Source organism: Amphiura filiformis, chromosome 6 (assembly GCF_039555335.1).
Source record: "Amphiura filiformis chromosome 6, Afil_fr2py, whole genome shotgun sequence".
NCBI lineage: Eukaryota > Metazoa > Echinodermata > Ophiuroidea > Amphilepidida > Amphiuridae > Amphiura > Amphiura filiformis.
Genome location: NC_092633.1, coordinates 66,024,987 through 66,169,165, shown reverse-complemented (window position 1 = coordinate 66,169,165; position 144,179 = coordinate 66,024,987). Strand labels below are relative to the sequence as shown.

The 144,179-nt window shown below is 37.8% G+C and overlaps 7 protein-coding genes across 9 annotated transcripts; 3 read left to right on the top strand and 4 right to left on the bottom strand.

The window, feature by feature from the left end:
* Window positions 1-6,298: 6,298 nt before the first annotated feature.
* Window positions 6,299-11,949, top strand: LOC140154712 (uncharacterized). The gene is made up of 2 exons (XM_072177279.1): window positions 6,299-6,431; window positions 10,448-11,949. The coding sequence occupies exons 1-2, from the start codon at window positions 6,299-6,301 to the stop codon at window positions 11,947-11,949; spliced, it is 1,635 nt and encodes a 544-aa protein (XP_072033380.1).
* Window positions 11,950-42,072: 30,123 nt separating this feature from the next.
* LOC140154711 (uncharacterized) lies at window positions 42,073-45,288 on the bottom strand. The gene has a single exon (XM_072177278.1). It carries the CDS (start codon window positions 45,286-45,288, stop codon window positions 42,073-42,075), a length of 3,216 nt encoding a protein of 1,071 aa, XP_072033379.1.
* A 13,833-nt stretch (window positions 45,289-59,121) lies between these two features.
* Window positions 59,122-72,661, bottom strand: LOC140155850 (uncharacterized). 2 transcript variants are annotated; one of them, XM_072178842.1, is made up of 4 exons: window positions 72,241-72,661; window positions 64,431-64,647; window positions 62,174-62,302; window positions 59,122-59,522 (listed from the first exon to the last, which is right to left on the bottom strand). In XM_072178842.1, the coding sequence occupies exons 1-4, from the start codon at window positions 72,328-72,330 to the stop codon at window positions 59,491-59,493; spliced, it is 468 nt and encodes a 155-aa protein (XP_072034943.1). In that variant the 5' UTR covers window positions 72,331-72,661; the 3' UTR covers window positions 59,122-59,490. The 2 variants fall into 2 exon arrangements, with proteins under 2 accessions (XP_072034943.1, XP_072034942.1); XM_072178841.1 differs by having other exon boundaries at window positions 64,431-64,650; window positions 72,241-72,656.
* Window positions 72,662-73,375: 714 nt separating this feature from the next.
* LOC140155849 (peptidyl-prolyl cis-trans isomerase 6-like) lies at window positions 73,376-79,914 on the bottom strand. Its single transcript, XM_072178840.1, is given in 5 exon segments — window positions 73,376-75,264; window positions 75,267-75,338; window positions 75,991-76,110; window positions 76,440-76,647; window positions 79,711-79,914. Coding segments are annotated over 5 exon segments (636 nt in total). The 5' UTR covers window positions 79,780-79,914; the 3' UTR covers window positions 73,376-75,097.
* A 19,491-nt stretch (window positions 79,915-99,405) lies between these two features.
* Window positions 99,406-100,011, top strand: LOC140154710 (craniofacial development protein 2-like). The gene has a single exon (XM_072177277.1). It carries the CDS (start codon window positions 99,406-99,408, stop codon window positions 100,009-100,011), a length of 606 nt encoding a protein of 201 aa, XP_072033378.1.
* A 3,265-nt stretch (window positions 100,012-103,276) lies between these two features.
* LOC140155847 (uncharacterized) lies at window positions 103,277-108,142 on the bottom strand. The gene is made up of 2 exons (XM_072178837.1): window positions 107,488-108,142; window positions 103,277-106,996 (listed from the first exon to the last, which is right to left on the bottom strand). The coding sequence occupies exons 1-2, from the start codon at window positions 107,653-107,655 to the stop codon at window positions 106,202-106,204; spliced, it is 963 nt and encodes a 320-aa protein (XP_072034938.1). The 5' UTR covers window positions 107,656-108,142; the 3' UTR covers window positions 103,277-106,201.
* Window positions 108,143-108,427: 285 nt separating this feature from the next.
* Window positions 108,428-143,907, top strand: LOC140155848 (transcription initiation factor TFIID subunit 11-like). Of its 2 annotated transcripts, none has more exons than XM_072178839.1 (5): window positions 108,428-108,559; window positions 114,837-115,330; window positions 115,855-115,942; window positions 141,618-141,714; window positions 143,654-143,907. In XM_072178839.1, the coding sequence occupies exons 2-5, from the start codon at window positions 115,020-115,022 to the stop codon at window positions 143,782-143,784; spliced, it is 627 nt and encodes a 208-aa protein (XP_072034940.1). In that variant the 5' UTR covers window positions 108,428-108,559; window positions 114,837-115,019; the 3' UTR covers window positions 143,785-143,907. The 2 variants fall into 2 exon arrangements, with proteins under 2 accessions (XP_072034940.1, XP_072034939.1); XM_072178838.1 differs by lacking the exons at window positions 141,618-141,714; window positions 143,654-143,907 and adding exons at window positions 126,266-126,362; window positions 127,862-129,192 and having other exon boundaries at window positions 108,429-108,559.
* Window positions 143,908-144,179: the final 272 nt, after the last annotated feature.

Here is a 144,179-nt window from a genome sequence, read left to right as displayed (position 1 = left end):
TGTAAAAAATAGTTCCTCTTCGTATTTCAATGTATCGCCCAGGCCTATTAGTGGTCTTTAACCTATATAAGCACAAAAGTGCTGCAATCTCGGGTAAAATGCCATGAATGTAAACATTGACATTTGCAATACATGTTTTAACAAGAAAATTTCTGGAAAACAGCATGACGAGTAAAATATCAATGGTTTTCGGACACCCTGTATGATGACTGTTTCGCTTTTTTTGCTTCAACCTAGACTATATCTGGAGATTCGTATCTGCAGCATGTCCTAGCACGATCAGATCAGATTAAGATTGAATTAGGGTTAGTGTTCCGATTTAGGCTTGCTGATTAGTGTTAGAATTGTTGATTAGGGTCAGGTTCGCATTAGGAATAGGGTGCTTTATAGGGCTAGGTTCGTGGATAGGGATAGAGATACGGCTAGGTCCGAGGATTAGATATGGGTTTAAAATAGAGTTATAGATCAAGTTATGGTTTCGGCTTGAGTTAGGATAGAGTGAGGCCATACATGAGGCTGTAGAGGCCCATAGACAACGTGTACACAAAGACAACATTTTATTTTACACGCAACTATAGGCCTTACATGCGCCTTAAAGCTTAAGCAAAATGCCTATAGCCTAGGCCTATACTGTATTTACACGTATAGGCCTATGTACGATATTTAGGGCAAGGAAATCACCAACAAAATGTGCATGTTGTTCTAATTAACAAAGTGGCATATCTATATGATCATCAACATTGATTTTTCATCATCATTAAGCTTTCTATATGTATACGCAGGCAAGCGCAGGTTGTTGAATTTAGAAGCCCTGAAATCACAGAAACCAGCCGTAAACCGGGTTCTAAAAACATACCTTAGTAGTCGAAGAAGATGCACGTTTTCTTGCCAGGGCAAATACAGTTAAATATTTAGAAATGTAAGCAAAAAATAGCTAGAAAATTCTCCATGACGAATATCAGATCCATAGAATTCAGTGTTTCTATAGGTTAAATACCACTAATTATGTATTACACGGGTTTCAATGGGAAAATGCCTAATTTCGGGTGGAATTTTCTCATTATTCAGAACTCTCACAGTTCAATGCCACTAATATCAGGTGAAACTATACGATTTAGATGCCAAATGATCAAAAATTCAACATAAGTTGACCTGAGACTTTTCTTGTTTTAACGCACTGAACCGTAAACACCTTAAAATGACAGTGCGCCCTCGAAGCAGAAAGTTACAATATGATAGGGCGAATGTTTACTAAAAACCGAAGCCGTGCGTATGAATTTTGGTACTATTACAACAAAAAATGTCATATAATGAGAGAAAATGTACCATTTTGAAGCATCAAACTCTAAAAAGTACTTTGTTGGCTATATAACTTGATCAATTTCAGCGATTTTAATGCAGTCTTTTGCCATGAAAACAAATAGTTCCTCTTCGTATTTCAATGTATCGCCCAGGCCTATTAGTGGTCTTTAACCTGAAGGGTGCCACAGCGGAACAGTTAAAAAACTAATAATGACCACGGCCGCCACAGCGGAACAGATAAAAAGGAATATGACCGCGGCCGCCACAGCGGAACAGGGGAACAAGGAAAGAAGATATGGATGTTTTTGTAAAGTTGTAAGTAAACACCGTGGGGTGCCACAGCAGAACAGAGAAAAAACGAATAATGACCGCGGCCGCCACAGCGGAGCACAGAAAAAAAAATGTGACCGCGGCCGCCACAGGGGAACAAGGAAAGAAGATATGAATGTTTTTTTAAAGATGTAAGTACATGTGCGCCGCCACATGTGCCACGGCGGAACAGAGCGGAACAGAGAAAAACGAATGTCGAAACGGCCGCCACAGTGGAACAGCGGAACAAGGAAAAGAATATATGGATGTTTTTGTAAAGTTGTAAGTACATGTGTGCTACATTGTAAGAAAAAACACTTTGAAGGGTGCTACAGCGGAACAGAGAAAAACCAAATATGGCCGCGGCCGCCACAGCGCAACAAAAAATGTGACCGCTGCTGCCGCCACAGCGGAACAGCGGTGCCAGAAAAAGAAGATATAAAGTTGTAAGTACGTGTGTGCTACATTCAAAGAAAAACACCTAGACAGTTAGGACGCTGGACAACCGATTGTTATTGTTCTGCAAGGCTCACTCAGTCATTTAATAAGGCAATACAAACGATCGAATTTGGTATTCAAATGAACAAAATTTTGAGTTACACCTTTTCAGTGTAAAATTTTTTTTCTCGGCCAAATGAAAAGCAATAATTTTCATTTTTTCAGTAAATGTCAGGAAAAACTGTAATGCTTGATACTGTATTTTTTTTTCAAATCTTAGTGTTAAACTTTCAGTCATTTAGTGTAAGATTTTCGATTTTGATAGGCTTCAACTCTGCCCGTGAGCCTTTTTTGGATCAACCTTTTAGCTTTTCAAAGTAATATAGTTCGCTAAAGAAGGATTTTTCCCAACTTTCTAACGCACATCACCGTGAGCGATATATCATAGTTTTGTCAGAATTTCCGTTTTGATTCCATAATTTTTGACTACCAGCTGAAAAAAATTTAAAATCCACGAGTGAAATACTAGCATTGTGGATCGATATCTCTGGGTGCCCGGCCTGGATACAGTTTTGCCAGAACTTCAATATAGCAAAGAAATTACCTTGTGTTTCGGTATAGTGCCTTTTGTTTGTGTTTGTTTGAAATTGCTTAAACCCACCGAAAGTCATAATGAAGCAGCCAAAACAATACAAGGTTAAACACGGAAGTTTATAACAACCTATTATAATGACCTAAAGGAAAAATCATTTATGGTAACAATGAGCCTTGCATTGTAAGTCATGGTTAAAATGTGTTGAGTACCCACCCCACCCCCATAGGCCTACATAATATTAGGCATGTCCACTAAAAATTGAAGTACTTTTAAATTGATTAAGACCTAACTTATTGGATGGGAATTGATGAAAGAAACATTTTGGCGTTTAAATAATCTTAATCGGACGTTTCATTCCAGAGATATGGCCTTTCGAGTGTCACGGTTTTATATAGGGCTGCTAGAACATGTTAAAAAGTTAAAGTCCAAAAAGGAATACTAACAGAAAGTGCAACTTTAAGGTACTTTTTCTTAATGTATTTATTAACTATCTTATCTGGAACATTATATTTGCTTATAACAACATGAAAATAAGATCATCCTGAAAATTTAATCGATTTTGTTGACATACAACAAAAAATATAAGACCTCAAAACCCATGGTTTGTTTGGTGAAACCTCAAGCATGATCATAGATGGCCGCCATGGAAAATATCTCCATAGAGGAGATGAACAATAAGTCCATTATTTCAAATGAAAAGCGGTAGTCTTAAACATTGTTCAATCTTTTAAGGTCAGCACATCTTATCTTCAAAAATTATTATATTTCATCATGGCATAAGTTTGGTAACATTAATCACTACCAATTTTGAGAAATTTGCTCCAACTCAAAGGTTATCTTTACTACATTGAGCAATACACTGTGTGTGCATGGAAGCCATGATGGTCCCCGGTTTTATACTCCCTATGAAATGGACATGGTAGTGAGAAGTGCACGGGAAGTGCATGATTTGAGATGGGCCGCGTAGGCTTAAACATTCTTAAATTTCTTAACATCCTACACATTTTGTCTTCATAAATAGTTAAATTTTATGAGTATGTAAGTTTGCTTGTCTGATTCACTCCAAATTCGGAGATAATTGCGTTTGAACACCTGATGCACGGAATGGTGTCACTTCAACCTGTTGCAGTTCTCATCTCATTAAATTTTTCATTAAAAAAGTTGATCTCTTCATGCAGGAAGGTCCTCTCTATTTACTGACCAAACAGGAAAAAGTTTGGTTAATGTTTTCTGGTGGAATCAGGAATTTCATGAAACACCCTGATATAGGCCTACATTTGGATCAAAACAAGTATGTACGCCATTTAACAGGCCTGGGATTTCTTGTATCGATCAGTTTCTCCATAGACAATACGTGTGTGAGTGCACGCACACAGTAAATGAAAAATCGTTCTAGTGGAAACTGTATTGAGAGTGGGCATCCCTAATAATATTACATACCGGTACCTTATAATATTTATATAGCACGGCTATAGCTATACATTTAGAAAGTAGGTCCTATAGCGCTAAATTATGACAAATAGGCCTACACAAACCCGAACGCAAGTCTGAAGGGTGTAATGAAAATGCCAACCCGCGATGGGGGGGTCATTCAAAATTCACCTGGAGATAGGAGGGACAGAAAATTAAAATCCCCTCTAATAACACGCGAATTTTTCTAGGTTTGGACAGTGGATTTTCCCATGGACCTCATCCTATGTAAATAAATAAACAAACAAACAAACAAACAGACAAAATGGTTTTCATAATCATGGAATCCATAGCCCCTATAAATTGAAATTGCAGGCTATCACGGGAGCAAATTTCCAAAATCCACCTCATTTACCAGAATTGGGGATTTGGGCTACCAAATCGCTGGTCAGGCAATCCTGGTTTTCAATGGAAAAGGGACCTGGGTTGACAGCAATTGAAATATCGATTATTTCTCCTGGTTGCTCTCGAGGTAAAGTACTAAGTTTGACATTTTCGGAGCATAAAGGGGAAAAGGGTAAAATAAAAACGGAAATTCTGACAAAACTATAATATATAGACCCACACGATGTGCTTTACAGAGGTGGGAAATATCTTTCTTTAGCAAACTATATTAGTTTGAAACGCTAAAAAATGAATTCTGTAAAAAGCTCACGGGCGAACTAAAGGCCTATAAAAATCAAAAATATCACACTAAAAGACACAATTTGATGCTTAATTTTAACACCAGGATTTTTAAAAAAAATGTTCATCCAAGCACTATGTTTTTATTTGACATTACTGAAGAAAAAAAAAATTTTGCTTTATATTTGACCGAGAAAATAAATTTCATAGCAAAAAGGTGTATCTCGGAATTGTGTTGATTTTAACATGTATCGATCGACTTTTAGCGCGACTAAGCAGAACAAAAGATCGGTTGTCCTGCGTTTAGACTGTAGAAGGGTGTCACAGCGGAACTGAGAAAAAACGAATATCGCCGCGGCGCGGCCGACACAGCGGAAACACGGAACAAGGAAAAGAAGATATGCATGTTTTTGTAAAGTATGAAAAACATCTTGAAGGGTACCACAGAGGAACTAAGATTAAACGAGTGTCGTCGGGGACTTTTTTGTATGAAATGTAATCCTAAATTAATATGACTCGGCGTCTGTACTAGCTGTATTATTATGACTAAAAAGAAAGAACTACTAAAACCAAACAACTATCACATGGTGCCACAGACAAAAATAAACACATATAGGGGCACAAAATTTTGTATCCTTTTAAACGAAGGATAAATCATAATAATAATAATCTTTTATTTTAACATGATAACGGCAAAACTATGCTATTCCAAACCTTGCGGTTTATTTAGGTGAAATTTGTGATGTTGTTGAAGAAAAAAACTTTTATACTAAAACTACATAGAGGCCTCAATACGACACCCTTATTCATGTTATTTGCGGCTTATTATGTCCGAATACCACGGTAACCTTTGCGGGGGGATTAATCCCTTTTAATGAGTAGGTTTGCTAACTCGACCCCTCCCCGCAGAAAATAAAATTCCAAACCCCTAAAACCAACCTCACAAAAGGAAATGTCATCACCCTAATACCAAACATCTGTAAATTCAACCCCCTGACCTACAAATTGAAAATTGCCCCGGTAAACACAATTTTACCCTTATTTGGGCAAATGTAAACTTGAATATTGGCATGGTTAAAAAAAATATCACCTTAATTTTGGGCTAAAATGGTGTACAATTGACAATTATTTTCGCTTTTCCTGAGCAATTATCACAATAACACAGGACCAAAATGATGTCACCAGTGTCTTTTGTAATCACTCTACTGCTACTACTCTTATTGATGTTTCCGACTACTAAAATAAAATAAAGAAGATAACAAAGAATGGATTTAGCTGTCAGACTATGACAATGGCTATGAGATTCATTATTACCGGTAGTATTTACTTTGTGAAAGCAAAAAATGGTGGAATTGATTTGCTGGGAAGAGAATCTAAAATAAAACAAAGGAGATAACAAAGAATGGATTTAGCTGTTAGACTGTGACAATGGCTATGAGATTCATTATTACTTGTAGTATTTGCTTTGTGAAAGCAAAAAATGGTGGAATTGATTTGCTGGGATAAGAATAAAAAACTTAATACATATAATAGATTACACGTCAGGATATGACCATCACTATGGTGACAAAGTGCCTGTTGGATAGCCAGTACACGACAGTTGATTTATTAACAATTGATCTTGAGAAACAGCGGACATGCGGCAATTTGCTTCATATTAACATTATATCATGGATACCTGCCACGGACACAGGTACCACAATACCATACTGACCAAAGTTCCAAAATTGCCAGGCGCATTGGTGTTTAATGAGCAACAATTACAAGTACAGGGTGTCCAAAAGTCTCGATACCATTTTAAACGTCCATAACTCTAGTATACAGCATGCGACAACAAAAGCGAAGATATCTTCGAAAAGAAAACTCGCGCAATTTTAACACCAAATTTGATATATATAAACCCACAAGCATAACAAATAATCTACGGTGAAACATTTGGGCATATTACAAACAAAAGCATACAATAAATTTACAGCACATCTCCGGATCCCAAGTATCCACTACCTCCTCTCAAGTTCTAGACCAATGTCGCCCGTTCAATTCAATTGAAAATATCAAACAGTTCTCGTATTTCCATTACAAGTGTTCCAAAGTCAAGGCATATTCTAAACATTATTTGTCACATTTGATCTACAGTCGCTGCTTCATTATCCGTGTGATCAGAGCCAGGGTTGAAACTTCTATTTGAATATATACTGCGCCAATAAAGTATCCTTACAGTTGGAAAAATAATCACAATTTCAAAACTGAACAATATTAGAGTAAATTTGTTTTTTAATAGATGCACTATCTAATCCTGCACATTATGACACCACATTGAATCCAATGTGACTTCAAGAAACAAAGTTACAAGCATTTGATTAGACGAAGGTCCCGTTTTAAAAGTGACAAACTGGCTTATTCAAAACTCCACAGACTAGACATCTGGTTTGAGAGTGGTGAATGGCTAATTTATGCGTTTGGCTTCAATTTAAAACAAAAGGAACGAAAGAAAACTGAAACAAAAGAACTGACAAATAAAATGAAAGTTATGAAAAGTACAGAGAAGCAAAAACTGAAATAAAAACTGCTTTAAGGGTAGACGAGGTATTGTTGGTCGAAGCAACCTAAAAATCGATTTTCATTATCTAGATCAATATATTAGTGAAAATTAACAGCTTAAGGGATCTAAAATGAGCGTTTATTGCGTTTCGACAGTATTTTTTGAGGGACATGAGAGCACCTCAGACCTATCGAATTGCATTCTGAATACGGAGCATGTCTTTCTGTATCAAGTAATTTTCAGTTTTGAAATTCAAGATATACAAATTTTATGAAAAATTATTAAAATTTGATATTTTTCAATTTTTGATATATAACAGTACTCGAAGTAAATTATATAAATCTAATGACATATTCTTAAAGTGTATGTAGCAGGGAGGAAAAGCCGACGGTCAATTGAAAATTTTGACCTTTCATATTGAAGATATGGATTTTTTCCAAAAGACCTAATTTTTTTTGGTGTTTTGGGAAAAAAATCCATATCTTCAATACGAAAGGTCTAAATTTTAAATTGATCGTCGGCTTTTCATCCCACCTACATACTTTTTAAGTATAAATCATCAGATTTATAAAGTTTACTTCAAGTACTGTTAAATATCAAAAATATCAATTTTAATGATTTGCCATAAAATGTGTATTAAATTGCGAATTTCAAAAATCAAAATTATTTGATATCAGAATGACATTCTTCGTATTCAGAATGCAATTCGATATGTCTGATGTGCTCTAATGTCCCACAATAAATACTGTCCAAACGTTCATACCCCAGCCTTTAATGTTTTGCAAAAGTTCATTCTACAAATCGTATACTTTGCTATCTTGCTTAATTTATTGTTGTTAATTAGTTCATGTATGTTTTACAAAAGTGTTGTTGTTTCAGCCCTCTTTACAACGTAACTCGAGAACCGCAGCACCTATAAAAGTATATTTGTGATATTTTAATTCTTCTACACGCTCGCTATGAATTGAGCAATGCAGTTTTGCCAAAGTTCGCTACCATTCGTAAGATGCTGTGAACTACCAAATCACAACAGTTTAAAATAATTAATAACCTTAAATAACGCTTCATTGAAGAAACTGTGTTGTCTCTTTGTTTCGCTTGTTGGAATCTTTTTCCACCTTGTATAGGCCAGTTTGTCAACTGGACCTTTGTCTATTCAATTGCTTGTAACGTTAATAACTTCTTGAGGTTACATTGGATTCAATGTGGTGCCATAATGTACAGGATTAGATAATGCATCTATTAAAAAACAAATTTACCCCAATATTGTTCAGTTTTGAAATTATGATTATTTTTCCAAGTGTAAGGATACTTTATTGGCGCAGTATATAACCATTGTTAGATTGGAAATTCTATGAAGAAATGATTTCAATATACATGTATCATCAACCATATCATAACAGAATAAGATAAGATTTTTCTTCAAAATTTTACTAGAAAAGAAGGCGAATAGCGAAGTCTAAAATTCAATTTTATAATTCTCAACGAGAAATGCATATTTTTGTTGCCAGTATTGACATGCCGCATTTGAGTTGTATTATTCATTGGTCATGTATGTCTTATTAACGAATGAAAACAAACATCAAGATTTACTACGATGTTAATCATTTTGACAGCCCCTCTTGACCGGGCCTCTTGACACTTTATGTCAATCACTTTGACATACCCTAGTGTGTATATAAGGCGCATCATCATGTTTTTTAGTTGTTCTGTAGATGGCACTCGCTAGAGTTCCGAAAGCTCTGGCCTCTGAAAAGGACTTCTCTGTAATTATTGTTATTGTTATAGCTAAATGTAATGGTGCTGCATTCGTATTTTAAAAATGTTGATGTTTGTAATGGATAGTCATTGCCGTTATTAAAACAGCTGTATACCTGTACTTGTTATTGTTGCTCATTAAACACCAATGGGCCTGGAAACTTTGGAACTTTGGTCAGTATGGTATTGTGGAGTCTGTGTACGTGGCATGTGCTAGTTTATTTTCATCATCAAATAGCTCAGCCCTCTACGGGATAGATTAAAACTTACTCATGTTTACCGACCTAGAGTACCAAGTAATTTCAAATAATAACAATTACAAGCATCAAAAGTTAATACGAATTTACCAATATTACATTTAGCTATTTTAACATGTAAAGCTATCAATTACAGGCATCAAAATTTAATACATATTTATCGCTATTATGTTTAGCTATTTTAACAAGCAACGCTGTCAATAATACCTATATATAGCAAGATTATACGAGAATTTATCACGATAAACTTTAGCTATCTTTAACACGCAACACTATCAATTACAAGCATCAAGATTTAATAAGAATTTAGCACAATAACCTGATTACGTTTAGCTATTTTAAGAAGCAACAATATCAATCACAAGTATCGAAATTTAATAAGACTACATTACGTTTAGCTACTTAGAGAAAGATGACCATCTCCGTGCTCGATGCATTAAAGCAGATACGTTAAGAACTTGTAGAACTAAAGTTATAACTCTGAGTTTCACGCTAATGCGATCATCGATTTAAACATTCAACACTCTCAATTACAAACATCAAAATGTAATAAGAATCTAATACGTTTCGCTATTTTAATATTAAAGCAGAGCTAATAATACGTTTAGAACTTGTAGAACTAAAGTTATAACTCTGAGTTATAACTCTGAGTTTCACGCTAATGCGATCATCAATTTAAACATTCAACACTGTCGATTACAAACATCAAAATGTAATAAGAATCTAATACGTTTCGCTATTTTAATATTAAAGCAGAGCTAATAATACGTTTAGAACTTGTAGAACTAAAGTTATAACTCTGAGTTTCACGCTAATGCGATCATCTATTTAAACATTCAACACTGTCAATTACAAACATCAAAATGTAATCGCTATTTTAACAAGCAACACTATCAATACCGAGTATCAAGTTTTAATAAGAATTTACCATCACTACGTATAGCCATTTTAACAAACAACACTATTTTTTTATACGAGTGGATATTCATACGTAGTGGTAGATAAAATGATTAAAGAGTTTAACTTCAACACTACACTATTTTTCGCTCACCTGGAACGTTTTCACTAGTTCGACTAGCGTCTTCAGCAGATGGTGATGCTGTGATGGTATCTTGTCTACGATCGGGATAACCTTCACTGATGACGTCATAGATAAGCTTAAAAAAGACTCTGATATAATCATTGTGCCTGGTGACAAAGGCAGGGCCACTTGTGTTATTGACTCAGCTGTTTATGAAGAGAAAGCAAACGCACTTCTCCAGGATGTGAATGTTTATGAACAGTTAAAGAAAGACCCAACTCAGAAATATCAGACTAAACTCATCAAATTATTGAAAGACCTGAAGGATAAAGGTGCCATTGACTCAAGAACTTATTGGAAATTATATCCGACTGTCTGTGATGTACCTAAATTTGATGGATTGATAAAAATCCATAAGGCTGGTGCCCCGCTGAGACCGATTATATCTAGCATCGGATCGGTCACCTACGAACTTGCGCGGTTTGTGTCAGGGATTATATCTCCTCTCATTGGCAACACCGAACATCACATCTCTAACACACAATCCTTCGTGGAGGACATTCGCGATTTACAATTGGATCCGGATGAATCCTTGGTGTCATTTGATGTTTCTGCTCTGTTCACTTCCATCCCTGTAGACAAGACACTGGAAGTTGTCGGTGAGCTTTTGAAAAGTGATTCCAGCTGGAAGAAAGGTGAAGCAGAAAATCTTGAGCCGGAACAAGTGCTTGATTGTTTGAGATTTTGCCTGGGCACTTCTTACTGCGTATTCCGAGAGACATTCTACCTTCAACGCTATGGATGTGCGATGGGAAGTTCCTGTAGTCCCCTGTCTGCGGACGCTTACATGGAATACTTCGAAAGTCAGGCATTAACATCTGCCCCCCACCCGCCGCGTATTTGGAAAAGATATGTGGATGATACCTTCGTGGTGATAAAGTCTACGCACATCGAACAATTCACTGATCACATTAATAACATTGATCCAAATATAAAGTTTACGCGGGAGGAAGTGGAAGACGGTAAACTTCCATTCCTCGACACCTTAGTTTGTCGCCAACAAGACGGAACTCTCAAAGTGAAAGTGTACAGAAAACCCACACATACAGAGCAATACTTGAACTTCTCCTCTCACCACCCACTTGAACATAAGCTCAGTGTCGTGAGAACGCTGCTTCATCGCGCGGAAACTGTTGTGACAGATCAAACAGATAAGGAGGAGGAAATCGCTCATGTTAAAAACGCCCTAAGGAACTGTGGATATAAAGACTGGACTTTCTTCCGCGACCAGCCCAAGGAGAAAGACCGCGCTTCTCAGAACCCGGACTCGGAGACGGCCAACAAAGGTTTTGTCACTCTGCCTTACATAGAAGGCCTTTCTGAGAAGTTACGCAGAGCGTTTAGGACTGCGGGAGTTTCTACCAGTTTCAAACCACAGAATACACTCAGGAGTGCTTTAGTAGCCCCTAAAGACAAGACAGAACCCATTAAGCAATCTGGTATTGTGTATGAGATCACCTGCGCTGATTGTGATGCTAGTTACATCGGTGAATCTGCCAGGAAGTTAGAGAAAAGGATTAGTGAACACAAATCCACTGCCGGCAGTTCCAATCAGCGGTCAGGGAGCACGTAGTCAGATCAAAAGGACACCAGATTGACTGGGAAAATGTGAAAGTGCTTGAACGGGAACAAAAAGAATATTCCCGCAGAGTTCTGGAAGCTATACACATAAGAACTCAGAAACCGAGACTGAATCGTGACAAAGGACTCGAAATAGACCCAATTTGGGACAACCTACTGATGCCCAGGGGGGCGCCGCTACATCGTAACATCCTATGACGTCATTCTGTCAATCATATGACGTCATCAGTGAAGGTTATCCCGATCGTAGACAAGATACCATCACAGCATCACCATCTGCTGAAGACGCTAGTCGAACTAGTGAAAACGTTCCAGGTGAGCGAAAAATAGTGTAGTGTTGAAGTTAAACTCTTTAATCACTATTTTTTTAGATATGATTTTGTTGACTTTCAAATGTCAAGTATCAATGCATTTTATACTGTTCTTTTTATTGTTTTCCATCATGAAGCCTCTCCCTCGGATACTGTTCTGTTAAGAACTTAAACTACACCAGGCACAAAAAGAAACTCGTCATCCTTGCTGTTCAACAACCTGATAATTATTCTGAAATAAATTCTGCTTGGCCCTATATTGTTTCTTGAGAAATGTTTGAACAATATTGTTAACCCAAACAGAAAGGCGCGAAAAACATTCTTTGAGAGATTAATTGATTGGTTAATTTCTTTTCAATTCGTACTCAGCAACTTCATCTCTTTTGCCATTATACACTACAATACAGAACATTAGTGTTTAATGTGTATTGCCCCATTGGAACGGTCCAATAATGGGTCTATTTGTAAAATCCCAATTATCTCTGTGACGCGTGAACGGATTTTCATGTTTTGTGCACCAAATAAAAGAAGAAACGTCATAGTTTTTGAATCTTTAAAAATGTTTTGATTTTACTGCCGATATTTTAAGTTACGTCCCCCAAACCACAGGGCCTATTTTTATTGAGACACCCTGTATTACGTATAGGTATTTAAACATTCAACACTCTCAATTATTACAAGCATCAAGATTAATAAGAATCTATTTCAAGCAACACTATCAAATACGAGTATTAAGATTGAATAAGAATTAACCATCACTACATTTAGCTATTTTAACAAGCAACACTATTGTGTATGTGTGTCAAAACCATGCTCTTTTGTGATTTTCTGTAAAATTTATACAAATCTTTTTCGGAAAACCAACATTAAAAGGATTTGTATAGGGTGTAGGGGTCAAGCAGGACATATAATGTCTGGCGGGAGGAACCTTCGTTCAATCGAAGAAAGGGAGTAAGCTTTTTCAGGACCTACGACGCATCAATTAGAAAAGTGCATTCACAATTGTATTTAATGTGATGACCACATGCTATACCGTTCTTAATTATTCTTTTTTACGATTGTATTTTGTCAATCTGCTTGAGTGGTACTTCGGTGTGCCGTTAAAGCATTTGATTTATTTTCGCTTCAATTTTATAATTCTCAACGAGAAATGCATATTTTTGGTTGCCAGTATTGACATGCCGCATTTGAGTTGTATTATTCATTGGTCATGTATGTCTTATTAACGAATGAAAACAAACATCAAGATTTACTACGATGTTAATCATTTTGACATCCCCTCTATCTTGACCGGGCCTCTTGACACTTTATGTCAATCACTTTGACATACCCTAGTGTGTATATAAGGCGCATCATCATGTTTTTTAGTTGTTCTGTAGATGGCACTCGCTAGAGTTCCGAAAGCTCTGGCCTCTGAAAAGGACTTCTCTGTAATTATTGTTATTGTTATAGCTAAATGTAATGGTGCTGCATTCGTATTTTAAAAATGTTGATGTTTGTAATGGATAGTCATTGCCGTTATTAAAACAGCTGTATACCTGTACTTGTTATTGTTGCTCATTAAACACCAATGGGCCTGGAAACTTTGGAACTTTGGTCAGTATGGTATTGTGGAGTCTGTGTACGTGGCATGTGCTAGTTTATTTTCATCATCAAATAGCTCAGCCCTCTACGGGATAGATTAAAACTTACTCATGTTTACCGACCTAGAGTACCAAGTAATTTCAAATAATAACAATTACAAGCATCAAAAGTTAATACGAATTTACCAATATTACATTTAGCTATTTTAACATGTAAAGCTATCAATTACAGGCATCAAAATTTAATACATATTTATCGCTATTATGTTTAGCTATTTTAACAAGCAACGCTGTCAATAATATATATAGCAAGATTATACGAGAATTTATCACGATAAACTTTAGCTATCTTTAACACGCAACACTATCAATTACAAGCATCAAGATTTAATAAGAATTTAGCACAATAACCTGATTACGTTTAGCTATTTTAAGAAGCAACAATATCAATCACAAGTATCGAAATTTAATAAGACTACATTACGTTTAGCTACTTAGAGAAAGATGACCATCTCCGTGCTCGATGCATTAAAGCAGATACGTTAAGAACTTGTAGAACTAAAGTTATAGCTCTGAGTTTCACGCTAATGCGATCATCGATTTAAACATTCAACACTCTCAATTACAAACATCAAAATGTAATAAGAATCTAATACGTTTCGCTATTTTAATATTAAAGCAGAGCTAATAATACGTTTAGAACTTGTAGAACTAAAGTTATAACTCTGAGTTTCACGCTAATGCGATCATTAATTTAAACATTCAACACTGTCGATTACAAACATCAAAATGTAATAAGAATCTAATACGTTTCGCTATTTTAATATTAAAGCAGAGCTAATAATACGTTTAGAACTTGTAGAACTAAAGTTATAACTCTGAGTTTCACGCTAATGCGATCATCTATTTAAACATTCAACACTGTCAATTACAAACATCAAAATGTAATCGCTATTTTAATAAGCAACACTATCAATACCGAGTATCAAGTTTTAATAAGAATTTACCATCACTACGTATAGCCATTTTAACAAACAACACTATTTTTTTAGATATGATTTTGTTGACTTTCAAATGTCAAGTATCAATGCATTTTATACTGTTCTTTTTATTGTTTTCCATCATGAAGCCTCTCCCTCGGATACTGTTCTGTTAAAAACTTAAACTACACCAGGCACAAAAAGAAACTCGTCATCCTTGCTGTTCAACAACCTGATAATTATTCTGAAATAAATTCTGCTTGGCCTTATATTGTTTCTTGAGAAATGTTTGAACAATATTGTTAACCCAAACAGAAAGGCGCGAAAAACATTCTTTGAGAGATTAATTGATTGGTTAATTTCTTTTCAATTCGTACTCAAAACTTCATCTCTTTTGCCATTATACACTACAATACAGAACATTAGTGTTTAATGTGTATTGCCCCATTGGAACGGTCCAATAATGGGTCTATTTGTAAAATCCCAATTATCTCTGTGACGCGTGAACGGATTTTCATGTTTTGTGCACCAAATAAAAGAAGAAACGTCATAGTTTTTGAATCTGTAAAAATGTTTTGATTTTACTGCCGATATTTTAAGTTACGTCCCCCAAACCACAGGGCCTATTTTTATTGAGACACCCTGTATTACGTATAGGTATTTAAACATTCAACACTCTCAATTATTACAAGCATCAAGATTAATAAGAATCTATTTCAAGCAACACTATCAAATACGAGTATTAAGATTTAATAAGAATTAACCATCACTACATTTAGCTATTTTAACAAGCAACACTATTGTGTATGTGTGTCAAAACCATGCTCTTTTGTGATTTTCTGTAAAATTTATACAAATCTTTTTCGGAAAACCAACATTAAAAGGATTTGTATAGGGTGTAGGGGTCAAGCAGGACATATAATGTCTGGCGGGAGGAACCTTCGTTCAATCGAAGAAAGGGAGTAAGCTTTAACTTTTACTGGACCTACGACGCATCAATTAGAAAAGTGCATTCACAATTGTATTTAATGTGATGACCACATGCTATACCGTTCTTAATTATTCTTTTTTACGATTGTATTTTGTCAATCTGATTGAGTGGTACTTCGGTGTGCCGTTAAAGCATTTGATTTATTTTCGCTTCACATGATCTGAAATAATAGTAATCAATGTGTAAAGGAACGGATTGATACAGGAATTTATAGGCAAAACAAATGTTGCAATCCATGCATAGGCAACAGGGTCAATTGTGATTGCTCCACTCTGTACAAGAATAGATAGAACGATTACAACAATCCAACAAATGAAATCAGAGAAGACGATACCCGCCATTTTGATTGCCATACTGATTTCATCATCTACTGCTGTGGTCCTGCCTGCTGAGCGTGCCGTCTGCTTTGCGGTGATAAAGATACTCACATAGCAGTACATAACTATAATGAAGCAAATGAGATTAAGAGCAGTGTATATGGAAATCGAAAAGAACATAGATGGTCCACTTTCAACCATCTTGGCTTGGGAGATTCGACCATAGTCACGGTGGTGTGTTAATTCAAATATAGTTGTGTAATTAAGACTAAATGTCTTTTTTTCGATAACGTAATAATTGGCTCTTGATATGGGCAATCCTACGCAAACCTCTGACACCTCATAAAGCTTAGGGTCGATTACTGGTATTAAAACTGACGCAATACTTATAAGGGCAGCAACAAACCACAACATAAGGATGACAATCTTGGACGAGGTTTTTCGAAGCCGAATTTCCGCAAATGGAAATTTGACACCCATGAATCGATCAATGCTGATGAGGGTTATAAAGAATACTGAAGCTTCGCTTGATAGTATTGACAAAGCTCCAGCTAATCTGCAGAGAATACTTTCACGCCAAGAATCTGAATGAGACGGAAAGTAATCTGCATACTTCAGATCAGCAGAACCTAAAATTATCATGTAAATGCCCATAAGTAGGTCTGACATGGATAGGTTTAAAATCAACAACAATTGGACATATCCTTTGCCATGAATTTGCCTACATCGAGAAAAAATAACAAGAAGATTTCCTACAATTATGGCAATCCCCACTATCCAATTAACCGCTCTTAGAGTCTTGTATGGTAGTAATCGTTTGCAGGAAATAAAGGGGGATGGTGGTGACTCAGAGGAACAACGCGCTGAATCTATAAAACAACAGGTCCCATATTTATCCACATAAATCGTCGCAAATTTGCTGAAATTAGCGAACATCTTCTTTTGTATCCACAAAAGTGGATTTTGGTTCAAATCAAGGGTGGTAAGGAATCCGTTGTTTCTAAAGATTTCAAACGGCAGACTCATAAAATTGTTTCTTGAGATGTTTAGAACTCTCAGCTTCAGCATATTCTGAAAAATATTAGGGGTTAGATGTGTTAGTTGATTTTGTTGAATGTGCAATCCTTCGAGATGGTAAAGATCATTAAATATTTCATCAGCTAAATTTACAAGTTGATTATTATCTAAGAAAAGTAGTACTAAGTTAGATAATTTCTGAAATATAGAAGGATGCAGCTCGCTGATAAGATTTTTGGACAGATATAGGTCCGTCAGGTTAACTAATCCGTTGAATGCACTCGGCGCCAGGTCAGACAGTACGTTAGATGCAAAAGACATTCTTTTAATGCTTACGAGTTCTTCAAATAAATTTGCAGGGATTATTTTTAGTAGGTTATCGTCCATTTCGATTTCCAAAAGGTCAGTCAGATCTTTGAACACATCAGGTGGCAGATCTTCAATCACATTGTGATCCAAGTCCAATTCAGTTAGCTTAGATAGTCCGGTAAATACGTGCGAGTCAACGGTCCGGATTAAGTTCGTACTTAAATCAATGTGTACTACATTGACTAATCCATCAAACAAACCGGATGGTATCCTCTTAAGTCTATTAAACTCCAGAGCTAACGTCCGGAGCTGTTCCAATCCATCAAATACTCCTTGTGATAAGCTCTCAAGACTATTACTCATAAGATACAAGTGGTGAAGCCACCCCATTCCATCAAATACTCCTGGTGATAAGCTCTCAAGACTATTACGCGGAAGATACAAGTGCTGAAGCCACCCCAATCCATCAAATACTCCTGGTGATAAGCTCGCAAGACTATTATGCTCAATAATCAAAAACAGAAGCCGTTCCAATCCTTCAAATAATCCTAGTGATAATCTCTCAAGTCTATTGAAACCAAGATTCAACTCCCAAAGGTTTCCCAATCCATCAAATACTCCTGGTGATAAGCTCTCAAGACTATTATTATAAATACGCAAGAACTGAAGTCGCTCTAATCCATGAAATACTCCTGGTGATAATCTCTCAAGACTATTATTATAAAGATACAAGATCTGAAGTCGCTCTAATCCATGAAATACTCCTGGTGATAATCTCTCAAGTCTATTGTACTCCAGACGCAAGAACTGAAGCTCTCCCAATCCATCAAATACTCCTAGTGATAATCCCTCAAATCTATTATGCCCCAGATTCAAGTACTGAAGCTGTTCCAATCCATCAAATACTCCTGGTGATAAGCTCTCAAGACTATTATTATAAAGATACAAGATCTGAAGTCGCTCTAATCCATGAAATACTCCTGGTGATAATCTCTCAAGTCTATTGTACTCCAGACGCAAGATCTGAAGCTCTCCCAATCCATCAAATACTCCTAGTGATAATCCCTCAAATCTATTATGCCTCAGATTCAAGTACTGAAGCTGTCCCAATCCATCAAATACTCCTGGTTGAAGCTCTGTCAAATTGTTCGATATCATATCCAATTGCTCTAACTTAGATAGTCCTGCTAGTATGTGCAACTCGACGGTCTGCAGGTCATTGTTGTCTAAATCAATTTCTTCTAGATTGACTAATCCATCAAACAAACCGGGGTATAACTTAAGTCTATTATAATCCAGATCTAAATAACGAAGCCTTCCCATTCCATCAAATACCCCTTCTTGAAATTCTGTCAACTTGTTCCACTTTAGGGACAATCGCGTCAAGTTTTCGAAACCTATTAGCGACATAGATTGTAAAGCATTGGCGCGTACGTCTAAGATTTCCAGTTGCGGTGGCAATCCATACAATTGAGCAGGTTTAAGTTCTTGTAACTCATTCAGCGCAAGGTGCAGTGCTAGTAATGCATCAAGTCCCGTAAAAGTTCCAGGTTTAAGATATCTGATCGCGTTGTTATATAAGTATAAGTGCTCGACATTAATCAAACCTTCAAACACACCTGCTTGAAGACCAGCTATACTGTTGTTATTCAAATACAGGTCCCGAAGACTTTCGCCTAATTCTCTAAAAGCAAACTGGTTTATGTCATTTAGGGAGTGGTTCGCTAAGAACAACGTTGTCACACCTGCAGGAAAAGCTATATGATTCTCTTCTATAAAATTTTTGCATTGTTTGATCATCGAGTTACTACCAAGAATACAGCCACACTGCAAAGGACATGAAATATCGCATGCGGTGACATTATTTAGAGTAATCAATCCCGTTGTCAAGTTCCCATAAGACAAGACATAAGGCGGATACCAGTGCGTTGTGGTCGAAGAGTAACAAATAACATCTGTCTTTGTGGATTCGGCACGAGTTACGGCTTTCATAACAAAGGCGACTTGTATGGTAAAAATAAACACATAGCAGCACCACCATATCCGAATATCGTGTGTTGGGCAAGCCATTGTATCTTGCCTCTCTTATCTAAATGATTCCGTTAATTGGTTGTATAGCATTTTTATATTCCTGACGCTTACAAATGCTACAAATGCTACTGAAACAAAGGACTTTGTCACCCACGACCAATTGATCATGCGCTCTGCAAGGTTCATTGGATCCGTTTGGATTTGAAAATCACCGCGCTGTTGGTGCTATAACATTCTCTATATAGGGTCTACAATGTATAAGAAAAAGTTTGCATTGCCTATGAAGCTACATGGTCAGAAAGTCAGGGACAGCCGGTTTGGTAAGGTAATTTTATTAAATATATATTTAGCCAAATCGAATATTTAAAAACGCAAATTCACCACAAAACACGATGGTATACAAATATTAACTGTCTATGAGTGTGATGGTCGAAATATAATCACAAGGTGAAAGATGGATTGTTCCATTCCACGAGCCGGAAGGAACAATACATCTTTCACCGAGTTATTATATTTCGACCAATACACGAATTTAGGACAGTTAATATTTGTTTTATATCACTCATGCATAAATTCTATTACTAAAATAATATTTAAAGTAGGAAATACATTTTTTCATCAATATAACACCATGTTTTGCCGTGATATACTTCACATTTTGGGTCCACCCATAACTAAATCGGCGAGTCAAGAGTCGGCGCACGGCTTCAGCGCAGGCGCACTACGACAGAGCACGTGATGGTAAAGACTATCACACGGAGAGGGTGATAGTAAAAATGATAAATGGTAATCAACCAATGAACTGTCTAGAATTTATGCATGAGTGATATAATAAACAATGATTAGTAAGGTTTGCCAGGCTTGTTTTCTAATATGCCAGAGTTGTGCGATATGAATTACAAACAGGCAAAATAGTTTACTTATTTTATCCGAAATATATGAAAATTAAAATACGAAAAAATTTGGGCCGCTAATATTTGCCATGTATAATTATCTACTTGTTCAAATTATTCATAGTTAAAGTACTAGTATTCCCTTTTATATCCTTCATTAATATATTCTCTTTCATTAATTGATTATATATACGAGTATCATGTGATCAAAACCATGTTGTAACCATTTTGCAACTTCCGATTGATGAGAAAACGGGGTACTATTGGAAGTACTATTTCCCCGGGAAATAGTTCTACTATTTCTCTCTGCCACAAATGGCTGTAATGACAAAATCGGCACATTTCGAGATTTTGAAGGTTTATTTGGACGCTTGCTTGAAAAAGCAGCATTAATTTAAATATCACATGTTAAATGCCTATCTTTCCTGACTTCGTTATAAAAACAAAATTAAAAAATCTATCATTGAATAATTATAATAAATTAACCAAATATACTATTTTAGCAATTTCGGCCAATCTGCAGACAAATTAACTCTCAAAAAATGACTTAAAGTTCAGCTAATTAATATGCAAAATTGATGCCAATAGAAAACCGTACATGATATAAAGGTGCGGGTTTTTTTGCACACATATGTATACAAAGTTCTTTCAATTGATAACAAGAAATACACAAAAAGTAATTAATTATGCAAATTAGGTAATTACAGTTAATTATGTATTATTATGCAAATTAGGCATGAGTAATTTTGGTGTATTTTTTTTCAATATTTAATGAACGTCTGTTCATTCATCATAATTTTTAAGAATGATCCTTTATGAGGTTGAATAAATGAACTGCGGTTAATTATTTAAAAACAATACAAAAAATAAAAAGTTTGACATTTTGACGGTGTCTGGAATATAATTTTCATTTTTATTGTAAACATGGTATGTGTTACCATTACTCAAAGCCAAGTCCGAAAAGTAAAAATAAAAATTCAGTTGCAATAAGACCTTAAATTAACATTTTGTAATCACGATTAACATGGGAGGACAATTGGTAAATGGAACAGCTATTTTACTGTACCGCGTATACAAAAGTAGTATGGCCTTGGACACACACAATGGCATAGAGCTATTGTGGTTTGGAAAATTACTCCCTAAAAATATCATTGATTAATGTTTTGCTTCAACTAGTTTTAGGGAAGTGCTTCATTCGTTGTCTACGGAAATAATTTACATGCTAAGAAAGATTAGTATTTCAGCTAAATGGCGGTATGTCCCTTTACTTCAATAGGCCTATATTTACTGATTTATGAGCGATCTTCAAAAATCCATAAAAACAGGCAGTAGTTCTTAAACAAAACAATTTTTAATTTTGGGGACCCGATGGTAGCCTCAGGAAGGCTTCACACACCATATATTAAAAATTCAAACAATTGGATAAATGAAGCATATGAAGAAATTCATTTATCGACATGGATGTTTTCTAAAATTGGCCAAATTTGAAGCGCGCCCTTTTCAATTCACTGTTATGCTTGCATGCACAGTGTAGCAGAATATTGTTCAGCCACTGTGACATACCTACTACGAAGCGTACTAAAGTGTGACAACGGGGTGCTCTGGTCAAAGACCGATATCTCATATCTCTATAAACAAACTATAACTTAAAGGATGTCAGTCTGATGTCAAATTATATATAGGGTGTCCCAAAAAAGAGGCCCTTCATTGCGCCCTCTTTTTCTCCTTTTTCAGAAAAGTTGATTAAGTATATGTTGATATGTAAAGAAGCCTTCACCCGTTAGCTTTAATAAACCGAAACAATTATTTCAATTATAACTTTTGAAGATATGCTCTTTTAAAGAAATATACCCGTTTTTCACTCTGTCCACAGATGAGGTTTGGCTACATCAAAGATTATTAATGAAAAAATAGTTCAATGACATGGAAAGATAAGGCCGCGGAACACATTCACTGGTGTGATAAACGTAATTTAATTGATATATTTAACAGAATATAAAAATTATGTTTTCAGGGCTACTTTCGCAAGTATCCGGCGCACAAGGATGGTTCGCAACGCAATTGATGTAATGCTCCAATGAGGACTTTGGCAACCAGGTAGAGGGCAGAGCAGCACAATAAACTCACTTCAAAAGAACCAAATGCAAACTAAACAGCCCTTTTCAGGGCTACCTTTTATTCCAAAAAGATAAATGACTTATGTTGTCAATAAAAAGAAAGCAAGAAACAATAAAGTAAGAAAGTAAGAAACATAATCAAACAAAAAGGCATAAAACAACCGAGAAAAACGTAAGTAATTGTAAGTATAGCAAAAGAAGTCCATCCCACATCGATTTCGCCCAAATTAATGACACTTAACAAAATCCATAACCCATATACCCACTGGTAAAGCCCATTCCCTAAAATAAAGTTGTTATTTTATCAAGTTATCATCGAGAAATGTTTTATATTCATGCATGGTATATGCACTTTTCAATCTTTGAAGTAGCCAAACCTCCTCCATGGACATAATGAAAAACGGATACATTTCTTTAAAAAAAACATATCTTCAAAAGTCATGAGCCGATTGAATCAATTGTTTCGGTTTATTAAAGCTAACGGGTAAAGGCTTCTTTACATGCCAACATATACTTGATCAACCTTTCTGAAACAGGAGAAAAGGAGGGCGCAATATGGGGCCTCATTTTGGGACACCCTGTATATAGCCGTTGTCAGCTCGACCCAACGCACTCGGCCAAAAAGACACAGCCCTATTGTAAAGTCAGAAAAAAACCTGACCTGCCCTGTCAATCATTTTTTTACGACCTGTGATTAGTTACGGAGGGCACCCAGGGGCGTAGCCAGGGGGGTCAAACTGGCCCCCAGATAAATTTTCAGGGGTAAAATGGAAATGCCATTGAGTAAAGAGTCCTTAAAATGACTGAAATGGGATAAAAAAATTGAAAAAATGGGAGGAAAATTTGGCTTTGCCCCTCACACTAAAATCCTGGCCACGCTACCTTGAATAGAGGGAACGCACTAGTTACGTGATATTAGACAATAGCCAATGGTTTTGTTGGACAGAATGATCGGCTATCGCAGATTTGCTAAGTTCTCTTTCAGATTGTTTTCTAGTCTGACGGGTGTCAGATCTGCGATAGCCGATCATTCAGTCCAGCAAAACCATATCATCGATTTGAAAGGGTCCACAATTCTTAGCATGGAAGGTGACGCTAGATCGAGAGGAATTATGGAATCCATCTGGATAAGGAAGAAATCCCCGCAAGTCATGAACAGACACGAGAGTTCCATTTTCTAAGTTACATCTATGACCCAATCATCTCCGCGAGTAGTGCGCCCTCTACAGCTGAAACGGGGAAGGTGTGTGGACATAGCTCACTCTGAATGAATGTCCTCCATGACACTGGAAACTGTCAGGTCAGTTTAAAATATCTAATTGGTTTTGAAAAAATAAACTTTGCTGTATTAGCGAGAAAAGGGGATATATCTAATTTTGTGACAATGCAAAGGAGGTATCGTTTTTTCAACCCTCCCTCTTGGTGGACTGAGACTGACAAAGTAGTATATAGGATCCGAGAATTTTGGCCAAGTTTTTGCAATATCAGCCCCTCTCAGCCTGCCAAAACTTGTTTGCCACCCGCCTCTCGGCCTTTCAAAACATCTTCGCCCCTTTCTATGTCTATAGCGGGCAGGAATTTTTCCAAAGCCTTGCGTCCAATACTCTAGTAGTTAGAAAAGGCCGATTCTAGGACAATTTCCCTCGACTAACGGGAAATCCCTGTCAGAAGCACCAAGCTCATTTTACCTCGACTAACGGGAAATCCCTGTCAGAAACACCCAGCTCATTTACCTCGACTAACGGGAAATCCCTGTCAGAAGCACCTTTACTCAGGAGCCCCGCTTAACACCTCATTTGCGAAAAAACGTGCTCGACACTTTTCCCCGACCAAACGGGAAAATTCCGTCGGAAGCCCCTGCGGCGGCAGTGCGGAAGCCGCCGCGCCCCGAGGAAAAAAATTGGCTTATGATTTGCGCGAGCCTAGAAAAACGCCCGCACTTCGCAAAAAAAACAAAAATGGACCAAGGACAGAGTCTTAAAACAGCGCTCCAGAAAAGAATCGAGGAATTCAAAAAATTTCACGAGATCACGAAAAAAAATTTTCTCGAGTCAAAAACCGAAGGCCATCGATTGCTCGTGTACTTTGGCGAAACATGGATTCCATTGACCCAAAAGAAGAGAGAGACATTTTATGCTGCTTCGTCTTTAAAATCCAAGCACGGCTTCAAATTTTGCCACGAATTGGGTCTGGTTACAAAGCAAAACTGTTCAAAGGAATATTTTCGCAAATATTACCAGGAGAACAAAAAAAAAATGTGTGTCAATCAAAAGAAAAAAATGATGATATCGCTTCCATAGGCCCTTGCAACAGAATCGTGTTCACAACCAATGTAGTGGCTGCCACTTCCGGTGTAGACATGTAACCTTTGACAGCCAATGCATCGGCTGTTAGCTGATTCTAGTTGTAGCCGATGCATTGGGTATGAGACTCAAAAATTAATTTTTTTTTGTAATTAATATCTTACCTTTACAACACCCCCATTGCTCTTGAGAACATGACAGTCAATAGACTGAGAACACTCGCAAGAGACAGGGGCATTCGAGGGTACTCTCGTCTAAATAGAGACGCTCTCATTCGTTCGCTAGATCTTCATAAAAAAATTCCCTAGACAATCGTGGTTTTTAAGGTGTGTTTAGCTTTTAATTTTAAAATACCTGTGACAACTTTTAATTTAAAAAAATCAAGCACCGGCCCTTCCCTAACTCAACCGCTTATTTGCTTCGAGTCGGGGTTGGACGCCATGATTCTCCTATGTTAAGAACTATGGGAAATGTTCCACGACAGGTGCATGGTGTGTATCACACACAATGATCATTGATCGTTTTCGATCGATAATTATTCGATCTTCATCATCTTCGTTCGCTTCATGCTCACTCTCGGTCTAGCAGTATACCTTGCAACAAGCATTAGTAGAGTTTCTGATTTCGATGATTGGTCAATTGATCAAGCTTCCTTTGCACTTATCGATCATTTGTGGGGGCCTCATACTTATGACCGATTTGCATCTCCAACTTCTTTCAAAATTGGCAAGTTCAATTCACGTTTTTGGTGCAGATATTCTGCCGGTGTAGATGCATTTTGTTATAATTGGTCAACCGAGAACAATTACCTTTGCCCCCAGTTTCACTCATCGTGAATACTTTGAATCATCTCAAAAAGTGCAAAGGTCGAGGCACTATTGTTGTCCCCAGATGGACTTCGGCTTATTTTTGGCCTTCCCTATGCCCCGACGGCATTCATCTGAGCAGAGCAGTTCATGATTGGAGAGCTCTGAGTATTTCATTTACACCGCCTTCAATTTCCCCATATTCTATTTTTAATCATTCGCCTGCTTTCCTATTATTAGCGTTGAGAATCGACCACACGCGTCCACCTAGGATGCATAACAAGGGCTTTTGTTGCTCTGATCTCGGCTATTGCCAGTTTTGCATGTAATTTGTCATACGCCATATTAATGGTAATCATCAAGAATTATCTCGGTGACTGTATCATTTAATTGATATGAATGAAATGTCTGATTTTGATATTTAAGATGTTTAATCCTATTGCCTATTTGCGGCAGGTACCGGCTCTTTGCCTCGTATTCTGATTATTTGTTATCAGTGATTGTTTTTCGATTCATCTATTATTCTTAGTATTTAACATTTTATTACTCGATTTGTAGTCAGTGCTTGCTCAAATTTTTTTAACATTTTGCGAGTTAGACCTCACCATTTCAGATTTATTAACCTTTCTTTTGCGTTCTCAAGGTACTCGCTCGACACAGTTCCAATGTTCACCAAAGATATTTATCAGTTTTCTGAATTTTGTCACTATATTAGCTTTTATTTACACATGAGGTATAAATAGAAAAGAAATACATTTTCTGACGGAAGAATGTAGGAAGAAAGTGAAATTTCTTTTCGTTTTAGCACGACAGGTGCATGGTGTGTATCACACACAATGATCATTGATCGTTTTCGATCGATAATTATTCGATCTTCATCTTCGTTCGCTTCATGCTCACTCTCGGTCTAGCAGTATACCTTGCAACACGTCTCCGCCATCTCCCTCCCTATTCCCACCCTTTTTAGGCCTTTCCTAAATATATATCAGGTTCGAAATCCCATTTGATATTTTTTCAATCCCTTTTCAAAATTTTTAATGTTTCTTTTTTCCCTCTCAGTAGCTAGCCTGGTCGTGAGGGGTGCACCTCCGCTTAGCGACCAGGATGCAACCACGTTTCCTCTACGGGGGGTTTTTCGTGGCCGCCGAGCACCAGCGCCGCTTCGTTGGTCTGTCGCTAAGTACGAGTTGTTAGCTTCCCATTTGTATAACACGTCTCAACGTACGCGTTTTTATATGTCATTTTAATTTTTGTTAAATTTAGTTATTACCTATTATTTATCTGTTTTAGTGTGACTATTTTTCTGATATGGTCATTATTTTATGCAATTTTTTGCAAGTCTATACACAATTTATGTTGAATATATTTAATAATTTATTTGTATTGTTCTGAATACGCTATTTGTGCGTCATTTTATATGAGCTCCACTGTTGTTCGCTCTTTCATTTTTTAATTTTGGCAGGTGTTTGGAACTCGTTGTCTACCTCTCTTAGTGATCCGACATTACATACTCTGGCTACCACCGATCTTCCAGCCCTTCTCTTGGCGATTTATTAACCTTTCTTTTGCGTTCTCAAGGTACTCGCTCGACACAGTTCCAATGTTCACCAAAGATATTTATCAGTTTTCTGAATTTTGTCACTATATTAGCTTTTATTTACACATGAGGTATAAATAGAAAAGAAATACATTTTCTGACGGAAGAATGTAGGAAGAAAGTGTTACATCTAAATTACATATTTCTACTTGAGCTTCTACTGTTTTTAACTTTTTTATCAGATGTTTAACTCTTTCCTTTAATTTTCTTCGTCTTTGAATGAGTTTGTTTCTTTCATTCATTTTTCTAGCAAGCTCTATTCTTGCTTTGCTCGTAGAAAGTTTTGTTTCTTGACATTCCGCCAGAAACGAATTAACTCTTGTTTGTATATTATTTGCCATTATTCTGCACGTAATTAAATTACTCATCCGATCTATATATAAATGCTTTAATATATGCGGATATATATTCCATGGTGTCAAAAAGTTCTACACATTGCCCATGACTAATGAATTCTGTATATTGCCCTTGCCTAATAACCCTAACTCAGTTTTTAAAACAGAGGGCGTACTTGTGTATTGTGCAGTAAATACTTGTCTTGGGTTTTTTTAGATATGAAAAACAAATTCCACACATTCCAAACCGTGACTATTTTAGCGAGTTGTCCTATCGTGACAAGTTGTATGAGATGTGACAAAATGTCTTCTCTGCCCTATGCTGTCTTTTGTCAATCAAGGGAGTGAGGCCACGCCTTCTTATTTCTATTTCTGTTAATAATGACGGCTCGGGGGTGCTACTTTTTAGCATAAAATGGGTAAATGGGGCTATTTTGACCGGGGAAGGTGCTACAGAGTTCGTATTAAAAATTTAGGGGATTATTTTTTTGGGGTAGGATCGAGTGTTTCTAGAAAAAAAAATTTTGGGGATTTTAAAATTCAAAAAAAAATTTCCTAAATTTGTTAGTTAAATTGCTGTATCTGACGTTTTGTTAGAGGTATCACAACCAAACTTGGGCTGTGTGCTAACTTAATATCGAGAATTATTTTTATGAGGTCAAAAGGTCAACGAACTTTTTTTTTTTAATTTTGATTAGGGAAATATCGAAAAATTGCTGTATCTGGCGTTTTGTAAGAGGTATCGCAACCAAACTTGGACTGTGTGCTAAATTAATACCGACAATTTTTTTATGAGGTCAAAAGGTCAAAAGGTCAACGAACTTTTTGTAGCGTGAACATTTTTTTTACGCCGCCCACGAGAAAAAGCGCGCGTTCGGAAATTCCGAACGCGCGCTTTTTTTTTTTTTTTTTGAAATGGGAATTAGAATCGTCTTTGGTACTCGCAGATAGCCACTGTGGTACACACTGCGCCAATGACCATTCCAAAGTACCAAGTAAGATTATCAATTTTTCGCTCATTCCTTCTAATTTCTTCCTCATTCAATTCCATTCTGACTTCCAGCGTGACCAGATCTTCGTCTAGGTTTTGCATTTTCGGCTCTTCGTCGGGGTTTTGATTTTTATTCGCCATCTCTTTTATTTCCACACGGTAAAACTAAATTCTAATTTTTTTACTTCCTGGTGGCCGCCTCCGAAGCCCACGAACCCATGTTGTTGCTCAAGGACGTCAGCGTTTCTTTTTTTTCCGCGCTCCATGCCGACCTTTTCGGCTTCCGCGCGAATCTCTCTTTCTCTGTCGGACGTCAACTCGATCAGATCGGCGCGAGTTCGGTGGGGGTAACACACAGGCAGATTTTTTTTTAACTTACTTCCACAAAACACAGTTAAATTCTAGCTTTTTACCTCGCTCTTCAACCCAGCGGCATTGAGGATATTCTCCAGAGTTTCTTTTTTTCCCCGCTCCATTCCAGCGTTTTCTGCTTCTGTACGAATCTCTCTTTCTCTGTCAGCCGTCAATTCGATCAGGGCTGCGCGAGTTCGGTGCTTAATGTTGGCTTTGTGACTCCTGTAATTCTCCATCTCCCGCAGGATATGGTGGAATTCTTCGTTGCTCACCTGTCCGTTTTGTAGGGCGTTTGAAACCAGATTTTTGACAGTGTTCAAACTACTTTCGGCAGTCCGTTTGACGCTCTCGTGCTTCTCAACCTTTTTCATGGTCGCTTTTCCGAGGGCGACGCAAACTCCGCTGACCAGACCCCCAGCAATTGCGATTCCACCGAGAGGAATGCTCACGACGGCGCCGACCCCCGTAGCCAGCGTCCCCACAGCCCCCGTTCCAGATCCAACCGCGATGAGCCCGGAAACTTGAGCGGTGTTATAAAAGACGTTCCAAAAAGTTTTATACGTTCGTCTGAGCTGGTTTCTTTGGTTGGCCTCATTTTCCAGGAAATCTCTGATCTTGGAAATCTCATTCAATCAGAATTGGACTCCTTGCTCGCTCTCCAATTGCTCTCCGGTCGCTGGCTGTCGATCTTCGGGAAGATCGGGATACATTTGTGGTGCACTAGGTTTTTTCAATACCATCTTTTATTATATCAAAACTTCGTCGTTCGTGAAGTTTTGAACATGATTGTCGACGAAGTGCTGGACGATTTCTTGCTTATTTAGATTTCTGTTGTAAAGGCTTAGTATACCAAGCTCGTCTACACCCAATCTCCAAGAAGCAAGATTGCCCAAATCCAAGTTGTACGAGCCTTTTTGCTCGGCATTTATCCAAAAGCAGAGTTTGTTTCCAATGTGTTCGATCGTGAAGTGATTGGGTTGTGTAGTATCCACCTGATACGACGCGGGGTCTAATAGATTGGTTATTGAGTAAGTAACTCTTCCGTTATTCCACCTAATCGTGAAATAGGAATGTTTATTTGTGGTAGGATGTAGAAATGTAAAGAGAGATTCCATATTTGCGAGCATTCCAGGTTTTGCCGAAAATAAAAGGACCCATGGTGCTTGTAGATTTGGATTGAAAAAACCCATAAGATCACCGCTTAGTTGCATAATACCCAAATCTTTATCGGAAAGAGGGTTGGCTACTCTCGATAAAACTCTAGATGTAATTGCAATATCTCTAGTATTTGCGTTGAATGTGTGCGTACCATCTTTTACATCGTTCTTTAGTTCTACCAATTTATTATCGTCCAAATCGACATTTTTTTGCTCTTACAGAAAAGTACGTTTTGGTTCCGTCTTCTTCGTTCGGTAGGACTATGTACCTACCAACGGCGTGGAGGCTGACCTCGGGCTCGTGCTGCGCGAGGCTGTCTACGTACTCTTTTGTCACAGCGTCCTCGCTGTCCGTGGGAGTTCGAGACCCGTGACTCTATTGTCGCTCATAGCGAGTTCGCCGGTCATCGAGTCGCCATCCTTCGAAACTTTTCTGTCGTTTAACCATGAGGTTAGGCTGGTCACGGACCCCATAGTAGCTGCATCTTGCGGATCGGTTGGATCCATCAACCCCGTTATTTTTTATCTCCCATGTTAATCCTTCCGGTCATTCTCGTACAAGTTTTTTTGACGTACGCTGAAAGATCCAGATCTTCGCCAGCTTTTGGCGTCGATTCCGTTTCGATCGTTGGTCCCCAGATAGACATTCTTTCTTTTATTCTATCGCATTTCAAATTCAAAATCCAGCGGTTGATCGTGATTATCGAGCTTTCTCGAAGAATTTTTCCATTCTACTTTGAAGTCGAAGTCTAGCTCGTGGATGGTTCCATTTTGCAGTGTTTTGAAACTCGGTTTCTCGTAGTTAGTGACAAAGTATTCTCCGAACGCGGCGTTTGAGAGATCTATCCACCCAAGAACTCGACCTTCCTGCAGAACATCATTCTTGTTGTTTACGAGATTACCCGTGGTTGACAACTGATTCAGGTACACCAAAATTCATCGACGTGAAAATTCTATCGCTCGATCTCCCGTGTATTCACCAGCCGCTAGCCACCCTTCGTCGTCCAATCCGAACATTCCTCGAACGCGGTCTGGAAACCAAATCTCATACTGCTCGGGAATTATCATGTCGAGTTTTCCATCGCCTTTGTCGACTTCGAATTCGAGACCGTCAATTTGACTCGTGAATTCTTTTACGAGCATGTCAAAATTATACAGCCTTGGGCTTATTTTCACCGCTTCTGAAGGTCCTCCCCCCTTCTTGAGTGTACCTCCATTCGAGTTCTTCTTCGACGTTGAACCATCCTACTCGGCCCGAGATCTTTTTGATTCCAATTTTCAAGTTTTTGCCGTTATTGTCTATACTTTGCAACAGGCGGAGAGGTTTTCCTTTGCCGGTGCCGGTAATTGTCACAAAACTCATTTTCTTTATTTTACAATAAATGGATTACAATCAAGATTTTCAAACACGAACGGGGGGAGTGTTCGAGCCTACCCACGGATGGAGTCTAGTAAACCAAGAAATCAGGGTCAATAAAAAATCGAGCTTCGTCGCGAGATTTCCGAACGTCTGGAGCGACTACAAACTTCCGAGAATCAAGGACCCAGAGCACTATGAAAATTGGCTCGCTGATCAGATAATTTTCTGGCAAATACAGTTAAACTTCGCCGTTTGGGCGGCCACGAGCGGATGCGGAGTATCGAAGGAGCATCTTACCCACTGGGATCCTTTTGTCAGATCCGTATGGCGTTTTCACGCGTACTACCAGACTAGGCGAATTTTGTCCGAAATGAGCTGCCCCTTGCCCGCTGAAGATTCGTGGAATCCTCTCCAGAACGACATAGACAAAAATGCCTACGAAAGAATCTGCGCCGAATTTGGGATCTCCATTGGAACGGAATGGGCACGGCAAAATTCACTCGGACTTACCACAAAGATTTTAGTTTGAAGACCTCGGACAAGGTCGAAATTGCCGAAAACCCCGATACAAAAATATTTGAGATCTCCGTCCCCGGGCACGTCAACTTTTTAGGCAACAGCAGGGACGCTACTTACCCGATCTGGATGGACCAAATGTTCGATCACGATCCGCATATAACTGATGTGTCAATTCGAAGGGGTGATGCCATGGCCGCGATAGGATCTTTCGTCCTGGATCACTCGAGCGGATTCACCAGGGCTGGTGTTATAAGAATTAACGACAGCGTTCGAACATTGGTTTGGGCTATCCTCGGAGCTCAATCCCAAACAAGAACAGGCATTCTTGGGTATGGGAGTGCATTTTTGGCGAACGTCGAAGACGCTATCAATTCGGTGGTAGACCTTCCCGATTCGATCGAGCGGTATCAAGAAAATCTCCAGTACGCTAGGAGCAAGCTCGACTTCGTCATTGGACACGGATTGTACATGCTTCCGAGCAACATGGAGCTCGAAATTGGAACGTTGAACGGCTACAACAATTTTATTCAGATCGCGTCGGACGATATGTCCCTTGGATATAACTCGGAAGTAAATGACCAACAAAGTATGACTAAAAGCCTGAAATCCGAGCCGGACGACTTTCAACCCGACCCGCTACAGGAAGAAGAACCACCAGATAATACAGAGCCGCTTGTTGAGGACACAGCCCTGGGGTATGGGGGTGCAGACCCGGCACTAACGCATGACGAGAAAAAACTTTCATTGACTTTGGGAGCGGTGTTAATTGGAACAGCCATCGCATATTTTCGTGAATATAAATGGCTGATGAAAAAAAAAATCAAGGGGAAACCCTTCAAATGCAGTGATGAACTATATGTGAGTGAAAAAACTCAAAGAAGAGCTCACAAAGAGAGAAAAAGCCGCGTACAATGCGGAGTCGAGCTCGTGTTCACTTTTGTGTGGATGGCTTGTCTCACGGCAAAACTTTGGTGGTTGAAGTAGGAGCAATTTTTGAGTCTCTTTAAAAATAAAACCCGCGGCAGATTTGCTGCGGGTTTATTTTTTTTGTCGTAAATTTCCTTCGCAGAAGTGTACAAAATTCCACCGACGGTCAAGGCAAATACCCAAAGGTGCTCGGCAAGAAATCCGGCCACGGATGAAACGGATTTCAAAACGAAATTGACCACAGCTCCAATAATTGCCGGAAGCGCGGCCAAAGCTTTGTCTCCGAGTTTTGCGAGAAGACTCGCGATTTTTTCCAGCTGAGCCTACAACCAATCCGTCAAAGTTTTTGGCTTTGGAGGTGGACCTGGGTCAGGCTTGGGTTTTGGACCGGGGTCTGGTTTTGGTCTTGGACCGGGGTCTGGTTTTGGCGCTGGAGTGACGGCTGATCTTGTTGCTAAAAGTATTCCTTCAACAACAGCTGCAATTGTCATGCCAATGGCTGTAAGCAAAGATGCAATGGTGACACCTTGCTCCGCGAATAAAATTCTGAGTTTTTCACCGACCGTTTTGTTTCCATACAGTACTTTGTGAATCGTTTCGCGAATCGCCACGAGCTGATTTCTGAGCGCCGGCTTCAGACCGTTCAAAAGTTCTTGCTGAGCTTTGTTTTCTTCTTCAAAATTCCCGATTTCTTCGTTTAATCGTTCTATTGTTTCTTGATCAGTTTCTGGGTTATCTCTCTCTCGTTTTCTCTCTTCTATCAACTCTTTGTTGGCTGTAATTTTTGCCGTTGCTATTTGAATTTGTCGTTCAAGCGTGTTCATGGATTCATGCGCTCTTTGAAGGTTTCGCGTTGTTCTCGGAGTGAATGAGGTGTCATGTTCGATAGTTTGCGGTTCAGTAAATGGAGTCTCAGCTTCCTTGTCAATTGTTAATGACAATTGTTCGATGCTTTCAGTCACATTTTGTAATTCCACCTGTTCTCCATTGTCAATGCTACTTATCACAGCCTGCGCTCCACGAGAGACGTTTAAAGCAGCAGCTTCGATCTCAGGTGATATTGACCTAAACTTTCCTTTTCCACTGTAATTAGTAATATTGAACACACCTCTTATAACCTGAGGCGCATCGCCGATGCCAGCATTTCTAATTTGTGTTTCTATTCCACTGAGAGCTAAAAATCTGTTTTGTCCTGTCTCTGTTGTTAATCTGATATTTTTACCTTCGTAGACCAAATATATTACATACCGTCGTTTTGTTCTGCCTCCTGTAGTAACGCTTTGTTCAATAGCTGCGCGAAGCTTTGTTTCAACATTTTGAAATAGATTCGACGGGTTGGAAAGTGTAGCGCCCTTATTTTGCAAGTATTCCAAAAAAGCGATTTTTTAGGAGCTTACTTTCCTGAGGATCAACCAGCAAATCTAAAGTGGGAGGTTCTGGTATGAAATCGATACGTCCCTCGTCTCTTAGTGCTCTCAATCGTGCTTCAAGGTCGGTTGATGATCCTGGAGTTGAAGAATCAGGCACTCGGATATTGCTTTGATTATACGAACTGTCCGTATAACTGTATTCTTGTTCATCCTGAGGTAATAGGGATTCTTCTTCATCATCAGCATGGCCGTCGTACGCTTCATTATCAAATTCCATCCTCTTTGATTTCTTTTTTTATTGAAAGAGCGTTATAAAAATAAAGATGGCTACAAACTTCGGATATAAACTCGACCCACATCGCCAGCTTCGCGAAACGCGAGGCGTCAAAGGAATTCGGAGAACGATGCGAAATACGCACGTTCCCAGCGAGATCGATGAGAACGAACTTCTCACCGTGCGATTCCCTAATCTCGGAAGCAACGATGTTATCGTGCCCGGGACCAGCAAGCTCTCTTTCAAGGTGGACCTGTCTTCGACCGGTGGAAACGCGGACGCGAACAGGAAGATCGTAAATAACCTCGGAAGAGCGATCGTGAGCAAGATAGAAGTGAAGCTCGAGGGACAAAGCGTCTTCGATCTGAACGACGCGGATATCTTCCTGTGCTACCAGGACCTCTGGAAAACTTCCGAGGAGCGGGAGAATGCGGCTTACCAAGGCATCCAGTCGGAGGCCGTGCGAAAAATCAGAATCAACGCGGGGGACAAGGGGGCAAACGCCGCCGTCGTCGCGATCGGAACCGCTCTGGGCAATATGTTCTTCATCCCTCTCGACTTTGAAATGCTCTCCTCGCACAACCCCTTTTTCCAGTATGAATTGAAAGACCGACTCTCCTACGAGCTCACATTCAATCGCTACGGACGGGTTGTCACGAGCACCGACACGGATGCTTCGTATTCGGTGAGCAACATCCATCTGGAGTTCGAGGTAGTGAGCTCTTCCGAGCTGACCAAGGCGATAAGAAACCGGTACAACGGAAAAAGCAACATCGTGAACGACAGAGTCGTTAGACACAGCAAGGAAAGCCTGAACAAATCGGACACCATTTGGAATATCAACATGGCCCCGCGTGCCCTATCCATGAAGGGCATACTCATTCTTTTCGAGGATCCTGCCGACGGTGGAGCGAGTTACGCTCGGGACTCGGAGAAATTTTACAATCCAAAAATCAAAAAAGTTTCCGCGATGATTGATGGAGTCCCGAACCAAATCTTCGCTAGTGGGATGCTTCCACATCAACACTTCGAGGAAATTCAAAAACATTTTGCCGATGGGAAGCATCGCACGACCCCGCACTTCATCAAGGAAGCCGAGCTGTCGGACGTGACCCTTCCCGAGTACCTAACCACGAAATACGGGCTCTGGATCGACATGCGCTCGAGCGATGATGATTCCCTGCATGGGTCCGGTAGAAAGGTTGAAGGAGTCAGCCAAAGTATTCAAATCGAGATGGAGAGAGATGCCGAGAATGCCGGCGCGCTGAACGCCTACGTTTTCTACGTTCAAGATGCCCAGCTGAACTTTGAGAATGGTCGGCTGATGAAATGTGTGTTCTAGCCCCCCAGACCCCCTACAATAAATGAGCTACCCAAAGCACGCACATTCCGCAATCGTATGCGGAGCAACTGGATGCGGAAAGTCGGAGTTCGTTCTCGATCTCCTCGAGACAGCCTACCTAGGTTTCTTCGAGTACATCGTCATAGTCTGTCCAACCTGGAAAAATAACAAGGCGTACCTCTCTAGAAAGTGGATTCAAAACGAGCAAATCTTTCTCATCGATCCTCTTGACTGGTTTCCTAACTCGGACGATCCAATGAACGACGCGTTGAAAACTTTCTTCGAAGTTTTGGAAAAATGTCCCAAGAGGGACAGGTTCTTTTTTGGGTCGACGATTGCAGCGCCAACAAATCCATGACGAAAAAAAGGCAGATGCTCTCGGAGTTGGCTTTTTCCGGAAGGCACTTCAACTGCTCGGTCTGGGTACTAACCCAAAAGTACAATTCGATTTTGACCGACCTTCGCGAGCAGACCAAATGGACCGCTCTTTTTTTCTGCAAAGATCGAGACAGTTTTGATAAGTGCCTACGTGAAAATGACGTCATACCAACCGCGGAAAAAAAAAAAAAAATAAAAAAAAATTGGCCGAGCACAAGCATTCCAAACTGATTCTCGTGACGGAACAGCCAACCAGCTACCGGTGGCTCGAATAAAAAAGTTTGCGTGACCCCTATGAATAAAAGCATGACAGATATCGATAAAATTGTTGCTGACGCGATCGCAGTCAGCGATACCAAACCGGAAGAAGGGGGCGAAGATTTGCGAGCGCGCTTGGTTGGAATAGCTCTAGCGGGAAAAAGCCCAAGAATTCCTCGGAAAAAATATAACGTCCGATGAAATCGAGCGTCTTGATCAAAATGAGCTTCGGAAACTTTACGCGAGGTACGAGACCCGCATGGGGGGGGGGGCTGGTCACAAAGTCGATGAAAAGGCACGTCGTTGTGGCGTACACAAAACTTGTAGGATTGCTGCTTCCAAAAAGCTTGGTAATTACCGACCCCGATGCCCTGGAAGTCTCGTTGAATGAAGGACCGTTCATAGACATAGCTCTGTCAAAGTGGACGTGCGGAATGTACCACCGTTTTGGGCACATGCTAGGCCCGCTCGAGGCTGTGTTGCTGACGGGCAACCACATCCAGAAAAACCCGGTCGTGCCTGAAGAACCCCCATCTTCTGGAGCTACTGCTAAACCCGGAGTAGATGAGATCGATTAAAGCAAAGTTGTTGAGCCAAGTGCTGAAGACGTGCTGAAGATGTGCTGAAGACGTGCTGAAGAGGTGCTGAAGAGGTGCTGAACAATTTGATGCTATATATAAATGGAAGAAAAAAAACTCGAAGAGTCAAAAATCGTTGCTGGCGCAGGGCCCACCGAAGAGTCAAAAATCGGTACGGCTACTCACGCACAGCCTAAAGAGCCAAAAATCGTTACGGCTCCTCGCGCGCGGGCTAAAGACCCAAATAAGGTTGCCGCCGGAAAAAAACTGGCGAAGATAAACGCAGAAAAAAGGGCAAAATTGAAAGCCTTTGAAGAACAACAAGCGTCCCTCCCACAACCCAAGGAGGCAGCGCAGGCAGCTCCACAAGTGCAGCAATCACAATCTAGCTGGCCAATTATCGTTGTCGGAGGAGGAGGGGCTATTCTTTTGGGGGTCGTAGCGTACTGGGCAAGCACGAAAAATTTGTCATGGGGGTCCACCCCCCAAGTAGCAACGGCAGTGGTCTCCACCCCCAAGCACCAGCGCCACCCCCTTCAAAAAAAGAAAAATATTTTGACGAATTCGCATAGTAATAAAATGGCAAGCGAAAATCCAAACGTTAAGATGCTCGTCAACAGCGCCTATCATGCGCTGACGATAAGTGCACTCATGGCAGTAAACTGCTATGCCGCGAAGAAATTCTTCAAATTCAAACCCGCGAATCTTGGGCAGCTCGACGCGGAGGATATTGGAAAGCTCACACTCTCAGTCGGAGTGGCGACCTACACGAAAGACCTTTTAGTCAAGCAAGGTATATTGCCAGAAGATATTGTCGTGGGTTAAATAAAGAAATGGCATCTCTAGCAATGCTTGTTAGCGGGGCAGCCGTAAATGCCCTCGCCTTCAGTGGATCGAACTTTCTCTTCAGCTCGCTCTCAAACTCTGAGGAAAGAAAAAGGCACAACTTCGCTATAGAGAAGCTCCAACACGATCGCGATTCGTGGAACCAGTCTCGTCTTCAGAGGATCGACTATATCAACCAGCAGCTAAAACTGCAGGGCCACGCGGAAAAAACCTTCGAGGACGTCGACGACGCGATGCGACAATATTACAATCTCACCGGGACGCTCTTGGACCCTCTACCACCCGAACCGCATTTATACAATTATCTCGACGAGGAGCAGACTGAGTCTATCAAAAATGGAGAACTGGCCTTGGTCGGAGTGGGTATGGTCGCGACTGGAGTTCTCGTATGTAACTTTGTGTGAGGGGAAAAGCCCAGCAACCCACAACTGGTGCAAACAAAAAAAATTCTGACGATTCTTTTTTCCGAATCACCAGAATTTTTTTTTGCGCTTGGGGGTACTCCCACTAAATTTTTTTGCCGTGGTCGTGGACATGACCTTGCTCCAACATTTGACTCACTCACAAAATATAATTCCGATTGAATAACACCACAGTCCAAGCATGTAGGTAGGTCATCAACAATAATGCTCGAGCTACCGCAGTCTTTACAAACTTTTGATGGGCTCGGAGGAGCGTACAGAAGCCGGTGGTATTTTTCCGCAATCGCAGTGTCGTACTCAAGTTTGTAGTAGCGTTCTAGAATCTCGTAGTCGCTCGTGAACCTGTAAGCGATCCTGTAGAATGTTTCTGCGCTTAAAATATCGTACGCGAGTTTGTAAAATTTTTCCAAAGACGCTCCCTCTCTCTTCAACATCGCAAAACGAAGGGTCACAATTTGCAATTTGTGGCAAAGCGAGCAATCATTTCGACTCCCACAAACGCAGCCCTTGCACATGATAGTATTTTTTACGTCCAAAAAAATTCCCTCGACACTCGAAGGGCTTTTTGTTGGCAGTTCTTCAAACAAACGTCGAATTCCATTCCAAGCTGGACTCTTAAACAGGTGCCAGCTCTGTTTTTTGGCTCTGGTTTTTCTCTTCTCGCAAATATCGCAAGCGCACCCGCGAAAATTTAGTTTCTCAGGCATCCCAGTCTTCTTCTTCATCGGACCCAAAGTAAACTCTAGATTCTTCTTTGGATTCTTCCTTGGGTTCCCAGACAATGTCGACCGAGTAATACGGTTGCCCCGCATTTTTTTTTGACGCAACGAGTCCGTTTGACTTCGCATAGCAACGCGAGTGCCGAAATTTTCCCCTTCCTTTTTTAAGATCTTTTTGCAGCGTAGACGGCGTCCAAAATTCGCGCCCATCCGCGAGCTCAATTACGCACGCTGAGTCGTCGAACTTGGTTGCGATGTATTTGAACCCCTTGATTTCGACAATTTTGCCTTGTTCCAAGTCGCGCCATTTCAAGATGCTCGATTTCTGCTCTTCGCGCAGTTTTTCGAATTTTTCAAAATCCATTTTTTCCGCTTTTATTTTTACTCTATTTTGCAAATTCATAAACCAAATTTTTTTTCCGCCTCGCGAGCTAGGTTGTACTTTTCCAGCGCTTCGGCTATGCGCCTGGCTTCCATCCTCATCCTTCTTTCTGGGGTGTCCAGGAGACACGCCGCGCATACCCAAAATGCAACGATCATGTTTGTTTATTGTAAATAAACCGACGAAATGGGCGAATTGTCCCCAAGTGTTATGCCCTAGACTTCAAAAAAATCCAAAATTCGATCGAAAATTCTTGAATCTGTTTTGCTATCACAGGCTTCGCAAGAAGCCAATCTTCGTCCGAGAGTTCTTGAAGTATTTTAATTGTCTCAGACTTCTGAAGAATCCACTCTTCGTCCGAGAGTTCTTGAATCTGTTTTGTTATCACAGGCTTCACAAGAATCCACTCTTCGTCCGAGAGTTCTTGAAGTATTTTAATTATCTCAGACTTCAGAAGAATCCACTCTTCGTCCGAGAGTTCTTGAGTACGTAGTAGCACTTTTATTCTTTCGTCAATAGCTGCCATTTTATTTATTGAATTTTTTTCCTAAGTAATTTTTTGCTGTTCTCCAGCGGCGAGATATGAACGCGCTGGAAGAATACGCCAAAAAATTCGGACTGCTAGAAATATTTCGCGAACTCGCGTGAAAATAAAGAAAATGGACGGCGAACTTTCAAAAATCTATTACAGTCCAAGAGGATACTGGAAAGGCGTCTCAGCGATAGACAAGTTGGCGAAAGAAGCTGGGACGTCGAAAGAAAAAGCCGCGGACTTTTTGAAAAAGCAGACCATCTGGCAGATCTACCTCCCGCCTCCGAAGTACATCCCTCGGGCAAAATTCCGCGTGAGCACTCCCAACGAGGTTCACCAGGCCGACCTGCTTTTTTTGCCTCACGACCGGCCGGGCAAAGGGCGAAAGCTTTACAAGTACGCTCTGACCGTGGTAGACGTTGCGAGCAGGTACAAGGAGGCTGAGCCGCTGAGCTCGAAAGATTCGGGGGAGGTTGCCAAGGCTTTCGAAAAAATTTACGCGAGAGGCCCGCTTCGATGGCCGACCCTTTTGCAAGTCGATCCAGGAAAGGAGTTCATGGGAAAAGTAAACGAACTCGTGAAAAAGCATAACGTCAGCGTGCGAAGAGGAGAGCCCGGTCAGCATAGGGCTCAGGCAATCGTAGAAAGATTCAACCGAACTTTGGCCGAAAGATTGTTCGGTCACCAATATTCCCAGGAAATCTTGATAATAACCTAGAGGCGGAAACGCGAGGAGCACAGAGTGGGTAGCTAGGCTGCCGGAAGTTATCCAAGCGGTGAACAACGAAGAAACGCGCCTCATCGGAATGAAACCGTCGGACGCGATCGAGAAAGAAAAAGTCGAGGCCTCGCACTCGGCGCCGCAGCGTTGGAAAAATGAAGTTCGGCTACCATCTAACGTAGCGGTGAGGTATCTGTACAGACCGGGAGAGGACGAGGGGGAGAGCGAAGGAGAGCTACCGATCCCATCTGGTCTATAGAGACGTACGGGATCGACAGCGTTGTCGAAACTCCCGGCGACCCTGTCCTGTACTACCTATCCGAAGGCGCGCCAAAAAGAGCGTTTGTTCGGCAAGAATTGATGATCGTGCCCGATGACACTCAGCTGCCTCCGGATTCGGTGCTATGACACCCTCGCCAATTACGAGATATTTCAAAAATGAATTATTTACTTTTCGAAGCTTTCTCAAAAGCATGGAATGCAAAAGTAAACTTCATTACGCCATCGATTACGCCGGAATGTCCACTTCCAAATGTAAAAAATGCGGAGAACTCATCGGCAAAGGGCTTCCGAGAATGTACCGAGTGAAGCACTGGTCCGACGTCTACGGACGCAAGAAGGATTATAAATTTTTTTATCACGCTGTCTGTTTGAGCGAATATCTATCTACGGCGAGAAACAACGTTTTGCAAATTAAGAGCGTCGACGACATTTTCGGCTTTCATCGCATGAAAACGATCGATCAAGAATTTGTATGCAATCTATGGTCTCTGTAATGACCGTGCGCCAGGGTGTGGATTTTATCCGGCAAGACGATTCTCTTGTCATCATTCGCAGAGAGCGCGATCTTGTTAACCTCTTCGGTGTAAACCTCGTGGGCGTAGCTTCGAATCACGTTCATTCTTCTCATCTGGGGCTCGCCGCTGAGAAGGCAATTTTTGTAATCGTCGAAAGTAATTTTCTTTTTGACGACGGTCTTCTTCACGCCTTTGCATTTTTTTTCTTCCGAGCCCTCGTGCATTCTGAAAGCGTACAGCTTCGCTCGAAGACCGACAAGCTCCGCGATCTGCTTACCGCCAGCCTCGTCCTTGAACTTGCCCATCACTTTCTTGTTTACGCCGGTTCGAATCCCGGACGGATGGTCGGCCGAGTAATTCGAAGTATCGAATCGAGCGTCAAGATCCGGGGCGATGTCTCGGTAGAAATCTTCGGTTCGAATTTCGTACGCCAAACTATCGGTATCATGAAGTAAAAGCTTAGCCCTGTCGCCGTACATCGGCTTGACGTACCCGTAGTGAAAATTGTACATCGTCGTCTTGGAAATGTCGAGGATAGACATGCCTAGGTAGATCGGTTTGTCGAAAAGCAGCTTGGTCCTCTTCATGTGAATGGCTATCAAGTTTTCGTCAAAATAGTGCGCCGCTCGAAGTTTGGCTTTGCCGCGAGCTTTTTAGCTTTCTTTCTCGAATTCACCAGGTGAATGTCGACCCTATTCCGGATGTTTTCCATCGTCTTGCCGAACACGGAGTTGTTCATGAGTTTGAAAAAGTCCTTCTCAAACTCGTTCGCGGCTTCCTTGCGAAGTCGAGTGTTCAGGTCGATGTACTCCTTCATGAACGCGCTTTCCTCGAACCGAATCCCGCGATGAATTTTCTCGAGTCGAAGTCCCAAGCTCAAATACTGCTTCAAAGCCGCGCAGTGAATCACGTACTTTTTTTTGCCCCGCAGATTCGGAACGAGCTTTTCAACCTTGCCGATGACGAGTCTTTCCGGCGCGAGCGGGTAGTCGTTATGGAGGTCATGAAGTTCATTCGGATACTCCAGGTCAACCTCAACGATGCAAGGCCAGAGTCGCCAGTCTCGCAGCTCGCTGGCGGTCATCCACTTGAATCCACCCGTCGGCAGAGGCTGGCTCATCGCGTGCCCGTAGAGATTATTCGCGTCGAGGTACTGAATAAACTTCGAGGGCTTCGTCGGGTCAAAATCAGAGCCCATGTACTTGTTGTTCGCCTCGGAATGCCGGGTGCTTATCATCGAGACGCCTCCTCTGATCCCCTTCTCGATCATTTGCATCATGTCGACGTCGTTCAGAAGCTCGAGCCGCGCGCCAGTCTTTTTTAACATGGCGTCGTAGGCGAGTCCCGGAGCCGTAAAATACCAGGCCGGGTCCAGCTCGTAATTTTTCTGGCAAACTTCTCGAAAGCTTTCGAATACGTCCGCCAGCAGGAGAACATCCGACTCAAGATACAGGTCGTGGTATTCTCGAAAGGTTTTCATTTCGAAGCCTTCCCACACCTTTTGGGCGTGCTCGTAATCTTCGTCGGAAATGTTCTCTTCGTTGAGCCTGGAGTAGAAGGCTGCCTTCGACGGAAGACGGGTTTCCTCCAATTTTTTCAAAGAGTCGACGTGATCGTACGGGTAGACCCCTTTTCTTACGAGAAGTCTTCTTTTTTCTTCGCTCGGGAAGAATTTTCCCATCGTCGGGAAGTTGGAGAGATTGTCGACGAGCTTGGATAGGCTCGACGCCATGAACTTGAAGCTGTCGATGAATCGAAGATCACGCTTGACCTCGACTTCTTTCCCCTCCTCGTTAACGAAGGAATCAACGACGATCTGCTTGGTGAAGGAAATGTACTTTTCCTCGTTGTTTGGAATGCAGTCGATCTTTCCTTCGGTCTTGCCCAAATTTTTAACGAACAGGTGCGCGTCGTAGCCGGCGAGGTTGTGGAAGATCACGGGAAAGAATTTTGGTTTCCTGTACCGCAAGTTGCATTTGTTGTGCGCCGCTCCTCGAAACTTGCCCGTAAAATGGCAATGATCCCTAACGGTGCGGTTTTCTTCGTCTCGAGGGGTCAGAGGCTTTTTACAAATGTGGCAATCGCTCGACTCCGCAAAGATAGCTCGTTCCCGCTGGTCGGGGATCATCTCTTGAGGTAATTTAAACCGTCGGTAAATGCGCCGAATGTCTTCCTCAAGACGCTCCACAAAAATCTGAGCCACGTCCTCCTCTTCCGATCTTTTAGCATACATAACCGGGCCTTGCCTGTACAGCGAGTCATCGAAGCATTTGATGTAGTAACAAAATCCCGAAGGGTCGTGCTTCTGGTACTTTTGCGTGTAGCTGCCGTTGGGATCGGGCTGACGGGTGTGGATGGGCTTCGTAAAGGACTCGAAGTCGGCGTAGACGACAAAGGAAACATTTTGCGATCTGAAATGGTTCTTGAATTCCTGGACGGATCCCTTTTCAGGCATCTCGATCCTCACCGATTCGTGCAACCGGCAGAGATCCGTGTGCGCAACCAGTCGCTCCTTGGAAGTGTAGGACGCGTAGCACCGCCGGCAAAAGTGGCGAGCGTGTCCTTTTTTTGACACTTGAGTGCTCAACAGTCTGCTCAAACTTTTCACGACGCAGTAGTGCTGCTTTTTTTTGTCGGAAATGAGAAGCAAATCAACCTCGCGTTGGCAATCGCGATCGCTGATCCTGAGAGGATAAACTTTCTTTCCGTCAAAACCGTGCACGTTCACTGAAATGGTCGGATTCCTTCTCTCGAATTTGCCGATGCCAGAAAGGGGAGTCGGAAATTTCACGCCATCCCAATTCAGCTCGGCGGCTTTTTCTCGAAGGGCCTCGATTCGTTCCAGGTGCACGCCAACCATGTGCGTCGCCCTTGTGACGGCCCACTTGAAGCACGCGTCGTCCTCGTTTTTAAGATTGACGATCGCTTTCTTTTTCGCTAAAAACTCCGGGAGAGGGATGTACGAGGAGCCGCCCAACGGCTCGTACTCCACCGTGTGAAGATCAAGGCTCTGGGTCGACTCATACGCCCACCCGCTGCCTCTGTTTATAAAGGTAGAAATGTTCTCGAGAATTCTAGCCGACCAGGTATCGTAGACCTCGTCAAGGTCGGTAGCCTCCAGAATAATCGTTTGTTCAGAATGAAATGCCGCCTCCTTTCTGACTTCTTCCCCAGTCTCAAGGTTGGTCTTCACCATCCAGCAGCGAAGAATCGTCTTCGCTTTTATCCCGCGATTTTCTACAAGGACACCAAGGACAAGTCCCCGAGCCTCTTGCAAAAACGTCTCCGGCGTAAAACCAGGCAGCCCCGGCACCGTGTACTGAATCGCAAACCGCCTTAGCGCGGACGCCGATTCTTCAATCTCGAGTAAGTCAAAAAACTCATGCTCTGGGTGTAAGAGCTCCGGCGCTGGGTGAACAAGCCTCCGATCTATCGCGCACTCGATAGGCTCCTGATCCAAGTCAAAAAGCTCCTGCTCTTGGCGTAAAAGCTCTGGATCTGGGTGTACAGGCACCCAATCTATCGGGTAGTCGAAGGGCTCCTGCTCCAAGTCAAAAAGCTCCTGCGCAGGCTCCCGCTCTATCGCGTAGTTATTTCGCAAAAATTGAACCAACTCCGCTTTCCGCAAGCGAGAATAACCTCGAAGGCCGGCATCCCTCGCCTGTTTCCGCAGATCTTGAACCGTAGGGGGGTTGGGTCCAAAACGTCTCGGACGCATTTCCCTTCTCCGCTGATTAATTTGAGCTCGCTGCTCCTGAATTCGCCAACGCCGTCGCTCCTCGGAGGTCGGAAATGGAAAATGATTCTCGTTCATTTCTTAGATGTTTCAATTTTTTAAACCAATTTTTCTAGGCTCGCGAAAATCTTAAGCCAATTTTTTTTTTTTTTTTGCGGGCGTTTTTCTAGGCTCGCGCAAATCCTAAGCCAATTTTTTTCGCGGGGCGCGGCGGCTTCCGCACTGCCGCTGCAGGGGCTTCCGACGGGAACTGCTGCCGCAGGGGCTTCCGACGGAATTTTCCCGTTTGGTCGGGGAAAAGTGTCGAGCACGTTTTTTCGCAAATGAGGTGTTAAGCGGGGCTCCTGAGTAAAGGTGCTTCTGACAGGGATTTCCCGTTAGTCGAGGTAAATGAGCTGGGTGTTTCTGACAGGGATTTCCCGTTAGTCGAGGTAAAATGAGCTTGGTGCTTCTGACAGGGATTTCCCGTTAGTCGAGGGAAATTGTCCTAGAATCGGCCTTTTCTAACTACTACTCTAAGGAATAAAATTAAATATCACGCTATCGTTATTGTATCTGCTTTGAATTAACTTTATGTTGTAAATTGAGTTGCTGTGAAAACAATCGCAAACATAAAACAAAGAAGATAATTACATGAATTGATTTAGATGTCATGCTATGACCATGGACATGGGAAGATTTTATTAGTATCTACTTTTTGTAACCAACGGTGTGATTGATTTGGTGGCAAAAATATAAGCAGAGAAAAGAAACATGAATAGATTTAGATGTCTGGCTATGACAAGTGATAAAGTACTTGCTGCAGCCAATATGCGCGACATTTATTAATTTATTAACAACTGATCTTGAGAAGACACAGCCCTATTGTAAAGTCAGAAAAAAAACCTGCCCTGCCCTGTCAAATAATTTTTTTACGGCGTGTGATTAGTTACGGAGGGCACCCAGGGGCGTAGCCAGGGGGAGAGGGTCAAACTGGCCCCCAGAAAATTTTCAGGGATAAAATGGAAACGGCATTGAGTAAAGAGTCCTTAAAATGACTAAAAATGGGATAAAAAATTGACAAATTGGGAGGAAAATTTGGCCCCCGCCACACACACACACACTAAAATCCTGGCCACGCTACTCTGAGGGACCGCACTAGTTACGTGATATTACCCAATAGCCAATGGTTTTGTTGGACAGAATGATCGGCTATCGCAGATTTGCTACGTTCGCTTTCAGATTATTTTCTAGTCTGACGGGTGTCAGATCTGCGATAGCCGATCATTCTGTCCAACAAAACCATGTCATCAATTGGAAAGAGTCCAGAATTCTTAGCAAGGAAGATGACGCTAGATCGAGAAGAATTATGGAATCCATCTGGATAAGAAAGAAATCCCCGCAAGTCATGAACAGAGACGAGAAGGCCCATTTTCTAAGTCACATCTATGACCCAATCATCTCCGCGAGTAGTGCGCGCTCTACAGGTCGAAATTCGACGGGGAAGGTGTGTGGACATAGCTCGCTCTGAAGAGGAATGCCCCCACCCCCCATGACACTCGAAACTGTCAGTTTAAAATATCTAATTGGTTTTGAAAAACGGATACATTTCTTTAAAAAAACATATCTTATTTTTATGTTTAGTCAGTTCGTTAAAATTTCACTCGTGTCAAAAGATGTGGAATTGTGGAAATGTTTTGTCATTTTGTAGCTCATAACCATGTTTTTGCAACCCAGTATTTAAAATAACACATCCACTTATGATTGGCATCAGCGGCAGTGGAAGCATTAAAATTTCTTCTGGATTATTTTATAAAGGTGTGTTTTGCTATTTGATGGACCAGTGCGGGCGGGCGAAGCGTAAAAAATGATGCAATTTTACTACACGTAGCAATATTGTCTTCTAAGGAATATAATCACGCTATGGTCATTATTGGTATCTGATTTGTGTATAATTAACTCTATGATGTAAGTTGCTTTGCTGTGGAAACAATCCTAAACATAAAACAAAGAAGATATTAACGTGAGTAAATTTAGATGTCATGCTATGACCATGGACATGGGAAGATTTTATTAGTATCTGCTTTGTGTAATCAATCAACGGAGTGATTGATTTGGTGGTGGGAAAACAATGTAAAACACAAAGCAGAGAGAAAAATATGAATAGATTTAGATGCCTGGCTATGACCATCACTATGGTGATCAAGTGCCATCTGCAGCCAATACACGACAGTTGATTTATTAACAATTGATCTTGAGAAACAGCGGACATGCGGCAATTGGCTTCATATTAATATTATACCAGGGATAAAAGAAATAAACTAACGCATGCACTACAATAACATACTGATCAAAGTTCTAAAAGTTTCCAGACCCATTGATGTTAAAACCAAAGTTGTAGACTCGAGTCGAGTGACTTGTGACTTGACTTGCAACTTTTGCAAAATGACTTACATGTGACTTAAAACAAAATGACTTGGACTTGGAATTGACTAAAATGACTTGTTCCCAACTCTGAGTCTGAGGTTACTTTCCTGTAAAATGAAATTCATGGATGTATTTCATGGATATACATAGAATTTATAAATATCAGTACCATGAATTATCATTTTGCTCTATAGATTTTGATCATTGCCACCTCTCCGCGTATTTCGTCGTAGGTTATTATTTTCCTTCAAAAACTACCACCGTGCCGATTTTGGTAAAGATGCAGATCCGTCCAGAATGGATGCTAGTTGCACCCAGTCCTCCACTTCTTCCAGGTATCACACTATTCCCAAATAAATGTTCTGTATGAGGAGTGGAAATATACTACCAACATGTATGAAAAGAAACTGTACAAGAAAGTTATCAAACACCTTCCAAACGTCATGGAAGAAAGGATTCATATTGAGCTTGAAACCAGACTTCAACACTTGAAAGAAAGTATCATCGATCCTTCTTAAAGGCCCGGTCACACTATGACGAATAGGGGTGAACGGCAAGCGACGTTAAGCTGCGAATTGCACTTTTGAATTTACCGTCACTCACCGTGTGCTGCCGTTAGTTGTCGCTGACGAATCCGTTAGCGACCGCAGGCGGCCGCAATTATTCGTCGCGTTCGTCGGCAAATTTTCAACATGTTGAAAATTTTGTGACGGCAAAAGAATCAGTTGTGATTCCGTTCAGATTTCGTTGGAGACCGCAACCCTCATTTCTTTGACGTTTCCATACCGTGCGAAGTCGTGTCTAGTCGTTTTGAGGTCGTCACAATTTCGTTGGTAGTCGTTGGTAAACGTCACTTCGATTTCAATAGACTACCCGGCACGATGCAATTTTAAAGTTCATATAAAAAAAATAATATCAATAATAATCAAAAATATCAATATTTCTGATTATTATTGATATTGTTATTGATATTGATGTTAATATTTGTTGATTATTATTGATACTGATATTAACATTTTTTATTATTATTGATATTGATGATAATATTTTTGATCATTATTGATATAATAGTTTGGATTATTATTAATATTGATTTTCATATTTTGATTCCTATTGATATTTATATATTAATTTTTTTGATTATTTTTGACATGTGTAATATTTTTTATTATTATTGATTAATGTATTATTATTAATATCTTTGATTATAATAGGCCTAATTGATATTGATATTAATATCTTTGATTATAATAATTGATATTGATGTTAATATTTTTGATTATTATTGATATAGATATTAAAAGTTTAGATTGTTATTTATATTGATTTTACTATTTTTGATTATTATTGATATTTATATTGGTTTTTTATATTATTATTGATATGTGTAATATTTTTGATTATTATTGATATTGATGGTAATATTTTTTATTATCATTGATAAAGATATTAATAGTTTTGATTATTATTGATATTTGTAATATTTTTGATTATTATTGATATCGATATTACTATTTTTGATTATTATTGATATTTATATAATTTTTTATTATTATTATTGATATGTGTAATATTTTTGATTACTATTGATATTGATGTTGATATTTTTGTTTATTATTGAAATAGATATTAATAGTTTGGATTATTATTGATATTGATTTTACTATTTTGTTTATTATTGATATGTGTAATATTTTTTGATTATTATTGATATTGATGTTAATAATCCTGATTATTATTGATATAGATATTAATAGTTTGGGTATTTATTGATATTGATTTTACTATTTTGATTATTGTTGATAGTGATGTTAATATTTTTGATTATTATTGATATTGATATTTTTGAGTGGATGATCAGAACGTTGTGAAGAGTGGGAACGCCAAAGGGGACTTTACGACTGACCCGCACACCCCCACACACACAGGCTTTGATGTCGGCTGCTGAGTCACGTCATCATCACCGCAATCCACCGTCAGCTGCCGTTCCTTGCCGCAAGCAAATCCGCTGCCAGCCGTCTGACCTCGTTGCTTGTTGTCGGGCTCCGTCGAGACTTAGTCACTCATCGCCCAGACAACGTCCGGATTTGGTCGCTAGTCTCCGTTTCCTGCCGCAGCCTTTCGTCCCTTGCCGTCGTGTTGTCGCTAAAGGTCGTTCCCACTCGTCACCGAATCTTGTTTTTCCTCTTTTTGTCGTCGCTTTGCCGTCAACATTTTGTGATTTGCACGTTCGTCACCTTTCGTTGCTTATCGTCCGTCATAGTGTGACCGGGCCTTAACGACGGAGAGCATAACTCGACGGCAGAAGGCTACATTTTACAAGTGACATTTTTGGCTAATTTGAGATGTTGACGAATTATGGAAGGCCATATAAAAACATACATTTAAAATCAGGCTTTAAGTTTTGAAATTACTTAATTATTTTGTAATTAATAGAATAAAATATCGTAAGTGCAATGCAATTTTATTAATGCCTATACGACTATCGAATGTGCTACTTACGATAGTCTTGCACGCTAATTTTGATTTTCGTCTGCTACTTGACTATGCTGTAGTCGAATTTTGATAAATAAAAATTATGTTATTGTTAATGAACGCTGATGTTATACTGATATTTATTAAAATTAAAGTGTTCAATAGTAAAATGGTCATAAAGTGTTTATATGATTCGTGAGAATAAAAGTTATTGAATGCAACATATCTAGCATAATTATAATGGCTCACTTCAATACTGAATAATTCTGATTTTACCATAGAGACGAATTTCACAATGTAGTTCTAGTCCAATAAAAACAGCACTCGAGATCTAGTCCAATAAAAACAGCACAGCACTTAAGTGCTGTTTTATTGGACTAGAACTATGAAATTCGTCTCTATTTTCAATAACAGTCCTGAGGAACATGTTCAGTCTGATTTTACCAGTTTATTTCCGGGGGCACTTAACACAAATGACCATACGGATATGCTCCCCCGGAGAGACCCCCCTTTTTGGAATTCGCAGCTCCGAAAGACCCCCTATATTTGACCAAAATAGAGCTACGAAAGACCCTTGATTTTGATAATTTCAGCTCTAAAAGACCCCAAAACTGCTCATTCCTCATATTTCTGGGTTTTTTTAGGCGAGTTTCAACCAAAAAGCCAAGAAAGACCCTTGATTTTGACTGTTTGCAACTCCAAAAGTCCACATTTTACTTGTTCTCAGCCCGGTTCGCAGCTCCAAAAGACCCCCTTTTACCGGTACGCCGTCAGCTCCCAAAGACCCACCACCTCAAAATTCCGGGGAGTTATTGATCGCAAAAGCCCGAGTAAAATCCTCGGGAAGCTAACAAACAGAGGGAGTACGGTGACAATTGCCCACAAATTAATACAAATCAGAGTAAGATGAGTAGACCTACACTTTGATGGTTAATATTTCAACAGCAGTTTCATTATTGGTGTTATTCGACATAATCATTTTTTCGTTTGTCGTTCATCATTTTTGTAAAATCAGTTGATTTTGAGAAAATCAGATTTCAAAGTTAATTTAGCTTTATTTCGTGTTAATTTATGTTTAAACGAAATAAATAAAAATTGACACAAAACGATGTCGTATACATTTTACAATTTTTATACTGTTGAACTTTTGTATCACTAAATTGAATATATTATGACGGTTATGACAATGTCAGGTTTCCAAAGATTACATGTAAATAATACAGTCATGTAGAACAAAGGACTCGTTGACTTGAAATTGTAGAGGGAAATTTAAATGCAAATAGAAATGGTGCTGGACTGCTGGTGCAACATCACTCGTAATTGAGAACAGAATTTTTCACCAATAATAGGAAACATAACCTACTACCCTATTACAGCTTGCTACATAAAATTATTTAAATGTCGGTAAGTATTTAATTTTAATTGAATTCATTTATCAATTCATCTTATTTTCATTTTTAAATAAACATGCGCAATTTATTTTGAACTAAAAGCGTCTGAGGGCAGTTGAGTGATCAAACCGTTGTAGAACAGAATATTTGATTAAAATACTCATCCGTGTGCAACATCGTTTTTGGTGTGTTTTCTAAGAATGTATTTTCTTCCAAACCATTAGAGATAAAGACATGATTTTTTTCACCAATAATAGAAAACATTACTATCCTGTTACAGCCTACAAACACAAATTATTTAAATGTCGGTAAGTATTTAATTTTTGAAGTTGGGTACAGTTCATTTTAAATCACCCTGTATTTTAAGATTAGCCTATACACGCCCTTATAATAAATAATGTCACTTAATAAAATTCAACGTATTTTTTCTGTCGAGATCTTGCACGAACCCAGCAAACACAAATTATTAAAAAACATTTTTTTAATATTTGTTTTACATATTTAATAGAAAACCTAAATTAATTTGTTACCGATTTTGACAAAATACTTTTATTATAATCAATGTTTTGTTTATGAATAAAAATACGCCGTATTGACAGTAGGCCGATATGATTTGTGAAAATGTTAGAAAAACGTATACAACAATATTTAATTTAAAGCTGAATTTATACTCAATCGCTTTTGCAGAAAAGCGATTTTCACGCATGCTCAATGTTTACTTACATTTCCAGAGCGTCAAGCCGATCAATCGATTCAAATCGCGGAGGCAAAAACGACGTCGCTTTTGCAAGTTGAAAAAATCTCAACTTCCCAGCGATATCGCTTGACACGTGAATGCGTCAACCAATCATATACAACCATCTGGATCTATTATTTTGCTAATTAATTTACCTTTCTCGATTTTTAACTTTTGATGATGAATTAATTCAAAGCAATAATTATTGACAGCAACTGATGTTTTAAAAATGTATTTTGTGGCATTAAAGCTGAATTTATACTCGATCGCCGAGCGATGCGATTAATCGCTTTTGAAAAAGCGATTTGCAATCGCCGAATTTTGCGATGCATCGCCCGTCGCTTTTGCATTTATACTTATCACGGCGATAGCGATTGCAGACGACAATTAAAATATTCTAAATGCCACAAAATACAGGTGGCATATTTTCCCTGTGTAAATGAAAATGTGGCGAGACATGCCGTAATTTGCTCGATTCTGGTGCCGGTGTCTATAGAGCTCCTGCATTGATTTACATGGGTAATATTAAAATTGAAATAACTCAAGAACCGAATACCGTATGACGCTGAAATCAAACTTTGAAATAAAGCTTTTGCATTTCTTTATCTGTTTCATGTCATTTGGTGTTTGTGACATTCGTGTGGTTTTGCTATCAACTGCAGATAGCTCAAATTTAAATGCCCGTTGGTTGTCGTTTTTGTCTGCAGAACGAGATAAAGCGATATTTTATAGAATCATTTACTGGTATGCTATCTTCTGAAGGGGGCACACCACCATAAGATTCCGCGGTGAAAAAGTGCAACCCGTAAATAGTCCCTGTAAAACGTAGAAATTGAGCGTGAGTATTCGAGGACTGGAGAATCGAGTCTACACTCACACTACGTGCTCTATATTCATGATATTGTTAGTCCATGATAAATATCGAATGATCTTCGATTCATCTTCGTCCTGTGAAAAAATTTGAAGAATAAGCTAGAATTGAAGCCTGGCGCCGGGGCAGTAGCGTAGCCAGCGGGGGGGGGGGCAGGGGGGCAGAGTGCCCCCCGACAAAAAAATTAAAGAAAAAGTGCCCTCTGATAAAAAATGAAAGAGAAAAATCAGGAGGGCAAAGGAAAAGAAAAAGGGCAAGGAGCCCTTTTCTAGCAAAATTCAGGGCCAAAATAGTGTAAAATACAAAATTTTCCGCTGCGCGCGCACATAATTTGTAACAATAAAGCACTTTTTAGCCGGATAATGGACGAAAATAGTGTAAAATACCATTTTTTTCGCGCTACGCGCGCACATCATCCCAATAAGGCCCTTTTCAGGAAGCTCGAAGACATACATTCTCTATGTATTGTATGATGCAACCCAAAATGTGCGCCCTAAATTTTATTTTGCCCCCCCCCCCTGACCAAGAAAGCTGGCTACGCCCCTGCGCCGGGGCCTGGCGTTGCGCCAAAACAGGCTTATAGGCCTAAGTGTAATGATAAATAAATTACTACGGCACTAAATGTTCCTGTCAGTCCTGCAGTGCAAAACTTCTCACGAAATTCCATCTTTAACATTACATTCAAATTATAATTAGGCCTACATTGTAAATTGGAACTGACACCAAATTTTTTCAGGGATATCTTGTTTAACTTGGGAAGGACTTTGAGACGAAATATTAAGATGGCCTAAACACTGCGCATCATCAGCGCACGATGCTTCTGTTGCCGTTGATAGATATATATTGACTTCGTGGAAAGGCTTGAAAATGAGGGAGTTTCATCAAATTCTTTTATTTCAAAAACGGAGCGGTCTATTGTCAAAATTCAAAAAGTATGTGATAGCGAATATGTTCCTCAACATCATCAGTTATTTATTTTGTTTATGCGTTAAAGTACCCAAAACAACCCGTTCTCGAAGATACAGTTCTTTCAGGGACACCCTGTAGTTTCAAATTAAAAGGTGCAAATTAAATATGGATGGTAAATGGCTCATTATGTCTCCTTGTTACATTTTCTTCATACAGATGCACTCTGGGTAGTTGTAATAAACCATAGATTTTAAATATTTAAAATCTATGAATAAACAGACTTCTCGAAGGCTTTTGATATGGTCGATCTCATCATTATCGACAAGTTTATTTATTTGACAATCCAGGAGGATATTCTATTTGCGTGATTTCATCAATAAGGGAACGTTCATAAATACCTTGGTGGGGGGGGGGGGCTGGAAAATTTGTAAAGGGGGTCAAAAAAGTTTTGACCTTCCAAAAAGGGGGGGGTCAAAAAGTAATATACAAAATACGCGCGCACATCCAGTAAAGCATATGTATGTAAAGCTGGTAAAATAAAGCATTACCTATAATGGAAACGAGAGCGGAATATTTTAAGTATACCTTCATTATGTGTGGGTGTGGGGGTGTGTGGGGGGGGGGTAAAAGTTTGGGTGTATACAAAAGGGGGGTCAAAAAGTTTTCAGTCCATAAAGAGGGGGTTCTAAAAGTTTAACATACAGAGAGAGGGGGTCAAAAAAGTTTTGACACACCGAAATCAAAATTTTCCAGCCCCCCCACCAAAGTATTTATGAACGTTCCCTAATCTTGTTCGAACAGTGGTACAAATATTGCTCATTGATGGGGTATGAACGTTTGGGCAGTATTTATTGTGGGACATTAGAGCACATCAGACATATCGATTTGCATTCTGAATACGAAGAATGTCCTTCTGATATCAAATAATTTTGATTTTTTGAAATTCACAATGTAATATACATTTCATGGCAAATGATTAAAAATTGATATTTTTGATATTCAACAGTACTCGAAATAAACTTTATAAATCTGATGATATATACTTAAAGTGTACTGTGTATGTAGGTGGGATGAAAAGCCGACGATCAATTGAAAATGTTGACCTTTCGTATTGAAGATATGGATTTTTTTCCCAAAACACCAAAAACAAATTAGGTCTTTTGGAGGACAAATCCATATCTTCAATATGAAAGGTCAAAATTTTCAATTGCTCGTCGGCTTTTCCTCCCAGCTACATATATTTTAAGAATTCATTAGATTTATAAAATTTACTTCGAGGACTGTTATAAATAAAAATTGTGAAAAATATCAAATTTTAATAATTTGTCATAAATTTTTATTATATCGTGAATTTCAAAAATGAAAATTATTTGATATCAGAAAGACATTCTTCGTATTCAGAATGCAATTCGATATGTCTGATGTGCTCTCATGTCCCACAAAAATACTGTCGAAACGCTCAAAACGCTCATAATTCCAGATCCCTTAAGGCAGCTGTGTACTCTAGACATTGTTTCTTTCGCAAAATTGAGTTTTTTGATATGTTTGTACTTTGTTATGTTTTGTATAAATACAAGGAATGAAAATCCAGATTTGTAAACTCCAACTGCAATATTTTAAGGATTTTATTTCACTATTCCACTCGTGTTTGAAATTGAAAAGGAAAGAAAATCTTTGTTGTACCAGCAGGGTACACGCGCGCAACAACGCATCGCGTTGCGTATCGCGCAATTTGTTAACGCACAAATACGCTACGCACACGCGACGCTTATCTGCATGCGCGACGCATCTTATGGAAACACCACGGAAGCACAAAAACCTAGTGGTCAAATGGCTCCGTTTTAGCTGATAAAATGTGGTTTTTTCAAGTTCTTTCCCCCGATTTAAATATCAAGTTATGAATGCATTTCGCTCAAACTTCTCAGGGGGCCGTGGATTTACCCGATGTTTATGTAATGTAAGGTAGAAAAATAAAAACTGCCGCATTCTCCTGCGAGATTCGATTAAAGTGCAAAATGTGACCACTTTAAACTTCAACGGCCATTATTTCAATGTTCATTTTCTCGGTAAAATGACGATTTAGGTACACGATAACTCAATAACAGCATCTTTAGGTAAGCAAATATGATCAGCGTAAAAAGCATGATCGACTCAAGAAACGGTTTTCTCATTTTTTTATATTTTGGTCTGTTTCCGATTTTAGGCATCATTTTGTGCAAATAGGCGTTTGTGAATTTTAAAAAGTTCAATTTGATGCCTTATATGGTCAATATCTCAAAAAATAAGGCCAATATCAAAAAAATTAAAAAAACGTTTTTGGAATGGAGCCTCAAGATTGAGCTAAAAACAAAATAAAATATTTTGGAAAGAGTGTTTTTTTGTTATGATGTACCTAACAAATATTGCCAAAAACTCACTTTTTTGTGATTTTCTTCATAATTGTTGTTTTTACCCCAAATCTGTATTTATATTAAGATTTATTGATGTCTTGCCTTCATAAAATGTATACTTTTATATGTCTTGCGCGAATAATTACAAAGTTATTGCACTTTTACTACATGCATGTCTGAGAGTACATTTAAATGATGCATTTATTTGGTCAATGATTTATATTACATTAGAAGTAATATTCGGAGTTGATGACGTGACGCACTCATCTGTGTAAATTCATGTAATCATGATCAGTAATAGCTTAGGATCTCCAGAGATCATGGTTTACATTGATGATTTCTTGCAACGTAGGCCTAATCTTTGTCCCTCCAAGTGTCAAGTTTTGAAAATCAAACAAAATATAATTGTATTCATAAGCAAAGATTCATATATAGCAAGTGGTTCCAAAGTGATTTGAAATAGGATATAAACATGAATTTGAAATCCCAGTCTAGACTATAGCCGCATCCGCACTCTGTAGCCCTCACAGACTTTGCAGCCGAGGCGAAGCCGGGTGTGGCCCTCACAGACTAGCAGCCGAGGCAATTTTTTTCACATTGTTTTTTCTTCTTCTAATTTACTCATGAACAAAGTGGATATGATTAAATATTCCTGATTTCTATTACCAAGTCATTTACACTTGGGGTCCTTTGTGTTCAAATTGAGGTCCTTAGCTATACAATGTTCAAATTGGACCCTGACAGCGTCAGATTTAGGCACACCGTAAACCCAATCATCCAGATCCAGACCAAGGCGCTACGAAATTACAGGCAAGGTGTGCTGCAGTAGCCTATTACCCCAATCTCCCATACAAAAAACATAAGGCCATAAAAAGGAAAACAATTTCTCTCTGAAGTATAATTTAAGTTTAGGTTTGTTACTTCTTGTGCTTGTTCATTTGTATTTATTGGGTCAGTCCATGTCGAAACAGATTGAGTGTACACCCACCCTCTTGGATTTTGCTCTCCTTTGGCTCAGGGGTACCTTTCATGGATCCCTAGGTGAGGTCACAAGAAAAAATTCAAATTCCATTTCGTTTGCGAATGGCGGGCAATCAAAGTTTGGCGACCTCGACCAAAAATGTGAATTTAAGGGGTCCAAATGACAAAGTGCTCTCTTTGAGGGGCACTTTCTTCTTAATTGAATCAGTTGTGATCCTCTTTTTGAATGTGGTCACTCACTGGCTGTGTCTGAAATACCTAATGCCAAAAAGATAGATTTCGGAATTTCGTTGGGATTTCAGAGGGGGTCAAAATCAGCACTTCGTACTGTTCAATCAAATTATCTTGATTTTGAAGGACCCATGATAATGTCACAGTGCACTTATAGGTCCTAATTATGTTCAGAATGGATTAACCATATGCCAATGTCTATGAGCAATTAAAAAAAAAGAGAAATTTCTAGACCCCTACAGAATTTTAGGCCACCCTAAAGTGGTTCAGCCACAAATGGCACTTAAAGTCGGCAAATTTTGACCCCTAATAACTTTAGGTGTACACCAGATATGAATTTCTAGTCTTTTGCATCTGAAAGAATGTAGTTTAATGTTACTAGGAACATAAGATTTGTTTTGTATTTTTTGTGTTTTAGTATTAAGTTGACGCTTTCAAAAATAGTCATTTTTGCCTAACATACCATGCATACAGGATACGGTACAAAATGCCAATTTTAGTATGATATTTTTTATATTTTGATCACTTTATAGCCATTTGTATTATTTATCCTGATATTTCAAGTTGCTCTTGAGTCAAGTAATAAGAAAAACTACTTTCTAATCCTCTGTATGGATTTTTAAGGGGTCAAAAATGCACTTCCCGGCAACGATGCACATGCAAAGTACAGGTTATGGGGTCAAATTTTCAGAATGCTCCCAATTATGTCAAGTAATATATCAAATTACTCGTATGGTCATGAGGATTCCAAAATGTATAGTTTGTTATGTGTCAGACCTTTCAGGAGGGCGCTATGACGAAAAATGTTCATAGGTCAACGACCTTTTGAAAGTATCAAAACACAAAAATACAAAACAAATCTTATGTTCCTAGTAACATTAGACTACATTCTTTCAGATGCAAAAGACTAGAAATTCATATCTGGTGTACACCTAAAGTTATTAGGTGTCAAAATTGCAGATTTTAAGCGCCATTTGTGGCTGAACCACTTTAGGGGGGCCTAAAATTCTGTAGGGGGTCTAGAAATTTCTCTTTTTTTGAATTGCTCATAGACATTGGCACATGGTTAATCCATTCTGAACATAATTAGGACCTATCAGTGCACTGTGGCATTATCATGGGTCCTTCAAAATCAAAGATAATTTGATTGAACAGTATGAAATGCTGATTTTGACCCCCTCTGAAATCCCAACGAAATTCCGAAATCAATCTTTTTTGGCATTAGGCATTTCAGACACAGCCAGTGAGTGACCACATTCAAAAAGAGGGTCACAACTGATTTAATTAAGAAGAAAATGCCTCTCAAAGAGAGCGCTTTGTCATTTGGACACCTTAAATTCCCAATTTTGGTCAAGGTCGCCAAACTTAGATGGCCCGCCATTCGGAAACGAAATTGAATTTGAATTTTTTCTTGTGACCTCACCTAGGGGTCCATGAAAGGTACCCCTGAGCCAAAGGAGAGCATAATCCAAGAGGGTGGGTGTACACTCAGTCTGTTTTGACATGGACTGACCCTATTCTGTTCTCAATTTTGAAAATTCGCCGAAACGTTACGGAGCTTAAAAGCAAGGTGCTTGAAATATTACAAACTTCTCTTACGACAATGACTTGTATAAGATTACAGAAGATAGTGTGAGCATGGAAAAGATGCATCGATTCAACGTTGGTGAAGGTTAAAAACATGTCAAAATTCGTCATGTGATGATCTTGTTTTTATAGGGAATGGATCATCAACAATAATCTTCCCGCATGTTTTGATTTTAACTTTCTTCTTCGGATGATCGTCCTCGTCAACTTTGATGTTTTCGATAGCCTGAATTGTATCTAAACCATCTATTAATTTACCGAAGAGCACGTGTGTATCGTCTAACCATGGAGTATTGACAAACGTTAAGAAGAACTGGCAGCTTTTTTGTCAGCACCTGAATAATACAAAATGAAGAACAATAGAAACAATAATAATAATATGATTAGACAAAGATCTGATTCACACAGCTATAAAACAAGCATTATCTTTATAGGTTACCGATTAATAATGATAATACAAGGAGAAAAATAAAAAGGTTACATGTAGAAAATGAACCGCATTTTGCGATGGTTCAACAAAAGATTGTCGTGTTTTCAGATATTATTTATTCACCCTTCTTGGAATTGTTTGCTAAGTTTCAACTCCGTAGCTGAAAAGCAACTTAACTTATGAACACAAGATGACAGGGGTGTCAAGAGTGACTAATCATCAAAATATCATACAACGAAAGTTGTACACATTCAAGCACATCTTTGCTTTCATATTTTTTCTTATTACTTTTTTATTTTTCTCTTATTTTTTGTTGTTTTATGGATGAACTTATTGCACTGAAGAACCATTGACAAATTAAATATTGCTCGTCTTAGATCTTCTTGACTCTTGGTTGTAAAAAATAAAGGAAGCGGAATATGGTCATTAGAGAGGAACACTTTTTTGATGATGCATTTCTGCACGCTGCCATCAATATAATGAAATTAATAAAAATTTGCATTTAGGCTTTGTTTGGGTTTTGTTGAGTTGAAATCGCTGTTGTGTTATATACTAGGGCCTATAAGACTCTCGAAATAAAACTGAACAAGTTAATTCTCTGTTCAACAGAAAAGTATACTGCGTCTGCCAGGTTATGGCTGTACCAACTCAAACGACCCGCTAAATGTATTGTACGGGCATGCAGTGAACCTCGTTTTGCATAATGTCGTGTAAACGTTGTAAACGGCTTGCTCAGGAATGCGTGGAATGCGGGCTAAATACGAACGTTGTGAACTTGACATTCACAGGGGTATTAGTAGAGGGTAATAGATTATGTCATGAAAAGGACATTTATACTGAATTGTTAACATTAACTTAGATTATTTTCAAAAATCTACATGTAACCTTTTTTGGGACACCCGGTAATAATGATGAAAATGGTACCGATGATAACGACAGCAATTACAACGATGACGTCATCATGACGATGCTGCTGTTAATGGATGACAATGATAATGATAAATATGGCAACATCTTGGCAGAAAGTTTTAAACTGAATTGTATATCGTTTTTAGAGGTCACTACTTTCGAAATTAATTCCAATCTTTATTTTAAGGGGTACTTACACCCCTGTGTTAAATTTAGACTATTTTTGCATTTTTCTCAAAAATAATAACACACTGGTAACAAAAGTTATGTATATTATTGGGGCAAGGAATTCAATTACTACACTGGAATTTCAGTGACTCACGACAAGTAGGCCCCTAGTTTGTTATTTATGATAAGAAAAGAGGTACATCCTAGCGGTACCATATTTCTTATCATAAATAACGAACCGCTCGTCTTGGGTCATTGAAATTCCAGTGTAGTAATTGGATTCATTGCCCCTATAATATACATAACTTGTGTTACCAGTGTGTTATTAGTTTTTGAGAAAAATGCAAAAATAGACACAAATTTATCGAGGGGTGTAGTACCCCCTTAAAAGACTTATTTTTCTAAATCTATCGCAGACTGTTGATGTACTAATAAGACCATCCATCGATCTAATCTTTGTATTTAAAATTGATTTAAAAAACACATATGTTTGTTGCAAACAGCCTTGATTCAAATCTTACTAATTTACTTCCATAAGCATTACAATGCGGCCATAGTAATTCGAACATACAACCTACATGTACAATACGCGTATACATAATATAGGCCCTACGCAAAGTTATCTGACGGAATGTCTCTTGAATCAAATTGTATGTAACTGATGACAATTTATTAGAAATTTATAGCAGTGTGTGTTTTCCTCTTCCTGCGTAGAGTGCGTGTACTTTCTTTCATTATCATGATTATTATTACTTGTACAATTTTGTTACAATCTATGTATAAGTATGCACTTTCCACTTCCGGGCTGCAATTCGTATATCGACTGCTTAGTGCTTAGTGGGTAGACCCACAATGCACACTCCCTTTTCTGCCAAATCTGTGCGCGCTATTACAAATCTAGCAATGTGCATGTGCACTTTGTGCCTTTCCTTCTCCGGGTGCGCTTTAATGACAAATCTAGCAATGTGCACTTTCCTTCTCCGGGTGCGCTTTAATGACAAATCTAGCAATGTGCACTTTCCTTCTCCGGATGCGCTTTATAATAACAAATCTAGCAATGTGCACTTTCCTTCTCTGGGTGCGCTTTAATGACAAATCTACCAATGTGCACTTCCTTCTCCGGGTGCGCTTTAATGACAAATCTAGCAATCTGCACTTTCCTTCTCCAGGTGCGCTTTAATCACAAATCTAGCAATGTGCACTTTCCTTCTCCGGGTGCGCTTTACTGACTGGATGAAGGATGGTATTTTACACTATTTTCGCCCATGATCGGGACGAAAAGGGCTTTATTGTGACAATGCGTGCCAAAACATTCTATTTTGCAATATTTTGGCCTATGATCGGGGCTCCTTCCCCTTTTCTTTTCCTTTGCCCTCCAGATTCATTATTTTTTGCCACAGGGGCACTTTTGTCTTTCATTTTTTTAGAAGAACCCCCCCTCCGCTGGCTACGCTATAAGCTATGCGCTACTGCACTTACCTAGATCTAGCATACCTAACCAAGCTGTTTTGATTTGCTTGGTTTTATAGGATTCGTTTTCTAAAGGCCCGCCTAATATACTGTTTTCATCACACGTCTCGTCTGCTTTTGTGCCTTTGAGAATACCTCCTGAATAATCAAACACATATTCAAACAGTCAGAAGCGCCGAGAAAATCATCTACTTCAGAAACATACGGCATCATGCAGTTATTGATTGTTGCCTACATGTATGCACACAACACAGGGGCACTCGCAATAGGCAATTGACCCCTACTGGTAGCGCTGTGTTGTAGATATAGGAGATGAACTAGTTAGCGTCATATATCAAAAAGTATAAAAGCTATATGATTTTAATACTTGCTCTATGTTTCAATTACTTATTCTTTTCAAAATATCTGAATTTTCAACCCGGTACAAGCTTTAATAACGAGGGACCATACATCTGTATGAGAAAGAAATCCTACCATCTATATCCAACCTCCCGTGTTATTCCAATGCACACTTTGCTTCCCCGGGCCGCACTGGCTTGGTCGCATTTGGAAGAGAGGTGTCACGAAACCGTAATAGGTACAAATTTAGTATACTTTCTGTCAATCAAGTATGGTTTATATTCTCTACATGTCAATCTTTAAATCATTAGCATAGTCCTTATAATAACAGGGGACCGCCTTGATGAGTAAAGGAAAGCAACCCATTGAAAAATACCCCAAAATTCGGTCAGTGGAGCTCCGCCCGTACATGTCAATAGCGTCATTATCGATTGGATTAGTCGACCATAGCGGACAATTCGATCGCTCATTGGATTAATATTATCACGTGGTAATAAATTTGCATTGGACAATCGATTACTATAACGGTTTAGTACTGCATATCTCGGGTTAATCTTCACTAAGCGGGTTTATGGCTGGAAAGGCCACGGTGAATTTGCCGTGGACATAACTGCACTATGGATATAGCAGAACATACAGCAACTCATGGGAGGGAGGAGGTCAAAGTCATCGATCAAGAGGCAAACTACAGTTCGCTGGCTCAAAGAGGCCATCTGGATAGAGGCAACACCACAATGAACAAAGACGAGGGTCGTACAGACTTGATCGAATCTACGATCAGATCATCAATCGGCAACCATCTCATGTGACGTCATCAAGATCAGTCACAAACATTGCCGATAGCATCTAGAAACACTACCACTCACCGAACCAGAGTGAACATTCCTGATAGGAATCGAAATATTATTTCTAGTGAGTACCTAATTCATTTAGGGGCTGTGCAATAATTATGTGTACCCCCGGGCGGGTGTATGGTGAATTCTCAAAGTTGTCTGCCAAAAATCGCTTGCCCCCCCTTTGGCCGTGCCAAAAAAAATCTTTGCCTCCCCTCCCCCATATTTCACCACCTGGGGGTATACATAATTTTTGCACCACTGAATATCTTGGATCTGATTTGAGAATATTTTGCTTAGCAGTGATTTTTATGAATGATCCCGATGAATCTGTTCAGAGAATCAAACACACAGTTGAATTGTGCAAGATTGTTATCTTTAATCTTTCAGAGAAGCATGACTGTTTTAAAACATCATTTCAGGCCCCAACACATGACAGGGGCTGCAGCGGGTCAGTCGATTACGCCCCCACCCCCACCTCACCCCCTCGGGGTGGGTCGTAATGGGCATCAATATAATACGACAGGGGTTGATTGACCATGCGTGTAGAGGAATATTGAGCCCCAATCAGACTTAATTACGATGATTTACTGAGAGGGACTGGGTTTAGCTCTTGGGTTTAGCCATCTCTCCAGCAAGTGATTGCTAGGGACGCACCATTAGATTCTCAGGGTGGGGGTAGGAAGTTTTTCAAAAAAAAAAAAAACAAAAAAAAAAAACATTCCCCACCAACACTAAAAAAAAAAAAAAACCTTCCCCCACCTAACTGTGTATAATGCATGAAATTAAAAAAAAAAAAAACTTGCCGCCTTTGGCGGCGAAAAAAAAACTTCGCCGCCTTCGGCGGCGAAAAAATTCTTCCCCGACCCTAACTTCCTACCCCCCTGAGTATCAAATGGTGCGTCCCCTATTTCAAACTCTGTAACTTCTGTCATGCCGTCTTACAATAACCCATGATTGATCATCATCATAAAAACAAAGCATATAGATCCATCTTCATCACTGATGTTTATGGTCACAGTAAGGTCAAAATAATTGGCATCTTGCTTCCTCATTAACTTAACTGATTAAAAAAACCAATATCAAATCCTTACCTTGCAAATAATATCCTTTCACAACTCGATGAATGAGAGTATCTCTGTATCCTTGATATTTGTTTTGCTCAAGAGCGCAGTACATAAAGTGTTCAACAGTCTTCAAAGCAAGTTCCCCAAACAACCCAAAAGCAAAGTGACCATCTTTCCTTCCCGCTATCGATACTTGGCAGAAGAAAGCGTGGGTAACTAAATCTCCTTCGGTAATCTCCTCCCGCTGCTGCATAAACATGAGAAAATTAAAAAACAAAAGTTTTATGAATTGTTTGGGCATGTTGGGAGCAAAGTTAATTTGTTGGGAGGGAGGGAAAAAGGAGCGAGTGAGGGAGGAAATAAGACGTGTTATTATTTATTAACACGTTTATATGTGTATAACCCGAAATCTAAACGTTTGATCCCGAGCGTTTCAGGACAACCTTTTCTTACCTTTTGTGAAAACGTGTTTGAATGGGTTACAAGTTAAAACGGGGTCGGAATGTTTTTATAAAGGGGCATTATAGGGGTGGTGTAATGATTATGTGTACCCCGGGGTGGTGAATTATCATGATTATAGGGGGGGGCAAAGATTTTGGCAGGCCAAAAGGGGGGGGCAAGCATTTTTGGCAGGTCGAAAGGGGGGCAAGCGATTTTTGGCACAGATATTTTTGGCACCGTTTCTATATTACGCCCATAGCATATGGAATACGGACAACACCTACCAATAACTATTTTTGTGTGGGGAACCACGATTAGTCCTTGCTCCCCATGCAGATTCAATGATATAGACGGTTTTCACCTCTGTTCACTGCCTCTTTATTTCTTTTTTGAACCTTTACTCACGGCACAATATTGCCTTTGGTTAATATTTAAATCTCGCGCGTGTGACGGTTAGCTGGTTAACATTTAAATCTCGCGCTCCATGATCAAATTTTTTTCGGTCTTTTGGTGAAAAACAAGTCATCATCAAACTATGACTACTTGTGTATATCCTAGCAAACATAAAAACGTTTTAAAAACGTTTTAAATAAGTTATATTTTGGCTTTTGGTTTAGGTAAAAACGTTTTAATAACATTAAAATGTCGGGTTATATAAAGGTCATGATAACGTTTTAAAACGTTTTGTATGAAAACACACTGCGACAATATTTTTAAAATGTTTTCAAAAAATGTTATTGTAAACTATTTTTGCAAACATTTTTGCCAAATATTGTGTAAATACTTAAATAACATTATGTTAAAATATTTGAACCCAGCAAACACAGAAATGTTCTTAAAATGTTTTTTCAAAACCATTTAATAACATTTAAATGTCGGGTTATATAAAGGTCATGAAAACGTTTTTAAAACGTTGTTGAAAATATTTTGGGCAAACATTTTTCGCAAAATATTTTTTCAACCCCAAAATAACATTTTGTTTAGAATGTTTTGTACCAAGTTTTCAAGAATGTTTTTGAAATGTTATTAAAACGTTTTTATACCCTTTATATAACCCGACATTTAAACGTTTTCTGTAAAACATTTTTGTTTGCTGAGCAGTAGATTATCAACAAATGTTTTTTAAGGTTATGAAAACGTTTTATACTTTTAATATACCCTTTATATAACCCGACATTTAAACGTTTTCTGACAACCTTTTATAACCTTTTGCGAATGATGTCGAAAACGTTTTGTGTTTGCTGGGTAGCCTATCTATATGAATAGGGGTAGTGATGAGGGGGATGTTTGTTGAAGAGGGGGGTTGGGAAGCTTTTTCCCAAAATATGATCATTATAGGATAGGCTTATATCTTTCGTAAGTGTTTTTTCTCAGGATAGCAAATCAGAATAACGTTTGAAACTTGATTTTGCGCTTTAAAAACTCTAATTAGGAATGACTGACAGCATATATGCCTAACAAAATTACTTTCCGACATAATTGCATAATCTGCCCCTATCCTCCAATCAAATAAAAAAAAGAAAAGAAAAAAAAAGAAATACTTGTTTTTGACCAGTTTAATATGATTCAAAAACACAAGCTGGGAAAATGTAGAAAAGAAAAGAAAAGAAAAAAAAGAGAGTGAGAAAAGGCTTGGACGGGGTTCGAACCTTGGAACAAGCGTCGGCTTGCGATAAACGCGTGACTTAACGCGGCTGTGTACTATAGACATTGTTTCTTTCGCGAAATTGAGTTTTTTTGATATGTTTTTACTTTGTTATGTTTTTATAAATACAAGGAATGAAAATCCAGATTTGTAAACTCCAACTGCAATATTTTAAGGATTTTATTTCACTATTCCACTCGTGTTTGAAATTGAAAAGGAAAGAAAATCTTTGTTGTACCAGCCAGGGTACACGCGCGCAACAGCGTATCGCGTTGCGTATCGCGCAATTTGTTAACGCACAAATACGCTACGCATACGCGACGCTTATCTGCATGCGCGGCGCATCTTATGGAAACACCACGGAAGCACTGATTTCACAAAAACCTAGTGGTCAAATGGCTCCGTTTTAGTTCATAAAATGTGGGTTTTTTCAAGTTCTTTCACCCGATTTACATATCAAGTTATGAATGGATTTCGCTCAAACTTCTCAAGGGGCCGTGGATTTACCCGATGTTCATGTATTAGTAAGGTAGAAAAACGAAAACTGCCGCATTCTCATGTGAGATTCGATGTAAGTGCAAAATGTGACCACTTTAAACTTCAACGGCCATTATTTCAATGTTCATTTTCTCGGTAAAATGACGATTTAGGTACACGATAACTCAATAAATACAGCATCTATAGGTAAGCAAATATGATCATCGTATGAAGCATGATCGACTCAAGAAACGGTTTTCCCATTTTTGTATATTTTGGTCTATTTCTGATTTTAGGCATCATTCTGTACAAATAGGCGTTTGTGAATTTTAAAAAGTTCATTTTGATGCCTTATATGGTCAATATCTCAAAAAAATAAGGCCAATATCAAAAAATAAAAAAACCGTTTTTGAAATGGAGCCTCAAGATTGAGATAAAAACAAAATAAAATATTTTGGAAAGAGTGTTTTTTTGTTATGATGTACCGAACAAATATTGCCAAAAACTCACGTTTTTAAGATTTTCTTCATAACTGTTGTTTTTACACCAAATCTATATTTATATCTTTTTTTTCTTTTCTTTTCTTTTCTACATTTTCCCAGCTTGTGTTTTTGAATCATATTAAACTGGTCAAAGGAAATCGTTTATAAAACTAATTGATATCTCTCATCTGTAACAGATATCAAACTTTATCCATATTTAAGCAAATAAAATACAAAACAAAGGCAATTCAGATTTTTTTTTTTTTTTTTTATGGGGGGGTGAACTGGATCAGGACCCGCCGCGAGTCGTTCAAAATAACATTTGTTGTTGAAACAATGCGCCAAGTTTATGCACGATATATCATGGCCGACTGCCTTAGGATATTTCAACTTTTATATACTATTCTATTGATGTAATACAAATATTTGGGTGAAAATGCACGCATATTATGCTCAAATTTTAGGTTTTTAAAGACATAAAGCAAATTTCTTTTGAAAGTATCTTCTCTTTGCGTCTGGGGGGGGGGGGGGGTGAATGACTTAATTCTAGAGAGACAATTTTAATATCTCCTTTCTGTTAATACTTCAAGTCTTAATAATGATCACAACAACAACATGCGCGGAGAATTCAACTTCAATAGGCCTATAATCAACAAAATGCAAGAAATGCTCATAATCATTAATAGTGGTTGGTCTTGTCCGATTTCCACTAGCAATGCCTAACAAGAATTTGTCTTTAAAAATACAAAGTTCACGGATCAGGTGTATAATAGTACTCTACTTTGGTGTAACTTTCAGTATTACATCAAAATGTCCACTGTACAGACTGTATCAAAACGATTGGTACCCGTCTGCTTTGATGTTCATTGAAGCAAATCGCCTAATGTGTTTCAGGAATACTGCATGTTGGTAACATCTCAAATTATTTTGTTGAATAGTTTCCTATACAGATGCTAGATAGCTCTAGATGCCTAAATCACTAAAGTAAACACATTACACTACATGGTAGCATGGTCTTGCTAGTTTTTGTCAGAGATATCTCATATCCCAGGTTATTACAAGAGTCAATAAACAACCAATTAACTAACAGTTTGTGCGCTGTAGTTATATTCTGAAGTAAACCGCCTATTACAGCTTGCTGAATAGGTTTCTATACAGATGATGCGTTATCACTAAATAAATAAAATTATAGCTAATTATACTGACCATGGTGACCTGCTTAACCAATCAGTTATGTGTGTATTGTCAGCATGTGATTGCTATAAGCCAATTGCAAACATGTTTAGTAAAAAATTTCCTACTCTGAGCAGTCTCACTGAAGATTAAATGTGCTAAATTGTCCTTGTCATGGGGAGTAGGATTAGATAAAGGCATACACACGAGGGTATGAGATAATTAGGAATTATTTCCTAGCCTCTTGACCACAGTTTTGGTGGGTTACAATAGCTATTCAAGACACATGGTATGTAAGGGATAAACTGTATATGAGATGTGGGTGCAAATGGTTTCAATGTTCACTGGCGTGAACAAAAAGATGTAGCCTAGGAAAACGATCAAATATGCAAAATTTCCTGCTCGCTGCGCTCGCATTATATGATAAGACAAAGGTTTTAAATTCAGGTTCCCAAAATCTAGATGTGTAGGGGGGGGGGGCAATGATTTTTTGGCACATCAAAAGGGGGGTAAAGATTTGTTGGCACGGCCAGAGGGTGGGGGAGCGATTTTTGGCAGGCCATTTTGAGAATTCACCACCCCGGGGGTACACATAATTATTGCACCCCTTATTCTGAATTGAGAAAAAAATGGGTTGGGGTGCGGGGTAGGGTTAGGGTTAAAGTTATGCTTAAAGGTTTTGCTGATTTCGTAATATATAACGCCTTTTTTGCTAAATTCGGAATAACACCTAACGGTACCGTTTTATCCATGGCACCTTCTTTGAATTTTGTCATAATTGCATACAGCTTTACGCAATTTCCTCATGCTCATTATGGCTATAATTTACTAAAATATCTAACCATTATACTAATATCGTCATGTGTGAGTAATGTTTGAACATTAAGCTATATTACTCACTTTTGATTATATTATTGCAAATTCACATGGGCCACGTGTAAACGGCGTATAGACTCCTATTGCCGGTCACCTTGTAGGCTTATGTCATACATGTATACACTACAAAAAAGTTGGGCGAGATGTTACCCAATGATGTAGCTAACTGTTGGGCAAATTCAAACCGCCCAATGTTAACGATAGAATTTACCTTCGTTTCACCTCAACGACGTTTCATGATTCATCAATAATTTATGTATTTCCCAACGTCGGGCTTTGATCGATGTCATAAACTTCCACATTTTGTTGAACATTATTTGAACAACAAATTAATAGACAGATAAATAATGATTTCAATCAACATTTGTCTGCAATGTACATGTTCATATGGAAAGGTTTGTATACAAAAACGATTCTCTTATATTAATCATCTATGCAGTTTCCACCTCGATACACCTGAGCACAAATTTTCGTCCAAGAGCTTCAAGCAAGCAGTGAATTGTCTCTACACAGTCTTTGTTTACTCTATGCACGGTTGAGCAGGCCCGTCGGAAGCAAATTAAAAGTGGTATGGCCCATTTTGGGGGTCTGGGGGTGAAACCCCCAGCGGGGTTTGAAGGGGCAGAGCCCCTCATGGGGGTTCAAGGGGGCGAAGCCCCCTGGAAGCTCAAGCACTTTGGAAAATGAATAGTAGAATTTCAACGGTAAGTTATAGGACTAAACTTCAAAACTAGGACATTCAAAATAAAAATGATCAACCATAAAACATGTTACCAGTTCATGATAAGACTTCGATTGCAGTACACATGATAGTAAATTTGAAAGCCCAATTTTCAACAAAAAAAATGCTTGCGCGACGTGGGGGGGTGTCTGAGGGGGATGTGCCCCCTGAGAAGTTAGAAATTTTAGGAAAATGAAGACCAATTGAAGCCAATTGGTGGACCATTTTGTCACTATTATTGTGTAAAAATTTTAGTTCGGAAAAGCCTAAAATTTGCAAAGAGACGGCCCATCCAATTGAAGCCATTTGTGGATAAGTTTTAACTTATTGTCTGAATTATTGCTTTATAATTATGTACCCATAAAGTTGCGTACACGGGTGTCAGAAGTGAGAAAATGATGCAAAATGAAGAAATTGAAGCCATTTGTTGGACTATTTTTGCACTATTATTGTGTAAAATTTTAAGTTTGAAAAGGCCGAAAAGACGGCCCAATTGAAGCCATTCGTGGACAAGTTTTGACCTTTATAAATTACCCGGTATTGCTTTACATGTAAACATCAAGTTGTGCACGCAGAGATGTGCCCCCCTCAGAAGTGAGAAACTTTTGCAAAATGAAGACCAAATTGAAGCCATTTGGTGGACCATTTTGGCACTATTATTGTGTATTAGTTTGAAAAAGCCGAAAATATCAAATTTACGAAATGACAAGCCAATTGAAGGCCATTTTTTCACTGTTATTTTATGAATTATTGGTTTAAACATCAAGTGGTGGGTGTTAAATACAGACACGAAAACGGGCAGTTGTTTGTATACGCAGGGGGTGTCTGAGGGGGATGTACCCCCTGAGAAGTTTTGGAAATTATGCAAAATGAAGGTCCAATTGAAGCCATTTGGTGCATCATTTTTACACTATCATTGCTTTTTAAAACAAAAAACTCCTGAACTCAATTTGTAAAATATCACAGACCTAGGCCTATAGGCTATAGATTGACCCGACTGTGATTTAGGCATGGGCCTACTAAACGTGCAATTTAACCTTTTCCCTTCTCCTTTTCTCCCTTTTCTCTTCTTTTTTTCTCCTTTTTCCTCTTTCTCTTCTCTTCTCTCCTTTCCTCTTTTTTTTTTTGGCTGAAAAGTGGTACGGCCATGGCCGTACCGGCCGTAGCGGTTCCGACGGGCCTGCGGTTGAGTGCATATCATCGTAAGAGTTATGTGAGCTTCTAGCTGGAAAACAGGCCTCTGTGATTGGTTGTTGATCAGATGATATTGCAAAACAAACTAGGGCTTGAATAGAAACACTGGCCCTCGCTCATATAAAGGCGCCCATCATGTTTACCCAAATCAAAATGCCTATTTTAAGCCATGATTTTAACTCATAAATGCAACGTGTGACCAAATATAATTTCAGTCTTGGAGTAAAACAAAGGGAGTGAATGCAAGCACGTAACCAACATTTTTTATTGGGGCGAGCATGGCGAGGTACGGGGTTAAAAAAATTAACCTTTTGGTGACACTTTCTTTCAAAAAGGGCTAAATTTAAACGTTTTCCCGAAAAAGGCGGACCTTTTTTTTAGATTACCATTTGCGGGGTGTGTGGCTCCCCGTGCCCACTAGCTACGGCCTGGAGCGCGAACATAACTCACTACCAACAATTGTAACAAATTAACGTGTTACTTTAGTCCACCATACAGTGGAAACTCTTTAATACGAAATTTGTGGGGCCACAAAATTTAGTTTGTCTTTTCAGAAATTTGTCTAATCCATCACATATTACATATGGATTCAGTGCCAGGGACATGAAAATCAAGCTCGTCTTATCAGGTTTTTAGTATTATCAGAGCTTGTATTAACGAGTTTCCACTGTATTGTATTAATGACAATTTGGAAGGTATTCCCTAATTTTGTTGGAGTCGCAGATGGTGATCATTATTTTGCTTCCTGCGATAGTATAAGATATTCCCCAATAAGCTTTAGCAAATATTGTTTACTTTCATGCTTTAACAATAATTTTGACGACTTACCTTCTTGGATACAACACCAGGTATCATTCCCGCCAGAAATACCGCTAGGGCTAGAAAACTTGTCAACTCCATTTTATAAAGTACACACATTTTTGGTATACTATTCTTGGATAATTTCTACTAACCCTAGTAGTTTTGCTACTAACTATACAGCTAGAATCCCTATATACTCCGTGTGTGTATGCCTGTGTGGCGAGACACGTGTAATCGAAACAGGTGGAATTCTACTAATTAGCATGATTAGTGTGATGGTCGAAATAAAAGAGGGAAAAGATGGATTCTGGCTCGTGGAATGGAACAATACATCTTTCACCGGGATTTTGCACTGGTCACCAAGTGATTATATTTTGTAATTTTGACAATGCATTACAAGAATTATATTTCACCCAAACATATTAAAATCAATTTCAATAACACTTTAACAGGCCTGTGGACTTGGGGGGGGGGGGTGCGGCACCTCCCAAGAAGTGGACCTTTTTCAAAAGAAAATTGCCAATGCGGAAATGTGGGTAAAAAGTGACCTATCACCCCTAAAATACGCTTCATCACAAAATGTGCTATTTTCTCACAATTTATTGGAAATAAAAGGATATCAAGTCTCGAACGTGGTATACCACAGCCAAGACTTAATAAAAGGATATCAAGTCCCGAACGTGGTATACAAGTCAACGTGGTATACCACAGCCAAGACTTAATAAAAGGATATCAAGTCCCGAACGTGGTATACCACAGCCAAGACTTAAATCGACGGTATACCACAGCCAAGACTTAAATCGACAGTTTTTTGATAATTTCTTCACAAATATGCCGATTTGGAACGACTCATTTCAATAATGTTAATAATAAAAATATGAGCTTTCACCCGATACCAAAATCTGAAAATCTGCATTTTGATGGTTAAAGTGGGGGCGGAGTCTGTCAATCGGGACACCAACCTTACCAAGGTATTTAGACTAAATGCTTGGAACTGAAGAAATATTGAATGTTAACGAGTAGCATTAGAACTGTTTCCAAACATCTTCTCCGATGTCCATTAAAAATCCATTCCATCTCGTTCTTCATTTCCAGCAAACTCTATATGCAAGGTTACACATGTTCACCACTTCAAAAAGATAATGTTGTTGAAATATCTATATATCTTGAAACTTGTTTATTACTGTATTCAAAACATTAATTCGTGACAAATACAAAACATTTCTTTCAACAATGACTTACAAAATAGACATATAATATATAGGTCGTATAACTCCTGATATACGACAGATAATGATACATATTTAATATAAGTTAATGTTAACGTATTCACAGAATACCCTCAAATGAAGTGAACTGACAAATTTCTAGCACCATTTAATAGTAAAAAAAACTATTTCGATAATGTTCGACGGGGTTATTTTAAGATATCCTACGCTATTTTCTTCACTGCGTGTACTTTAACTATACGACGCTTACATTTCAATTATCCTTTGGCATGTTTACGGTCGGAGGGAACACTTAGTACCCGGTAGGGTATTTTAAAATTAGCCCCGTCGATGTATCTAAAATATTGAACTTCAGTATACAAAACTACTGTATAGCCTAAACTTGTTTAATGTGTAATGAAAAGTTGATTTATAAAGGATATTGTTACATTATACCATACTTTTCTGTATGAGAAACACTTTCAGCAATAATAACAATGGTTTCTTCGGTTTGTGTATAAAGACACACGATATTGTACCAAACCTATTCTTTTAGTTCCGATAGCCATCAAAAACAGAATGAATCAAACCGATCAATAAAGAAACGAAAGTGCAAATTATACCAAAACGTGTTTTCTCGAAAGTCCTAAATTAACGGACACACTTTGGTAAATAAATAAACACTTTACATAAAACATAATTATTATAATACACGTATTCATTTAATATACGTGTTGCTGTAAAAAAAAATACCGTGGCTAAGATATATGTAATACACGTGGCATTTGATAATTGGCAAGACTTTTTAGCACGTCATTTAGCACACTAAACGTACGTTTTCCATTTCCCGAGTCTCCTCCGATGAAAAACCCTCATTTGCATGTGAGCCTATAATAGGCTATAGGTCTATTTTAAGAATACAATGTTGTTCAGTAAATCAGTTGCTTTGGCAAAAACAATTAAATTATATAGCACACATTAATTTTGAGCATCTTATATCTCTTGCATACATAAAAACATGAAAAATCACATTTACATCATGTACCAATTAATACTTTGGTTTTGCTGTGCATGACCTATGACTAAGGCCAGTTTGTCATGGACCATGTTTTTCTATTCCTTAAGTAGTTCCCAGAAAATAAAATCGGGACATTAATCCCGATCCCTTGTGCTCATCAGAAAGCTTGACATATTAAAACTTGATTGAAATTCAGTAGGTCTTTGATTTTTTTTTCGAAATATGCACATGCGAACGGCAATCAAATTACCATTATGGAGATTACTGCAAAATTACCCGGGAAAATTACATTTGCGTCCAAACTAAATATTTCTGGGACCGGCGTCCTCCTCTACCATAGATCTTGTAGATCTCCTCAAAACATTTTACATAATCCATGATAAGGACACTTCTGATAGCTAGGCAAATTATGAAGTACTTTTAAACGAAATTTGTTTATTATATTTTTTAAATTTAATTTACTAATGCGGCGTATATGTGTAAAATAACGTCAATTTTCATTTTCTGTAGAAATAAACTTGATTTCACGATGATTATCTGCCCTTAATTAGGCGTTCACTGGCTAATTATACTGACGGTTTTCGTTTCGCAGCTAGCTACAGAATGTCCAACTCTTCAAAGAAAAAAAACTATAAAAAAAGGAGAGAAAGCAACAAGTCTACTGATCCTCATCTGTACCGCCTTTTGAATTCACAACAAATGGTTCGGTAACTTTTATCTGTCCGGAGTTTGTGATGTCGACAGCAATTGTCGGGCGATCATCCTTGTCTGTTGACACTTTTTCGATAGCACGGATTACATTCATACCATATAAGACTTTGCCAAGACCACGTGTTTACCATCCAACCAAGCGGTTTCAACGAGTGTGATGAAAAACTGACAGCTATTTGTGTTGACACCTATATAAGAATGAAATAAAATTATAAAGATTATATAAATGGTATACGTTTATTGTTTTATGTGGCAATGTGATTCAGATAATAAAATTTATGATTGTAAATTGCACTGATCATGCTGATTTACTTACAGTGTACAACTTTCTTTGGAATCAATTTCAAGGTTTGAAAATGATAACACGCTGCACGATAACTGTAAAGGGACATTTTGCTTTTAATTGATCATTGACCCCCATCATATCAGTACTTTTTTTGGATACTTTTTGGTGTTTTCTCAAAATTGCTCAAGTGGATGCAAGGGGTTTTGCAACAAAGCTCTTCATTTGATAGTGAAAGGGGTGCAGTAATCAGGCATGAGAATGATTACCCATGAAAAAACCTGAAGTGTTTGAAAAAGCCTGAAAAAGTGCGTGAAATTGGGCTAAAAAGGCCAAAAACGGGCTGAAATTAAAAGAAAGTGCGGAAATTTGGACAACAAAAAAGCCTGAATTCAGGCTTAAACCTGAAAATTCTCATGCCTGAGTAATTTCCAGGCATCTTGCACCTCATTATCCGACTTCGTTGGATATTTTAAAGTGATTATGTTAATATTTTTTAGATGGAAATAAAATAAAATACGATATAACATGATATATTGTTAGTGACGTTGCTTTACCTGCATTAGCCATGCTCAGCCAGCCTGCTCCGGTGTGCTTAAGTACAAATGGTTCATCATCGAAATATTTGCCGAATTTACTTACAACGCCAGTTCCATCTCTCTTGACAAAATCGCCACCTAATGAGAACGAAAAAAAAAGTATACAGTATTAAAACATGCATCTTTCAAGACTAAATCAGTGGCGTAGCGCGAGTCATCCTGGGGGGGCTGTCTTTCATACAAATTTAGTATAGTGTTTGAAGTTTTTTTCTAGCCTTTGTATGTTTTACTTTCGCATGTTTGTTAAGTCTTTTCTGATGCGGTCGTTTTATATCCTCTGTCGATACAGGAAAAACATCTGAGAAAGTTGAACGATAACAACAACAACAACAACAGCGACGACGACAACGACAACAACAGCGACGATAAAGACGAATTGTTTGAAACCTGGATTTGAAATCACTCACCTTGAATCATAAAATCCTTGATAACTCTGTGGAATTGACTATCTTTGTATCCCTTCCCTGGTTCTTCCTGAATAGCAAAGTGCAAGAAGTTGTCTACTGTAACGGGAGCTGCCTCGCCAAACAATCCAAACGTGATTCTACCTACGGCGTCGCCTCCTATCGATATGTCAAAGAAAACTTTATCGGTCACCAAGGCTTCCTCTGACGCCTGAAATATAGAAAAGAAAACAGGGATGAAAATCTGTGATCATATTGCATATTTTGTATTGACACTCGTGCACTAGCGCATGGGCAGTGGGGGGGAGGTGTCAGCCCGCCCTTGTGAAATCCCCTGTTGCAGACCTCGAAATCAGTGGCGTAGCGCGAGTCATCTTACGTGAAATGACCGATCCAGTGGCGTAGCGTGAGTCATCTTACGTGAAATGACCGATCCAGTGGCGTAGCGTGAGTCATCTTACGTGAAATGACCGATCATGTGTCTACCAAAATATTACAATTATTGTACATCGGTGGTCGAAACAAGCGACAAAGGTTCTAATCGCCGATATTTAAGATCTAGAAAATAGACAATAATAAACAGTCTATAATATACATGTATTGCGGGACATAAGGGACGCACCATTAGATTCTCAGGGTGGGGGTAGGAAGTTTTTGAACAAAAAACTTCACCCACCACATGAGCAAAAAAAAACTTTTGTCAACGGTCAAGTTTTGGGGTCCACAATCGTTTACAATGGAAATATGCTCCAATTTTAATCCAACTGGTCTGAAATTGTTACTTTGGCAAAAATAAATCAAAATAAGAAAAGTTGCAATGTTGGATGTTTTGTTAGTGTTACATAGGTAACATCACAATATAGGTCAAATTCAACAGGGCTCAATATAATTCGATCTTCCGTGCCATGTTACCAAGGTAACAAACCACCTGAGATATAGCAAACTATTCTTTTAAGGGGGTACTACACCCCTGGCCAATTTTGTGCCTATTTTTGCATTTTTCTCACAAATTATAGCGCATTGGTGACAAGTAAGATATGTATATTATAGGGGCAAGGACTACAAATACTGCACTGAAAATTCAGCAACTCAAGGCAAGTAGTTATTGATTTATTGATCAAATATTGGTTTTCCCTCATTTTTGACTGTAACTCCACAACTGTTGTGTGTGCTGAAATAAAATTTCCAGTGCAGTAGTTCGTTCAAACTTCATGGCCATGAGTATGTGTGAGTTCAAGAATGCTATTGCTGTTTAACAATACTGTGTAGCCTATATATAATTATGTAATTATGAGTTTGTTTTTGGTAATGATATATTGTTACTATTACATGTATTAATATTATAATATTTTTTCATGCTTATTATACAATGTACATTACTGTATCATTCCCATATCATCATTTTGTATTATAGTATTCTGCACATTTTAATTATTTTTCTACATGTAATTGTATATATTGTCTGATCTGGACCTCTTGGGAGATCAGTACTTATGTATTGAAAGAGCTTACCAGAATAAAGATAGATTGAATGAATGAATAGTTGTAGTCCTTGCCCCTATAATATACATATCTTACTTGTCACCAATGTTCTATAATTTTTGAGAAAAATGCAAAAATAGGCACAAAATTGGGCAGGGGTGTAGTACCCCCTTAAACAAGCGGAGCGATATGAAACCATTTTTATCAAATTCACTGCATTTTTCAATTTATGTCCTCCTGTACTGTGTAGGGCCTAATCCAAATTTTGACATTTGACCTTTTTAATACAGGAAAATACTTTTTCTGAATCCTTATGACGTTGCTATGGTTTTTAACAACAATTGACCAAATTGGAAATTTCACCCCTGCATAAGCGGCCATTTTGGATTTATGCAAATTAGGCACTGTTCCACTACTGGACTTTGAGGACTTTAAATATGTTCTTTAATATACGCTTCTGAAATGAATGGTATTAATGGTTGTCTGTTGCAATTAGTGGTGGATGATTTTTTAATTTGATTGGCCGAAATGTGCATTTTGCATTCACTCGCATATCCATATGGTATAGACCAAAGGTTTGCAAATTGGGAACCTAAAATTTACATGTGAAGGGGGGGCATATTTTTTTGACAGGAGGGTAGCAAGCAACTTTTTGGTAGGCCAGGGGGGGGAGGAATTTTTGAAATTCTGAAATTAACACCCCCCCCCCCGGCCCCGCTAATAACTATTGCACAGCCTAATCGGGCTATAAAACAAAGCTGCCAAAAATATTCATTGCCCTTCATACATCTCATTTTTAAATCAAATCAAGACACGACACCCCCCCCCGTGGTCCTCTGTGACGCAGTCGCCACTGCTTTGAACTGATACTACTTTTTTACTATTTTTTTCTCTTGAAACAGATTCATCATGATCGTTCATAGTTCATAAATTGATAAAGGTTCTTTGTCAGATCCAATTAACTTTTTTACTAAATTGACGTAGGCTGAGTTCACATGATAGGAGTATACGCTATACGCTTATTCGATCAGGCACCAGCTGAGTTCACATAGTATAGGCTACTCCTATCAAACTCAGCCTGATCGAATGAGCGTATAACCTTACAACTTTAAAACACTTGAACATACTGAACATGCATTGTGATGCTTGTCAAACGCAAAACATCTGACTTGCAACGAAGCCTAAAACGGACTGAACCAACTACTCTAGTATTCCTTAATTACTTGATCATATTTCATAATCATATTCTACAACATCAGAACATGATGTCTCTATCATGATTCATCCGGGTGATTCATGTCTAATAGGCCTACATATTTTCAGTTTCATTCACGTGAATTTCACGATTGCATCTGGAGATATGAGATCAAAGATTCAAAGTTGCATATTTTTGTCAAAGCATGAAAGTGTTATTGGTGGATTGGATCATCATTTCCGCTAATATTATAAGAAAGGAAAGTACAACTTTTAGTTTTAACAGTTTAATCTATAATCATGATACTAGTATATTAAAATATAATAATTGCACGTCACACAAATTAATTTTTGTTATACTGACAACTGGCATTGTCCTTCAAATTCACCAAAAATGATGTAAATTTATGGTATTTATGTATACACATACTTAATTTTACTATGCATGTGTGGGATCGGATGATATGAACTGAAAAATGTAAAAAAGTTAACAAAGGATTAAGTAACTCAAGAAAGTCTAAGAACAGATTCATCATATTCATGATTGATTGTACAAAATACAAAGTCAAAGACAAATAAATAAATGCATATATCTTACCATTGCCAATGCGCTGACACCAGTCGTTAGCATTCCAATGCAGAAGATAATCAAAGCCGTTAACTCCATGGTGTTTACTGTTTTCAAAGTTTTCTTCAAAAATATTTAACAAAACCTAGTTGTGTGATGTGTTGTCTGAAGTGCTGAGCCTAAGAAAGAAAGACACTACTGAGATGGCTGGTATAAACTGTCAAGTGCCGCACCTGGAAGAAATGTTTATCGTGCAGTTGAAGCACTTATAAAGTTTTGCTTAAATATCGCCCCGTGAGGCATGCTGGCAAAATGGACAAACATGGCAAATGTATTGGCCTGGCGTGTTTGGGACATTTGCCACTGTTTCTCTTTAAGAAAAGATTTCTGTGATTTTTTTTCTGCAGTGACGATTTTGCGGAAAAAGAATAATTAATTAAATAAATAAATATAACTAAATTCCTGAAACGGGTCCTAAACTTCACATGAACCGCCTAAAATTAATTGAAAAGCTTTGAGACTGAGGATCCATATTCAGGTTTTTCTCGGTAAGCTTTGTTTTATATTTTTGTTTTGGTAAAATTGTTGATGTGTTTCCATTTATATTGATATAGTGACTTGTTTCATTCTTTATTCAGTTGTTATTAACTTTCTAAAAACTTTATACGTCATCAAGTGCACGTTGTGACTGACATAACAAGTTTCCAGCGTGTTTGCCACGAGTACAAGCTACGTAGCAAGGATTTATAATTTATCCCCCCTGGATGTTTGGCACAGGAAATTGACCTGACATCTTGTAGCAGTCAATCTGCCACGGTGTCACTTTGCATATACAGTCTATGATGGAAGTAAGCCACTTCCATGCATAGCTCTTGTCTAGACCAGGAGCTACCAAAAACAACTTCGGAATAGTAACAGAACACTTGCAGCAACCCGCACGTTTTCTAGTGCTTTAATTAACCCAATTATTATTAACCGGGATAAAAACACCGGGTAAAAACACAAAGCCCGACGCAGAGGGTCTATATTAACGCTATATCAGCATGATGATCAGGCCAGGCTATGAGACACAGTTCTTCCAATCTTGTTTTTCGTGACCCTAAATTTAGGCCTATTATATTTATATTTATTAAAGTTCCTAAATTTCTGACATGATCGATCAATGATCAATTCCACCCGGCCCCCTAGATCGCACCCCTAGATTTGCAAAGTATAAAAAAAGTCCAAAAAAATCCCAATTTGCGAAGGTCTACTTATAAAATCGCCCCGGCAAAAAAAGGTTTTTTACCCCCCCCCCAAAAAAACACACATCTTGCGTACATGATAAAGCCTATGCCTCTATTTTTTATGTCTCGCCTGATAGGAAGCTATAGGAGACACTTTTTCGTATGTCCGGCTATAGGCCTAGGCTAAATAAATAAATAAATATAATATATTATATCAGGCTGTGTGTAGGCCCTATGTATGTGACAAATTTGGTTATAGATGCTTTTGAATGTCCATGACCAGACTCGAAATTGGGTCTAAATTTCGAGTCTCGATTAATACTCTCTAGGATGCAAAATCTAATTAGCTATTTCTCGCCCACTTTATAGTATTTTGACCAAGAAATAATATGAGTGGCTTTTGATTCCGGTTTGAATGTCAGTTGTCCATTAGAAAAAGGCCCCATGTCACAGGGGAAGTTGCCCAAAGTGGTCAAAAATTGTCAAAATAGTATAAAGTTATTTTAAGTTTCACAAACTTGCTTAAAACTACCACGAAATTGCGGTAAGGTTCACAAACTTGCTATAAAGTTTCTCAAAATCACGCAAAGTTATTCAAAGTTTCGCAAATTGCTTAACATTTTTTCAAAATTGCTGAAAAGATGCTCAAAAGTTTTCAAAATTACTCAAAAGTACTTCACCTCCCGCGCAAGCTGCGTAAAGTGGGCGCGGATTTCATCAAATTGTCCAAAATTTTCCAATGCAGCACAAACAGGTGATGACAATCTTACGCAGCTTTGGGGAACTTTACGTAACATTTCAGGCATTTTTGGAGAATTTTGACAACTTTGGGCAACTTCCCTCTGAACTTCCCCTGTGACATGTGGCCTATAGAAAAGGTCCGTTTTCTTTCAAATGACGAGACTCGAAATTGGGTGTAAATTTCGAGTCTCGAGTATAACTCTTTATAGGGGGCAAATTTATTTAGATTTTCTCTCCCATTTTTGACTTTTGAATGTCATATAACTTTTACAAAAGGTCCATTTTCTAAAAAGTGACGAGACTATTTAGTTTTTCTCTCCCACTTTAATAGTAGGCCTATTGGTCTTGGGATGTCATTACAAAAGGTCCGTAAAGACGAGACTCGAAATTGGGTGTAAATTTTCAGTTGGTATAAAGCGCCGGACTTTGGTACAACTTCGTGTTTTCAAAGGCGCTCGATAGGCCTAGTAACCACATATGCTAACTATCGAGTTTTACGGTATGTGTGGGGTTGTGTGTTAATATGTATGTCTGTGAGTATGTTTTGTGATTGCTTGTTTTGTTTTTTTAATCCCGAAACTCGAAATTTGAGACTCGAAACTCGCAAATAGAGATTCCAAACTCGATATTATAAACTCGAAACTCTAAATTCGACACTCGAAACTCGAATTTTATAAACTCGAAATTTGACACTCGAAATTCGATATATGACACTCGAAATTCGATATATGAGACTCGAAACACGATACGCGATACTCCAAATTTGAGACTCGAAACTCGAAATATGAGACTCGAAACTCGAAATATGAGACTCGATACTCGAAACTCGATACTCAAAAATTTGACTTGAGACTCGAAACTAGAAGATAAGCAACACAACACTTGGACTGTGTTGGATAGGCTTACTTTTTCCCCACAAATGTTTTTTTTTCAACAATTTTTTGAACAAAACTAATTTTTGACCAAAAATCACAATTGATCAAATTGTAAAATGGGCCCGAGTAGGCTTAAACTTGGTGCAAAGAATACTTGATATGAGGGGAATGTGAAAAGTCAAACTCAAGTCATCTAAGGTCAAATGTTAAAATGGGCCCGATTGGGCTTAAACTTGGTGCAAAGTGTCCTTGATATGAGGGGAACGTGGAAAAGTCAACCTCAGGTCACCTGAGGTCAAGGGTCAAATGTGTTCGATTGAGCTTGAACTTGGTGTTCATCATCCTTGATATAAGGGGACGATGAAAAAAGTCAACCTGATGTCATTCGAAAAATCTTTGCCCCCCCATTTGCACATGCCAAATTTTGGGGATCCCTATTTGCAAACTTTAATTTGTATACAGGGTGTCCCAGAAAAAAAATACCAAGTGAATAACATTGAACGTAAGTCGAGAAATAGACATCAGAATCGTGAAATTTTTTTTAATGTAGCGCATAGCTTATTTTATTGTGCATCACATACAAAAATTTTATTTGATTCGTTTGACTGGTTGCGAAGAAACTAAGGATTGTATAATGCGCACATCATGCAGTTCATTCCAAGTTAATCAACAGGCGCTTTTCTCTTTTTCATGCTCGCTCACCCGGCTTCCTATCTTGTGTATCTCATTAAATTTAGTCCACATTATCTATCTTATAATCCGACGGTGTTATGTTATTCATGCTTTCACTGAAGATGAATAACAGTTTGTCCGAGAAAACTTTGATTTCTGCAATTTGAAGCTTTCTAACTTTAATTATCTAGGTTGTGCAAATATGTTATATTTTAACGTTCCAAAGAACATTTGAGCCAAGAATGACAATGATCAAGCGATTACAGCTTTATGTGTGATTTTTGATACCATGCAACATTATGTTGAAGTATTAAAAGATTTAAACTTTGCATTACAATTTTTGGAAATATTCCAAAAACTTTAAAGGAGTATTTCGTGATCCTAGCATCCTCTTTTTAGACTGTCCCACAGTCTCGGTTAGGTCCGGCCTGGATAATGGAACGATACATAATTACATAATAGCCTACCAAAATATGCCATAGTCATTCACCCCCCCCCCCCCCCCATTCTAAATACACAGCCCAAAACCAATTCCTCTCTCTACACAAATTAGCTCAAATTGATGCCACTACACTGATCACACCTCCTATATTGAACGCTAAAATTCAGTGACCGCTCCCATGTATTGGGTTGATTTTTAATGCTATGTAATCTACATTACCAGTCGTTCTCCATGGACCCGAGGGAGGGTCTACCTCTTTTTATGACATTTTTCAGTAACTACAGGGTGTCCCAGAATGATTTATACCGAGAAAGATGGAATTCTTTAAGTTTAACATATATTTAGCTTTCTCAGATTTTTTAGATTTTAAAAATTGGACGTTTCTAGTAGAAGTTAGAGAGGATTGCGTAAAAATGGTGAACTACAAGTTTTGACAAAGCAACCTATTTTGAAAATCTGTAAAATTACTAACCGTTCAGCACAAAGTATTGTTATGCAGTATATTGCTGTGTCCTGTTCTTACTTCTACTAAATAGTCCATATCTATCGTGTATTTATGATGTTACGAAGCAATCATTGTATGGAATAAAGGATTTGCTACGCTTGGGTGCCCTTAAACTATTCTTTCTTTGGCGGCAGTTTTGAAGACATACTGCAGTTACTGTCCGTTTTCCTATACACAATACACAGTGCTCTCACCATTGACGCGTGACCTTTACAAATGATGTATGTTGGAAAATGGACACTTGCCTAGTTAACATCACTGTGTGAAAAATAACCAGCCAATATTTTATTTATTCTCCAAAACTTCTAGCAAATATATTTCTCTAACATGACCTAAAATTACAGCTAGGTTAGATGTTCAGAAATGGTCGCACTTTTGTAAAATATGAGTGAGGGCAAGGCATAGCTAGCCAACTCCCCGTGTTAATTGAATGGAGATTTGACCGAAAATATTGGTATCGGACCGCTCACTTCTGAAGGATGCCACAAAAAAAACGGTAAAAGCTACATTTAAACTATTCTAAATAGGTTCTAGAAAATATAGTTTTGTAACATGTCCTAAATTTTTAGCTAATTTAGATGTTTGGAGAGGGTCGCACTTTTGTGTTTTAGGAAGGATATACATGTAAACGACAGATAACACCAAAAATATGAAGAAATTATTTCCAAACCGTGTTAAGGGTTTTCCGTCGTCACCCGATTCGACTCGACTATTGCGCCTCTTTTCAACGCGTTCGTACTCCGCGTCGTGCTCGGCGTTGCGTTGCAGACATCGCAGAGAACGATGCGTGTTGTGCGTGTCAATGCTATTTTTGCGCACCGGTGATAACCAGGGCCACAAAATAAAGAAAACAATGTTTGCTGAGCGTAAGAAATGTGGCCGCTTAAATATAACATGTAGGCCTACAAACCAGCGTGCCAGCGTTCCACTGATAAGGCCAAGTAAAATTAATATTTTGGTTCTTGTCCCTCCTCCTCAATTTCTGGGATTTGTCAGATTTTTTTTGATTTTTAGATTTTTCGATTTTTTAGACTTTGGAATGATTTATGAAATCTTCATACATATAAATAAGTTTATTAGAGAACAAGCATCACTTCCAAGTCTTTTTGTGGTACTCTAGGGGTTTATCCTCAGAATCTCACATTTGAAAAAAAAAAAAAGGGCCTCATCGTTTCCTCGAGCACTGTTGGAGAAGACCGAAAACTACTGACAATGCTAATTTTACATTGAAAAAAAAAAAAAAAAAAAAAAACACCTCCCTCCCTCATCAATTCATGAAAATCCTCTGGACGAGAACCAAAACATTAATTTTATACGGCCTAACGGACCTGGACCCCACCCCCAAAGTAGGCTTACGACAGTAGGGTCCAATAGATGGTATAAAGTTAGGCCATGTCTATGGGCCTACCCAACAAACACAGAATCAAGTTGTTTTTTTTTAACATTAGGCCTAAACGAGTGTTGGATAAATTGGTTAATTCGTTTTAATAATATTTTGGCCTAAATGTTGTGTAACCGCTACCGATATATTATAGGCCTCAATATTAAAGGTTATACGTTTGTAGAACGTTTCGTAATAAAACACACCACACGGCAAGTTTATAATCCAACATTTAAATCTTTAAAGTATTTTGTGTTATTGGGTAAAGACCAGACTTGTAACGAGTCATGACTCGAGACTCGACTTTTCAAAAATGAAATGACTCGACTCGGATTTTCAAATTTTCCCCATAGAGATTGTACAGTGACTCGAGTCATTTGACTCGACTCGACTCGAAATATCGCAAGAAATGACTCGACTCGACCATGAAATGACTTGACTCGTTACAACTCTGGTAAAGACCTAGGCCTACTACGTGCACTGAATTCATAATGCATGCGATATAGACAACACCATCAAAACTATTCAATTTCAAACAAATGTGTCATACATTTACAAAAATAATATCATAGCCTAATAGGCCAAACGTTTTTCTACAGCTATAGGCAACCCAGTGTTTAACTTTGCTTTAATTGAACTGCTATGTGATATGAATCCACCTCGATATAATTAAATAAATAAATAAATACATTTCGGAATTTATATGGCGCTTTTTCCACAGGATTCAAAGCGCTGTAATTTCGCTGCGTGGTGAATCATCACAATCAGATCGCATCAACTAGGCTAGTTGCAGCCGAACCCGGCGCAAACCTATCCGCACTTAGATTGTAACATCCACCCATTTTCTGCAGCTCCCCAAATTCCATTGGGTGAAGGAAGTTTTGATAACGAAACAACTAATCACCGATTTTGAAAGCAGGAGGAAACCGGAGATCCCGGAGAAAACCTGCGAGAGCGAGCATGGATCGGGATAAACCAAGTGCACATGAGTCCTTGGGCCGCGCCGGGGCTTGAACCCGGGACCTCGGTGGTGTAAAGCGAGGGAATTACCACTGCGCTAACTCGCCCTCCCTAACTCGCCTAATTCCGTATTATAAAGTTTTTGTGACCAAAAAAGTTTTCCTCTCGGTAAACGGCACTAAGCATGCTTAAGTAGGCCTATGCCTATAATAATTGTAGGCCTATTATAGTCAAACACTTCCGGCCATTGTGTCAAACGCTTTGCTTTAAGGGGGCGCAGCACTAATTCAGCGCCCCATAGGATAACGTGTGATTTCGGCCTACTTCAAGCGCCATTTCTGGCGTCCCTGCAATACTTGGCAAAATAAATTTGGTATCAAATTAAAGCTCTGTTTCTCTAGATTCCAAAACTTTTGTCGGCATATATCGATGACCATTGACTTTTTTCGCTAATTTGCGGTGCAAAAAAAAAGAGCTAAAAATATACTAAACTCACCACTCACATTTCAAAATCGGGTTTTCTCTTAATCCGCCACAGAAAATTGCTTTTTAGATCAATTGTCCGGTTTTTATCTGCATGTTATCATTAAAGACACTTGTCGAATTCATATGAGCCGATATTGAGTGATTTAAAGTGAACATGTCGGTAGATATGGTCGCTACAATCTCATATTCACAATGGACTATATTAGCCGAATTTCGTTGTTACATAAAATGCGGAGTGATTTAGTGTTGCGCCCTCTTATAAGGTGTTAAAAGTTTTCAAAATCCACATTTATAACTCATTAAGTAAACTTGAGAAAATTTGAAGCTCAACACCGAAGATTTCATGTCTCTGCGACATTCCATTCAAGAGAAATGATGTTTTAAAGATCAGTGCCGAAATGCCGAAAATCGACTATTTCGACTTTTCCTCCAATATGCGAAAGTTTATACAAAACTCACAAAATTAGTGACAGACGACAATTTGAGCACGTCTTTGAACCAAGATTAATTTCTTTTCTAGATTATCGGTGTTACCATTTTCTTTTGGAAATCATTTATTACTGAGTCTCAAGTATAAATACCCCCCCCGTTCCAGTGGTAACAATTGCGATCTTTTTGCGTAGGCCTACTGAATATTCAGCAAAACGGCTTCATGCAGATTAACAATGTCTATTAACCTTAAAATCCATTTATGAGCCTTTTGAGGATTTTTGGACGCATTTTAGACTTTGAAGGCGCCTACTCGGCCAATAAAGTGTTTTTTCCAATAATTTTTCATGAGGATGACTTTTTGTAATCTTTGTTTATCATCTTGATGGAAATAGAACACATTTTGTGAAGCGCGTCTCTTATTTTGCGCGAAGAATGTAAAAGGAACGCGTTCATAATGACGGCCGTTACAAGGGGGCGCAGCACTAATTCAGCGCCCCATAGGATAACGTGTGATTTCGGCCTACTTCAAGCGCCATTTCTGGCGTCCCTGCAATACTTGGCAAAATAAATTTGGTATCAAATTAAAGCTCTGTTTCTCTAGATTCCAAAACTTTTGTCGGCATATATCGATGACCATTGACTTTTTTCGCTAATTTGCGGTGCAAAAAAAAAGAGCTAAAAATATACTAAACTCACCACTCACATTTCAAAATCGGGTTTTCTCTTAATCCGCCACAGAAAATTGCTTTTAGATCAATTGTCCGGTTTTTATCTGCATGTTATCATTAAAGACACTTGTCGAATTCATATGAGCCGATATTGAGTGATTTAAAGTGAACATGTCGGTAGATATGGTCGCTACAATCTCATATTCACAATGGACTATATTAGCCGAATTTCGTTGTTACATAAAATGCGGAGTGATTTAGTGTTGCGCCCTCTTATAAGGTGTTAAAAGTTTTCAAAATCCACATTTATAACTCATTAAGTAAACTTGAGAAAATTTGAAGCTCAACACCGAAGATTTCATGTCTCTGCGACATTCCATTCAAGAGAAATGATGTTTTAAAGATCAGTGCCGAAATGCCGAAAATCGACTATTTCGACTTTTCCTCCAATATGCGAAAGTTTATACAAAACTCACAAAATTAGTGACAGACGACAATTTGAGCACGTCTTTGAACCAAGATTAATTTCTTTTCTAGATTATCGGTGTTACCATTTTCTTTTGGAAATCATTTATTACTGAGTCTCAAGTATAAATACCCCCCCCCCCCCGTTCCAGTGGTAACAATTGCGATCTTTTTGCGTAGGCCTACTGAATATTCAGCAAAACGGCTTCATGCAGATTAACAATGTCTATTAACCTTAAAATCCATTTATGAGCCTTTTTGAGGATTTTTGGACGCATTTCTTGACTTTGAAGGCGCCTACTCGGCCAATAAAGTGTTTTTTCCAATAATTTTTCATGAGGATGACTTTTTGTAATCTTTGTTTATCATCTTGATGGAAATAGAACACATTTTGTGAAGCGCGTCTCTTATTTTGCGCGAAGAATGTAAAAGGAACGCGTTCATAATGACGGCCGTTACAAGGTGTTAAAAGTTTTCAAAATCCACATTTATAACTCATTAAGTAAACTTGAGAAAATTTGAAGCTCAACACCGAAGATTTCATGTCTCTGCGACATTCCATTCAAGAGAAATGATGTTTTAAAGATCAGTGCCGAAATGCCGAAAATCGAATATTTCGACTTTTCCTCCAATATGCGAAAGTTTATACAAAACTCACAAAATTAGTGACAGACGACAATTTGAGCACGTCTTTGAACCAAGATTAATTTCTTTTCTAGATTATCGGTGTTACCATTTTCTTTTGGAAATCATTTATTACTGAGTCTCAAGTATAAATACCCCCCCGTTCCAGTGGTAACAATTGCGATCTTTGCGTAGGCCTACTGAATATTCAGCAAAACGGCTTCATGCAGATTAACAATGTCTATTAACCTTAAAATCCATTTATGAGCCTTTTTGAGGATTTTTGGACGCATTTTTAGACTTTGAAGGCGCCTACTCGGCCAATAAAGTGTTTTTTTCCAATAATTTTTCATGAGGATGACTTTTTGTAATCTTTGTTTATCATCTTGATGGAAATAGAACACATTTTGTGAAGCGCGTCTCTTATTTTGCGCGAAGAATGTAAAAGGAACGCGTTCATAATGACGGCCGTTACAAGGTGTTAAAAGTTTTCAAAATCCACATTTATAACTCATTCGCCACTTGCACGGTTCCGCCATTATGCACTATGTGCGGGAGAGCCTCGAACTGGCAGCATACATGAATGGGAATTGAACCAGTCATATAACATTCTGTGTAAGGTTACGTAATTCTTCCTTTCATGTATGCTGCCAGTTCGAGGCTCTCCCACATATAGTGCATAATGGCGGAACCGTGCAAGTGGCGAATTAAGTAAACTTGAGAAAATTTGAAGCTCAACACCGAAGATTTCATGTCTCTGCGACATTCCATTCAAGAGAAATGATGTTTTAAAGATCAGTGCCGAAATGCCGAAAATCGACTATTTCGACTTTTCCTCCAATATGCGAAAGTTTATACAAAACTCACAAAATTAGTGACAGACGACAATTTGAGCACGTCTTTGAACCAAGATTAATTTCTTTTCTAGATTATCGGTGTTACCATTTTCTTTTGGAAATCATTTATTACTGAGTCTCAAGTATAAATACCCCCCCCCCCCGTTCCAGTGGTAACAATTGCGATCTTTTTGCGTAGGCCTACTGAATATTCAGCAAAACGGCTTCATGCAGATTAACAATGTCTATTAACCTTAAAATCCATTTATGAGCCTTTTTGAGGATTTTTGGACGCATTTTTAGACTTTGAAGGCGCCTACTCGGCCAATAAAGTGTTTTTTCCAATAATTTTTCATGAGGATGACTTTTTGTAATCTTTGTTTATCATCTTGATGGAAATAGAACACATTTTGTGAAGCGCGTCTCTTATTTTGCGCGAAGAATGTAAAAGGAACGCGTTCATAATGACGGCCGTTACAAGGTGTTAAAAGTTTTCAAAATCCACATTTATAACTCATTAAGTAAACTTGAGAAAATTTGAAGCTCAACACCGAAGATTTCATGTCTCTGCGACATTCCATTCAAGAGAAATGATGTTTTAAAGATCAGTGCCGAAATGCCGAAAATCGAATATTTCGACTTTTCCTCCAATATGCGAAAGTTTATACAAAACTCACAAAATTAGTGACAGACGACAATTTGAGCACGTCTTTGAACCAAGATTAATTTCTTTTCTAGATTATCGGTGTTACCATTTTCTTTTGGAAATCATTTATTACTGAGTCTCAAGTATAAATACCCCCCCGTTCCAGTGGTAACAATTGCGATCTTTTGCGTAGGCCTACTGAATATTCAGCAAAACGGCTTCATGCAGATTAACAATGTCTATTAACCTTAAAATCCATTTATGAGCCTTTTTGAGGATTTTTGGACGCATTTTTAGACTTTGAAGGCGCCTACTCGGCCAATAAAGTGTTTTTTCCAATAATTTTTCATGAGGATGACTTTTTGTAATCTTTGTTTATCATCTTGATGGAAATAGAACACATTTTGTGAAGCGCGTCTCTTATTTTGCGCGAAGAATGTAAAAGGAACGCGTTCATAATGACGGCCGTTACAAGGTGTTAAAAGTTTTCAAAATCCACATTTATAACTCATTAAGTAAACTTGAGAAAATTTGAAGCTCAACACCGAAGATTTCATGTCTCTGCGACATTCCATTCAAGAGAAATGATGTTTTAAAGATCAGTGCCGAAATGCCGAAAATCGACTATTTCGACTTTTCCTCCAATATGCGAAAGTTTATACAAAACTCACAAAATTAGTGACAGACGACAATTTGAGCACGTCTTTGAACCAAGATTAATTTCTTTTCTAGATTATCGGTGTTACCATTTTCTTTTGGAAATCATTTATTACTGAGTCTCAAGTATAAATACCCCCCCCCCCGTTCCAGTGGTAACAATTGCGATCTTTTGCGTAGGCCTACTGAATATTCAGCAAAACGGCTTCATGCAGATTAACAATGTCTATTAACCTTAAAATCCATTTATGAGCCTTTTGAGGATTTTTGGACGCATTTTTAGACTTTGAAGGCGCCTACTCGGCCAATAAAGTGTTTTTTCCAATAATTTTTCATGAGGATGACTTTTTGTAATCTTTGTTTATCATCTTGATGGAAATAGAACACATTTTGTGAAGCGCGTCTCTTATTTTGCGCGAAGAATGTAAAAGGAACGCGTTCATAATGACGGCCGTTACAAGGTGTTAAAAGTTTTCAAAATCCACATTTATAACTCATTAAGTAAACTTGAGAAAATTTGAAGCTCAACACCGAAGATTTCATGTCTCTGCGACATTCCATTCAAGAGAAATGATGTTTTAAAGATCAGTGCCGAAATGCCGAAAATCGAATATTTCGACTTTTCCTCCAATATGCGAAAGTTTATACAAAACTCACAAAATTAGTGACAGACGACAATTTGAGCACGTCTTTGAACCAAGATTAATTTCTTTTCTAGATTATCGGTGTTACCATTTTCTTTTGGAAATCATTTATTACTGAGTCTCAAGTATAAATACCCCCCCCCCCGTTCCAGTGGTAACAATTGCGATCTTTTTGCGTAGGCCTACTGAATATTCAGCAAAACGGCTTCATGCAGATTAACAATGTCTATTAACCTTAAAATCCATTTATGAGCCTTATTGAGGATTTTTGGACGCATTTTTAGACTTTGAAGGCGCCTACTCGGCCAATAAAGTGTTTTTTCCAATAATTTTTCATGAGGATGACTTTTTGTAATCTTTGTTTATCATCTTGATGGAAATAGAACACATTTTGTGAAGCGCGTCTCTTATTTTGCGCGAAGAATGTAAAAGGAACGCGTTCATAATGACGGCCGTTACAAGGGGGCGCAGCACTAATTCAGCGCCCCATATAGTGAGGGAGTGAGAGCCCTAGATAGGGTGTCTGCTGGAATTAATTCCTCAATCGACAATTTTTGTACTGGTAGACGTGGCTTCAATTATTCAATCACATATCCAAAATCGACCAAAATCCACCCTGGGCAAAAATATCTACAGGCATTTGAAAATCACTATTTTACAGTAAAAATACACAAATCACGAACGTTTCCGACTATTAAGCCGCATTTACGCAAACATGGTTAACGCGTCCACGCTTACTGTTTTGTATTTGCGTTCGCGCAACAAGTGAGCGTGTTGGCGTTGCATACTGCGTAAACCAGAGCGTCACATCACACAACACACGAAGTCGGTGTCTAATTGATCGCCACCTTGTGCAATAATTTGTCGCTCGGATGACATAGTGGCGTATCACAAAAATGGCCATTTTGAGATAATCACGTTTAAAGTTTTTGCAACTTTTACCCATTTGTCATACCTGAATCAAAATGTCCCCATTTGTTGAATGGATACGAAAAAATAAATATTTAAGTAATATATTTTATGTATAAAATACATTGATGTCATTCACCAATTAATTGTAATTAGGCCTAGTCATTAAACCTATGCCTATACGTCATTATAGTATAGGCCTACTAAACGTCTAATCAATTTAGACCTTACATAGGTCTATAAATAAGCCCATAGCCATTAACACTAATACGGCCTAAATAAATACAAACTTATCAGAACGGTCGACAAGAATGTCAAAAAGTATAGGACTTTGTTATGAAAAAGTTATTATAGGTTTACAACTACATGGTAGAGGCCAGACTAGATCGGTAGGCCTATATCAGACATTACAAGAAGCCTTCAAAGGAAATTAATAGTTATCTAGACCTAAGTATCTCGTGGATTGGCTTTCTCTCATATACCCTCTTTTTTGCATTCTTTCCGTGCACCTTTATTCCGTTTTTTAACCAGTTGGTTCGATAACCATTTAGCATGTTTAGTTTAATACCTAATAAGTCTAAAACCATTGGTCTAATAAATTATAACCCATTTCGTCTACAAACCACTTGGTCTACAAACCATTTGGTCCAACAAGCATTTAGTCTGCTAACAGTTTGGTCTAGGCCTAGGCCCTACGGTTAGTCTATAAGCCTATATGCAATTTGCTAATGCAGTAGATTTATCGTGTTTTTATTTTGCTAATGTATAATATAACTGACGGCCAAATAGTATCTATGACTATAGGCCTACGTATTTACCTGCTGGCACACTACACGCTTATAGCCTACATGTGATAGGCCTATCGCGTGTGTTTGATACTAATTAGGCCTATACCATAATCTATGATTATAAAATAGGCCTAAATGTTGATCTGTTGATTAAAATAATTGTTGGCAATATTATCCGATATCAGTTTAATAGGTCCTTATGGTAATTTAATGTTATTTTGTTTTCGGGAAGAAATGTAAGCAAGAGTTATTAAACGTGAACACAGGGCTGTCGCTATAGACCAATATGATTGGGGGTGTACATGCAGCATGTTTTGCCGACGGAAATATATGTGAATTGTACACCCAATTTTTTTAGTGTGTGTGATCTAGTGTGTGTGTCTACGATCCACTTAAAAGAACCAAACATCATGGAAGGTTTTGTGATCAGCCTAATTAGAGGGGCCCTACCCTCCCAGACAGAACAACAAAATAACTAAGCCCTTGTCTTTTTTTCAGACATAAATTATTGTAGGCCTATACGCTAAAACAGCCCTAAGTTTATTTGTATTTGCACCAATTTTGCGATCATTTTAAGAAATAAAAAAAGCAACTCTTCCTTTTTTTTTTTTTTTTTAAAGACCCGGACTAGAGCCGAGGACGAGAGACATGTTTTTTGGGTTTTTTTTTAAATATTAGACCTAGTGGGCTATAGCAGGCAGCGTATAGGTGCATAATATAATATTATTTAGACTAATACTAAATACGACACCTTCGAAATATCTTTTAAGCTATTATGCTAAAATTCCCAATTAATAATCCGCAAATCTAAGCTAATCTATTGGCAAAACAAACGTAAACAGTCCGCCGTCAATGAATGGCAAAATATATGCAATCAATGCTGCGAACCGTGTGTCAGCGGAAGGATAATAAATAAAATGTGAGTCAGCGCGGTAAACGGTGTATGCGCACTATACGCAAAATTTGTCGCTCATGTGTCAGCGCGTAATGCCGTCGCGATAGCCGCGTGCGACCACGCTTCGCAATTGTATTTTGATTTACGTCTTCGGAATTAAACTTGCCCAAAGTTAGAATAAGTGCAACTTTCAAGGGGTTATAAAAAATTTGCCCAAAGTAGATTTTAGCCGATTTTTGTTATACAATACTACAATATACTCTGCATCCATTGATACAAAAATCGTCGATTGAGGAATTAATTCTACCTAAACTGCCTTCACTCCCTGACTAATAGGATAACGTGTGATTTCGGCCTACTTCAAGCGCCATTTCTGGCGTCCCTGCAATACTTGGCAAAATAAATTTGGTATCAAATTAAAGCTCTGTTTCTCTAGATTCCAAAACTTTTGTCGGCATATATCGATGACCATTGACTTTTTTCGCTAATTTGCGGTGCAAAAAAAAGAGCTAAAAATATACTAAACTCACCACTCACATTTCAAAATCGGGTTTTCTCTTAATCCGCCACAGAAAATTGCTTTTTAGATCAATTGTCCGGTTTTTATCTGCATGTTATCATTAAAGACACTTGTCGAATTCATATGAGCCGATATTGAGTGATTTAAAGTGAACATGTCGGTAGATATGGTCGCTACAATCTCATATTCACAATGGACTATATTAGCCGAATTTCGTTGTTACATAAAATGCGGAGTGATTTAGTGTTGCGCCCTCTTAACATGTTTAATAAATCCTCTTTTTGGTCGACCGAGTCAGGTGAACATGGTGAAAGCTGAAAATTCCTCACTTTGTGTAACTTGATAACTCTTTGGTCCAATATCTTATGCCGATTGCGGAATGGGAGTCTTTCTTACACCCGTTTATGACCAAAATACACCAAATTAGTAAGAATATTTATAAGGCATAAAGTCTTAATAATCGACATTGTTCCTATTATGGTAACTTCTTAGGTAACTCTTTTTACAGTGAAAACTTTCCTGCGTAAACAGACAATTCCTTTTTTGTGGCCATATGCGTAAACGAACGCTTATCCGGCATCAGATTGCGCGTGTATACCAGCGCGTTGGTACGCACCAAAATATCCATGTACGCAATTAACTACGCATGGTGTCGCAGAAAAAATGCATTTTTGACCTATTTTGGTCAATTTACGTGAAAACAAGGTCCGGTACCCCCAATTTTTTTTTGCGCGATTTGCAGAGCTTTTTATTTTTCATAACATATATAAAATTTAAAAAATTTGATCGATACAATTTTTTTCTACAACGCAAAAGGTCGTCTATTTTGAGAAAATTGCTGATTTTGCCATTGAAGTGTACAGAGATTTTTGGAAATGTACACCTCTTTTAAAACGGCTGTAGCTCAAAAGTGAGGTCCGGCACCCCCTGTTTTTTTACTGATTTATTATCTACACATATTAATGTACAAAATATGTCAATTTAAAAAAATTTGATCGAACGGTTTAGTTACGACGGTAAACCCTGTTGCTCATTTTGAAGAATGCTGGTTAACAAAAAGCAGGTCTTTGTCTCATTTCGTGAACAAAGATACACATACCATTGTTTCCTTTCGTTTCCTTTATAATCGGTTACCCAACTGAAGCTATAATACCAGCTTTATTGCGATGTCGCACATTGAAAACAGACACTTGTGCACAACCAGAGAAGATCTGATTTAATCAGTTGAGCTGCTTCAATGAGTGTTATCTTGGTTTAATAGCTTTTAATGGGGTTTAAGTCCTGCAAAGGTCGAGATGAATTCTACTGTAGACATGACTGCATCATGACAATTATTGAGGTGTGTGAGTTTCATCATTTGAAATGCCGGCAGAGATGGATTTTTCATAAAAGTATAGAGAAGGTTCGTCCTTTGTGTCACAGCATGCATTTACACTGTAAATACAGTGCTTAGGATTTAAACACTTGCAAGTAAACTAAACACGTTTAAAGTCTAAGCACAAGTATTTTTTGTGTTTAAATCTGTGATACATCTTTCCTCTGCATGTTTAGATTGCAAACATTTGAAGTTCTAAACAGTTGGTAAATATTTACGTGTTTCGAAGTTTGATACTTCCAGTTACATGTTTAGGATTTAAATGCATCGTGAATACATGAAAAAAATGTAAACACAAAATAGCTAAACGTTTAGTAGAAAACATGTTTACAGTTTTGACGCCTATTCAAAAGATGCTCGTCAAACTGTAGGACACCCGCTTCGAAGAGTAACACTTCCAGTTACATGTTCAGGATTTAAACACGTCCATGTTTTAAATAGCGCGGTTTTGTCCCACGTGACATAAAAGAACAATTTCGATTGGTCAATCAGACGCAGCTCGCAGACGATTTTGACAAAATTCGATCTTTTGTGCCGTAGCCGAGAAGGAAGCAATACGCATTTTGTATCTTCAATCAAATTGGACAATCCTTTCATTAATTTGCTCGGAAAAGAATGGTCATCTATGGAAGAATATGACGAGAGACAAGCAGAGTATTTGGGGAAGATGTTGGAGAGGTATTGAAAGGTAAGACGGCTTATTTATTGTTATTTTCATGATTTCATATGAACGCACACGTACCCGGGACTCGCCATTACATGGTGATTAAGCTTAACAAATAACAGTCATCTAGCATGTTAGCATGTTGTTAGCATGTTGTTAGCATTTTGGATGCTTTTGGACAATGTAGGAATTACGTCAGTATTGTGTGACGATTTAATTCTCGGACAGGCTGAACGCAACAGCGAAGATTAAGATGATTGTTATTTGTTGCTTAATCATCATGATCATAATCATGTAATGGCGAGTCCCGGTTATGTGTGCGATCATATGAAATCATGAAAATAACAATAAATAAGCCGTCTTACCTTTCAATACCTCTCCAACATCTTCCCCAAATACTCTGCTTGTCTCACTCCATACCTCTTCCATAAATGACCATTCTTTTCCGAGCAAATTAATGAAAGGATTTTCCATTTTGACTGAAGATACAAAATGCACAGCATGTAAACATGTTTAAATCCAAAACACAAATCAATCTAAATGCATCATAAGGCTAAACACATTTACTGTTTCAATCCTAAATGCTTGTCAATCTAAACATGTTTAAACTCTAAACAGGAGTGCCCTAAACATAAAATTGACCTATAAACGTTACAAAATGGGGACGAGATCGGTGTTTAGATTTCGTGTTTAAGGTCTAAACACTGTATTTACAGTGTATGTCCACAGTATATGGGCAAACCCACAGCTACGTAATGAAGAAGATTAAAATTTACTGCGGATGATCCTTGAGGAAGTTATATCCTCTGTAATAATGACATTTTTGGGTAAAAATTGTGGTAAAAATCACATAAAAAGTATGTTTTTCAACCTAAATATCTGATGTAATATTGAAATGTTTCACTTAATCCCATATCAAGAATTATTTAGCATTGCAAGCTCTACATCTGTGCCAAATTTGGTGTATTTCCTATCAAAGAATGTAGGATTTCTCCAATATATTGCACAGTGCGGCTGGACGACGGTGATCAAGGATCCATGTGTTATGATGCCTTTGCACTGTAAATTACAAGTCTATTACACACATGCAGTTTTCGTCTATTTTCAGTAATAGCAATGTCACGCCAAAACGAATCAAGCTATTTCCATGAAAGTCACAGAATAAGTAGGAGACATGTGTGGCATTGTATTGCACTTATTAAAATTAGATACACTGTTAACTATATATTTTTGATATTTTGTTCAAACGCGGTATAAATCATTCTGGGACACCCTGTATCTACGAAAAAAGCTTATTCCCAAAATTTCAGTTGATTCCGATATTGCGTTTGCGAGTTATTCATGATTGTGTGTATTACACTGCTCCATAGACAATGTGTTGTAATTTCGTTCTGGTATACCAGAACGAAATTCAAATTTCACGATATCTTTGCTAAATGAATTAATCTGCAAGAAATGTTTTGTACATAAACATTATGTAGCCAGAGCTTTCCAGTGACATGATATAAGAATCTCAACTTTATTTGAGAAAAGTGGGGGGATGACGGGGATGATGCTGTGGATCACAATCAATCAATCTTTATTTCATTCAAAATACAACAATACAATAACAGCAAAACAACACATTTGAATGAGGAGATGCTCAGAAGGCCAAAAAGGCCTGAACAAGCACCCCCTTAACCTTAGCCTAAGTTTCTTAATTTGTCTAATAAAATACAATTACATACATACAAACACCCCCCCCCCCCCCCACCCTCTTTCATACATTCATGTAGAACGAACTAAGCAGGAAAAAAATGATGAATAAAGAACATGCAGAATATAAATTAGGATTTCATAACATTTGCTCACGTACGTATATCGCACAAGAAAGCTGACATTTTGTGAATATAGTATAAATGCTAAGAGATCAGTTAATTTTAATAGATTTTTTGTTTTAAAAGGGAGAAAAATAAAAATAAGTAAATCCAAACTAAGAGGTATTAAGTGTACATTTCTATAAGGTTTGTTTTAATTTGGGATCTAAAGAGTTTTACTGATGTAGCCGTTTTGGCGCATCTGTCAATCGAATGCCATTTTCTTGGCCCGGCGGTTCTTATTGTTTTGTTAGCAAACTCTGTTTTTGTAAGACAGATCTTGTAATCTTCAGCGTTTCTTGTGTGATACCTGAGGTGATTCCTCTGCTCAACAAAATAACAAAATCACGAAATACCTCTTTAATGTGTGTGAGAAATTTTTTGCAGAGAGTGATGAATTTTATGATGGGCTACAACATCACCGTCAGAAAGTCAATAAGAAGGAGAAACTTATCCTGATGGGGGATTTCAATGCCAAAATAGGCTCTGACACGGGCTCTGACAGTAAAGCTTGGACCCCCGCAATGGGCAAGTTTGGTATTGGTAAGATCAACAGCAGAGGGGAGAAACTGTTGGAATTCTGCATGCTCAACAAGTTGACAGTCTGTAACACCCACTTCCAGCATAAAGCCTGTAGAAAAGTAACATGGGCTTCACCTTGTGGGAAATACAAAAATATGATTGACTTCGTCATAACTCAACAGGAGAACCTAAGTACCATCCAGAATTGCCGACCATACTGCTCAGCTGATGTGGGCTCAGATCACAATCTAGTGATCGCTAAAGTGGTGTCAGCACCAGTCAGAACCAAACGCCTGAAAACAACTCCGAAAAGCTATGACGTCAGTAGACTTTCCAACCCCCTGATTGCAGAAGAGTTCAGAGCCAAGATTGGTGGTACTTTTGAACCCCTGCTTCAACTGGAGGATACTGATGTAGAAGACCTGTGGGCTCAGTTCAGAGACACGACAAACAAAATTACTGAAGAATCAGTTGGTATCAGGAGGGCTCGACAAGTGAAGGGATTGCCTGAAGAAGTCAGGAAAATGTGCCAATGCACTTGAGAAAAAAGGCCAGAGTCTTGATGTTAAACAACCCCTCAGCTCCAAACAAGAACTGCTATCGGAAGCTGAACAAAGGGGTCAAATATCAAGTGAAGCAGTGGAATAAATGGAAGAAGCCCATGCAAAGAACATAAGCCATGATCTCTTCAAGAAAGTCACAAAGCTAGCAGGTGATAAAACCAAAGTTCAAACTGCAGCCAAAGACAAACATGCTTCACTGAAAACAACCCCAGGGGAAGTAATGAAGTGCTGGGAGGAATACTTCAGTAAACATCTGAATACAGAATTCCCCAGAGACTGTAATATACTTAACTCCATCCCGGAGCCTGTCAACCCTGCTACAGAAAGTGTGCTCTTTTCAATAGATGAAGTTGAAGAGGCTGTCAAGAAGCTTAAAAACAGCAAAGCGTGTGGTTGGGATAAGATTTCAGCAGAAGTGTTGAAAGCAGGAGGACCCATGTTGAAACAAATGTTGTTGAAGATCATCAACACCGCCTGGGTTGAGAGAAAAATCCCTGAAGACTGGAGTAAAGGTCTAATAACCCCTGTATACAAAAAGGGCGACAAACTGGACCCAGCCAACTACAGAGCTATTACCCTCCTGTCAATCCCGGGAAAAGTATTCTGTAGGATGGTTCTTAACCGAATACAACAGACTGTAGATAACCATCCGAGAGAGGAACAGTGTGGGTTCAGGAGTTCCAGAGGCACCTCAGATGCGGTATTTACAGTACGCCAAATCTATGAAAAGGCTAAAGAAAGACGCATTCCAATACACTGGAACTTTGTAGACTTCAAAGCAGCATTTGACACCATATGGAGGGAGGCCCTTTGGAAATGTCTGCGATCAGTCGGAGTAGACACCAAACTGGTGAACCTCATTGCAAAAATGTATGAGCAAACCAAATGCTCAGTTGTGGTAAATGGAAAGATCACCGATTGGTTTGAAGTCCTAGTTGGTGTTAAACAGGGATGTCTTCTCTCACCATGCCTCTTCAATCTATATCTGGAGTTTGTCATGAAGGACATCCAAAATCTAGGCTCAGGTGTGCAGATGGGTGACATGTGCATTAACAACATCCGATATGCAGATGACACCACACTCTTGGATATGGACAAAATGCAAGATCATGTCTGACGATCCAAGAGATATCATGCTGAACCAAATGACCATTGACAAAGTAAATAACTTTGTCTTTCTGGGTATAGCAGTGTGCCCTCAGTAGAAGAGGATATTAAACGTCGCACAAAGTTGGCAGCCTGGGCATTTGGTAGATTGAAAAATACCATCTGGTCTAACCATGACATCACCAGATCGCTGAAAGTAAGGATCTACCAGTCCCTCATCCTCCCTATTGCCACCTATGGGTCAGAATCATGGGCGCTACGTGACTCCGATCGACACAGACTGGATGTCTTTGAAATGCGATGCCTTAGGGCAATGCTTGGAGTTTCCCTACAATCCGCAACAACTCCATCAGACAGAGTCTCAACATCACTAGCTCCATCAATGATGTTATCTGCCGGAGACGTTTGAAATGGGCTGGGCACATCTTCCGGATGCCTCTACATCGGCTTCCCCACCAAGCTTACATTAATGACTTCAGCAAGAAAAGACCACCAGGTCGTCCACCAACCAGATGGAAGAGCGCAAAGGGCCACACCGGCCTGCGCATATAAGTCAAGTCAAGTAAGTAAGTCAAGGAATTTTTTATGCAATAATTCTTTATGCAACAATTTTTATCAACATTAACGAGAAAAGATATTTCAAAGTACCGAGAATCATCTTACATGCAAGCTTTCATTTTCAATATCGCGCAGGTTTTCAAATTTGAACAAAGCCTGATTAAATGTTTTGCAAGAAACAGATTTAAAAAGAACAAAGGATTTCACACAACAAAATATGAAGCCCATTGAAAGTTAACCACTAGCGCGCATTGTGTTGAATGATCTTTCTTCAAACTTTCTTCGCAATCAGTCAACTGATTCCAGTAAAATTGGGGTATAAAATGCAAAATAAGATGAGCTACACTACGATGTTTGGAATTTTGGATTCTGATGTCTATTTCTCGACTTACGTCGAAATTGATTCGATTGGTAATTTTCTCTGGGACACCATGTAGATATAGGCCTACATATGTATGTTGCGACCGCAGCGAGGAAATTTTGCATATTACATCGTTTCCGTACTGTTTTCCTAAGCCTTTTTAGCGCGTTTTATTTAAAAGGCGCCCCATGAATGTGTGCCAAAATCTCCCCCCCCTCTCGTCTCGCCAAAAATTGCTTGCCCTCCCCCCTTCCGCTTGGCAAAAGGCAAGTTTTGTTATCTGCTTCAATCATTGTGTCTCTGTATACTACCTGTTGTGCATGAAAGCATAGAAAGTTACTTCAAATGTTTTAGTTTTTTTGTACTCAAAATCTCTTTCATACATGTTGATGTTCTATGAACAAATTGAGGCGAGACAAATGGTGACGTTCCTTACAACCAACTGAAAGTGGTCATGTGTATTGATATCATAATCATTTAAGTCATGTGCGCCTATAAATAGGTAACACAATAATATGGATATGAGAGGCAAAAATGCATTTGAGAAACCACAAAAGACCAATTAATTTCTTTAGTTTTATTTATTTTATAACTTTTTATAAATACTTTAATGCAAAACTCTGCATTGAAATATAAAACAATATTTTAGTAATGTACAATACAGTTATTTACAAGTTGCTGAGTTATGCATCAGCTGATCAGTTTTCCGGCGGATCAGTTTTATGTAGGCCCTACATTGTAATAGATTGCAATAAAACATACCTGCAATTTATGCTGAAATGAAATACACTGCAAAAACAAGTGTTTATATTTAAACACCATATTGTGTTTATCAGAGCAACACTTAATAAACACATAATTCATGTTAATGGTCTAACACTGATGTTAATGGTTCTAACATAAATGTTCATAAATTAACACTTGGTGTTATATTACAAACATTAGTGTTTGTAATATAACACCAAGTGTTAATTTATGAACATTAGTGTTTGACCATTAACATGAATTATGTGTTTATTAAGTGTTGCTCTGATAAACACAATATGGTGTTTAAATATAAACACTTGTTTTTGCAGTGTAGAAGTCGATAACTGATGGATGTAAAGGAACATTTTCAACACCCCTTCGTTCACTAATACTCTATTAATACTAATTAAAGCCCCTGACTAAAACATGCTCTGGGAAAAAGAGAATAACATGTAGGCCTACACACTCAGATTGCAGTGAAAACTTTTGTTTAATAACCTGTTAACCTGATTACATATTGGTTAACCTGGTAAAAGCATAAGGCATGAAAGAACACACACAACAGAAAATTATACGTACAGAATATACATATAAAATAGAAATTATATAAGTTTTAGTACATGTACATCAGGATCTTGGTAGGGGTCCCATGTTCATAAAATAGATGGAGAATTAGTTTAACAATAGTGGTTAACATGGTGATAGCATTAAAGCATGCAAACACAACAGTTTTTAATACAGGAAAATACTTGTATAGAACAATCCCAAATATACATTATAAAATATTATAGCAGTCAACTTGAACAGAACATAATTATTATTTTATACTGTAATTTACAAGCATTCAGATTATGAAGCTGCCAAAAAAGCCAATTTAAGTAAAATGCAATGACTTGATTATAGTTTGTGTAATACATGTCAACCTGGTTAGCACACTTATTATTTTGTTTAACCTGGTAATAGCATAAGGCATGAAAGAACACACACAACAGAAAAACATGAACTGAAAGTTCCAAATATACATATATCTACATCAGTCAGATTCGGTCTAATCTAGCATGGTTTAAAGCAAGCATCAATTTGAAGTCGAGGATTGAGGTGGGTAGGTTCAAGCTTCAAATTGACACTTGCATAAGACACACATGGATCTTGGTTGGATTTCAATGCTCATAAAACAGTCAAGAGTGACCCTAAAATGACCACTTTCAATGGACCAAAATGTGATTAAGAAAGTCCCAAACATTCATTTCCTTTCAGAAATTTTGAAGAAAGAAATCAGATCTTTTACATTTTCAGGTGATTCACAGTGATTTTGATCTCTGCTTCCATTTTTCTTACCACTAGTCTTACATTTTCATGTGCAAGCAAGTAAACTTGACAAAAATCCAAGCCAGCCCTGTCACTTTGACAAACTTGAACAAAGTTGTGCACCACTGGGGCATTGGGGGTACAATCAACTGAAGAAGGAATTTTGAAGGAAGTTGAAGGAAGAAAAATAATTCTATAGGAGAAAACAAAATTATCAAAATGAAAAATGCCCAATACAGTAAACTCTGTTTAGGTGCCTCTCTCATGCATTCAGATAAGCTAGTGTTAACTTATCATTACAATGATTGTGTTAATTTCTCACACCTCATATCTGGCTTAATTGAATTGTATTTGTTAGAAATTATTAGGATACACTTCCTTCCTTCCTGATTATGAACTTACAGAGAGTAAAACACTTGATATATATATCTCCATTCAACTTCCCCTTCATTTGGAAAGAAGACACATGATTTAATTGTGAAGGGTTAATTAACTTAGTTTACATTTCAAATTTTAATAAGCTATTTTGATGACCAACAAACATACCATGATGGCAAACAAATGTTTTCAACTGAGTAGCAGGGACCCCTATATAGTAGCTTATAGTCTGTTTGCATTCATTCATTGAGGCAGTAATTTTGACGTTGTTTTTATTGTATCTCTGAATGTAATGATGATAAGTATTAAAGTACAAATGTTAAAAAGAAATAATGCAAGGAAAGGAATCCCAATCCAACTAGCATATCAGAGTCCTGTAAAAATGAGCAGAAATTGAAAAACTCACAAAATTTTATTTATTGCCTCGATCGAGGAATGCAACAGAATACAGACTATAGAATGGATCACACAAAATAGAATCAGTAAATAAATATGAGTGGCGCACTATAAAACTGCACAACTTGCATGGCACACAGACACAGCTCATCAAGAACTCGCCCACCCACACCTCAATCATACTGTACAGTGTACACCATCCACTACTTGACAAACACTAATTTGTGACCTGCTTCCACAAAATGAGCGTAAAGTCGCAAGTTGGGAGTGTCAAGACTTTCCAACTGTTAAGTTGATGTTCTTTGCTTTAAAGACACCTGTATTGGCAGCAGTATTAGTGTCCTTTGCAGAATTGAATACAGAGTACAGCATATTCCCTATTCACATAGGACATACCACTGACTATACAGGTGTCTTCAAACAATGAAGGTCTCAAAACCACCAACTTGCAACTTTATTCTCATTTCGTGGTAACATTTGAACAATGAACAGAACCATGGCTCTCTGATGCATACATGTATTTCAATAGCTCAAAACAAATCCACATTAAATTTACTCAAACAGTAGAATTATAAATTACCTAAACAACATTTTGCAATCAAATAAACAAATTAACATGTGTAGCACCAGATTCTGCATATTTTTACAAATTGTTTTTCATACATGAAGTACCGGGTACATCTTATTTGTCACTTCATCTCTTATCCACCCTTGTGATTAGAAATACCAATGAGGTAGAACCAAAGAGTACCAACTCCCATCCCGAGTTTGTGTATCGCTCATATAGGGCAAATAGCAGGTACTTTCCCGGCGCCCCAACTCAACACAAAAGTTGGCCACCATGAGAGTTACCAAATCTTTCAAACACCCCTTTTGCAATGATTTTTCATCAAATTTACCCCTTTTTTCATACAAAATCAAGGACAAAATTGGGCCAAAAACAACCCCTTTTGTGTGGTTTTCAAATTTCAATGACTAGAATTTCCAACACCCATTTTAAATGACTATAATTTCAAACACCCCTTTTTCAATGACACTAAATATTGTCAAAAAATTACTAGATTTTCCCTTTTATCCAAATTTCGCAGACAGTGCAAATTAAATACCTCCTATTTTGCTGATTTCACAGTCAAATCTCGCGGACAATCCAACTTAAATACCTCCTATTTTGCCAATTTCACAGTCCTTGCTACTGGTAAAAACATTACCCCTTTTCCGCACTTTTTGGTAACTCTCATGATTGCCAACTTTTGTGTTGTGTTGGGGGGGGGTACTTCCGGATAATCTTTGGGTATAATCTCTAAAAATAACTCTTTAGAACACATTCCATCCACGCACCCTCCTTATAGCAACACCCCACCAAAAGTTCAGTCTTCCTCTATCTTCTCTTCTTTGGTAGCTCATACTATTTCTCAAAGCACATTCAGGTTTATTTATAATAGCGCTGCCTGCAGTCGCATCTTTTCTGGCTTTGACATCATCTATGACCTGTACCCATGGGTAGCCATCCACAGGGGTTCCGTCATCCTCCTCACACATATTGCACTCTATTCTATTCACCCTCTCATTTTCTTCATTGCACTTATTATCCATGTCACAATGTACCTGTATACACTCACTAACTACGTCATTCACACACTCATTTTTATCTTTCACATTACCCACATTTTCCTCCTCACCGTTTCTCTGAATCTCATCAACACACACCTCTTCCTCAGCACCATCGGGGTCACCCCGTACTTCAATACCACACTCTACCACATCCTCTTTCTTGCCCGCATCATCTACCAGATTTATTTGATGTTTTGAAAATTGATACCCTTCAATGCACCCACCCTCTAGAGATATCTTGACATTTTCTTCAAACTCTTCCTCAGACATATCTGGAGAAAATATACAAGTAAGAGGATCTTCCAAATTTGGGTTGTACAGAAGAAACAGGATTCCTTGAACTACATCCTCCAGATCCCTTTCCTCAGTCCAGAACTCATCCAGTAGATTGAGGCACACCTCTCCGTCATCTTCAAGGGTATCTATGTTGGGATGATAGATCCTGGTTTGACAGAACACACGTGGTGGATTGCTAAAAACAGTTGCATCTGGTTTCACCTGTAGAAAACAAAGTAGAAAACATACTTCTTATTTAATTTATTATAATACTAAAAAAAGTTATAAAACTAAGAAAACCCAATCCTTGCCAATTTGCTTTTAAAAATACTATTTTCAGGGTTTTTCACAATAGAATTTTAAGTAAAACATCAGTGGTACTGGTAGAGCTCTTTATGACTCAGGTTTCAGTTTCTAGTTTACATTTCCTTTGCAAAGTTGTGGTTTAGTTAAGTTTTTGATTTATACGGATGCCAGATAATATCGGAAATAGTAAGTCCAATATAAATTGATTAAACTAATAGTTTGTATACATGTAATATGTACATTGTGTATTGACTTATTTTTAGTTTTTTGTTTGTTCTTTTATATTTATGTTGCATCACATGATGACATATCTGCAACTTTTGCTATATTTAATATACAATTTTTAAATAGTACTATTTATTTTTCCATGGGTATTTTTAACAACAATAACAGTGTACGAAGCTTACCTCAAAAATGAAATGTCCACCCTTGTATAATCCATCAGATGGAGTGATGGTCACTTTGATGCAAGTAAGATCATCTTCCCAATCTGTCACAGCAGCTTGACCACCAGACATCCCTTGGATATTCTTCAGGAGCTGGTGGAAATCTTTGGCCAAAGTCCGGTTCTCCATCTTGTTGTCGCGTCGTTTTCAAACACAAAATAAAACTGGCAAATGTTCTCTCTAGACTATGGTAGGAGTGTGGATTAATAAATGCTACCTTAGAATCATGTGAATTTTGACTATCTCGCTTAACCCTTGGTTAAACGATTGTGTCTCTATATTGGAAGTCATGAACTAGAGTCAACTTAAATTTTTGCACACTAAGTCCCCTCCAGCTGCAAGTGCAAAACGCAATAGGGGATGATGTGATCAGATCAGTTTCGAAGCTATTTCCTCTTCTCCATCTCCAAATAATTCAAAATTCCTCCTCCGCCGGGTCTGGTTACTGTTCTAAATGTTTATCCCATGTCGTATTTTGTTGGTGGTTGTGGAATAATATATGGGACTTACAGTTTTTATATAGGGAAATACAAACGATTGCACCACGATTTACACGTTGCATCAGCATGCAGGTTGTTTGTTGTTATTTTCCTGTCTGTCAGGGCTAAAAATAGACCTTACGTCATTGTGAAATTATCCACTGTTGATATCACGACAGAGTCAATCTCAGTAGATTTATCTAAATAATAATACTGCATTATAATTTTTCTGAAATAATAATAATAATAATATTTCCTGCATCAAATTAAAAAAGAATGAGCATTTTTCGACAAGAAAAATCTACTTCCTGTGGAAACAAACAAGCATTTCCCCGACACCAAATTATCTCATGTACAGAAGACAAAGTTAGCACTCCCATAGTTCTTCGACCATTATAATTTCAAGGAACACAGATTGCAGATGATGTTTTCTTACCACGAGCTGTTTATAGTTGACCTAAAATGGCTACGAATTGAAAAAAAAAAAAAAATGAATTTGGTCGTGAATAAACACCCATATATCTACCAAAATACTAGTCCTACCTTCAATCCAGGTGAGTAATATAATACTATTTACCAGTTTCTGTTTTAATGTTTGACTTTTAGGTTTAGTTGGTTTTAGCTAGTTCAGAAACTCATACCTAGAATTTTTTCTCATGTTGAATTTTGCATGTTTGGGCGTTTCTTTAGGGGTTTTATTCTTACATGTTATAGCTGCCTTGTGGAAGTACAGTGTTATAACCCTAACCCTAACCCACCCAGAAGGCAGCTATTACATGTAAAAATAAAAAACCTAAAAGTAAAAGGAATGCCGAATTTTGTTAACTACAAGTACAAACATCATATCATGAACATCAAGTTAGTAGTAGGTATGCTAGGACAGGTCAGGTGAATTCAAATTTGCCATCAAACTGCATCATTTCATATATCAAATTAAAGCCCTTTAAAACAAAGCCAAAACTGAAAACCATTTTTTCATAGCACTTTCCGTAGCAAAGTTACATCTTGTCAAAGATTGACTTTCATCAAAAAGTTTCAGCTAGCAAAATTCCCCAAAACGGCATTTCGGGGGTGTTTCTAGATCTTAAGTCTCATTATGATCTAGCAGCTTTTTTTTAATGGAACTGCTATCCAAATCCCTCTAAAATTCCATGTGCGGGTGACTTATCACCATAAAAAATCACATATTTGGGTCAAGTGAAGTATAGAAAACATATTTATGTAGGTTTCTTTCTTCGGGCACTTGTTTTAAATTTGGCTGACTAGCAAATGTGTTAACTAAGGTTTGCCTGGGTTGCCTATTAGTAGTACATGTAGGTATATGTTAGGTATGTGAGCATTCCTTACCTGAGCATGCGCAATATTCAGCCTCTCTCAGCATAGGAAATCGCGCACCAGCGCCATTTTGGAAATTCATTACCGGTAGTAAATTTTACGGAAAAAAAAAAAAAAAAAAATTTGGGGGGAATTAGATCGAGTTAGAAACAATTCCAAAGCTTACAAGGTCAAGTCAAAAGGTTTAACTTGATCATAACCCGGAAGAGGTCAGATGATTCGCACGTGGTCGCTGCAAATTTTGGCGACTTTCTAGTAGGTTTGAAAGTGACGATCTCGATCTATTTTTTTTCGGAAATTACTCTCCAAATATCTAATTAACGGAGTTGAGCGGTAAGTTAAATGAGCACGCGGTATATAAAGGTAGTTTTTTGTACATAAAAATGTTTGGTTTGATGAGATTGGATGGATGGCTTGCGCAAAAAGTGAATAACCTGGGGACTTTGTGTAGTACGAATTCGGCGACTTTTGCCAGTGAGTGAACATGTTTAACCCGGCATGGTTTATGTATCACGGTACTAATTGAATGGGCTCATGCTGTGGATGCTGGGATAGATTCTCATTCTGCGCCGACTATGAGTCGGGGGAAGAAGCAAATTTGGACCTTTCCTATTCCTATCCCATCATGCATAGCGCTAGCAGATTTTTGCTATGATAGATGCTGAATGACTACATTGTTTTTTGCCATTTTCCTATTTGATTTCCTAAAAGTTCAAATTGATGGGGGGGGGGGGCGTACTCCTATGACGCTACGTCATGGGGGGCTTGAGCAGGAGTGGCCCCATTCTGATGATCAAGTGAACTGGCCCTCGAGTTTCCGCAAATGATCTTGAATAGGGAGCATCGCCAGCCAGTGCTCCAAAGGGTGCCTGCTCAATTAAACTTACGCTGGGGAAGGGGCAGGGGGTTCATACTTGATCAGCTGGGGGAAGGGGCAGGGGCTCATACTTGAGCAGGAGTGACCCCATTCTGATGATCAAGTGAACTGGCCCTTGAGTTTCCGCAATGATCTTCGGAATAGGGAGCATGCGCCAGCCAGTGCTCCAAAGGGTGCCTGCTCAAGACAAAACTTACGCTGGGGAAGGGGCAGGGGGGTTCATACTTGAGCAGCTGGGGAAGGGGCAGGGGGTTCATACTTGAGCAGGAGTGACCCCATTCTGATGATCAAGTGAACTGGCCCTTGAGTTTCCGCAATGATCTTGGAATAGGGAGCATCGCCAGCCAGTGCTCCAAAGGGTGCCTGCTCAAGACAAAACTTACGCTGGGGGAAGGGGCAGGGGGGGTTCATACTTGAGCAGCTGGGGGAAGGGGCAGGGGGGGTTCATACTTGAGCAGGAGTGAACCCATTCTGATGATCAAGTGAACTAGCCCTCGAGTTTCCGCAATGATCCCCCTTGTATCAGTGAAAAGATATACTCCGGTGGGTAGTATCAAAACCGTGAGTTTTTCAATGACAAAAAAATAAAAATAAGACACTTGAACACAAATTTCATCGTTTTTAATAAGTTTTTCTTTATTTTTGCATTTGGTGTTGGCCCTCACTGCGGTTTCCCCAGGGACTGCCTTTTGAGGAGAGCGACAGCAATCGCTCTCCACTGCTCTCCTTAAATCGGATATAGGAGAGTGATTTAGTTGACCATTCTCTCATTACATTTTATTGTAAATGTTCTAAACAGCTCTTGAAGAGCTATTTAATGCTCTCCTGCAAATTCTAAAAGACAGTCCCTGGTTTCCATCCTCTGTAAAAGCTGGAATCTGCATCAGAAAACAGAAATAAAACAAAATGTAACTCATACATGTTCATTTGTATATTAGGGGGCTATCATTTTCTGTGGAATGGGGCTCCCAAATTTACAAAAAGTCAGCATCAATAAAATTGCAACCCCCCTATTTCGGCCACAAAATTTTATGACCCTCTCCCCCACCACCCACTGATACAGCTTACATGTATCCCCTGAAGAGGCTAAAATTGTATTCAGTCTTTTTGAATTTAACACACTATCTGTGGTCATCTTGCGACTCCCTACATTTTGGTCATCAAAAATGTTAGGACCCCCCCTATTTTTCATTCCAAAAAAGTATGCCCCCCCCCCCCTTTCCAAAGAAAATGATAGGCCCTTATGTTCACATTCTAGGATTACATTTACAGTTCAGTACTGGTAAATAGCAAGTGCTTGTTTCTTAAAATTGTGTACTCGCAATGCACAGTATAGGCCTATAAGCATTTTAATATGTGCATGCACAAAAAGTTTATACAGGAAATTGGCTGAAAATTTTAGACATTCAAATTAGCATATCTCCGCAACCACATGTCGTATGACATTCATTTATGCCTCATCTGTTTTCTTTCATTTAGCTCTTTAATATGAGATTACTTTGATGAGAATCAAAAAAAGTTCAATTTTTTTTGTATTATACCTATATATATGTATGGAATATAGACTCGCTTGCCAGTCTCGTGTACGCCGTTTGTACACAGAGACTGGCATATGCCATTTTGTGTGTCAATGGGCTTTACACACTTAACGTTTTGCACAGCTCAAACATTTCAACAATTTTTTTTTTGCAATTCAGTCAATTTATATGAAATTGGTACTCACATATCTCCAAATTATAGTTATCTTATTCAACAATGTATCCAAGTAAATTAAACTTGGAATTTTAATTTTTCTTACTTTCATGATCTAAGTGAAATATTCAACCCTAATTCTGCTCTTAACTCGAAACTAAAAGTAGGCCTACAACTCTATACATTGTAACTATAACTATAATAAACTCAACTATAACTCTAGACTGAACTAGAACTCTTTTAATTATAACTCCAAATCCAGTAATAACTCTAACTACAACTATAAATCCAACTATAATCCAACTACAGTTATAAATGATTATAAAATTGTGACTACAATTACAACTACAACTATAACTACAAAGTCAATGATAAAAATAAATTTACTCCCAAATGACTACAATTTGTTTTGTATGTTAAAGGAGTATTTAAGTGATCTTAGCATCCTCTTTTTATGAAATTTTTCAGTAGATATAGCTTTTTCAATGTTTTTCCTACCCTTTCACAAAGTTAAACCCACCCCTAAAACTTACTACATGTATACAAGCCTACCCTAGCCCAACTAACCTTTAACCTAACCCAAAACACTTGCACTTACCCCCAAAAGGGAATTAGGGGAAAATTGATTTCACCTGAAAATCGGACCTATATTTAATGTTTAAATGCATGAATGTGTTATAATGTTTTAAATTTTTACTTTATTTTGCCTCATTTCATCAAAATTGTTATTTTTATTGCTAACAAAATAAAAGAGAAACTTCTAACATAATTTCGGAAATTGAAATTTTTTTCGAAAATTCTAAAAATACCAAAAAAATACATTAGAGTGCAAAAGCTTTTTTCTTCTGGGTAAGAATTATTTTCTTACATGCAACAGCTTTTTTCTTGCAAGTTAGAAATTTGATAAATAGGTCATCATATACTGAAATGCATGCATGGACCTATTTATCAAATTTCTAACCTGCAAGAATAAAAACTTGCTCGTGGGCTCAGATATGTAGGGCCTACCCATAGACAATGTATCTATGACATTTGAGTCATATGATCACATATTTTTGGCACCAGGGGACCCCCAAAATGACAAAATCACACTTGCCGTTTATTAAATGACCAACTTTGGGTGCTCATAACTTAAAAAGGAAAGCAGATATCTGAAATTTAGAGCCAGATTCTGAAAATTTGACAAAAGGTTAGCTAGAATGCAACATTGCAACTTTATATTTGTTTAGAACAAGAAGTTATGAGCTGCGAAGTTGGCAAAATCGCCAATGACACTTTCATGCGAGAAAGTGCCAAAAGGGGGGAGTCCGGGGCAAACTTCAAACAGCCATTTCTCAAAAACGACATGACATGGCCTATGAGGGCAAAATTTTGTAGGGGTTCATTGTGGCCACAAAAGATTATTCAGATTGAATTTCATCAAAATCTGAGAGGGTCACCTCCAGGGGAATTTTTCAGAAAATTGGTTGATGTGTTTGGTCAAATTGACTTCTTGTAATATTATTTGCTCCACATGAGGGGTTTAGCACTGACACCTGGGTGCAATATATGGAAACATTTATCAGTCTACAAAATATAAACATTCTGACACATGAATTTGACAAACTGCAAATTGGTTTTTGCTTGACAAAGTAAGTAAAACAGGACTCGTGTCTCTGCCAGCTAGCTCAGCGGAGGTAGTTTTTTCTTGCACCTGTAAAATAGCGCACAACATTTCACCATTTCAGCGATTCAGCGTAGAGGTAGATGTAGAAACATTTGGGATCATATTTTTCAAAAATGGAATTTATAAAGGGTTTCAATGTATTTTGAAAATGATGGTTTTGTGTGAATTTTCATAATGGGTGCAGCTATCCTTGTTTTGAATAGTGTCTGACCGATCAGGTCCTTATCTGAATCGGATCAATTCCTTTTGATCTGCCGATTCGATCACCGATCACTAATTCCCCAATTGTAAACAATGGCTGCCATCGCCATGAGTAAATTTCACCCGTATGTTGAAAGGGTACTTATACGCAAAGTATTACCATAATTATGTATGCTCTGAGCACAAAAATACACTCCCGTGCTCATTTACAATACTTAATTTGACCATGATTATTCTAAGTTCAATTTACCTTTTCCCCCTGATATTCGCCCCATTTTAATATTGTGTTTACAATCGGTTCATTATTTATGATAAGAAATAAGGTACAGCTAGGATGTACCTCATTTCCTATCATATATACTAAACCGCTTGTCTTGAGTCACTGAAATTTCATTGTAGTAATTGGATTCCTTGCCCCAATAATATACATTACTTTTGTTACCAGTGTGTTATTATTTTTTGAGAAAATGCAAAAATAGTCACATATTTACCACAGGGGTGTAGTAGGCCCCTACCCCCTTAATTTATTTATTTATGATGAAATTTATTATTTATTTATTTATTTATGCCTCCACTGGAGGTACATATGTTTACTGGTTGTCTGTCCGTCATTCCCTCCATCTGTCTGTCTGTCCAGTGTCTATCCCAGGTTGTGAGTGCAATTTCTCGGAACTGGTAAGGCATATAATAGTGATGCAATTTGGTGAAGGGGTAGCAATTGGCAGTCTTCAATTTCATTCTATCATCATATCAAAATATGGTACCTAATTTGCATAATTTATGCATCAAGCTTAAATACCTTGTGCAGGTACCAGACTACCAGTCCTACGACGAGTGCAAGTGCTGCACCCAAATGCATGCACGCCAGTTGTTACGAATTTCATTTTTTTCTGCCAATTATAAGCTGAATTATTAATAATTTACTATAGCAATGATTATGATTGTTGCTGGGTGGCAATTTGCTGCAGATGGATAACAGTATTTAAAATCTATGGTTTAGTTGGCTTCCATTTCACTGTTATTAATATAGAATTTCCACACTGATTCTCATTTGTACTAGGTGAACCATGATTCAGCTGAAAGTTTTGTAAATGTACCACAATGAAACAAAATAGAAACCGATTGACAGCATCCAATTAAAACATCAACTCAACATGGATGACCTTGGACTGAGAGAAGATAGTGATGATGTCAAACATGACCTCAGTGACAGCAGCAGCCCGAGTCAAAGAGGCGGCGGTTAATGTCTGATTCCTCATCCTCACTACCGGAAGAACCAGATTCCTTTGGTAGTCCAGAACCACCTATACCTATGCCAGTTCCAGATGTGAAAAAAGATGATGAAGGAACCGGAATTATGATGCCAACAGCACCTGCTGAAGAGGCTAAGGAGAATGATGATGACAAAGATAAACCTAGCACATCTACCAGTGGTATGGAAGAGGAGGGAACATCACATGGGGATGGAGACAAAGGTACAACGGCTGTAGACGATGCATCTAAAGAAGAAAAAAGTAAAGAAGAAATGGCAGATGAAGAAAGACAAAGAATGCAGTATGTATATAAAAACAACTAGACATTTACTTGCCTACATAGGCCTCTATATATATTTATAAGGGGCAGTAATTAATTATTGTCATGTATACTTTATCCTGCTATTTGCTTGCTTGCTGCTGTGTTTTGTTTGTTTGCTCTCCAAACAAGAAATGAATTCATACATGTATGTTCAAACTTCAAAGAACCAACCAAGTAATGATTTTGTGTGCTCAAAAACACACACAAAATCACATGTAATGTATGTGTTGTTCTTATGATCTTGGAGTTGGTTAATTAAGAATAGAAATGAAATGGAAATTACACTATGGTGAACATTTCAACTCCCAAAATTGATAACACTTTGAACTTGGTAAATGATATTAACTGATGTGGGACCTTATTCTTATGACTACAGGTATTTAAAATCTGTAAAGAAATATGGAAAGGGAAGGGAGAAAGATTTTAAGTTTCAGCAATAGCATGGGGAAAGTACATGCCACCTTTGATTGTTAACTTTGTTTTCTTTGTTAAATTTGTTTCAGAGTTTTGGTTTCTTCGTTCTCTGAGGAGCAACTGAATCGATATGAAATGTACAGGAGGTCATCATTCCCCAAAGCAGCAATTAAAAGAGTAAGTTATATGTTTTGGTACCGGACTGCATCTTCATCTTGAATCTCTTAAATCATTTTGGTAGTCCAGAAAGCCTTTGCCATTAATCCCATCTGACGTTTTATTGATGCGCATATGTGTGCATTAATGGTATGTCATCATGCATTCAATGGCAAAGGTTATTAGGATTGATCAAAATGGTCTATTCAAAAGATCATGTAATAAGTTTATTTATTTTTGTTTTGAGAAATCCAAAAATTTTACTCACAACTTGAGCTTTCACCATCCAGGCTGATGATTGTGGCTTTCCAAAGTGGGTGTTAGATAAGAAGGGCTGGCTGAACGACTTCAGAGGATTTTTCAAAAAGACAGAATCTTTACAGATATGTATCTTACCAACATACTCAAAAGTATTCTTCATCCGAAAGACATCTTGGAAACCATCAACGCTATATACGACATCCCCTTCAAAGATACAGGACAGCAATTTGGCGTCCGGTTAAAAGAACATCAAAAAGACTCTGAGACAATAAAAGACACAAAGTTCACCAGGGCAAATAGAAAAGCATCCACATCCAAACAGCACAAGTCTGCTATCACAGATCACATTGCACAAGAACATCATGTTATCAACTGGGAGGGGGCAAGAATCTTTGACAAAGACTCAAATACCATATCAAGAAGAATTAGTGGATCGATACAGATACGCAAGAAGGGAACCAAAGCAATCAAAGGTGACGATGGCGCATTGTGTCATAGTCACATATGATCCACTGCTGAAAACAACTTTAATTCCACAAATCCACAGGAAAGACAGTGGCCATAAACCTGGATGGGCAAAACCTCAAGTCGTGAGTAAAATCTTTGGATTTGTCAAACAAACAAAAAATAAACCCATGTATTGGCTAACATTTACAGTACCAGCTGGTGGTCATAACTAATACTTCAAACTAGAATTCAAGTACTTTGATAAACTGACAATCCTTATTTTTTTTTTTCTTTCTTTTTCTGTTTTCATGGTGCTGACAAAAATGTTTTCAGTGTTATGGAACCTTGGTACTCAGTTGTGCAAGTGTTGTGTTGCCTAAACAATATTGAATTCAATTACACTAGCACTCATCTGATTTTACTGCTGTTTTTGAAAAAAAAAAATTAAAAAGTCTGATCCTTGACTAGTGCATAATGTGTCTGCATATATGTTTACTGGAGTAGGTACATTTGTAACCAGTGTGAATGTCAATACAAAGAGCTATTACTTCATCCTTAAGTGTATAACTTATATGTGTATTATTTTGATTACATCACAAAGAATTACTGACTTGATTAGTCAGGGAGCAAAATGACTACTTACAAAGTCATCTTTGTGTTTTATGATAACAGACTGTCACCTCTGATGCAAATTCTGGTCAAAAGAGGGCAGCATCACTGTCAACAGCGAGTCAGCAGCCACCAATCATGACAGCATCGGTTATCTCACAGGTTGGTGCAAGTACGTGTTCACCACAACCTATCCAAACCCAAGCTGGACATACGCAATCAAGTTTGCTTCAACATTCTATCAATCACCAAAGTAGTATTCCGTCAACAGCTGCTGATACAGCATCCAATCCAGCTACTGCATTACAACAGGCATTGTCAGCTTTGCAGCCACTCCTCCTTCAATCAGGAGCTCAATCCACATTAGGGTTACATGGTGCTCAGCCGACATTAGGGTTACCGGGTGTACAAGCAGGACTGGGGTTGCCAGGCACTCAACCAACATATGGATTACCAGGTTCTCAACCAGGTTTGGGATTTCCTATCAATCAAATGTTTCAAGCTCCACCTGCTGTTCCATTATTGCCATTCCAACAGCTTCTCCCAGGAATGGCGCATCCGTATCAAACATCTCCCTCCACCACAGTGTTTGTTATCCCTCAACCACTGGCCGCACAAGCACAACCTGCCGCAGAGACACAAACATCACAAGCCTGTCATCAGCACAAGAACTGCTGTCCTGGATGTGTAGCAGAAATCCAAGAATTAAGAAGACTTGTTGATCTTATTATACGTGCAAATGCAAACACAATCACACCTGGATTCGGTACCAACATTGCACCCTTACTTTTGCAGCAGCATAATACAACACCTACCATAAATACATCCATAGGTATCAGTACCATTGGTGGAGTTCATAGACTGCTTCAAAATCCTCCAGTGTTCAGTTCTGTTAGCCCGTTAGCTGAATCAGTCCCAACTGTTGATATTAAACAAGAAGACAGTTTACCATCTCTTGCCAATGAGGCTGTTCAGGAAAGAACTGGTCTTTTGCCTGATTGCCAATTAGATTGGCAGCATGATGCTGATGATGTTACCATGGATACAGACCACATTGAGTCAGACAAGGTATTACCATCATCTACCACGTCATCCTCAAGACAAGAAAATACTTTTGCTTTTGATAGACCTAGCACATCTTATCAGAATCCCAGACATGACCCGCTGTGGAAATCTAAACGGGGAAAGAACACCATGGAAATGATACAGAATAGACTTGAACCAGATCCGGCCAATCCCTCACAATACATTGTCAAAGAAGAAGTACTATGGATGCTACGACAAAAATCAGATGATAGGCAGTTCATTGCACGCAGACTGGCTAATCTGCTGTTTACAAAACAAGAGAGGAGGATATCTAACTGTCATGGCAGGAGACACAAAAGACCACTGGATCCTGTGCGACTGGATGCCATCAAGAGGGCAGTTTTCAAGATCAATCCTACGACACCAGATAACGGTGTAACGAGGGATATAGTCTGGAAGCAATGTTGCGCTAGTATTGACATGTCATCAAGATCAGCATGCAGAAACATAAAACAAACTTAAAACAGATGGAATTTCTGTACATTGGCAAGAATGCCACCTGGACTTTTAAAGTTTTAAAATAAGTGATTGCATTGTATGAGATCAAAGATGTAAATCCTTGGAATATTCTGGTATACCCTGCGTACTGCACTAAACCTCACTATAACCCTTATCCTGACCCTAACCCTAAAACACAGGGTGTGCACTTTGCAGGGTATACCAGGATTATTGGATGGCTCTGACCAGTGTACAAATTAAGTGGTCGTCCGGTCATCCTGAAGCCCAGATTTGCTGGCGGATGACCAGAAATTCACTGCAGGTTATCTGTCGGATGCCCATACTTTATAAAAAAAAATTTAATATTTTCCCTTTTGGAGTGTTACTTGACCTAGAGCTAATTGCTAGGATCATTCATGGTTGATTTTTAACAAAATGTGTTTTTAATATGTAAAGTTTTAATTTAACTTTAAAAATATTCAAATTTTTAATTTCAAATAATATATGGATGACCAAAAATTTTGGCGGATGACCAGATTTCATGACCTGGTCATCCGCTGGATGACCTGATTTATTTTCTTAATTTGCACACTGGCTCTGATATTTAAATGGATTACCTTTTGAACTGAAGGGCAAAATCACCAAGTAGTCTCTCGCAACGATATGTAACAGTGAACTGATTTGTGAGAATCAAATGCCTTTTTGGGCAAGAAGATCAAAGTGATTCTTACACCCAGGTTTGATAATAATGACTCATTACCAAGCCTGTATCACACTCACCAAGTTTACTACTGTTCCTATATTTAATTCTCAGGCATGACATGTATATTTGAAAACAACAAGTGCACCCCACAAGAGTACGCCATTGTTAATAAATAAATCACACTACACAATGCTGTTATAGCCTCTGCTATTAAGTGCGCTGTATGCATTGACATGACGCCAAGTATGTACACCTGTGTCTGAGAATATAATATAGCAACAGACAGTAGTTAGTGTAAGTCACAGAAATTAATCCTACAGCCACAGCTTTTCACTTGTGAGCCTTCTGTTTTTGCTCAAAATTGCCCTATGTGAAAAAATGCTATGGCAAATCTGCCATTTTAGTTTGTCGCTCATTTAGTGAAAAAAGTGTACATCCAGTGATTTTTGGCAAGAGCCTGAAATTTAACAATAATTTATGTATTTAAGCTTGAGCGTTACACTAGTTTGGCAATTTCATCGTTTAGTACACATTTTTGGCACAACGCTTTACACACATGCAAACAACAATCAGAGTTTGCCGGGCGCATAACAAAAGTATCCATAGGTACGCTATTTGCCCTCCATGAGCGACACACAAACATGGCTGAGTCAATACTTCTTGGTTTCTACCTCATTGAGCTGATGAAAACCATCATGATGATAGTCATTTCTTGTCATAAACAAAATGTAACATTAAACAGGTAAAATTATGAATGAAGCAGCAATATGCGTCACCCTAGCAGGATGTAAGACAATGCTAGACACATATTAATATGTGACCATCTAACACAGAAGGGCCGCAATGTCGGCAGAGCAAGTTCTGAGATATCAGATATGGTCCATTGAACATCTCAAAAAACAATAGAATTAGAAAAAACATAACTAAATACCATTATCATATTCAAGGTGATAATTGCCCAGGGTGTCCAAGTCAGTCACTTTTATTAAGGGGGGGGGGATGAAGTGGGGTTATTAAAATGAGGAATTCAAAATCAAAATTAAGAATTTGTGCAATTAAAAATAAAGTGTATCTTAAAGGTGGGTAACCTGATTGAAAATCTCATTCCCCACTTTACTTCATCCACATCGTTTTCCGAAGAAATCATCAAAAAACTGCCGAATTAGTCTCAAATATGGTATACCATAGTTGAGACTAATTAGGCAGTTTTTTGATGATATCTTGGGAAATACACTGAGTTGGAACTTCTAATTTCAATATGTTTATGATAAAAATAGGGTCTTTCACTTGAAATCAATATATGACACGATCATGATGATTATCATTAATAAAAACACCGTAGACTACCAATATCACACTGTATAAATGTCTGTAATTCCATTAGGAATTAGTCACATTTACAAAAAACATTTACATTTTCTTTTTGCATGAGTACTTGAAAGGGATGACATTTTATGTTTACGTAAGTTTTAAAGAATTTGATTTTCCAAATATATCAGGTCACCTTCCTTTAAGTCAAAGTCATCTTATCCTCATTGAAAATGGGGTGTTAAACAGATAATGTCACTTCAAAAATGTATGTAGAAAGCATTTGATATTAGGGGAGGGTCTGTGAAGGTTGACCCTTCACAATTGAGTCTTAGTTTCCTGTTTCATGGTTGAAAACAAGGGATGAGGCGACTTTTAATTATTAATTATTAATTATCTATTATTTTCTTTATTTTAAAACAAGTGGTCGCATCCTACATCAACCTGTTTTGATCGGAACATGCATTTAATTATTTTACAACTATGTTTGATTTGATACATAAGTAATGGTACAGGTATGTTCTTTGTTTATTCATCATTATAGTTGATACAAGCAAAGTCAGAAAGTAGCACATGGAAGTCATTAAAAGTTATTTTAAAAGAAAAAATCCAAAATAAATATAAAATAATTAAATATTTTGCAATTCTCTACTTTGGACGCGCGCGGGAAACAGGAAACTAAGAATTAATTGTAAAGGGCCTTAGTTATTTGTTCCAATATCAATGTCTTATTTTCATGCAGATATAGATAGCATGTTTATTATGAATCAGAGGTCAAAGGTGCTTCAAAAATGGTGGATCATAAAATGATCTATGAACAAAACTTTTGGCAAGACAAAACACACCCTTATATCACTATCTTTCCAAGGACTTGAAATGCATGTCTTAAGACCCAAAGAACCAGATTTGCCCTATATGGTAATGCTATGGTAAATCCACCAGATTGGTTTGTTACACATGGAGAACAAAATAATGTAACCCAGGGTTCGGTTTTTGCCGGCAAAAAAATGTTTTTGCTGACAAAGTGGCAATAACTGGCAAAAACCTGTTTTTGCCAGTTTTTGCCTGGTAAAAACGGGCAAAAACTTATGTATAGTCACTCAAATGTTAACAAGTACACAGAAAGCTCATAAACAGTAAACATACAACTTTTAATGAATCATTCAACATATTTTTGTCTCATCAAGTCCTTAAAATGAAAAAAAGTTTTGAATTTGATATGCCAGATTTCAGTTAAATGCACTAAGTGAGCAATGAAAATGCATGCCTTTAATTTCTTAATATGTTATTTTTAATTACAAAATCTGGCCTTGCTACACTCCAGAAAATAATTTTTTAATTTAATAATTCATTTTGAGATCAAAAATCTGAACTTTAAATCACTTTTTTAGTTTTTGCCATTTTTGCCAAAAACTGGCAAAAACTGTTTTTGCCAAGCGGTTAAAACTGTGGTTAAAACCGCGTTTTTTTCCACCTGCGGCAAAAACCTGCGAACCCTGATGTAACCCCTGCATTTACCAACAAAACTCCGATTTACAATGACAATATGTGTCTTTAAGCTTGAGTGTTACAATATGTGGTGCTTTACGCATGCTTTTGGCACAACGCATTACACACAGTATGCACTTTAATGAGAGAGAGGTTTGCGAGTGCCTGGTAATATAATCCGGATGTACACTATTTTGCCCTGTACAACACACAAACATGGTGATAGATAGATAGATAACAATCTCTATTCAGATTGGAGTCAAGACTCTTTGGGTCTAATTTCTTTGGTGTCCTTAGAAAGGTGATGTGTTCCTAAAAATGTCATCATAATGATACTGGGTGTGTTTAACACTGTAGAATATAACAGGAACCTACACGTAATAGATAGGTTCCCAGACTACCACAGACGATTCACAAAGTCCCCGTGCTTGGTATCGTGCTTTGAATTTCTTGCATATTTATGAGGGTTGTGCCATCGCGTAGCACTGCGTATCTTCATGTTTATGTGAAAGACCATAAAAATATGTGCTATGTGTGTAGCAGTTTCGTCTGTCGCACTTCATGGAATGATCGGCCCTCATTATCGGGTGACTTGGACTGTTTGTAATTCGTCTGTGGTAGTCTGTGGATAGGTTACTCCCGAGTGAATGCATACATTGTGTAAAGTTCTCAGACAGCAGCTATACAGCAAAGATATCTTACACTTCCCACAATGCATTTTGGTCCCTGTACTGATTTGCTATTCAGTGCAACATGGATCAATAGTAACAAGTAAAGTATTGTGGGATGTGTAAGATCTCTTCTATGGCTAGGTATAGGTCTTTGGAAAATAGGTGCGCTGTCATCGGGCAATGTTGGAATTCAATAGATTAATTTGATCATGTTTGGTCTTCTAGATTTTATTACTGATTATGAACTCAAATTTGCAGATTTTGTTGAAACAAAATGATATCAAGCATTATAGAACACAAAAAATGTCATCATGCACAAGCAAGCAGGCACGCACATATTGGCCCACAAAAACAGCAACATGGCAAAAGTTTACATTTTTATATTACAGTAGCTGTAAAGATAAGAATATAAGCTTTAAAATAATTAACAAATCTGTTTTCATAATACTTTTGAAGATATGGGTCAATTTATACTTGAGTATAAATACTTCAATTGTAGAACTGAATAGTGATCAAAATCAGCTGCCATCAAGTAATAAGTGGTGTATAATGCTCCTTTTCTTACATACATGTTTGCCTCGTCAAAGTTATATCCATGGGTATCATGTACAAAAACAAACAAATAACTCCATTTCAGAAATTTGACATTTTTTGTGGTACATACATTCGCCATTCTTAGTCAGTGGGAGTGGTCTAGTTCGTAGACACATAGTCTGATTGGACAATTGCATGATTTCGGGTGCCGTCTATCAGCCCGTAGACGACCCCACATCATCATGAGTGTTGATAACGCGTAACACGCTTGTAGAGGTATGCGTAGACTAGTGCGGAATATACTCACACACGCTAGCAGTACGCGCAACAGAATATATGACAGCGTTCAAGCTTTGACTTGCGTTTGGCGGACAGAATGGTGGGAACTTAAAGTGAAAGATATCCTACTTAAAGGAACATTTTCTGGGGTGAAATTTTGTGTAGAAACTGAATCTGACATACCTAATTCGTCGTGTCATCAGCGAGAAAATTTCCCCATAGCACTGTACAGGCATATTTCTGCTCCTCAAATTTGAGCGAAAATTGGCGCAAAAAAAATAAGTCCTTCAAAACTGGGACTCTCAGGGCTAAACAAACATAAACTTGCTCTAGAGGGAGGTCTTGGCTATAGCAAGTTTATATTTGTTTAGCCTTAAACCTCACAGTTTTGAAGGACTTATTTTTTTTGCGAAGGCCTTTATTTTTTTCACTCCCGCCAAAATGTTAGGGGTGGGGGTAACATATTACTACTTTAATTTTTGTCAGTACATTCAACTGTGTCAAGTTTTATACCACTATTTAGCTAGTGAAATACTGAACATAAAGACACAAAAAGCATCTCAATAGCTCATACCATTGAGGAGTTATGGCTTTTTCAAGCTCAAAATTAGGTGAAAATTTCACTTTTTCCCAAATCAATTGTCACCCTGACCCCCAACTTTCTAACCCTGTTACAAAAATAAAGAAACAGATTTATCCCATTTAATGATTTGAATATCACAAATGTACCTTTATCACATAATTAGCATAAAAAATTAGGCACTACTCAGTAGTTTTCATGTTCATACACTCATGAAATTAGCAAGTCAAAATTTTGTCACCCCAAAACGGCCATTTTCGCCAAAATTTGACCCAAAAATGAATTTTTCTCAAAATCAGTGAAAAATAAGGGGTTTTAAGTGCCAAAATCTGAAAATATGTGACATTTTACCCCTAGAAACATTTAAGCAATCAGGAATTTTGACTGTTGTCACCCCTAAATATTTTTTTCACACGCGTGTCAGCCAAATGTAAGTCAAAGCTTGAATGCTGTCATATGAAGTTGTAAACAAGTTTCGTTCATTTTATAAAAACGGGAGTTTTTATGACGGTTATCAAAATATTATTAACTGACTAAGAATGAGAATAAACGATAGGAATTTTTGCTTTTACTATCCTCTACCTATGATAGACAGGCAGGTCCAATATTTTTATCGTAGTGGACCTGCCTGTTGTCTATCTCACGGTAGAGGATAGTAAAAACAAAAATTCCTATCGTTTATTCTCTAATTGAAAGATATATATCTTTCAAAGGCCTCTTTATCTCCAAATCAAGTCTGATGACATGTTCCAGGATCTGTAGGGAATATTCAGGTAGACTACTGCCCTCATTTATCTACTCTCTGAGTTGATGACTGACAAACTTGTATGTGTTGGACTTACCACCAGAATCTGGAAGTCAAAGATTGCACAGTTGTTGATCACCTATTTTTAGAACATCAGAGCATTATTCCTGTTACAATGGGCGCCAGTAGGAATTTGCACCATGATGTATGACCAAAGTCATGATATCTAAAGAGGGCCCCAGTGGAAAGCAGTGCTTTGTTCACTGATCTGGGCTACCCTCTATAAAGATGCCGTTTATAAAATGATAAAATAAAATAATCGCACAGTAACATTTTTATGAGTCCAACACAATACAAGCGGTAAGTTTTCAGTTGCCACTGCAAGCATAAAATACAGATATGTGCGCGGTGTAGACGACAAAGGATTTCATCTAGGGAACGGGTTGCATATTCAAATGGGCACATGGAAGCACACCCACATACACACAAATGCCCAATTAATTAAAGTATCCCTTATAAATGTTTGTAAAAATTTTGATTATGTTACTTATTGATTCATTTCTAGTTATATTTGTCTTGCCAATGTCTATACCAAATGTATTAACAAACTATACAAGTGGCTCAGATTAGAGAGTGTAAATTGCAGTGCAGTTACTTAAATTCTACCTGTTTTTGCCTAATGTTTTAATTGTGATGTTTAAAGCTTTATATTATAAGAGCTCTGTAATAGTTTGTTCATTTATGTATAAAGAAATCATGAAAATTATGTGTATCAGTATCATCATGTACAGTATTACATATGTATAAATGCAACAATCATTCCTTGCCATACATAAATATTATTTAAGTGGATGTTGTTAGAATTAATTGCACAGTCTCCTAATGATTGGTGTACAGTACTTGAATAAAGATCTAAGTAAACCTATGTAAATTGAATGCATTCATTTACATGATTGTGATGTATTATGGTTAGACCCATACTGGTCTCCACCAATTCTCCAACCGTTTTTGGTGTTTTTTCTTCCAAACCCACTATTTGGATCCACTTGAAATGACAAGACTTTGAAATATGAAGTTCAAAGCATAAAGTTTGGTCATTTCAAGTGGCTTTAATTTGGTGGAGCCTGAAGTGGATTCTTTCTTCATACATGTCACATGTTTATGGTTAGTTATTTGCTCATTTTTATTTTTCTAGTATATGCAATCAATCACTGGATGTTCTGCTTCTCATAATGTGGTAATAGCAATGTCAGGCATCGCTAAAGTGTTTGTTGGAGAAATAGTAGAGGAAGGTGAGTGCAATGATACAAGGCTGTATGAAAATGTTTGGTACCCATCAGTTTTTGGTGTTTATTGACAAGCCTGTTCTTCAATATGCAATATTGGATCCTCTTGAAATGCCCAGGATTTATAATAGTTTTGTTATCTTTCATAACATTCCTTTATAAATAAGGTAGCTCCTATGTTGCATTTTGTTGTAGTAGTCTTGTCCATAATCACTGGAAACTGATGAGTACCAATTATTTTGATACATCCTGTACATGTTCAAAGGTTTCTGTGAAAAGCTTTATCTGGAGCAAGCCATTCTCTCAAATTGGGGCAAAATGGATGTATGGTAATGGTTTACAAGAAACAGGTGCTTGTCTTTGTATTTTCTAAAAGCCATTTAAAAAAGTTTTTTTTCTGGATATACATTTAAAGCAATATTGTAACATTTGCTGATGATGGTGCCCTAAGTTGTTTTTTAGAAATTAATATTTTACACATAATTTAATGATCTAACATAGCCTGCAAAAGACCAAGGAAGAGCATAGGTGACAAAAATTGTGACAAAATCTGAGATTTTTGATGAAACTTGTATCACAGAACACACGATTTAATTCATACGATCAAAATATTAGCGTAAACGTTCACCTAATGGCACTATAGGCTCCTTTGACATAACTGGAATTTTAGACACAAACTAAAAGTGCCCTACCATAAAAATCCCACCAGCAAATAAGGGCACATACCCTTAATTTTTGTTGGGATTTTTAGAGGAGGGAGCTCTCTATTTTTATACATGAAATTTCCTCTTAAGGCAAAAGAGCCCAGGTGCGCCATTAGGTGAACGTTTACGGTATTATAGTCGAGCTTGCATATGGGTGAAATGTCTCATTGCGCACATGAATGTACAGGATGTTCATAGCACATTGAGCCAATCAACCCCACTAACAGACTGATACACGCATTGGCAATATACATTTATAGGTGCTATAATGAAATCATGGTTCAAAAATCAGTTTGAAAATTAATCCATAGTAACGCTTTTACAGCTCATAGGAATGGTTTGGTTTCCCTCCTTTCTCAAGGTTGTCCAAGAGAAGTTAATGTTCAGATTATACCAGATTATTTTATACTATTTAATTTATACAATATAGGGCGAAGTTGCCAGTCAAACCATACTGTAATATCATTGCCACAGATACACTCTTTGCATAAGAAAAATAATACAAAAGAATTGTGGCAATGAGTGTGCCAATATAAGAAACATTAAAGTGTGACAAGGGGTTTCTGTTAATTTGTTCAGACCATGAAATATTGGCCAACTATAAAAGTGCATCAGGTACTTGTCCTGATTTTATAAGTTACCATGACACGCTGCACATTGGCAGGTATATGTATGTAAGGGTTATGCCACCAATTTCTAGAATAATAATTGATCCATGAAGTTTTCTATAAGAATTTGTCTGATTCGCTTTGCAACAGGTCGAAATTAATGTTTGTACTATTTCTTCTTTATGCCTTGCAGCATTGGATGTGATGGAGCAATGGGGAGAATCTGGCCCACTTCAACCCAAGCATATAAGGGAAGCCGTTAGGCGACTGAAAGCACATGACAAAATACCAGCAGCAGCATATAAACATACTCTGTTTAAATGACACTCGTTGAATGCTTGGGACTGATATGGCTTGATTCAGTACCATGGAAGACTTGATTCGGCGACATACAAAGTTACTCTGTTTTTAAGATTTGTGCTACTTTTATAACTCTCCAGTAAAGTCAGTGGGCTTTCAGAAGGAAGAAACATGAATGTTTGGGTCAGTTTTGATAAACTCACTATACTCTGTTTCACCACAAGTTTGGTAGTGCTGTGAATGCTTAAAAGTGGCACCATAAATGTACCTTGAGACTAGAATCCAACCAACTGCCCTTGTATGCATGTGTATACACACTGGGGAATAGGTCAGCACACAATTGAATACCTGAGTGGAAGAAGGGCCCAACTCCATCAAAACTGTTTTTGAGATATTAAGAAACTTAATATTTGGAAAAGTTTTATAGACTGAATGTTTTCATCTTCAGGGGACCATTAATACATGACCATACAGTATTACATACATTTGAAATCATATATGATGTTTCCATGGCAACGGTACAGGTGTTAATATGAGTTGGAGTTGGGCCCTTCTTCCACTAATATACTGCAAGTGCAAGTTCCGTACGCAGATGTATCATAAATAGCTACAGAAATTTGGAAATTATCCATTAACTGCAGAAGTAGAAGCATGTAATATGTTAGCAAGAAAGTTTATTGCAGTGAAAAGCAGATTTCATGGATGAACAAAATTCTTCTTTAACCCAATATTTGTGGAAGAAGGGTCCAACTCCATGGAGTTGGGCCTTTCTTCCATGAAAACCAAGTTTAAGTGTACGTTGAAGACTATTTAGAGAGTGGATTTTGGCTCATATTTCACACACAAGGAAGAACAATCTGCTGGCAGTAAAATGCTGGGTCTAACTAATTTTTGTAAAAAATTGGAGTTGGGCCCTTCTTCCACTCAGGTATTCAATTATACACCTACATCACTACCAAACTTGAGTAGAAATAAAGAATGTGTGTTGTGTAAGTTATTGGGTGTTCATACATACACGCTATGTAACAGCACGCATGATTGGTTGAGAGCCGGGCATAAACGACGTTCATGCCCGGTGTCCCGGATGTGTGATTACCGGGTAGGAAAATGCAAGGGAAATCATGTTTTTTAATAATGTTACTTGTAATTTTTTGTTATTATTTGGATGAAATAAGAATCACAAAATGTTCTGGTATTTATGAACGGAGTTCATTCATATATTTTCATGACTAAACGGTTGTCGGCCCCTCGAGCATAAACAACCATTTAGTCATGAAAATATATGAATGAACCCCCTAATTAACCTGCCAATTGATTGTTTGCATGGTCATCCCAAAACAAGCTTCTACTTGCATTCTATTCATATGTAAGCTTTAATTACTGGGTACGGCATGTGAAACTTTCTAGTGTATTGTGTACATGAATGCAAGAATAACACACAAAATATAAATGCCCTTGTGAACATGCATTTGTATGGAAAACCTCATTTTGGGATCCATGCAAAAGGTCAATTTAATTTGCAATGTCAATATCATACTAGCATATGTAAGTGAGTGACAGAGTAATTGCTAGTGATCAACTGCAGCAGCAATTCTAAAACACAAACAGTGTAGTGATTCTACCATGGCTACTGATATCACTAGAAAATTGCTTTGAAGGCAATTGTTTGCAATTTGTCGCTAGGGCATACTCTCACATAAATTCTAGACAGTTCATTGGTTAATTGCCATTTGATATGTTACCATCAACTACCGCAGTTTTACCATCCCAACAACACTTATGCCGTGCAGTACGTAACAAGCCACAAGCCATCAGACACAGCATGTAATCTATTATGTAGGGTGCTCATGCTTAGTGTGATTTGGGTTATTCCTTCATGTAATTTTACACGAAATTAGGGTTAGGGTTAGGGTTAAGGTTAGGGTTAGTTTAGGGTTAGGATTAGGGTCATGATTAGGGTTAGGATTAGGGTTATGATTAGGATTAGGCTTAGGGTTAGGGTTAGGATTAGGGTTAGAGTTAGGATTGGATTACACGAAATAATTACATGAAGGATCGACCGTGATTTGCGTATCTCACGGACTCGCCAATTAAGTTACGCATAAATTCTGATCAAGTGAATTAAGCCATGGCAGAATATGGTGTTGTGTTGTAAAATACAAAAAATTCTTGAAATATTGAACTTGTGTATGAGTAATATAATACAAATATAAACTGTCTTACATTTGAGTTATGGTCATAAAGTATAAACACTCGGTGAAAGATCACCTCATGATTCTACTTTTACCATCATGCTCATATACAATTAATATTTGTATATTTACTCAAAATATTTTATAGGATCAGAAATTGACAATCCTGAAATTCCTTCTTTCTTTTCTGTTCTCACAGTGCTGATGAAAGTGTTTTTCAGTTTCATGTGACTTCAGTACTTGGTAGTGCAAGCCGTTCAGTTGCCTAATTATTAAATGAAACTATACTCCCCTGATTCATAATGCTTGTTACAATTGCTTTGTATAATATGGACATACAGGTCACCCACATGCAATTTCCTGGTTTGGCCTATGAATTTGGAGAATAGACATCAGAAAAACAGGTATATTTTTTTTATTTTTCAGATGTTTTGGTGCATTCTTCTGAAATTTATCAAGCTTTAGAGAAGCTTGAGTGCAAGTGGGATTTTGCATGTAGATTTTGCTAATGGTGCCCGTTAGGCTGCGATCACATAGAAATATACTGTATACGGTATTAGCTATACGATATACGCTCATTCGATCAGGCTGAGTTGACATAGGAGTATACTATGTGAACTCAGCCTGATCAAATGTTATCCTATGTGAACTCAGCCTGATCAAATGAGCGTATATCATATAGCGAATACCGTATACAGTATACTTCTATGTGATCGCAGCCTTAGGTGATTGAAGATGACAATAAATAGATTAGGTAATGTTTTCCAATACTGGTGTTCATTTAATGTCCAAAAAGGAGGGTAATAGACCATTCTTGTAATTGACACATTCCTGCCATTGATGGGGTGAACATTGGTATCACATAATATGTAATGCGATCAAGCTAAATGAGTCGTGATGTCGATCAAAATCAAAATTCAGTTTTCAATTATACAGGGCCATTCTGAAAACCGATAATAATTAGACTTACGGTTACAGAGATACGGCCATTTTAGTGTTGCTCAGAACAATAAAATACAAAGGAAGTTGAATACTATTATTGGCTATATCTCAATATCGATATTAACGATGTCCGACTCACATATTATATCGAAAGCGAGTTCATGTAGGGCATTACATTACAATCATGTGATACCCTTCTTGACCTCGCTTTAATTATTTTACATCCATGTGGTTCACCCTCTCAATGGCAGTCAATTATAAGAGTGGTCTATAGATTGTCAGATTGGCAATAGATGGCATAATTATGTCTTGAAGTGCCACCTCACATTTTGTTCTTCAGATTTCCTGGCAGTGCACCGAGGCATTTTTGTACCTGATCATGATAAAAAAATTTAAAATCTAACAAGTGAAAAAATGTTCAAGCAATCTACAGTCAAAGGGAAAAGGTTGACATTCTTGGGTAAATTTGTTTGTAAATTTGTTGTTTATAGTCGGTTGGGTTCACAAGTCTGCTGTATTAGAAGCCGACACTTCCCCACCCTCCATCAGTCAATATTGAGGGGTCTTTTAAGTCTACTACCAACATTGCATTGGAGCAATTGATGTCATTTTACTTTATGTACATATATTATTATTAGTTTCACCACTTTTGTTTATCATGACATGAATGACAATAAAATGTATTATTGTAAGTTGTCAAATAAATATCTTTGTACAATTTAAACTGTTCAGGTTATGCCCAATCTGTTTCATAATTTCTGTGTCCCTTCAGTTCCTTACCAGCAGATAATTTGTTAGTAAAATTTTCTCAATGTTGCCAAATGCTGGGTGCATTTGTAACAAATATGATATACATATCTGATCTGAAATAGGCCAAAGGTAGCAATCATGAAATTGTAATAAAGGCAAAAAGCTTGTAATTTGTGATAGAGGCAAAAAGCTCAAATTTTCAATTTCAATGTAATAATTCAATTCTGAAATTTTCTTCTGTGTACTGATTAGATCAAATTGTGGCATATCTTATCATTCAAATCAACTGACAGACAATGTTAATCATTTAGGCAGTCAAATATTCAGTTAAAACAATTCTGCTTTTTATTGTCCAAATTTATACACTTTTAATTTCGGCCCATTCTCTACATCTTTAGCCATTTTACCTTCTTTTTGTCCCTGTCAAAAGAGGGGACTATGAATTGAGCTCTGCCTGTATTTAGGGGTGGTGCAATAATTATGTGTACCCCGGGGGTGAATTATAGGGGGGGCAAAGATTTTTGGCAGGCCAAAAGGGGGGCAAGCATTTTTGGCAGGTCGAAAGGGGGGTCAAGCGATTTTTTTGGCAGGTCGAAAGGGGGGGCAAGCAATTTTGGCACAGATATTTTGGGCACTGCTTCTATATTACGCCCTAAAAGGCGTGGAAAACGTTATGAACACGTTCAAATATGCAAAATTTTCTGCTCGCTATGCGCATTATATGTTAAGACAATTTAAGGTTTTAAATTGGGTTCCCCAAAATCTGGCATGTGTAAGGGGGGGCAAAGATTTTTGGCACGTCAAAGGGGGGCAAAGGTTTTTGGCACGGCCAAAGGGGGGCAAAGGTTTTTGCACGGCCAAAGGGGGGGGTGCGATTTTGGCAGACCATTTTGAGAATTCACCCCGGGGTACACATAATTATTGCACCACCCCTTAGGATAGGTAGCTACCCTCTAGGCCGACTGTAACCCAAATTGGATCACAGGTATTGACAACTTTACAAATTTATTGAGGATGTAAAAGATGATATGTATGAAGCCAAAGGTCATCTCTTACCCAGCTAGAATTGGGGGACGTAACTTAAAATGTTGGCAGTAAAATCAAAACTTTTTTAAAGATTCAAAAATCATGATGTTTCTTCTGTAAAATGGTGCCCAAAATACCAAAATCCGTTCACGCGTCACTGAGATAATCGGGATTCTACAAATAGACCCATATTTGGACCGTTCCAATGGGGCAATACACATAAACTCTTATGTGCTGCATTGTAGTTCATAATGGACAAAAAGGAAATGAAGTTGCTGGGTAGAATTTAAAAAAATAACCAATCAATAAATCTCTCAAATAATGTTTTTCACACCTTTCTGTTTGGGTTAACAATATGTGAAAATCTATCTTCTAAAAATATTGTTCAAACATTTCTCAAGCAACGATATGGCCAAGCGGTCACTTAAATTTCATAGTATACACATGCATGATCAGAAAAAAACGAAAAGGGGTTCTTTCCCAAGAATGAATTTCACGAATGGCGTCTAGTGGCCCAAAAAAACGCTAGCTGATGCGCGACTAGTGATTTTCAAATCATAGCCTAAACAGTATTTACCCTTTTGAGCAAACCCTATACATGAATTTAGCGCATTTTAACAACAAATAAGTAGGATTTTTATCTGAAAGGTAGCACCAATACAGGAATAAAAGAACACACCCTTTATATGATTTCTTTATCATTTTCCAATATTCATATATATGTATAATGTTTGAGGAAACACGCTATGTGAATTAGCGGGGTCAATAAATGATTCCTAAACCAAGTAAAGCTATGTAAACGCATCAACTAGCGAATCCCAATTCGTGCGATTCATTCTCTGAAAAGGGACCTTTTTCCTGGTCACGCATGTGTACATTATGAAACTTAAGGGGCGCGATCTTTGTGCGTAATTATAGAGGGCCAGGGATTCACTCTATCATTTAAAAATTATTTGAAGAAGTTAAAGAGCCCTAAGAATAAAAAACTGTAGTGTAATTCACGCCAGACACAATTTCTTTATATGACAAAATTAATTTTTGTAATCGATCAAAAACAAACGCTTTATATCAATTTTAATTTAGCCTGAATCGGTAAATATGGTACCTCTCGCCCTTTTTTAGGTCAAGGCTGTTTTTACCATTATGCAGTGAACCATTGTTGAAGCTATTTCACATACATGTACAAAACATTCTAGAGAAAGAATGAGGCCATATACTGTTTAAATATCTTTTAAATATCTTTTGTTGATTTCGAATGATAATGTCATGAAGTCGTAAATTTTAAGGTCACATTCCTAAAACCAAAACAAAACATTGCGACGCAGATATTTCCCGACTTACGCAATTTCATCAACACATCAGTGTCTTTATTATTTGTTCGAAACCTTTTCCAAACGTTCGTGCTCTTTATGCATAAAACGGCTAATCTATCTTTACAAAACGCGTCTTTTTTTAGTAAACAAAAGGCTAAAGATGGCATTATGAGATTTATCATTTATCATTACACTCCTCCACTCAACTGCCACTGTGGACGAGCGGTAAAGCGCTAGACGCGTAATCAAATGAAGTTCCGAATCGCTGGTTCGAATCCCAACGAAGCCTGTGGAAAAAAAAAATTTCTTCAAAATTCATGATCGCATTCCGAAATGAGTCACTTGTCGGTAAATCATGTATCGTATCCTTAACTGACCCCGTGGCCCTTCTGTTGCTTGAGAAACATATGAACTATATTTTTAGAAGGTATATATATTTTTTACATATTTTTAACCAAAGAGAAAAGTGTGAAAAATATTCTTTGAGCGACTGATTGATTGATTGTTTTTTTCAACTCGTAGGTCTACCCAGCAAGACTGAGAGTTTACTTCATTTCTTTCTTCCGTTCTAAACAATGCAGCACATTATGTGTATTGCCCCATTGGAACAGTCCAAAAATGGGTCTATTTGTACAATCCCAATTATCTCAGTGACGTGTGAACAGATTTTGATGATTTGTGCACCATCTTAAAGACGAAACGTTATGGTTCATGAATCTACAAAAAAGTTTTGATTTTACTGCCGACATTTCAAGTTATGTCCCCTAATCCACAGGGGCCATTTTTATTGAGACACCCTGTACAGTGGGACATTATACAAATCTACTTGTTCAGGTTTTGTTGCATGCTTTTCAATTGGTGAACACTGCTGAAGTATGTAAATAATAGGGTCAATTTATATAATTATAAATGAGTTGCTTGTCCCATAATGCATTTGAAAAAGTCACATACCATTCCTCATTTCTTGGATGAGGTAGAACTGGCTCAGTTCCTCGGACTATGAGTCCGTGGAGCGGCCGAGGCCGCCCGGCCGAGAGGGCGCGCGAAGCACGCCCGGCGAGGCCGCAAGCGGCAAGAGGACTACTCCCAGCGGGTACTGGTCACGGCACTGGGTCCAGGGCTAGGATGAGGCAGTGAAAATTGGGCTAGAACTAGAAGTAATTCGAATGTTATTTTCACTTGAAGCTGTAATTAATGATTTCGGTCAAATTTTAAGTATTATTTTTCTGCAAAAATGACATTGCTAACGAATACTGTCAGGAAGGTTCTGTTCATTTTCAGCCAAAATAATGAGGTTAAGTGAAAGAAATTATACAGTCCACAACTTAGTTCCCCCCAATACTTTTTAAAATAAGTTCCCCCCAATACTTTTTAAAATAAGTCGTAAAATATTTTACGAAATATAAAAATGTAAAAAGATATGTATAGCCCTATTTGTTTTACCCCTGTGGACCAATTTATAGCGTCACACATCATTGCGTTCAGTCACAATGGTTAATTGTGTAAGAAAAGAGGCTGTTTTAAAAGTTGCACCGGAGTCCATAGCAGTCAGGTTTTCTTTAACACACACATGAATAGGCCTGGCCTACTGTATTGATATAAAATTGGATCGGTTGAGCCCATATTTATTGTCGAAGCTATGAGTTTTAAAATATTGGGCGAGACGTAGTCGAGTCCAATATTTTAAAACTCATAGCGAGACCAATAAATAATGGGCGTAAAGCATCCAATTTTATCATTATTATGTTTTGGATCCAATATTATCACAACTTGGATCCATCAAAACATAATAATGTTTGAGATCGGACTCCTATGGACTCGGGTGCCACTTTTAACACCGTTTAAAACGGTCTCTTTTTTTACATATTGAACCATTGTGACTTAACGCAATAACGTGTGACGCTATAATTTGGTCCATATGTGTAAAACAAATAAGGCTACTTGTATCTTTTTACACATTTGCATTTCGTTTTAAAAAGTATTTAGGGGGGAACTTAATAAGTTGTGGACCCTATATCTTGTCTGTTTAAAGTGGAATAATATGGGGGATTTATTACCTGAATTCTGATAAAATTCAAAATTATCTATTTACAAGCATAACACATTTGGCCGATTCTAATTGTTGGGACATGTGTAAACATTATGCCCAAAAAACACAGATTCAAAAAAATCATTTAAAACGATTGTCTTTATAGATGTAGAAATCAAACTCGTTGACTCCAGGCATATTTGACAGTAACTCTATGTAAATCACATTTATTCATACATATCCTTTTATACAGACAGACAGCCAGCAGCATTTTGGACATTTTAACTTAGAATCACTCTATACATTTGATACCAGTTCTACACAGGTAGGAGTACAGTGCAACATTTCAGAATATTTTGAACATAGGTTATAATAAATGCTTCTGTATAATTAATTGTCTTAAGCAAATGCTTCTGTATAATTAATTGTCTTAAGCAATATGATAATTAAATAATACTATTTAATTTACGGAATGTAGCAGAAGAAAAAATAAATAAAGACATTGTTAATATTTTCTGGAATGCTTACCTTTTTGTACATGGGATTTATTTCTTTGGTTATATCCAAGATAATGTATATCTGATAACGAATAATTATGAAGTTTTGAATTATTCAATTTCTTGTTACATGTATTAACTTCAGAATTATGAACTTTGACATGTCATGAACTTTGACATGTCATGAACTTTGACATTAGTTCTATAGATTTACTTGATCTAATTAAAATGTCATAGATCTTACTTTACAGTAATACGAATAAAATATTCCAATACAATATTACATACAATGTATTAAATCTTGTATTATAGCCTATATGCTGTATGTTTTGCATACAGGTTTAGTAGAACAAACTAGTAGGATTCATTGGCAAAAACTTGACATTACATGAGCTGGCCTGGTTCAAATCATCTGCATTGAAGCCCCCAATATTATAAGTAAATGGGTTTTACTTTCTATACCAGCAGTACTTATTTCACTTATCTTGAGAATCATATAGGCCTATATTATGATGATAGCTGAACCATATTTTCAAACCTGCATGTTACAGCCCTGAAATGTGGCATTCTGAATGATGCAAATTAAATAACCTGTACTCTAGCTTATGTGCCAAGTTTGAGTCACTGAAACATATGAATAGTGGGTTTAAATTGAGAGTACTTTCAGAACTTGGTACAATTTGTTAGGGGATTTGAATCTACATAGCTTAAAGGTGGAAATAAGCACTTAGATCTAGCTTTACTTTTTATAGGTTTTTCTTGTGAATATATAAGAATCCTGATCATCATTCTCAAATATGAGTCAAATTGGGACTTAAAAAAACACTTTTTATGATGGAGTGATTCAAAGTTTCTTTAATTTTTTAACATAAAATTTTGGAAACTTTTCCCTTCACAAAGGAAAACATTTCAATATTTAAGTAGTAAACCTTGTTCAATAAGGAATCTATCCCTTAATTCCAACTCATAGCAATTGCACATAATATGCAAATTATATCCCTTTTTTATGTTAAGGTAAACAGGAGTCAACCTCACCAGCTGCTCAGAAATACACATGTATGAAATAAAAAGATATTACAACTAATATATTGTTAATTGTTTTAGACAAAAGACAAGAAAACTTTGTGAAGTGCTTTAGAGAAAAATAAGATAATGAACTTTAATGGTTTCAATGGAAGAATGCTGAAACCATTCAAAACAGATATTATTTAAGAATAGACCTGTTATCCACATAGCAATCTTCTCTTATTTGCCAAGAAGCTGCCTAGTGAAGTCAGCTGCATTAATTAACTTGCTATCATGAACACAAAGATATACATGTATATGAACATAATTTTATACAGAACATAATGCCAATGAGGTAACCTACTCATGCAAACAAGATTTTTACAATGCCATCTACAAGCATTTTATCAACTTTAAGTGGATCGAAATATCAGCAAAATGTGGCATGTCTTGATACTAGGCTAACTCCAAGTATGATTTAAATGAAGATAATGTTTGGAGTCTGTATGTAATGAGTTGTCAATGACAACGCACTACTACTAGTACAAACCTTTGTAGCGCTCACGCTGTAAGATGCCAATTATACTATAGTTTGATTTGGGGCCTTTGCTGATAAGTGCTTGATGTACCTACTCTAAAGTTTTGTGGCAGGGCCATGCATGGAAGGAGCTGAACTGATTATTTTGTATTAAATGTGGCACCATAAGACAGTGCAGTGTTGACTGAACATCCCAAAATTATTTAATAACAACACTATGTATACACCTTTGGATTATCTACACATCTCATTAAATATTTATACAAGTAACTATTTCCATGGTAACATGCAAATACATAATATATATCATACCATGCATGATTTTTTTCTTCTTTAAATTACAATTTGGATTTGGATTATTACAACTGTTCTGGACTTCAGGAGAGAAATCTTTTGTCAAATGAGAAGATTTTCACTGGCAAACTAATAAGGTTAACCAAATAAAAGGAAGAGCTGCAAATCTTTTGCCCCTACCTTTGTTTTTATTACATATTGTGGTGATCTAGGAGATTTACATTTTGAGGATGAGGCTCATGATTAGTGAAATATCAAATATCTGAATACTCTACCAACATTACAAAATTTTATAAAATTTGCAAATATGCTTTTATAAGCAGGTATTCCATTGAATAGTTCACCAATCAAATATTGTCCTGTGATGGCCGGTGCAAATGGTCTGCCAACTAATCTTGTCCTGTGATGGCCGGTGCAAATGGTCTGGCAACAAGTGCCATTAAACCAAGCAACCACTTTATCCAAACATTCTCTCAGTAACAAACGTGTCTACTCTTAATTCCATAAAACCCAAACATAATGAAACATAAGTTGTATTCATATTGGGCACCTTGTATCACACCTGTTATTGCAATAACCTGCATCTCTCCCTTACCTGCCCCCCCCCCTCCATTTATTCTGTATTTGGTCACATGGCAAAGGTTAAGCTACTGCCCTGTTATGTGTAAGAATCCCTCAATAGTTCAGTTTAATTTAGGATTTTAGTACAAAATCATTTGAAATGTCCATTACATTTTGCACTTTTTTAAATTTAAGAAAAAATAATTGTGCTGTTTTACTTTGAAATCAAGAGTAGTGAGCCTATAAGCATTCTAGTGTTTTCATTTTCCTACAAGGGGACTACATTTACATGTATGTATCAGTATATCTACAGCAGCGTTTATTTATTCTGAGTGCCAGTTGTCACCATGCATACACTTGTATTTACAGGTCAACATTTAAAAATCTAAACAAATAATTTTAATCATAATAATATACATAAATGTACAATTGTGTACTAAAAATAAATCTAAATTTCTCAATTGCATTAACTGGCAAAATCTCCTCATCACTCTTAATAATTGGTCCCAAATCAAACTTAACAGAGGTACATGTATGTATCTAGGAGATCCAAGATGACCATTAACATAAGGGCACAAACCAAAAGTTTGATGAAACCTTAGAAATAAATACTAGTATCATTTCGAAGGATGACCTCTTCCTTCCTCATCTGCAGCAAACTGGAAATGGGCCATCATAACATCGCTTTTGTCCAGAGTACACAAGAAACAACTAGGATAGTTCTTAAGGCTTCATCAATATTTAGGTTTGGTCCCTAATCATGTTGATGGGAACTAAGATCGTAAGAACATATTTTATTAATATTATAGTGTAATTTTATACATAAATGCTTGTAAATTTGGCTCACTTACCATGACAAATATACACAGCACACTTCTTATAATTCAATTAATATTATGAAGTACTGAAGTACTAAAGGAAAAGCGTCAGAATTCAACAATATATGCTTCCCAGAATTCAAATTTTAATGTTGTTGAACTCACGCTGCTTATTTTCCAGGCTATCAATCTGTTTGTACCATCGTGTGTATTACACAACTATTATTATTGTATATATACTTTGAGAGGTTATTTTTCATCTGAATAATTTTTTGCTCAACATTTCACACATTTGAAATTTCCATAAAGTTGAGAAAAGTGCAAACTGTCCTGCCTACTGATCTAGTAAGTGAGAAACAATTTCACTCCACCATGCTGCAATCATAATGTGAGCATGTACTATGCATTTCACTCAGTCAGTAATGCATACTTTTACAAGCATACATTCATTTATTAACCTGCAATTTACAGCAAACAAGCACCCATCCAGTGCTACAACATGATCAACTTCTAAGTAATGTGGTTGAAATCAAAGAAAACAAAAAGATGAATAAAGCAGCAAGTTCCTGAAAAGCAATCTTTATTGCTTATATCCTCAACATTACAAAAGATATGTTGGAAAACTTGCAGATGCATTTGTTTGCTTTAAATTCAACCTGTTTTGTGAGTTTCATGTTGATTTGAAATTCCGTTCAGCTATATATCCAAATTCCCATCAAATTTTAGTTCAAGAAAGAGTTTGATTTTACTTGGATCAATATGGAGTATGGAACGGAGGTGATTGGTTTTTCTAAAAGAAATAATTCATGTTGCAACATTGCATGACTTCCAAATGTTAGCACGTTCTTTGTCCCCATTTCAAAAACTGCAGTTTTGATCAACCATTACAAACATTATCTTATATTACTACATGTATTTATCTTTACTGCTTTTTATCCCAAATCCATGTTAGCCTAATTTGTTTTAATTCTGCCGAGTAAACTCAAAAAATAAACATATCAATTACTCCATTACATCCTTTGCATGAGCAAATTCTGGTCACATTTTGTCATTGACTACACATATAAAACTTTTATTTTACATAGAGCCAACTTGAAAATACATATTCTGTAATACCTTACATATTGCCACAGAAAAGCTGCCTGAAATGTGAAATACACAAAGCAGCTATTTCTTTTTATCTCTCACGCATACATTCATGCTAGTACTATGTATACAGTATTTAAGACTACAATTCTATGATACATGCAGCATATGTGTGCCATAATTGTGAGGTCATATATGGATGGCTGGATCAATCATGGTCACTTTATTATCTAAAATGTTATGCACCTTACCTAACACTTCTGATCGAAAATTAGTTGACCAAGAAAAGAAAAATTGACCTTGACCATGACTTGAAACCTCTGGACTGGTCCTTTACACTTCTGACTGAATATAATTACACAGTAGATGATAACTACTGACTATATCCTCAAAATTTTAATGGCATTTCGCTGACTATTTGGAAAAAACACCTGGTCTATGTCCTTCATGTAGTGTACACAAAATCAAGACTTGATTGAGGGATTAGACAGGTGTATAATCCCCGTCTTGATACTACTAGGCTAACTCTTAGTATGCTTGCTTACACTGAAGTAATATATCCTAATGACTGGTTATTTGCTCGTTTTTATTTTTCTAGTATATGCAATCAATCACTGGATGTTCTGCTTCTCATAACGTGGTAATAGCAATGTCAGGCATCGCCAAAGTGTTTGTTGGAGAAATAGTAGAGGAAGGTGAGTGTAATGATACAAGACATTGCATGTACAGGCTGTATGAAAATGTTTGGTACCCATCAGTTTTTGGTGTTTATTGACAAGCTTGTTCTTCAATATGCAATATTGGATCCTCTTGAATGCCCAGGATTTATAATAGTTTTGTTATCTTTCATAACATTCATTTATAAATAAGGAATCTCCTATGTTGCATTTTGTTGTAGTAGTCTTGTCCATAATCACTGGAAACTGATGAGTACCAATTATTTTGATATCCTGTACATGTTCAAAGGTTTCTGTGAAAAGCTTTATCTGGAGCAAGCCATTCTCTCAAACTGGGGCAAAAATGGATGTATGGTAATGGTTTACAAGAAACAGAATTTCAAAGTGCTTGTCTTTGTATTTTCTAAAAGCCATTTAAAAAAGTTTTTTTTCTGGATATACATTTAAAGCAATATTGTAACATTTGCTGATGATGGTGCCCTAAGTTGTTTTTTAGAAATTAATATTTTACACATAATTTAATGATCTAACATAGCCTGCAAAAGACCAAGGAAGACCATAGGTGACAAAAATTGTGACAAAATCTGAGATCTGAAACTTGTATCACAGAACACACAATTTAATTCATACGATCAAAATATTAGCGTAAACGTTCACCTAATGGCACTATAGGCTCCCTTGACATAACTGGAATTTTAGACACAAACTAAAAGTGCCCTGCCATCAAAATCCCACCAGCAAATAAGGGCACATATCCTTAATTGTTGTTGGGATTTTTAGAGGAGGGCGCTCTCTATTTTTATACATGAAATTTCCTTTAAGGCAAAGGAGCCCAGGTGCGCCATTAGGCGAACGTTTACGGAAATTTAGTCAAGCTTGTATATGGGCGAAATGTCTCATTGCGCACATGAATGTACAGGATGTTCATAGCACATTGAGCCGATCAACCCCTCTAAACGGACTGATACACGCATTGACAATATACATTTATAGGTGCTATAATGAAATCATGGTTCAAAAATCAGTTTGAAAGTTAATCCATAGTAACGCTTTTACAGCTCATCATAGGAATGGTTTGGTTTCCCTCCTTTTTCTCAAGGTTGTCCAAGAGATGTTAATGTTCAGTTTATACCGGATTCTATTATAATTGAAGACAAAGATAAAAAGACTAGTTTGCGTCTGACGTCACTGTCAATCAAATTCTCTACGATCCTTGATTGGTTAATTAGCGCGTAAAAGGAAGGTTGATTTATCTGGTGCCGATCGGAGAAAAGGAATAGCAGTAAATGGCGAAAAATTACGTACTTCTACAAGGCAAAAAGCAACTTTTCTAGGCATTGTTGATATGGTGGATAATGGTGCCTTCACGAAAGAAAGTTTCCTACTATTAAGACCTAACTTTTGAGATGGTTTGTATCTTTGAAGGTGCAAAATTAACTATAAGGTGCCCGGTTTTACCGCCGTGTAAACTCAGGCATCACGACACTTGTAAAACCGTGCTCAAGTTTGATTGACAGATGACGTCAGACGCAAACTAGTCTTTCTATCTTTGTCTTTCATTATATATTGTTTAATTTATACAATATAGGGCTAAGTTGCCAGTCAAACTCATACTGTAATATCACTGCCACAGATACACTCTTTGCATAAGAAAAATAATACAAAAGAATTGTGGTGTGCCAAAGTAAAGAAACATTAAGTGTGAAAAGGGGTTCCTATTAATTTGTTTAGACCATGAAATATTGGCCAACTATAAAAGTGCATCAGGTACTTGTCCTGATTTTATAAGTTATCATGACACGCTGCACATTGGCAGGTACATATATATATGAAAGGGTTATGACACCAATTTCTAGAATAATAATTGATCCATGATGTTTTCTGCAAGAATTTGTCTGATTCGCTTTGAGTCATTGTAAAAGGTCGAAATTAATGTTTCTACTATTTCTTCTTGCAGCATTGGATGTGATGGAGCAATGGGGAGAATCTGGCCCACTTCAACCCAAGCATATAAGGGAAGCTGTTAGGCGACTGAAAGCACATGACAAAATACCAGCAGCAGCATATAAACATACTCTGTTTAAATGAGACTCATTGAATGCTTGGGACTGATATGACTTGATTCAGTACCATGGAAGACTTGATTCAGTGACATACAAAGTTACTCTGTTTTTAAGATTTGTGCTACTTTTTTATAACTTTCTGGCAAAGTCAGTGGGCTTTGAGAAGAAAGAAACATGAATGTTTGGGTCAGTTTTGATAAACTCACTATACTCTGTTTCACCACAAGTTTGGTTGTGATATCAATGCTTAAAAGTTGCAGAGGTGTGCCTTAAGGTTATTAATTATTTTAAACTGTTGTGATTTGGTAGTTCACAGCATCTTACGAATGGTAGTGAGCTTTGGCAAAAATTGCATTGCTCAATTCATAGCGGCGTGTAGAAGAATTAAAATATCACAGATATACTTTTATAGGTGCTGCG

Coding starts and splice junctions, on each gene's coding strand:
- LOC140154712 (XM_072177279.1), top strand. CDS start 6,299: ATGGTGACAAAGTGCCTGTTGGATAGCCAGTACACGACAGTTGATTTA. Junction 6,432..10,447: donor GATACCTGCCACGGACACAG/GTACCACAATAC, acceptor ATGACGTCATAG/ATAAGCTTAAAAAAGACTCT.
- LOC140154711 (XM_072177278.1), bottom strand. CDS start 45,288: ATGAACGAGAATCATTTTCCATTTCCGACCTCCGAGGAGCGACGGCGT.
- LOC140155850 (XM_072178841.1), bottom strand. CDS start 72,330: ATGTGTGTACTTTATAAAATGGAGTTGACAAGTTTTCTAGCCCTAGCG. Junction 64,651..72,240: donor CTGGTGTTGTATCCAAGAAG/GTAAGTCGTCAA, acceptor ATGTTTATGCAG/CAGCGGGAGGAGATTACCGA. Junction 62,303..64,430: donor GAAAGGATATTATTTGCAAG/GTAAGGATTTGA, acceptor TTGATTATTCAG/GAGGTATTCTCAAAGGCACA.
- LOC140154710 (XM_072177277.1), top strand. CDS start 99,406: ATGGGGGATTTCAATGCCAAAATAGGCTCTGACACGGGCTCTGACAGT.
- LOC140155847 (XM_072178837.1), bottom strand. CDS start 107,655: ATGGAGAACCGGACTTTGGCCAAAGATTTCCACCAGCTCCTGAAGAAT. Junction 106,997..107,487: donor GTGGACATTTCATTTTTGAG/GTAAGCTTCGTA, acceptor TGTTTTCTACAG/GTGAAACCAGATGCAACTGT.
- LOC140155848 (XM_072178839.1), top strand. CDS start 115,020: ATGTCTGATTCCTCATCCTCACTACCGGAAGAACCAGATTCCTTTGGT. Junction 115,331..115,854: donor GAAGAAAGACAAAGAATGCA/GTATGTATATAA, acceptor AATTTGTTTCAG/AGTTTTGGTTTCTTCGTTCT. Junction 115,943..141,617: donor CCAAAGCAGCAATTAAAAGA/GTAAGTTATATG, acceptor TTATTTTTCTAG/TATATGCAATCAATCACTGG.